Source organism: Triplophysa dalaica, chromosome 12 (genome assembly GCF_015846415.1).
Source record: "Triplophysa dalaica isolate WHDGS20190420 chromosome 12, ASM1584641v1, whole genome shotgun sequence".
Lineage (NCBI taxonomy): Eukaryota > Metazoa > Chordata > Actinopteri > Cypriniformes > Nemacheilidae > Triplophysa > Triplophysa dalaica.
The window spans coordinates 9084887-9225368 of record NC_079553.1 but is presented as its reverse complement, the minus strand read 5'-3'; the positions used below and the strand labels follow the sequence as shown (position 1 = coordinate 9225368).

The 140482-nt window shown below is 37.5% G+C and overlaps 13 protein-coding genes and 1 long non-coding RNA gene across 23 annotated transcripts in view; 8 read left to right on the top strand and 6 right to left on the bottom strand.

Moving 5' to 3' along the window:
* Nucleotides 1-7877, top strand: part of lpcat3 (lysophosphatidylcholine acyltransferase 3) — a 9537-nt gene extending 1660 nt beyond the window's left edge. Inside the window, exons 3-13 of the mRNA XM_056763397.1 lie at nucleotides 1162-1268; nucleotides 1353-1446; nucleotides 2288-2325; nucleotides 3113-3291; nucleotides 3991-4099; nucleotides 4331-4417; nucleotides 5296-5462; nucleotides 5605-5752; nucleotides 6323-6478; nucleotides 6578-6702; nucleotides 6927-7877. Coding sequence (XP_056619375.1) covers nucleotides 1162-1268; nucleotides 1353-1446; nucleotides 2288-2325; nucleotides 3113-3291; nucleotides 3991-4099; nucleotides 4331-4417; nucleotides 5296-5462; nucleotides 5605-5752; nucleotides 6323-6478; nucleotides 6578-6697 — 1205 coding nt within the window. The 3' untranslated portion in view covers nucleotides 6698-6702; nucleotides 6927-7877. The remainder of the gene's footprint in view (nucleotides 1-1161; nucleotides 1269-1352; nucleotides 1447-2287; nucleotides 2326-3112; nucleotides 3292-3990; nucleotides 4100-4330; nucleotides 4418-5295; nucleotides 5463-5604; nucleotides 5753-6322; nucleotides 6479-6577; nucleotides 6703-6926) is intronic.
* Nucleotides 7878-8914: 1037 nt separating this feature from the next.
* clstn3 (calsyntenin 3) lies at nucleotides 8915-24429 on the top strand. Of its 2 annotated transcripts, XM_056763349.1 has the most exons (19): nucleotides 8915-9160; nucleotides 10019-10085; nucleotides 11980-12102; nucleotides 13028-13238; nucleotides 13339-13547; nucleotides 15651-15800; nucleotides 16547-16732; nucleotides 17120-17407; nucleotides 17673-17785; nucleotides 18769-18928; nucleotides 19322-19381; nucleotides 19656-19804; nucleotides 20028-20176; nucleotides 20977-21203; nucleotides 21584-21745; nucleotides 21893-22038; nucleotides 22156-22291; nucleotides 22618-22802; nucleotides 22885-24429. In XM_056763349.1, the coding sequence occupies exons 2-19, from the start codon at nucleotides 10019-10021 to the stop codon at nucleotides 23032-23034; spliced, it is 2871 nt and encodes a 956-aa protein (XP_056619327.1). In that variant the 5' UTR covers nucleotides 8915-9160; the 3' UTR covers nucleotides 23035-24429. The 2 variants fall into 2 exon arrangements, with proteins under 2 accessions (XP_056619327.1, XP_056619328.1); XM_056763350.1 differs by lacking the exon at nucleotides 10019-10085.
* A 599-nt stretch (nucleotides 24430-25028) lies between these two features.
* On the top strand, nucleotides 25029-33820 carry pex5 (peroxisomal biogenesis factor 5). 3 transcript variants are annotated; one of them, XM_056763379.1, is made up of 16 exons: nucleotides 25029-25159; nucleotides 26049-26205; nucleotides 26394-26432; nucleotides 26524-26641; nucleotides 26711-26854; nucleotides 26979-27069; nucleotides 27263-27353; nucleotides 28298-28420; nucleotides 29474-29557; nucleotides 30048-30167; nucleotides 30405-30548; nucleotides 30681-30751; nucleotides 30838-31059; nucleotides 31198-31363; nucleotides 32546-32703; nucleotides 32840-33820. In XM_056763379.1, exons 2-16 carry the CDS (start codon nucleotides 26092-26094, stop codon nucleotides 33078-33080), a joined length of 1926 nt encoding a protein of 641 aa, XP_056619357.1. In that variant the 5' UTR covers nucleotides 25029-25159; nucleotides 26049-26091; the 3' UTR covers nucleotides 33081-33820. The 3 variants fall into 3 exon arrangements, with proteins under 3 accessions (XP_056619357.1, XP_056619356.1, XP_056619358.1); XM_056763378.1 differs by having other exon boundaries at nucleotides 25050-25337; XM_056763380.1 differs by lacking the exon at nucleotides 28298-28420 and having other exon boundaries at nucleotides 25053-25337.
* A 362-nt stretch (nucleotides 33821-34182) lies between these two features.
* cdca3 (cell division cycle associated 3) lies at nucleotides 34183-36733 on the top strand. The gene is made up of 7 exons (XM_056763398.1): nucleotides 34183-34407; nucleotides 34690-34835; nucleotides 34954-35056; nucleotides 35152-35753; nucleotides 35834-36170; nucleotides 36262-36341; nucleotides 36459-36733. Exons 2-7 carry the CDS (start codon nucleotides 34698-34700, stop codon nucleotides 36549-36551), a joined length of 1353 nt encoding a protein of 450 aa, XP_056619376.1. The 5' UTR covers nucleotides 34183-34407; nucleotides 34690-34697; the 3' UTR covers nucleotides 36552-36733.
* Nucleotides 36734-37516: 783 nt separating this feature from the next.
* On the bottom strand, nucleotides 37517-43625 carry gnb3a (guanine nucleotide binding protein (G protein), beta polypeptide 3a). 2 transcript variants are annotated; one of them, XM_056763424.1, is made up of 9 exons: nucleotides 43497-43625; nucleotides 41766-41894; nucleotides 41298-41443; nucleotides 40991-41054; nucleotides 40495-40657; nucleotides 39327-39393; nucleotides 39035-39236; nucleotides 38396-38612; nucleotides 37517-38235 (listed from the first exon to the last, which is right to left on the bottom strand). In XM_056763424.1, the coding sequence occupies exons 2-9, from the start codon at nucleotides 41820-41822 to the stop codon at nucleotides 38129-38131; spliced, it is 1023 nt and encodes a 340-aa protein (XP_056619402.1). In that variant the 5' UTR covers nucleotides 41823-41894; nucleotides 43497-43625; the 3' UTR covers nucleotides 37517-38128. The 2 variants fall into 2 exon arrangements, with proteins under 2 accessions (XP_056619402.1, XP_056619401.1); XM_056763423.1 differs by lacking the exon at nucleotides 43497-43625 and adding an exon at nucleotides 42632-42729.
* A 3395-nt stretch (nucleotides 43626-47020) lies between these two features.
* Nucleotides 47021-53816, bottom strand: p3h3 (prolyl 3-hydroxylase 3). The gene is made up of 16 exons (XM_056763373.1): nucleotides 53461-53816; nucleotides 52763-52947; nucleotides 52382-52540; nucleotides 52130-52316; nucleotides 51886-52017; nucleotides 51371-51513; nucleotides 51121-51210; nucleotides 50974-51026; nucleotides 50506-50585; nucleotides 50144-50271; nucleotides 49925-50020; nucleotides 49693-49843; nucleotides 49495-49612; nucleotides 48172-48247; nucleotides 47639-47779; nucleotides 47021-47456 (listed from the first exon to the last, which is right to left on the bottom strand). Exons 1-16 carry the CDS (start codon nucleotides 53759-53761, stop codon nucleotides 47289-47291), a joined length of 2208 nt encoding a protein of 735 aa, XP_056619351.1. The 5' UTR covers nucleotides 53762-53816; the 3' UTR covers nucleotides 47021-47288.
* A 3269-nt stretch (nucleotides 53817-57085) lies between these two features.
* usp5 (ubiquitin specific peptidase 5 (isopeptidase T)) lies at nucleotides 57086-64411 on the top strand. 2 transcript variants are annotated; one of them, XM_056763351.1, is made up of 20 exons: nucleotides 57086-57387; nucleotides 57802-57930; nucleotides 58081-58147; nucleotides 58227-58354; nucleotides 58451-58596; nucleotides 58691-58875; nucleotides 58983-59077; nucleotides 59396-59589; nucleotides 60044-60115; nucleotides 60935-61025; nucleotides 61132-61257; nucleotides 61345-61498; nucleotides 61629-61803; nucleotides 61887-61975; nucleotides 62076-62261; nucleotides 62547-62690; nucleotides 62793-62935; nucleotides 63352-63502; nucleotides 63607-63691; nucleotides 63770-64411. In XM_056763351.1, the coding sequence occupies exons 1-20, from the start codon at nucleotides 57280-57282 to the stop codon at nucleotides 63861-63863; spliced, it is 2562 nt and encodes an 853-aa protein (XP_056619329.1). In that variant the 5' UTR covers nucleotides 57086-57279; the 3' UTR covers nucleotides 63864-64411. The 2 variants fall into 2 exon arrangements, with proteins under 2 accessions (XP_056619329.1, XP_056619330.1); XM_056763352.1 differs by having other exon boundaries at nucleotides 57087-57387; nucleotides 62076-62204.
* A 406-nt stretch (nucleotides 64412-64817) lies between these two features.
* On the top strand, nucleotides 64818-68385 carry LOC130433498 (neural cell adhesion molecule 2-like). Its single transcript, XM_056763407.1, has 10 exons — nucleotides 64818-64948; nucleotides 65817-65867; nucleotides 66044-66198; nucleotides 66286-66418; nucleotides 66511-66738; nucleotides 66830-67074; nucleotides 67170-67272; nucleotides 67368-67543; nucleotides 67617-67684; nucleotides 68013-68385. The coding sequence occupies exons 2-10, from the start codon at nucleotides 65837-65839 to the stop codon at nucleotides 68104-68106; spliced, it is 1233 nt and encodes a 410-aa protein (XP_056619385.1). The 5' UTR covers nucleotides 64818-64948; nucleotides 65817-65836; the 3' UTR covers nucleotides 68107-68385.
* Nucleotides 68386-70913: 2528 nt separating this feature from the next.
* On the top strand, nucleotides 70914-75199 carry LOC130433494 (tyrosine-protein kinase-like otk). 2 transcript variants are annotated; one of them, XM_056763401.1, is made up of 9 exons: nucleotides 70914-71022; nucleotides 72089-72204; nucleotides 72389-72544; nucleotides 72662-72796; nucleotides 72886-73113; nucleotides 73248-73492; nucleotides 73589-73691; nucleotides 73803-73978; nucleotides 74053-75199. In XM_056763401.1, exons 2-9 carry the CDS (start codon nucleotides 72168-72170, stop codon nucleotides 74176-74178), a joined length of 1206 nt encoding a protein of 401 aa, XP_056619379.1. In that variant the 5' UTR covers nucleotides 70914-71022; nucleotides 72089-72167; the 3' UTR covers nucleotides 74179-75199. The 2 variants fall into 2 exon arrangements, with proteins under 2 accessions (XP_056619379.1, XP_056619378.1); XM_056763400.1 differs by having other exon boundaries at nucleotides 72389-72796.
* Nucleotides 75200-75814: 615 nt separating this feature from the next.
* On the top strand, nucleotides 75815-91659 carry cd4-1 (CD4-1 molecule). Its single transcript, XM_056763396.1, has 11 exons — nucleotides 75815-75893; nucleotides 83428-83543; nucleotides 87652-87734; nucleotides 87840-88001; nucleotides 88096-88233; nucleotides 88998-89255; nucleotides 89465-89833; nucleotides 89962-90213; nucleotides 90295-90401; nucleotides 90544-90590; nucleotides 90673-91659. The coding sequence occupies exons 3-11, from the start codon at nucleotides 87680-87682 to the stop codon at nucleotides 90701-90703; spliced, it is 1419 nt and encodes a 472-aa protein (XP_056619374.1). The 5' UTR covers nucleotides 75815-75893; nucleotides 83428-83543; nucleotides 87652-87679; the 3' UTR covers nucleotides 90704-91659.
* Nucleotides 91660-93881: 2222 nt separating this feature from the next.
* Nucleotides 93882-103005, bottom strand: LOC130433474 (uncharacterized). Of its 2 annotated transcripts, XR_008908580.1 has the most exons (15): nucleotides 102576-103005; nucleotides 101435-101716; nucleotides 101223-101317; nucleotides 101002-101052; nucleotides 100520-100898; nucleotides 100229-100393; nucleotides 99974-100062; nucleotides 99723-99846; nucleotides 99528-99622; nucleotides 99318-99374; nucleotides 98821-99199; nucleotides 98521-98697; nucleotides 98276-98364; nucleotides 94620-98171; nucleotides 93882-94543 (listed from the first exon to the last, which is right to left on the bottom strand). XR_008908580.1 is itself a non-coding variant. In XM_056763366.1 (14 exons), exons 1-14 carry the CDS (start codon nucleotides 102910-102912, stop codon nucleotides 98157-98159), a joined length of 2334 nt encoding a protein of 777 aa, XP_056619344.1. In that variant the 5' UTR covers nucleotides 102913-103005; the 3' UTR covers nucleotides 93882-98156. The 2 variants fall into 2 exon arrangements, 1 of the variants encoding a protein (XP_056619344.1); XM_056763366.1 differs by having other exon boundaries at nucleotides 93882-98171.
* A 5717-nt stretch (nucleotides 103006-108722) lies between these two features.
* Nucleotides 108723-117626, bottom strand: LOC130433472 (uncharacterized). 2 transcript variants are annotated; one of them, XR_008908578.1, is made up of 15 exons: nucleotides 117197-117626; nucleotides 116060-116341; nucleotides 115848-115942; nucleotides 115644-115694; nucleotides 115162-115540; nucleotides 114871-115035; nucleotides 114616-114704; nucleotides 114365-114488; nucleotides 114170-114264; nucleotides 113960-114016; nucleotides 113463-113841; nucleotides 113163-113339; nucleotides 112918-113006; nucleotides 109462-112813; nucleotides 108723-109385 (listed from the first exon to the last, which is right to left on the bottom strand). XR_008908578.1 is itself a non-coding variant. In XM_056763364.1 (14 exons), the coding sequence occupies exons 1-14, from the start codon at nucleotides 117531-117533 to the stop codon at nucleotides 112799-112801; spliced, it is 2334 nt and encodes a 777-aa protein (XP_056619342.1). In that variant the 5' UTR covers nucleotides 117534-117626; the 3' UTR covers nucleotides 108723-112798. The 2 variants fall into 2 exon arrangements, 1 of the variants encoding a protein (XP_056619342.1); XM_056763364.1 differs by having other exon boundaries at nucleotides 108723-112813.
* A 9155-nt stretch (nucleotides 117627-126781) lies between these two features.
* LOC130433535 (uncharacterized) lies at nucleotides 126782-128181 on the bottom strand. The gene is made up of 3 exons (XR_008908599.1): nucleotides 128046-128181; nucleotides 127010-127292; nucleotides 126782-126881 (listed from the first exon to the last, which is right to left on the bottom strand). It is a non-coding gene; the product is annotated as an uncharacterized LOC130433535 (long non-coding RNA).
* Nucleotides 128182-128444: 263 nt separating this feature from the next.
* On the bottom strand, nucleotides 128445-137234 carry LOC130433470 (uncharacterized). 2 transcript variants are annotated; one of them, XR_008908577.1, is made up of 15 exons: nucleotides 136805-137234; nucleotides 135664-135945; nucleotides 135452-135546; nucleotides 135231-135281; nucleotides 134749-135127; nucleotides 134458-134622; nucleotides 134203-134291; nucleotides 133952-134075; nucleotides 133757-133851; nucleotides 133545-133601; nucleotides 133048-133426; nucleotides 132748-132924; nucleotides 132503-132591; nucleotides 129047-132398; nucleotides 128445-128970 (listed from the first exon to the last, which is right to left on the bottom strand). XR_008908577.1 is itself a non-coding variant. In XM_056763362.1 (14 exons), exons 1-14 carry the CDS (start codon nucleotides 137139-137141, stop codon nucleotides 132384-132386), a joined length of 2334 nt encoding a protein of 777 aa, XP_056619340.1. In that variant the 5' UTR covers nucleotides 137142-137234; the 3' UTR covers nucleotides 128445-132383. The 2 variants fall into 2 exon arrangements, 1 of the variants encoding a protein (XP_056619340.1); XM_056763362.1 differs by having other exon boundaries at nucleotides 128445-132398.
* Between the last annotated feature and the right edge of the window lie 3248 nt (nucleotides 137235-140482).

Sequence of the window (140482 nt, the reverse complement as noted above, 5' to 3'; positions counted from 1 at the left end):
ACATGTATAAAATGTCTCAGTGAGACATTTTAAGTCAAAGTAGATGCCATGATAATGTAATTGTCATTCTTATATTATGCAACTGATTTTGTCAGCAAGAGATGCGGGTCCATATTTGTCTACTTCTTTGATTTAGATGATTGTGTTTCCTAATAGTTGATCCTGTTAAAGCTCAGTTTTGAATCTTCAAAAAATTATAATGTTTTTTTTAAACACAGTACTTTTATGAAGAAACAAAAACTGAAGAAATTCAGACAATGGTCTGGATCTTCTCTTAGTCTTCCTAAAAAGTCAAGTCAAGTCAACATGTCTCATTTCATTTCATTTCATGCAAATAATAATACCTTGATGTTTTACTGTAGTGCTGCATATATTTTGATCAGGACTTATTTGCATGCAAGTGTAGAAATAACACAGACTCAACTTGTGCCTTTGCACAGAATATTCTCAAGACCAAAGACACACAAATTACAATTGGAAAATGACAGGTTTATGTTTGATTTTGTTAAAGATAGATGTTTAAATCAACATTTAGGCACTTCCTTACTTTCGTCATTCAAAATCCTTTACCCTAGAATGCCAAGTGATATTAATAAATACACAGTATGACGGTTAAAATACTAAGGGAAGTTTATTTTGTGGGTCTGTGGTAGCGATTTCCTGGTACTTGTGATATATCGAAAAACAGCGACAGAGAAACATGAGGCCTTGTTGCCATGGCGATAACCTCTGTTGGTAAGAGTGTAGTTAATGAGAATATTAGTGGCAGGTTGAACAGTAAGCTAATGAAAACAGATGAGTGTTGTTTTGGGAAATGTGACTTTTAACTGACTTGTGCGTTTGTTCTGTGCACTCGATTTTTTTTTCTCTTAACGCTGCAATTGGATATAACAGCAGGTCTGTCTGTTTTTGTCATTATTTCATTTACTGTGCTAATATTCTTATATGTCATTTCCCAGTTTTCATGTAGTCTGATATCTTTCTCTCTGGCATTCTTTAGTTGTCATTCCTAGATCATTTTATATTTCAATACATTAGTTCTTTGATCCTTACTGTTGACTTTTAAACTGTTATATTATTGATAAAATGTTATGTTATTACCACAAGGACCACTGCTGTCGAATTGCAATATCACAGTCTCTCTCTCTATCCTCCGCTCAGGGACTCGGGTCTTTCACTCGTTCTTATGCATAATCATTCAGTTCCTGTTTCTGAGGCTCATGGGAAGGACAGTGACATGTGTCCTAAGTAGCTTTACATTTCAGATGGTGAGATGACACAACCACTCAATCTTTGTCTTTCTTTTCTGTCTTTTTAGATTTTATTTAGTTGTTTTTATGTTTGTGTGGCAGATATATCTTTTGATGGGTTATTACTACACCGCTACAGATGAGTATGATATCAAATGGACTATGCCACACTGTGTCCTCACACTGAAACTCATCGGTATGATATGTTTTACTTCACAGACTTTATTGGCCCGGTTTCTCAGACAGGGTTTAAATCTATAGTACCAGACTAACTTAAATGTTAGCGGTGTCTTGATCAAAAACAACTTTTATTGACATATCTTTAAATATATCAGTGCAATTGTTTTGTCTCAAGATGCACACCAGTAATGTTATTTGTAGAGTACATTTTTAAAAACATAAATATCCTAATTTAACTAAGGGTAAACTAATCCCTGTCTGGGAAACCGCCCCTTCATATTAAGACAATGAACTCTTAAATGTTTCTAATCACAAGTCATTGAGGGTTAATAAACATGTAGTTGTGCAATTACAAATCATTACTGTGATAATACCATGGTACACAGACGGTGTCATGGTGGCATGTTGCATCACTATAAAGACGGTTTAATCGGACTCAATGACCTGGCCCATATAATCTTCTATTCTGTGTTTGTTTAATTTATGTTCATATTTATTTATATTATTGTTTTACTCTATATGAATTGTATTAAATTAAATAAAAAATATGAAACAGTTATTGATTCTACCGGAAGTTAAGTTTGGGCCACATAATGCTCACGTTGTTGCCATTGATACCGTCTATACCGCGGTACTAAAACGTTGACTATACTAGACTATTTTTTTATATATTGATATATTCTGCAACCCTATTAAAACATGGCATTACCATTGTACCATATCCTAAGATGTTAAAAAAAATTGTTAGGGAACTATTATTATTAGAAAATTTCTGTTTTATGTAATTAGTAATAAATCATTTTTGTCGACTGCTGTGCTCATATAATATGATTGATGGTTTTAATTTCTGATATTAGGTTTATCACTTGATTACTATGACGGTGGAAAAGATCCGGTGAGTGTGGCCTACTTCAGCAACTTTTCTTGCCGTCTTCTTTTGCTCTGTTCCCCCTTTCCTTATCATACTGTTATCTCATGACTTGACCTATTCCTCTGCACTATTTCCACTGTATTTTATGCATTATCTGATTGTGTGGATATGTTCGGGGAATCCCAATCTTTTTCAGTTCTGTAGCGCCACATTTTCTCTGTGGCTCAGATTAATATCCTTTAAGATGTGTCTCAACATTCAGATATTCTGATTTTTGAGCTATAAGAGATAACAGATTTTCTATGTTGCTGTATAACTTATAATGGATTTTTTATACAGTTCCCTGCATATTAAGATAGTATAGCAGATAATATTTTAGTAGTTACAATTCACATGTCACCCAAATGGGTTGTCCGATTTCCGTTTTAGTCTTGTTCAGACAAAGTCGGACCAAGTACCAAAGCTACCTTTAGCCAAATTAGCAGTTAGGTGCACAGTGCACAGAATGGACATTAGTTGAGCCGAGCACTGACGAAAGTGAAAGATGGGGGTAGGGGTGTGTCTGTTTTGGTGATTTGAACATCAACAATGGCTATGTGAAATCGGACATCCTGGCTTTAATGGTGATTTTAAAACAAAGATTTGTTTGCTATTAGATCTGGAGGACAAACATTTTGAAAAAAATATTTATACATATTGTCTTTATGTCCTAGATTTAGGTATACACCCCTTCATATATTGTTATATCTAAATGTATTGTTATATCCGGTCTCTCTTTTTATTACATGTCCATTTTTGCTCTTATCTACAGTCCCATTTGTCTAAAGATCAGAAGTCAGCTGCCCTCAGTTCTCCACCATCTTTGCTGGAGGTGTTCGGTTTCTCATACTTCTATGGAGGCTTCCTTGTGGGGCCTCAGTTCACACTACGAAACTACCAGAAACTGGTGTCCAGAGAGATGACTGATAACCCTGGTCAACCATCCAACAGGTAAACACACAATCTCTCAAGTCTGATTATGTCAGCCTTCATGTCAAAACTTCTGTAAGAAACAGGGTTTGGCAATAGTCTGAATTTGAAGAAGTGTGGCTGTTTCAGTTTGAGTTGAAATGGGCCACGCCCTACAGGGTGCTTTGCAAAAACGTGAATAGTTTAATAATTTATTTGGATTAAATATGCAGATGTAGCTAGAAATATAATACTTGAAACTTGAAAACTCAATATTGTCAAAAGATCAAACTCTTTTTAAATATAGTGTTCTTCCTCCATGGTTTACATAAGTTGTATTAAATATTATGTAATGTTCATATATATTTATTAAAACATTATAAAGGTATCATTAAAAAATATCATCTAATACTGGATGTTTTTATGTTTGTTACTGGTATGCTAACATTTATAGGTTAATTATGCCAAAAAATGAAAGGATTAAAAACTACACTTAAATAGTATGAATTTCATTTAAGTTGAGCTATAATTTTGTGTCCTCCTGTGTACTGCAATTTGCTTTCAATTTTTCAATTGAAATGGAAATTATTAAAAGGGAACAGGTGATGAACAGGTTCTGCTTTTCGTTCCTCACACCTATGAGACCATCTGCCTGTGCTGTTTTGTTCCCATATTGATGTAAAAATTATCTTATTCCATCTACATTTTAATCAAATAGACCGTTCCTCTTCTGTTTTGCAGTGTGTTTCCAGCAGTGAAGAGATTTTCCTTGGGTATGATCTTCCTGGCCATCTTTACGATAGGTGGTGCATACTACTCAGATAACTACTTCTTAACAGATGAGTTTGAGGTCAGTGAATAAATACTTAATGTATTTGTAAAAAAAGAGACTTTTGCATGTTCAATATTTTCGACTCTGATTTTAAATCGATATGAATCCATGAACAACTTGACACATCAACTTACTGATGTTTTGTATGTCAAATGCATTTGGAATGTTCTGTGTTCATTACAATAGCACTGCTAGATGTTCTTTGTCATAATTCATCAAAATCGTTTTGTGTTTTATTCTGTGGTTTAGGCTCAACCCTTCTGGTACAGGTGTGTGTATATGCTGGTGTGGGTCAAAATAAACCTGTACAAATACATCAGCTGTTGGCTGATCACGGTAAGTAACAAATCCCTTATAAGTCACTACATTTTATGCTGTGCGGACTGTCAATTAGTATGTTCTTAGAGAGAGTTAGGTGACTAACCAGTTTAGGGACGTGGCTTTTTTCATAGTTGAGAATGTAAAATTTACCCACCGTTTGTTTTCAAGCATTCCTTACAGCAGCATAACAAGTCACACCTGTTCAGGTAGAGAGGATGCATAACAGGTTTTCTTGAATAAAACAATCTGTTGGTTTTGACTCTATTATTGTGCTTCCACGGTGTGTTTATTGTGATCTTTACATGGTCGCAAGTTATGAGTCATACATTTTTGTGCCCAAACTTTTAATTTACCTTGCTAGGGTTGCACTTAAAAATGAATTTGAGTTCACATTAAGTGGGATCTGCAAACAGATGTTGCTGTGCCCTTTTTCAGAATGAACTTCACCTTGCAGAGTAATTTTTGCAATTATGTTTAACCAACTGGTTTTTGTGTAATGTTTAGTGAATGTCTGAGGTCAGTCAAATTCACTCAGGTGCCATAGCATAGTAAATGCTATTTTTTCCTAATCTCTTTGGATTATAACTTCCTTCTTTAAAGTAATAGTTCAGACAAAAATGGAAATTCTGTCATTTACTCACTTTCTTGTCATTTCAAACCTGTATGAACACAAAGGAAGATATTTTTAATAATGTCCTCCATTCATTTGCATTGGTTTTGTGGAAGTTACCAAGTCTATTCAAAATATATAAGTTTTTGTTTTCGGAAGAAAGAAAGTCAACATCTTTGCGATGCTTGAAACGTGTACTATATTGAAAAAAAACCATTTATTTTGAATAAACAGAGTTATTTGCGATCATGTGTTTTATCTCTCTCTCCCTCTCTCCCTTTAGGAAGGTGTGTGTATACTCGCTGGCCTGGGCTATAATGGGATAAACGAAAAAGGGGAGCACCAATGGGATGCCTGCGCCAATGTCAGGGTGCGGTTATTTGAGACCACGCCTCTCTTTACGGGCACCATCAACTCCTTCAACATCAACACAAATTCTTGGGTGGCATGGTATGATAATATTGTTTATACATTTGGCATTTACTGGAACAGATATTTTTGAAAAAAATCTTCCTTTATGTACTGTTATGAAAAAAAGACGATAGATGTGTATACATTTATTTGCTCTCTTTTGTTTTTTCATCCGTCACAGTCATGTGTTTAAGAGGTTGAAGTTCTTGGGTAATAAGCTCTTGTCTCAGATGTTCACATTGTTATTCCTGGCGGTCTGGCACGGCTTGCACTCAGGGTACCTCATCTGCTTCTCCATGGAGTTCCTCATTGTCAATGTGGAGAAGCAGGTAACCATGGCAACATTGCTATAGCAGACTGAGGTGTGAAGTTTTTTAGAATCAAATAGATGACTGAAGTCTGTGAACCACGTACTTTCATAACAACTGGGTACAGATCTGAATGTTGACTGACTCTGAGAAGTGAAATAATTAGAAATCAAATTTGATATTTTTCAAAACTAATTTTTTCATTTTTCAGTGAATACATCTAACAAACTTGTCACGTCTTCAAATGCAAATTTTTTGTAGTTTTGATTCTGGTTTTGCCAGAGGTGTATGAACAAAGTTTCTTGTGTAGAATATAGCATTGGGTTGTTCCAGAAAGATTTCCGTTGTTCGAGAAGGATTTGGGTTTATTTGTCATGTGCAGAGCTTAGACTATTATAAACTGCTATGAAAGTGTGCATTGTATTGCTTTATTCTTGTAATCCTACTCTGAGGAAGTTGTGCATTGAATGAAACTCAAACGAATGTTTACAAAATTGAAATCTCATATTATTCAGTATACCTTTGCGGAAAGTAAATATTTTTCCTTATAGAAAATCCCCATAACTTCTAGTTTATGATGTGTTTTTGCAGACTCAGGCTCTTGTGCGGGACAGTCCGGTGCTGACGTCTATAGCTCAGGGCCCTCTGTATCCATTACTATACGTAGTACAGCAGATGATTCACTGGCTTTTTATGGGATACTCACTAGTTCCATTCTGCCTCTTCACTTACGACAAGTGGCTCAAGGTTTGTGCCTTACCAGTGTGACATCATCATTATCCGTGACTTATTAATAACATGTTATACATGTATGTCTTATGTTATACTCTTTATTTTTGTTTTAAGGTTTACTATTCCGCATACTTTTGTGGTCACATCTTTTTCCTCACTGCCTTATTAATCCTGCCGTACCTCCGCAAGGTGTTTGTGCCCCGAAAAAGAGGCAGTGACAAAAAGGAGGATTAAAAATGGTAAATTTTGCACCTCTGCTTCTTTGTGCCACCTGTATTGTTCTCTCTTTTTTGTTTATTTTATGACACTATCCCGCTTTGTGTGAATGTTGTGTCGGTCTTGTTTCAAATCTAATGCTGCTTTCAGCATTCTTTATGCATACGTTAAGATATTTTAGAATGGTATAAATCTTATTTTAATAAGTTTGTGTTCACATATTACCCATTTTCTCTCTTACACACAGGTATCTCTGTTTGGAGCTGTCTAAGTTGACTGAAGTGAACTGTGACTTTTAAACAGCAACCGATGAGGACAAATTTTAAGGCCTTTAGTAATATTTACTATATACATACAGCAATGATGTGTGTGTACAAATGTTAATCGTTTGGAGGAAAGTGTTGTGGTGGACTGTAATGAAAAGGGTTTAAAGCTGCTGAAACGCAAGCAGTTTTAGGGTTCAATATTGGTTAAATACGATTTACTGATATTCGGTGGATGAACATACTGTATATGCTCATGCCATTGCACTCATTACTCAGTAATGATCTCATTTCCTGTTTCCTGTCTAATCAGAGAATTGGCTTCGGCGACAGCCAGGGTAACATCTGCACTTTTCGAGGGGATGCAGAGCATGCCGTTAAAAGATGGAAACAAATGAGACCTTTTTTATTTTCCATTGCTTGAAGAACATTAACACACCCACACATACCACTAGATTGACAAAAGACACTGAAATGTGAGACACAAAAATCTATTTGTGTAAGTGTGAACAGTGAGCGAATGCTGGGGATTGCCTGGCAATTATAAATGAATGTTTTTCATTTATGTGACAGTTTTTGTTTTCTTGTGATCAGGTAACTTTTGATTGGGTTGCTTCTCTATTTTTTTAATGGGTTTTATGGTAGCTGCAGTTTTGTTGCCTTTTTTTACAAAAGGTTACATCCACAGTCACCCTGCCATGTCATACTCTCACTCCATGTAACGCTGTATGCCCGTCCATCTTGTTTTCCCTCGTGCTCCTTTTTCTCAAGTCGAGTCTTTTTTTGCTGGAGAAAAAAGCAAAAAACAAAGGACCACAGAAAAGACATTAAACACTATTTACCAGAATCCAACAGAAGATATGAGGGTAAATTTGTGTCAGTATTATCAAGGGCAGAGTATTATTTATTGAAAATAAAAAGAATTCCAGTTGGCAGTTAATGATTTCTTTTCAGACACATAATATACAACCGTTTTACCTTTTTTCATAATCCAAGTGTCATTCAGATTGAAGAAGTGTTGTGTAATGTCTAAAACCTCAGTTTCTAACATTGCAATGTGAATTTAGTCATTCGCTCTGCTAACATTGTATTCTCAGTACCTCTCATCACAAATCCAGATCTTTCTCTGCCTTCCGGACTTTGTGGTCTGCTCTCAGTTACTCTAACACACATTTGCCTTCATAAATCTGTTTTCTACAACATAATACAGATCTTCGGCACAAATGTACATTACTCTTCAGTGAGGGCGATTTTTCAGATCTGCACCCAGACACAATCCAAGGGAGCAGGGACTCACTGTAGCATCTGAATTGTTTTGTAATATTTATACCAGTGGTTGCAAATTTTACTGATGTAGAATAATTGTTTGGGGAAGAAACAACTACTTTTGCCTTATTGCTACCAAATGTACAAAGGAGATAAAACATTTTAAATAAATCTGTTTTTGTAATATTCATTAAAATGCTGGATTTTAACAAAACCACACTGATCCCATGTGTTCTGCTGTTTTTGGGTTGTGGCGTCACTGGGTTGTAGGTATGACGTCATCTTGCAGCGTGTGCATGGAGCTAAGACGGAGTTCAAACGCGGCGGTCAGGAATTTATAAAGTGGAAATGGGAATAAATGTGTAGTTTGGCGATCAAATGCGCCAGCCCCTAATCGCGACCCCCCTTATACCCCAACCAGACGCTACAGCGAACGAACTGCATACCGGGAAGCAAATAATACTATTCGTTAATTAATACTAAGTAGGTCATTTAACGTTTCCCCGCCATCCAATAGAAAGCGTTTGATTCTTGAATTATAATTAACCAGTTACAACAACAAATCACATATTCCAATAAGCGCTGTCTGGCTAATTAATATTAATCATATGCGTTCGTACACGCCAATAGCAACGAGCTGGTGATGAATATTAAGCAGCAAACCTTCGCAAATTCGTGAGGACGAAGAGAGCGAGAGAGACGCAGTGTGGGCGGGTTTAGAAATCGCGGGAGGGAGGAGGAGAGAGCGCCGCTTTCCCACCGTCTTTTTCTCACGGTACCCACCGAAAACGGGGGCATTGGTTTCTTGGTATTCGCTCTTCTGGATTTCAGTTTCGCTGCTTTTCACATAAGAAGGCCCGTTGCGTCCAGTGAGCTCGTGTGTCAGAGGCTGTCATAGGTGCATTACGGATGCTTGAAGGAAACTGAGCAGGGTACCATCTCACACCTCAAGGTAACGTTACATCTAATCCCGAAATAGTATTTCTCATTTAATGTTTGTGTATCGGATAGTCGTCATAAATAATATATAGAGTCCCTTCTCTGCTTGGTAACGGTAACGTTAGATGACATGTTAATTTCGGGACGCTACCCATATGCTTAAAAAAAATCGATGCGTGTTTGTCGCATAGATATGTGTGACATATATGTGAGCTATATAACATATTCAATTCCAGTCTGTTTAACACTGAGAAACAGCGGGTTCCGTCAAACAAGTTTACATCTTTAATCTTTATTTAAATCGTGGTGTGTAAATGACAGATAAATGATCTTCGTATTTCAGGGCTGGGAACGCGAGTACAGGCATCATCGCATTATTTATGCTGTTAACAAACCTGTGCTCCTCAGCGAATGTGATTGCAGCGTATGCGCGCACACGAGGAATACACCTGCAAGCGCGTGTCAACGATTATGCGCAGACTTCTTTTTCATTTTTCACGCGCAGTCGTATGACTTTAATACGAAGGCATTTATTTTAAATGTTGATCATTAGAAGTAAATAAACATATAATATAAAATCACGGGTATTCTATCTGAGTATGTCTATGAGCAAGGCCGCGCAAGGCCTCAGCTACAAAAATGATGTTAAGCGTATGACATTATATCAGATTGACGTTTAATTTACGTTACACATAACATACAATATATACCTAAACAGTAAAAGCCAGCGTGATGTTCGGGGTAACATGTACATGTTTGTCTCTCTGTCTCAGCGCACACTGTCTCTCCTCTGTGCTTCAACTGCTTAATATCAGGTTAATGCATGTATTTCCCTCTGTCCTTCCCCTTTGCCTCTACCTTCCTCCCTCAGATGGCCAGAATGAGTTTTCTCTCCTTTCTTCTCTTTTGCTTGACTTCGGTTGCCCATGGCAACAAAGGTCAGTCTCCTCCATCCTTTTGAATGTTGATATTGAGCATTGTGTTGATGATGTTTATTAACATTCCTGTTTTGGCAGCTCCATACAACTGCACTTGACTGAGATTAATACAAGCTACACTATCAATGCTGTACAATTGTGGCTGTTAAAAGTATAGTTCACCCCAAAATGAAAATTCTGTCATCCTTTACTCAATCTCAAGTTGTTCAAAACCTGTATATTTTTGGCTCTATGGGAGTCAATTGGGGATGAGATCTGTTTGGTTACTAACATTCTTCCAGATATCTTTCTTTGGGTTTTTGGGTGAACTATTCCTTTAAATATGAAACAATGTCTGTATATTGACTGAATAGATGAAAGCAAAATAAAGGACAGAAGAATGTTGATTAACAGAAAGAGAGTGAGAAGTACAGCATCATTTAGACCAGGGGGTCGGGACCCCTTCTTGGGTCGCACAGTGGCATGACGTGGGTCGTGGAAAGTCACTTGGCTGTTGAATGACACACAAGAAACAGTTTAGTCCAGTTATTGACTGGCAATGACAAGCTTTGATATTTTACTATTAGATAGTTTGGTATTGCAGCTTAAATTTAATTTATTCTATTTAAAATCTACTCTACTTAAAGAGGAAGAATATGTGTTTTCTCCCCATATTTCCATTTAAAAATATTTTGTATGGGTCTCATGATTATAGCGGTCTAGGTGGGTCCTGCACTAAAAAAGTTTGGGAATCACTGATTTAGACAAATGTAGATATGTTGATGAAGTATGCACATGAGATGTATATTGTAGAGAGAGAGAGAGAGAGAGAGAGAGAGAGAGAGCGAGAGAGGTCGGCTGTCTTGTCCTTGAAGAAAAGGGTGAAAGATTATCTATTCTTGTCCAGCTATTTTTAGGATATAGGACACCAGAGATGCTATTTTTCTTAATTTGCCGTAAATGTTTCTTCGCATGGAAAGAGAGACATGTTTAGTTATTTTTATCAATCCGCTGTCACAGCTGCCGAGAGAGTCATTTGAAAAGCACCGGTTAATGTGTGAAAACAGCACGTGTGAGAAATGAAACCATCGGGCGAGGAATGCAAAGTGATGTTTCTCGCTGTGTAATCCGAAGAGTAATCCAGCTCAGATTAATGTTATATGGCTGAGTGAGGGATGAGGGGGACGTACGCAGGGCGTGGGTGGGAGGGAGAGATAAAGTAAGGTAGAGAGATGAGTGCCAAAAAAGAAAGATGGGAAACATGGGAGGGAGGTGGTCGTGCACATGTTATGCACACACAGTGTCAGCGCACAGCTGTATGAGATCCAGTGCTGTCGTTTGATCGTTGAAAGGTTGTGTGACCCATTTAGCACATGAAATTTGTTTCCAAATTTGAATATAGCTTTATAGAAAAGAAATTAAATTGACGGTGATGGCCTTGGGACATTTCTGCTGACGTAAATGTTGAAATTCTCAGCGGTTGAGTGATTTGTACGGTTAGGTCCCTGTCAGAATGTTCAGAGCTGTGTGTCTCTTCTTGAGTGATAGGCGCAATATACCTCACGGTGTGCGATCGCACCAAAACATCTCTTCACCTAATTACTCTGCAAAGCAGTGAGGCGTGTCCTGCTGTGTGTTTGTTTTTGTGTGTGTGTCCTGTGTCGTTCAGTTGTGGTTAATGTGGATCCCCGTATGGGTATGTTTGTAACTTATCGTGTTATGCATATGTACAGCTGGTCGAACCATTGCACCATCTGCTCCTACCATATTTTGGCAATTTTTTTTGCAAATTCATGCGACTGTTCAGCTTTGAACCTTTGCTCACTCACCTTCACAAAAAATAGCTGTTTATTCTGATTCACGGGTCGTTCATATGGATCTCACCCACTTTGCTTTTGCGATTTTTAATTCACAGCCAATAAACACAAGCCATGGATCGAGACAGAGTACCAAGGAATTGTCATGGAAAACGACAACACTGTCCTGCTCAACCCGCCTCTGTTCGCCCTGGATAAAGACGCACCCCTGCACTATGCCGGTAAAGATGCTGATAATGACAAAAAATGGAGATTAAGCCAAGTATTCTGTAAATATAACCTTTTTCCCTCAAGTGTGAGAAGGGAAGATTATTCCTGCATTTCCACTCATAATAAATGCTTCTGCTCTTTTATACCTGATATCATATTGTTACTTTTGTAATATTAAAGGGAAATTCTGTCATTATTTACTCACCTTCGAGTTCCAAATCTGTATAAATGTCGTTGTTCTAATGAACACATAGAAAGATATTTGGAAGAATGTTTGTAACATAACAGTTCGTGGACCCAATTGACCACCATTGTAGGAACATTTTCTTTATCACAAAATAAGATATTTTGAAGAATGTAAGACAGCAAACATTTCTAGAGCACATTTGACTACCATTCTAATTTTTCCTACTGTGTTAGTTAATGGGTTCCAAGAACTGTTTGGTCACAGGCATTCATCCAAATATCTTTCTCTGTGTTCAACCAAACTAATAAATGTATACAGATTTGGAACAACTAGAGTGATGACAGAATTTTCATTTTTGAGTGAACTATCCCTTTAAATTGACTGTTCACTGGAGTTTTTTTGGGTGAGGGGGTTCACACTGATGCACCACGCAGCTAGTTTAGTGCGACAGTAGGTAATGACATGCTATGTTTACACAAATTACCTGAATTATACAGGGATTAGAGCTGACAGACTTCCCCCTCGCAGGCTGAGCTAACAGTGGGACATAGAGCCATGTCATGTGTGACAGCATTTTCTGAAGGCAGACAAGTGTTTTCTTTCAGGAGAGCACTCGAGAGATGCTTTCATGTGTGCCGCACATAACTCTGGCCATTTTCTTGTGTTGTGAATGTTAAGTAGGATGATATACAAACAGTCTCTATTTTCTATGATTTTCTATCAAATCTCTCTGTCTCTCTATTTAAAAGGGGAGATCTGTGGATTTAGGGTTCATAATGGTCCGAGTGGTTCCGGTTCTGCACAGTTTGAGGCTGTGGTGTTGGACCGGTCCACTGGAGAAGGTCTGGTTCGGTCAAAAGAGCCTCTGGATTGTGAAAGTCAAAAAGAGCATAGCTTCACCATCCAGGCTTATGACTGCGGTGAGGGTGCTGATGGCGCCAACAGCAAGAAATCCCACAAGTAAGACAAACTATATTAATATAAAAATGTATACAATACGTGTTGGGGATTGTTCTATGGTATGCATGCGTTTTGCTTTCTAAATTGCTTGTATTCCCAGGGCCACGGTGCACGTTCGTGTGAATGATGTGAACGAGTTCTCTCCTGTCTTTGTGGAGCGTCGATATGAGGCATCGGTGCCCGAGGGTCGTCTGTATGATCGCATTGTGCGGGTAGAAGCGGTGGATGCTGACTGCTCCCCTCAGTATAGCCAAATCTGCTTCTATGACATCATCACTCCCAACGTTCCATTCACTATTGACAATGATGGTAAGAGCGTTTTTTTGCAATGCCTGCATTGAAATAATCAAGAATTATTTTTACTAAAACAAAATGTTTACTATGAAGACTATTTTTATGTTATTATATTTTGATGCTGTCCTTCAGAAACATTTTCTGTCCAAACTTGTTTTTTTTTCAAGAAATGGAAAAAAACATTGCGCTTCAAAGTTGACAAGCACTTTTTAATAATATTTTTATTGGTTAGATATTTGCAAAGTCTGCTTTATTGTGAAATTCTGCTACATGTACAGTACATACATATAGAGGATTGAAATTGCATTACTGTCAGACCCATGGTGCATACAAATAACACATATATAAAAAATACAGATAAATACAGATTATTATATATATGCAAAATTCAACTATTACAAGCAGGGATATAAAAAAAGGTAGGTAATGGCAGATAGAGTGCAAACCAGTGAAATATACAACAGTGCAGATATAAGGTAGTGCAGAGAGCTTATTAGTCGAGGTCACACTTGACTTTTCGTTTCATTGACTTCCAAATCTTATGCATGCGAATGCGTCAGACCGGAAACGCAAGCCCGTCTGAAGATATTAAGCATTTCGCTGCATAGCAAAGTTCAAGTTTGGTGAACTCTGACCTGCTAAATCGCATAACGTGAGTGTGTAAGACCAATAGAAGATCAAAACGTCACAGCGTGACCTCTGTGTACAGAAATGTAAAAGATAGAGGAATCGCTCCCTCCCATTTTCATAGTACCGCCCAAACGAATTTCTCATCCTCAAAGTCTTGTCTGACCGTGGCATAATAGTTATGATTCATGGCAAAGAAATTAAATCACAAAATATGGAGATACGAGGCTTCAGACAGATAGCAGCGATTTGTTCTTTGCTGTTGTACAATTTAAACGCACAAGCTCTTTATAGTCAAATGTTTTTGGATTGGCTGTCAATGTTTCATCATTCATCAGCTGGAAGTGCTCTGAATGTATTCCCAACTATACTGATGTGATGTGGACCCCACTGTACTCATAAATCTTATACCACTTTTAAATTAACTAAATGTATAGTTACCAATAACTTCCTTTGTGTGATCAGGTCATAGCTTTGACATGCAGTTGATTTCACATGACCAGTTGCTTTTGTTATATTGAGGTATACTCAACCTTCCTGATGCCATTCAATGCAGATTAGAGCGCCCGTTGACAGACTTAGGTTAGGCGATCAATAGTCAACATTTTGTAACATGCTGACGAAGAAGCACCTGACCAACAGCGAGGAACGGCAAACAAGAGAGAAAGATAAAATGAGGAACGAAGTTCTAGGTTTAGTCATGACTCTGCAGATTCTCTGCTGTAGTGTGTGTGTCTGTTTGTGTGTGTGTCGTTTGCTTTTGTAATTTGGGTCAGGCTGAACCAGACACCACTCTGTGAATATCCTTTTATTTATTGTGTCACCCTTCACCATGTTCCTTTTACTCGCGCTCTCTCTCTCTTTCAGTTCTCTGTTGGCCTTCATCTCTCATCATTCTTTGCTTTGTTTGTTCTCTCTCATTTCTCATTTTGAAGGATGCTTTTTCATACTTTTTCATTCTGGTCTATTAGATCAGGGGTTCCCAAACTTTTCAGCCCACGACCCCCAAAATAACAGAGCCAGGGACTCCAGACCCTCACTATCCTCGGAGGTGGCTAAACTATTGCAAGCAACTGCGCACATCCGCTAATAAGGGCTATCCAAACACGCGCATATTGACAACACAAAAGAACACATTCTAACATAATATGACTTTAAAGTTATTTAAAAAATCTTGTTTTTAAACATAAACGTAAAAGTATTGCTACAGATGGTCATATTTCATCAAACTGAAATACCAGAAATTTAAATATCCTAAACTTAAAGCCTGAAAAATGATCTGCGTGCACATATGGGGATGTTTAAAGGGATACTTTACTACAAATCAAAACCCCTACTTTGGGAACCACTGTATTAGATTGCTGTTCGGTCTGTTTTGTGCATCTTTCATCAAAGTACCTGCCTTTCATCTCTTTACAAGTTCCCAGAGCTTACCTTTCCAGTCTAGTCATCTCTGATTATATGAACCCCTCCTCTTTGTCATGACCTCAGGGAACATTAAGAACACGGAGCCTCTGGACTCTAAACGCCAGCGTGTTCACAGTTTTTGGGTAACAGCATTCGACTGTGGCAAGAATCGGGCTCAGGCCGACGCTCAGGTCATCGTCACAGTCAAACCTTCCTGCAAGCCGGGCTGGATCGGTAAATATGATGAATTCAATTTTTTGTATGTTTAGTGTTTATGTGACAACATTTAAAGTGATAGTTCACCCAAAAACGTAAATTCTGTCATTATTTACTCACTTCTTTGTCATTACAAACCTGTATGTACAGAAAACAAAAGAAGTTACTTTGAAGATTGTTGTTAACCGGGCCCCATTGACTTGCATTGGTTTTCTGTCCATACAATAGAAGTGAATAAGGGCCAATGGTGTTCGGTTACCAACAATTTTTCAATATATCTTCTTTTGTGTTTTGCTGATGAAAGAAAGTCATACAGGTTTGAAATGACAAGAGGGTGAGTAAATGATGACATAATTTATATTTTTGGGTGATAACAAAGTGCCAAAATCTTAAGAGCAAATTAAACTTTTTGGATTCAAAATTATTAAAACATTTTTTTACATTTTAAATAAAATATTTAAGATATTGACAGATTTAATAAATTGATGACATTGATCATGTTAAGACCTTAAAGAAGTATAGAAGATTCTCATTGCGACATTTTCACATTGTCACATCATGGAGATTAATACGGATCATCAGGTTTTTGCACAAACGTTCATGCCAACTGGAGTACAAGCCGTCGGCATACAAAACAAGGGCATAGTATATTCTAAGAAATTCATGTCAGCTGAGCTTTTCAGTCAAATTGTTTTCCTGAAATAAAAAAAGAAATATGGATATAGCTAAACGTTTAATAAAGCATGTGTGTGTTTAAACCACAGGATGGACAAAGCGCATTGAGTATACTCCTGGCTCCGGCAGTATTCCTCTCTTCCCTAACCTGCACTTGGAAACGTGTGAGGAGACTGTTTGGAACATCCAGGCCACTGTTGAGCTTCAGACGGGTCACATTGGGAAGGGCTGTGACAGGGACAGCTACTCCGATCGATCTGTGCGCAGGCTCTGCGGTACGTTTGCAAAGCACTCAGAACAATCTGGGAAAATGTTTAAAATTTGTATGTTACACTTCTTTAGCATTGAACTTGACTATACAATTTGCCGACGGTCCACGCTCATTAGGATTAGCAGTGATTAGAGAAAATTTGACTTTTCTATGGACTCCATAGACTTTATCTCTTGTGGTCTCTGTTGACCAACTGTTCATCTCATTTAGAGCAGATGGGAAAATGTCCTAAATCATTCTCTCCCAGATAAACCCCAGAATGCAAATCCTCTCAAACAATGGCATACTCTATAAGTTCTCCCTGGTCAGAGTTGGAATTTTTTAACACCAGCTGTGTTTTCATACTATATTTGGACTGTTATTCTTTGTGTTGGTTTTTTATCGTGTTTAGGTGCTGTGAGAGGTGAAGTCGACCTTCTTCCACCTCCGTCCCCTGCAACCAATTGGACTGCTGCGCTGCCAACGCTACCGTCATCTGATTCATCTCTGGTCTTCTCCTTTAATGGCTCCACCCACGTTGCCGTAATACCAGAATCAGTTGCTTCGATGGTATCTGGTGACCACTTCACCCTGCAGCTGTGGATGCGAAGAGGAGGAGCCAGCACTCAGCCAACCACCAATCAGGCGAGAGGAACCAGGAAAGAGGAGGAGACAATTATCTGCAGCACTGTAAAAAATGGTACATGCTACCCAACAGGACGTCTTTCAATCTGTTTCTCTCAATTTTTTATTTTATTAGTTTTTTGCATTGTGCTGCTTGACAGACATAGATAATTTTGTCCTCTATGTTACAATTGTTTATAAAAACATTAGACTACCTAAAAATAGTTGTTTTAGATTCATTTTATTTTGTTAATTATGGCATTGTTTTGTCAGGTTTTATCCATTCACAGTTTAATTTAAACAAGGTGCTCTTTTTAACCGAATGTTTGTTTCATTTCCAGACGACTCGTACTCTCACTACTCCCTATCCGTGCACGGGTGTCGTCTCTCTCTCTTCTACTGGCCAGATGTGTCAGCTGCAAGACCTGTCAAATTTCTCTGGAAACTGGAACAGGTGAGCTAGCTCTGACCAGTCTTTTTACTCGGTTGCTAAGTTACTGAAGAACATCCAGTTTGAAGCTTGCAAGTGTGTTTGGAAGAGAGTCTTGTGTTGTTTACAGTACTGTAGACCAGGGGTTCCCAAATTTTTCAGACCAAGACCCCCAATATTAGACTGCTGACGACCCGCGACCCCCCCCTCCTCCCCCTCCTTTCTCATCTTTGTGTTTTCCTCCAACAGCTTGTAAGGATTTGCGATTTGGTTACATACTGACAGAGCTAAAACAAAAAGGAACACAATCTCTAAGCCAGGCTATTTTATTAACAAATTACGGACAAAAACAAATACATCCCATAACTGTGAAATAAAGACAGAATACGAACAAGCTGCCTGTAACACGCATACAACAATAACTTTGTATTCAGAAAAAAACGCCTAATGTGATGGATGGGCGCTGTGCGCGGAGCAAAGCAGATCGCCACCCGCAGATCATATTCCACCCGCAGATCATATTCCACGTTAAACCGTGAACTGTGTTTATTCTTAATGTCAGCGCGGAGAATGTCTTTTCGCATAAATACGTTGAGCCAAATTGCATGAGTACATCCAACGCGGCTTTCGACGACTGTGGATATTCCAGCGCAACAGAAACCCAGAACTCGAACAGTTCTATCAGCGCATCTTCCATATCTGACGCCAGATTATTTTCCGTGGTTACATTAAATGGTGACTTTATCCAGTCATATTGGTCGGGAAGTTTTATTTCCAGTTTATTTTAATTATCCTAAATTTATACTCGCATCATTACTACCTTTTTTAACATATACAATTTTTTTTTTTTTTTATTAAGTTTCTGTAAATCATCTCGCGACCCCCCGTCCCCACTACGCGACCCCCCGGGGGGTCGCGATCCCCACTTTGGGAACCACTGCTGTAGACCATGTTATTTTTACATCTGGATGTAAGTTTATGAACTAATGAACTTTGACCCCTGGCAGGTGTGTGACAGCGAGTGGCATCACCTGTCCCTTAGTGTTCAGTTCCCCTCTGTCACACTCTATGTGGATGGGGTGACCTTCGACCCCGCTCTCATCCATGATAACGGCGCTATCCCCAACCCTGCACCACACCAGAGACTGGTCATCGGAGCATGCTGGGGTAATTTTTCAATCTGTTGTATTGGTATAATGGCAGTAGGTGGAGAAATCTTACGTCATGTTCTTTCAGAGACTGTGTGATTCAGCTAGCTATTAATACTCTTAGTCCCATCTATTATTCAGATGAACAGAACCGTTCTAACACGCTGTGGCGCTCACTCTCTCTGTGTGTGTGTTTGTGTGTGTGTGTAAGATAGTTTGTGTGTGACACAGACAGTTGCCCAAGCTTTTAGTCTCCTGCTGTTCTGCTAACTGGGTCACCTAGTCTGTGTTAATCACCTTTTAAAACAGCTTTATCACAACTGATGGTTTGACACTGGGCTGCGGCTTCTAATGAAAGAATTACTCTCACTCTTCTTCATCCTATTGCTCTTAATCTATTTCGTTCCTGCAGAGCCAGAGGAGAAAACTAAAGATATACTGAACAACACCATGCCGGAGAGCAAAGACACAGGTGAGGATAGTAACAGAGAATGTGTATGTTTGTGTTTGATTGGGGATGTATTATTCACAAGCCACTCGAGATCAATAGAAACTGAATTGAGTGTCTAAATGAGTTTTGTGTTTTATATGTCATTTATTTTTCTGTGTTAATGTGACTATACAGGAAGTAAATTATGACACTGCGTTAATGCAAAAGCTAACACAAAGCTCTAGTTATGTTTCCTTGTGGGTCAATTGGTTGAATTGATACATACTGTAAATATGTATTCTCATTTTTCCCATAGGGAAGTTTGTAAATGGTTACAAGGGGCTGTTGTCAGGTGTGACCGTCCGTCCAGGAAATGTGGAGCCACACAGTGTTGTGGAGTGTCTGTACGCTTGTCGTGAGGGGCTTGATTTCGGAGATCTTGAGACTTTGGGCTCAGGCATGAAGGTACAATATAACTACATCAAGCTTGACACATTTATAGACAATCGCCCACATTTATTCACTTTGATATATATTACCCCGATGGGATTCCCTTACGGGACACACTTTTTTGCTATTAAAAGCTAGATCATTTTGTGTGATAATCAACAGCAAGCATGTCAGTAGCTCAAGTTGCTTTTAACTATTTACTAGTTCAACTTCACTTACTCCAGCTTCTCTTTATCAGGTGCATGTGAACCCAAGCCAGTCTGTACTAGTGTTAGAGGGAGACGACATTGAAAGTTTCAACCGCGCTGTTCAGCAGGTGACATACAGAAACTCTTTACGATTTGCCACCCCAGGCGTCCGTCCTCTGAAACTGTCCACCACTCTTAGGTAAGCAATCTTATTAGTTTATGTATCCTTTTTAGCTACATGCTTAAATGATCATATTACACCAATTTTAGCCTCTCTTCATTGGCTCCCTGTTCATTTTAGAACACAATTTTAAATGAATGGTCAAACCCCATCTTGTCTCGTAGATTTTCTAAAGCTGGATTTATACTCGAGCATCGGACCTATGCCATAGCCTCTATGCCATACGTGTCGTTTTTTTTAATTAATATTTCTTATTTAATATTTCTATGTCCGCGTCTACAGGCAATGACCACTAGGCGTTAGTGTCCACCCGCGTGTTGCTTGTGAAAACAAGACAAGAGTCGAAGAAGAGCTTGCTTGAGACGCATAAGCATTGATAGCGGCAAGTTAACAGTCACTTTTGTTGCAGATTTGAGTTTATTACAGAAGCACAAATATTTTACTTGGATAATTCATCCAGAAATGCGTTTGAGTAAACATGACTCTATCGCAGAGTTTTTTACCTGAGCGAGGGGTTTGAACAGACCAATTGACGCGTTGTTACATTTTTGGAGAGGTGCGCGTCAGGCTGCGGTTGCGGCATAGGTCCGTCCCTCGAGTATAAATCCCGCTTTACTCCTCTTTCATCCTCAAGGTCTTTAAGATCTTCTGACAGGGCTCTTTTAGCTGTACATCGTACAGTGAACAGATTTATTGGCACACATACTCCGAAACACATGCACACGTGTTTGTACAAACAGGGTTTATACACACAAATCGTATCATAATAGCCCTGCAAATGATGGTATGATCCATCTGACATTATTGGCCCTCTGCAGGTGTTTCAGTGAAGAGAGCTGTCTGTCTCTCAGACAGCTGGAGGGTTACTTGGTCGTGCTCCAGCCTGATGCCCCACAGATCTCTCTCTCCGGGGTTGGTCCACACCTGGCTCGTCCAGCCGCTGAATTTGAGGGACCTCAAGGGGTCCCCTTGTTTCCCGAGCTTCGCATTGTCTGCTCCTTGTCTCATGCTGTTAACATAGCTGCCCAGGGCATGGAAGGAGGAGGTAAAGTTTTTAAAGACATCTGTATTATAAAATTATTAAACCAAGTTTTCTTGAATGGTGCTTTGAATGGAGTTTAAACCAAGATGGATTGTGTTCATTAATGAAAACAATAGATCTATATTTACTTTGAAGAAAACGTGCAATGTCGTTGCAAATATGTACTGCTATCGATATGAAGGGAAAGCAAAGCAAGTGATGGAATTTCTTATCTACCCTCAGGTTAATCTATATACTCCTCTGTTGTACTCTCTCACTTCAGCCTCAGCTCTCTGTTATCTGTAGCTTTGAGCTTGTGTAATACAGGAAACAGAACTTTGCTCTAATCTCGCTATGGCCAAAGGGTGAGAATGTTATTCATTCTTTTTGGGGGGGGTTTTCAGCGCTGATGTCAGATGCAGTGGCTCACACTCTGGATGGGTGTGAAGTCCAGCCCTTGGGGGAGGAGCTTAACCCAGAAAGGGAGGAGCTTCTGGTCGACATGGAGGCACTTAAAGAGAGGGGGTTGGACATCATTAACACAATGGCCTACATTGCCATCACCGGTAATTTGTGTTTTTTAATTTTAAAGGTTTAAGAGATGTATAAGCAATCCAAATTTGTATTTACATGGCCATATTTAGTGATGTTTAAGTCTGGAGTATAATCTTATATTTCAAAAGAAAAAAAATCTTTCTATTTCGCTCTTTCAGGGGCTGAGTCCATCTCTGTGTATGAGGATGTATTGCGCTCCATTCGGTATCGGTTAGCGAAGGGCTCAGCCCGTTTTGAGAGGAGGTTTCGCCTCTCTTGCTCAGAAATGAACGGACGCTACACCAGCAATGAGCTCACGCTAGAAGTAAGAAACCAACAGAAAACAACACCCAATACATACACTTCATGACCAACATCACTTGTGGTTCACACTTCTATACATTTCTTACACTCTTGTGTTGCTCTCTCGTGCACTACACAGGTGAACTTCCTGCATTCTCTGGACAGTCTGTACCATCCGTCACATCTTCTGGCTTCTCAGCAGCAGTTCCTCCACCCATCCCACCACACTGGAGAACTTAGTGGACACACACTCCCAAACCCACACCGCAACTCTGGTACAAGCGGACCTTGTTAGGAACCTTGTTTAAAATAAATGACATTGAATGCTTATAGACATGTCAGGGCTTTTGGCTCACAGAGGCAAAAATGACCGAACCTGGTCTCTGTGAGCCTACTTTTCTCTTTACTGTGTCGTCACTCAACTATATAAATGAAGGCAAAAGATCTATAATTATATTGTCAGCCACTTGTGGTGTTTAGGAAACATTATCTGACATGTCCCAAATGTCAAGGAAAATTGTTATCATGTGTCACGATAAGACTCCTTCAAAGATTTAAAAATATTAATCTCTCTTTCTTTCCTTCTCACACCCACATGCAGTTGTTCCCGGAGCTGCAACTGTCATCATCATGGTGTGTGTGGGCTTTTTGGTTGTCATGGTGATTCTTGGCGTCTTCCGCATCCGTTCCATCCACCGACGTGGTGAAGGAGCAAGAGGTGGAGGCAAAGAGGGCAGTAACCAATGGGATGACTCTGCCCTCACCATTATTGTAAACCCTATGGAGGTAAGAATCCACCAGGAGGCATATCAGCATTATTGATAACGTGGCATTTGTTATTTACACATCTCCGTTTTTATCTCATTAGTCATATGAGAACCGCATGGGCATTGCAGCTGATATTGAAGGAGATTGCGATGATGAGGAAGAAGTAGTGGACTCGCCTGACGATATCAGTGATGACCAACGAATCATCATCAAGAAAGAGGGAAGAGACTCCGCCCCCCGGCGCTATTGAGCAGATACTCCAAGATACTCAAAAACACCCACTTACACAAAATACAGGATTCACTACTAACATGTCACACACACTCAACACCTGTTACACAACCTGTGACACAATTATGGGATCTCAGCCTCTGTGAATGCAATGCTTCTTTCTGGAATGTACGCTCCCACAAACGCAATGCACAATGAATACTCTCCTGCTCAGATGTGTGACTAACATTTTGCCACTCTTAGCCCAAATCCCAATATTTATAAATGGCACAATTATATAGTCACTCATCCTACATCCCTTGATGTGCTCACTAGACAGTATCAAACACAACTCTGTAAATGATCAACTCATATCAGAATCGTTTCAGAATCAGGTCACAAGTTGCATCATTTTTAAAAGAATATAACATCTGGAGCCCAGCATACTGAGTACAAAACTCAACAACTTCAGACGCTGTTAATCCTCTGCACAATCTATCTCTTGATACATTCCTCTAAGAAATTCACATGTACAGATTTAGAGGACTAGTCGGTAAAGGTGTTTAGTATTATCGATAGACTACAGATAGGTAGGCGATTGCTTTCTTTAAATCCCAATAGCAGGATCACTTTTACGCAAACTTGCAGATCTTTTGTGCTCCTCTTCTCACCTCACAGTACAGTGCAATGCCCTCTGCTGTATCAGAATGTTAGCTCTACCTGAGCAATTTTGATTGTACTTAAATGTATGTATATACAAAGGACTATTACTATCACTTTTTGTTTGTCGGTTCCATTATTTTTGTTCATTCTTTGCACTTTCAAATAGGCTAGTTATTTTTTTCTAATATCTCTATTGGTAAAATATACAGTGATAATGACAATAATAGTATTAGTATTAAGAGCGGTAATGATTGGCTTGATGAATGTCTATTTATTTGTGTGTTCAAATGTGTAATTTAAGAACTCGTCAATATATGAATCACAGTGAAACAGAAAGGCACATTGTTGTTATGCCTATCACTCTTTTTCACCTCTCCCATCATCCCTTTCATCATACACCTGTCTCTCTTTTCCCACCTGTCCTCTTTTCCTTCTCTGTCTTCTCACTCTTTGTATACTGCCACTGCTTTTTTTGGTTTCTGAATGTACAACTGTGCCACCCTTTCCTCCCTTCTGCTCGCACTCTCTCTCTTTCTTTCTTCCCGTGACTATCTCTCTGTCTGTGTAAGTGTACAGTGGAAACCTGTCAGTAAATAAAGGCCTGTTGTTTTACAGTGTGATATTAAGAATGGATAAACTTACATTAACAACACAACGGTTGTTATTGACGGTTAATTCTACTTACAAATGGATTATATTGATTGTTGTTGATAACCGTCTGAAGAAATAATCTGTTCAAAAAATTCATAATAAAAACACATGGATTACGTCAGTATGTGGTCGGTGATTTATTTGTTGGTGTCAATGTCGAAAAAAAGTGACAGATATTAATAAATAAAGTACAGAATTAATAAATACACAAATTAATCAATTTTGTAATTATTGCGATGTGATTGGACGCACTCGCCTGGCATGAACTTCCGGTCTGTGTTTGCTTATATAACAATTTAATTCATATTTAATTTATTTTCATATTAATTCATTTTAATATTTTATTGTATACTACTCAACAGTAAAATTGTTTGCGGAGGTCTACCAGACCTCAGTTTTGGCCACGTAACACTTATTTATGTTTTTGACTTTGAAACCGTCTAAAAAGCAACACGTGTAGCTGTTGGATGTGAAATATTTTTAAAACATTTATTTGCTTTTTTAATGATGCCCGTTCTACCTTTAATGATATTTAACGATCTTTCCATGTTGTTTTTACATTGTCTTTAATATTAATTAATATAACAAACCCCCTTAGCCCATATTCCATACATAATTATAACAAACATGCTGGATCTTAAAACAATAGGTAATCAACCTGCATTCTATCCACGCGCTGTCACTTTAGAAATTTTACGCAAGCTCTACGTAAATCTCGCGCTGTTTGCCTCCGATCTTAGCACAGTTTAACGGTTTGGTTTTACGCAAATCCCGTTGGTGAATAGACGGAGCGAACTGTGTGGATTCGTATGGCTGGTTCGCTGTTGTTTCAGAGGGCCATAGGGGCAAAGGTAAATAAAGACAGGACGATCACCAGCGGAACGTTTAACTTTACACTCCGTGCAACGACAATACGGGTTCGGTTTACGTTCAAACGTATGGTTAGCAGAGTCTGCTAGCGGCTGTCGTTTTTACGGCCATATTATCAGTTAACGGAGGGGAGGAGAGGTAACAACGTCGCTTGTACAGGTGAGATGAGTTTATGTAGCATGTAAGCTAACAGCATAAACCATTAATCTGCTATCTAGGATAACCGTTCATATCTAACGTTACTCCAGACTCCGCTTTGAAGAGCTAAACGGATATCCGGATTTGTTACGATATACTGAAACATATATTTACATTTTAGGAAACTCGTGATGTTGTTCAGCAATGTTTACACTGTGTAATATCAGGTAGCTACGCTGATAGTAAGTGTGAGCAAGACCCTCGTTATTATCTATCTGCTATGATCAGAGCAGAGAGCACACATAGTATGTCACGTTGCATTTCTCTATGCACATGAAAAGATTTGCATGTGATTAGCCGATTTCCCATTCATTTTCAATCAAATGTCACACACTTTGAATGTTTATTAATAAGAATTAAGCTAATTCTGCTACAGGTTTTTGTAGAAGGATAGCAATAAAGAAGCTCAGTAATAATGTTCCAGTTTTTTTAGGATCAATGAAATCTATGTTATCCTTTCATAATGTTGGAAAATATGTTTATGCAAGTGGAAAGGTGGCTCAGTCTGCTGGATTTATGCTGAAGGGATGAAGCTTATGATTCAGTGTCTTAGTTAAAGCTCAGCACGGAGGTTGAGAACAAGACTCAAACTTCTCAGAATGTTGTTATGTTATGTTGTGTTATGTTGTGTTGTGTTGTGATGTTAATGTTTTTATTTCTTTCGTTTTTTAGATATCTGAAGTGTCATTCTGGGCTTGTCTGACTCTGTATTGCCATGGCGATGCGGGAGTTAGTGGAAGCCGAATGTGGGGCGGCCAATCCCCTCATGAAACTAACTGGTCACATGACCCAAGAAGGAGGGGCTTGGAGACACAGATCAACACCCACTGTAAGCTATTGAAATTTTATTAAAAATATGTAACTGTTACAAACAGCGCTTGATTATTTGTACACTTCTCTACACTGTACTGTGGTCCATTGATACTAATATCACAGAGCGGGTTTAAACATGTTAATTATTTTGGATTAAATGTTTAAGACTCTCTTTCTGATTTGCTCTCTCCATATTTCCATTAGATTCCCCCTACTCCAATTGAAATAGCCACTGAAGATGAGGTGCGTATTTGGTCTTATTGTGTTCCAATGTTTATTCTATATCCTTTTTAATAATGGCTTAATGGACTGCTGTCTTGTTTTTGAAATGCAGCTGGTGAGTGAATTTCTACAGGCCCCGCAACGGCCTCCTCACAGTTTTGATATGGGCCAACTGCTGGAAGAAATGCAACAGATAGATCAACAGAGTTACAGACAGGCTCCTCAGAGAGGTAGGTATACACACGTCCACAAAGATATTTTACACCTTCCTGTTTGTTATAACTTTTTCTGTTTTCCAGCTCCTGATGTGGCTGCCCTGGCGCTGTCTGGTGATTGGGCGGCCGAGTTTCTTTCTAACGCTGACTCTGCCGCTTCTCCCGGACAGGCTGGTCTGGATCCAGCTGATGCTGATTGGACCAGAGAATTTATCAGTGATGTGGAAGGTCAATATATGTTTAAGACATTTATATGTAGTTCAACTTAATTCTTAGCAAATCAATTCTCTATTAAAGCATTCTCTATTATACTGTATCTCTACCACTCCGTTCTCTTCTTTTTGTCTCGTAGACCCCGGCCGCTGGGCAGAGGAGTACCTTGAGCAATCAGAAGAGAAGTTGTGGCTGGGAGATTTGGGAGATAGAGAGCAAGACAAAGAATGGTATTTTATGTAGTGTGAAATAGTACACAAGGTTAAACTACATTGGATAACTAACTAGTTGATAGAGCCTTAGACATCCTTTGGGCACTGAAGTGCAGAGAAAATATTATATTATGAAGTTTTGACTTCTGAAAATGAGTTACAATCACCCATTATATCCTGTGCGAACTCTAATATATGTTGATCCGACCAGGACACGAGAATATCAGGCAGGGGATGAACTAAGGCAGACAGCAAACGAGCTCCTTGCCAAAGTGGAAGATCCTAAACTAAAGAACACAGAGGTGAGAGGAACATGATGCATGTCACTGCACTAGCAGTGGGCTGTTTTCAAGAACACTTTAGTCAACGTCCATACAGAAATAGATGACCAAACATGCATACTATATTATGCACCTGAAATGCATAAACAAATGAGTTGGGTAACTTATTTATGATCTGATTAGTTTGTTGAACACTTTGACTAAAGTGTAACCATTGCAGTGTTGAACTTTCTGGAATATCACATCACAAAAATTATCTGTGACGAGACATCACTTGAGTTAAAATAAATGGTTAATGTGTTCTCAGTGGATCCCTTTACATCTTAGAGCTTTTGTGAACCTACAGTATACTCCTTGTAATGTGGATGATATGAGATTAAGGTTAAAGGTATGGTTCACCCAAAAATAAAAACAGTGCTACCATTTATTCATCCAAATGTTGTTCAGAACCGAAAGACTCTTTTGTGGAACATAAAATAACATATTATGAGAAATGTTTTGGGGGTTTTGTGTCCATACAATGGAAGTCAATGGGGGACAGTGTATTTGGTTCCATAAAATATCTTCTTTTGTGTTCTGGAGAAGAAACCAAGTCATACAAGTTTGGAATGATGAAAAACCTTAATTTGGGGGGTAGACTGTCTCTTAAAAAAATCCTATTTTATTTTGTCTTCTGGCAAATGATAAAGTGATGTCACGTTTTTCACCTTTTCATGGTCATTGCTTCACCTTTTTGGTTTCCTCTGTCGTTTAACTGTGCTCTTGCTTTATCGTGTGCTGTAATTTGGGAAATTTATATGTCGTTGGCTGTTTCCTTCCTCCCTGTGGTTTACTTGTGAATGAATCCAACTGTCAAGAAACCCGTGGTGGACTTGTATGTTTGTGTGTGTGTGTGTGTGTGTGTGTTTGTTGTTAGCTGTAGATGTGTAATAGCTGTTGTTGTTGTTGTTGTTGTTATTGTGTAGTTCCTGCGGTTCATTAGGCAGATTGGCGAGGGCAGTGTGACTGTGGAGGACAGAGCAGGAAAAGAGCTCACTGATAGAACACAGGCCAAGGAGGCACAACACTGGGCCTCCAGCCTCAACCAGGTACGAGCCCTTCCCATCTCCTCCAGTAGAGGAAACGCTCTGAAGGGTGTCACTTTAGCCTCCTGGCAGACTTCTTGGCTCTTTTTGAGCTGCTAGGCAGATTTAGCCAGAAGAACTACATAGAATATTGGATGTCTTTGCCAGTAAGTGCTCTTGGGTATTAAATGATTACATCACAAATGTCCAGGACAAAGTTTATGCTCTGCTTGAAACTAGCTTTAAAAAATTTGATCTCATTTAGTTTCTTAACAATATTTTTGATTTTATCCTATGGTTCAAAAAAGCAATAGTTAAATGTTAATAACCCCTTTTTCCTTTGGTCATGGAAGCTTATCTTGACTCCCAACATTTTAACCTTTAAACTTCCATCCATATCTAAAATCTAAATATCCCACTTTGCTCAACAATCTTACACCGAATATCCATAAATTCCCCTCCTTACCCTCCGTTCTATACTGGCTGCTCAGTACCTGAAATCAGGGCAAGGGACTGTGCACGTGGAAACTCAAGAGGCCAAAAAGATGAATGACAAAATCAAAGCTAAACAGGCAGAGCAATGGGCTACTTTCACCAGACAGGTAGGAACACAGTAATGGAGTAGCCCTGCAGTTGTCTTTCCGTTTAGTTTTGTCATTTTTGTTAACTAGCCCCTGCCGAGCAAACCACAATTATCCCAAAGTACGCATTCGAGACGTTGTTTTAATTAAATAGTGCTCTTATAATCAGCATCACAGCACGGCACAAGACTTTTACAGCTGATACCCCGCTCGCAACTCTTGAGAGCATACCGACTTCCTATCGAAGGTACCTTTAGAGAATATTGCTTGCTATTTTTAGTTAGAGGAAAGATGGATGAATGAGGGTGAGACGTTTTTCATGCTTTGTTGGGCAATCTTTTCTTTCTTCCAATACATCTTTTCTTTATTCCCCCACTCTCATTCATCACAATCTGTGTTGTTCTTTTTCCTTTGGCTGAGTAGTGTTTAAGCATTGCAGGCTCATTATTGTATTTTGGAGACTGCTAACAGGCCGGCATGTCGATGTGCTCTGTAGGTTTCAGCAGATTCAGCAGAATCTTGGGTGGATGAGTTCGCAACTTATGGGCCAGATTTTCAACAGGCCAAGGCAGCAGTGGAAGTGAGACAGATTTTACACTCACAATTGAACTTAAAGGGATACTTCACCAAAAAAAAAATTATTCTGTCGTTTACTCACCTTCGAGTTGTTCCAAATCTGTAAAAACTTTGTCCTGATGAACACTGAGAATGATATTTGGAAGAATGCTTACAACCAAACAGATCTTGCCCCCCATTGACTCCCATAGTAAGAAAAATGACTTTTCATTTCTTTTGTTCTGTTGAACACAAAAGAAGACATTTTGAAGAGTGTAGGACAACAAACAGATCTGGGGCACTTTTGACTACCATTGTATTTCTTCCTATGATGGTAGTCAATGGGGGGCAAAATCTGTTCGGTCATAAGCATTCCTCCAAGTATCTTTCTCTGTGTTCATCGGAGTTGAGTAAATGATGGCAGGATTTTATTTTTTTGGTGAAGTATCCCTTTAATATTGTGATATATATAAAAATTGATTTGCGTTTGTGTGTTTTGTTTTGTGTGAATTTAGAGTGATGTTGATTTCTGGGAGAAGCTTCAGCAGGAGTGGGAGGAAATGGCAAAGAGGGATGCAGAAGCTCACCCTTGGCTCTCTGACTTTGACCAGATGCTCAGTAGCTCATATGACAAGGTACCGTAATATCTGGACACTTCAGGGAGTGTTCATATTCATATTTCCCCTTAGACAATAATCACATGACAAGAAGTTTATACTGTGTCCAATGTATTGTATTATGACAATCCATTCATTTAGTTTTTTTCGAAGTGCACATGGCGAAAACTTGTATTCAACTATTGCTAGCCAAACTATCAGCATCAAACAATGCTATAAACTTCATTCTTTCATGCTGATTGTCCCGTCACATAGGGATATCAGTTTGAAGAAGATAACCCCTACATGTCCCACGAGGATCCATTTGCTGAGGGTGTGAAGAGAATGCAAGCAGGGGACATTCCAGGAGCCGTGCGACTCTTTGAGAGCGCCGTGCAGAGACAACCAGACAACCAACTGGTCAGAGCCACATACTAATAATTATTTCTCTTCAACCAAAAACTGATGAAACATTATGCCTCAAGAGATTCTAGCTGTGTTCTGCGTTTCTTGGCTTTAAAACTGCTGACTGTGTATGTGATAATTCTGCAGGCTTGGCAATATCTAGGCACCTGCCAGGCAGAAAACGAGCAAGAGTTTGCCGCTATCAGCGCCCTCCGGAGGTAAAAATGATAACTGCAGTTTGCAAAGCAGTTCAGTTTGTCTGGTATAAATCTGATGGAGTATATTTCTTATTTATTGTGTTCAGATGTATTGAGCTAAAGAAGGACAATCTAACAGCCCTAATGGCACTAGCTGTGAGCTTCACAAATGAGTCACTGCACAGGCAGGCCTGCGAGAGTCTTCGGGATTGGTTGAGGCACAACCCCAAATACCGGAATATCTTGGAGCAGCATGAGCGAGAGAAGGCGAGGGAAGGCGAGAGGGAGAGAGACAAAGAGAGGGAGAGATTTGGATCCCTTCTGCCAGAGTAACATTCTTCAATTAACTATTGAATTTATCCTATAGGCTGTATTTTTGTGGTATAATGTCCTGGGTTGTGTGTGGGGGGGTAATGTTGTCTTTTATTAAAACTTACATCATCTGTGTTGTTCTTTCTCTTCTACAGAGCACTGTTTAATGAGGTTCAGTCATTGTTTCTGAGTGCAGCGGGTGCTGATCCCACACAGGTGGACCCTGAGCTTCAGTGTGGTCTGGGAGTTCTCTTCAACCTGAGTGGAGAGTATGACAAGGCTGTGGACTGTTTCACAGCAGCTCTGTCTGTCACACCACAGGTCTGTTTAATCACATCACAACCCTGTTTACACCTGGTGTTAAGATATGTCTCTGCTAATCAGATCATACGGTCTGGTGGGATGGACACGTTTACACCTTTTAACAGGGTGCTTGTGATCGCAGTCAGCTCAATGGTTGATTGACGGGTGAGGAGGTGGTCATCCGGTGTTGATCTGTTTTAGAAAGGCTTAGCATTTGCACCTCATACCTGTGGATATGGTTTGAAGAAATTATCACAAAACATTTCGACCCCATTTACACCTGCTTTTGGCAATGACCATTAAAGGTGGAGTGTTTTTTTTTTAAAAGGTGCTAATTTAAGCCTGGTAGCTCTGAAATTATAATACCACCCTCTATTCGATTTGCTATCCAAAGCTACGCCTCCTCAAAACACATGAATGTATTTTGTAAATCTTCGTAATGAATTACAAACTGAATCCATTAGGTTCTTCACAAAGCATGTACATACCCGTCCAAAAGAAAAAGAGCAACCATAGTATGTGACAATGTGTTCATTGTCTTTTAGACCCTTTGCCTGCCGGAGCGGTCTCCATGTATACAATCTGACCCAATGTTATTTCACGTTTTTCCTCTTTCGTGATTCAGACATTTTTTCGTCCCTGCTTTTTAAAAAACTGACTTTCGTTTTGTAGATTTACTTGTTGTCGGTTCTACAGGACAGTTTTTTTGTTGCTGTTTGACTGTCATTCTCCCTACATGGACACAGTTAGCATTCTACGGCGCTGATAACGTATAATGTCTGCGTGAACAGGGTGCGCAGTGGTATGCAAAATGCGTTGGCTAAAAATGTACACATGACCAGTCACAGTGTTCGGCCAGAACGTTTTGATTGGACCCGATTTTTTGGTCCCAGGCCTTCACAGACGATATATGATTATACAAATATTATTTGACCACTAAACTTCTTGATTACTATCAGGATGTTAAGAGATTTATAAAAAAAATGACAAAAGATATTTCTGGACAGGATCACCTACCGACAGTCTTTATTTAAGATTGGGGTGTATACTGGTATTGACAATAACTGTTATATTAATAACCGTGATTATTGATATTGTGTTATTTTTAATAGTAACCCGTAACCGTATTTGATTGGCTCTGCAACATAGCAGGTGGTGTTTATATATGCGTCTTATTCTTACCTATTTTCTCATGTTTAGGATTATCTGTTATGGAACAAGCTGGGGGCGACTCTTGCTAATGGGAACCACTCAGAGGAAGCAGTTGCTGCTTACAGACAAGCACTGGAGTTACAGCCTGGTTTTGTACGTAGCCGATATAACCTGGGCATCAGCTGCGTCAATCTGGGTGCCCACAGGTTAGTCATGGTTGACCCAGTACTAAGATCTCCTGAAGGAAATAAATTTATCCCAATTTATTTATTTTAATCAACCATTAAATTACATGCCACAAAATCTGCTATAACACAACAATAATGCCTTTTTCTCGATCAGGGAGGCAGTAGAGCACTTCCTAGAGGCCCTTTCTCTGCAGAAACAGGCTGCAGGAGATGGGGAGGGAGGTGCTGGTCTAGGACCAGGTGCAGCGGTAACAGTGATGTCAGACAACATCTGGTCCACTCTGCGTATGGCGCTGAGCATGATGGGAGAAAGCTCACTGTACGCCGCCGCTGACCGGCGAGATCTGGACACGCTGATGAGGCACTTCTGTCACAGAGAGGGAGAGACTGAATGAAGTGTGGAGGGGTTGAAGGAATGGAGGGAGATAGAATGTGAGTGTGGAGAGACATGTTTTTACTTCAAGACTGGAGATTTCAACAGAGTAAGGGGCCACGATTTTGTCTGTGATGAGAAGTAAGGAAGAAATGAAAGTGGACGAAAGAGCGTGAAAAGCCCGTGAAAAGACCGTTCAGCCCCAGCCCTGAATTAATGGACAGACAAATGAACTAAAGCGCTTGAGGAAAAAGTCCATGGTACATCAATAAACACAACAAGCCAGAGGATGAAGTTCAACTACACTACAGTCTAACTACAGCTTTTTCACAGGTTTACACTGACATAGAGCTTGTTATTGTTTTTATCATTTTATCATCTTGAAGGTCACAATTTTTGCAATTATCCTTATTATTTGCTATTATTACAGTAATATATCTCATATGGGACGAATAAAGTACCTGCACTGTGAGCTCAAAAATACTTGCCCCTGTTTGACACAGAGTGGAAAAATGTTGAGCTATGAATATGTCCTAGTACGAAATTACATGGAGGACTTGCAAGCCTAATTGTCATACCGGTGATAGTTTGTGAACTAAGGACAGGTTCTGAGTCTCAGTCAAGAGGTCTGAATGCACTCTTTGCTATAGGAAGTCTGCTAACGCTGTAAAATAATTTGCTAATTGTAAATTCTACCTGCCATATTGTGTATTGTAGTATGTAATTCAAGCAATAAAGCTTTGACAAAAATACCATGGTTAACTTGAGCTTAAAAAATCATATCATTATTCAAACGAGGAGATTTTATTTACTTAAGTTTATGTATCTACGCTTCATATTTTTTATAATATATACAAGATATTCATCATTTGACATTTTTAAACAAATCCTTCAGAAAAATACACAAAATAGCAAAGTCTAAATATGAATTATAAGTTAACTTTATTACTTGTTTTTAACTGTAAATAATTGCGAAATACGAATCTAGTGACGTCAACACGCAGTTGTTTTTCAAATCGCCACCACACGCCTATGTTAAGCAGCACACGCCTACATTTCACATGCTCAGCCAATCAGAAGCGAAGGGGCAGGAACCCCAGCGCTCATCTATTGGTCTGTTTAAAAATTGCCACAAACACAGAACAGCCCATTTAAATGGTCGAGTCACACGGAGTTTGAATAGCGAGTTTGTGGAGGACTCACATCATTGTTAGTTTACAGTTGTGTGTAGTGTATGTCTGTTGTAGACGTTTGGGACGAAACGGTTATATTCGGTCAGATCTTGAGGCGAAAGAAGCAGAAGAAAAGGGAACTTTTTAATATCTGGTCGAAACACGCTGATCTTTAAGGTGAGTTTGATTTTGTTTACTGGACAATGACCTTATTTTTTATTTGGCCGTTGTTGCAGACATTAAAGTAATATATATTCGACAACTGTATCTCAAAACGTTACAAACATGATTAGCTGATAAAACTGCACGTGGGTTTGTGGTTTATTCAGGCTCGATCCGAATTTTTGCTTTATTGTACTTAATTTATAAGTGTTTTTACACATAAACTCTGCACACCCACGTTTTTATATGAAATGTCAATTGCGTGTTTTCATCATTTGATATTCATTTCCAAAACAGCGATTAAAATGGGTTCCAGTGAAAGCAAGATGTCTGTAGCTTCAACGCCAAAGCCAGATCCCATCCAGAGACTAAAAGCAGCGCATGTGGCCAGACTTGCCGACCCCCGTTCACCCTCCTGTGATATAGACCGCACACCTATTCAGGTAAACACGTTTTCTTTCCCTCAAACCAGATTCTGAAGCAAAACAGGGCACGCCTCGGCCCCTACGTAAGCAGTACATCTCACAAGTATTTTTAACCGTTGAATGTATTTGACTGTAGGTGGGCGGGGCTTACTCTCCTCTTCCTGTGGTGGAGTCAGTTGGGCCTGTGTTTGTTGACCCTCGCTCCCCCACTCCCGGAGTCACCCGTACTCCAGTAAAGGGTAATCAAATAGTTATTTTCTTTTGTGACCATTAAGATCTCACAAGCAAACATCTTATTTCAAAATGACGTGTCCTTTTCTGACTTCCTTGACAGTCAGCATCACCTCTCTCGCCCGCCGGCTGAGCACCTTCTTTCTCAATGATGTCAAGACAGGCGACTCCTCCCCTGCCCCTCTTCCTCCCGTCTCCTTCACCAAGCACCCCAGCCTATCCATTGAGGAGCAAAATGACACAAGCACCAACGAACATCTTCTCCCCCTGGAGAAACACCACAATTTGGGCATTATCAATGCTGTTACGGATGCTGTGTCCACCCCTTTGGTCATCTCTCCCTCAGAGGGTTACGGCTCCATTTGCAGCAGCCCATTTGTGCTGCTTGGGGAAACTCTGGCTGAAGTGGAGGTGGACATCGAGCCCACGCTGGAAGAGGCGGAGGATGCTCTGCAACTTGGTAATTCTCCATTGAGGAAGGAGCTGAGCGTGAGTCTTCTCGCCTGTCGTGAAGGCGTTTACTCGTCGTCTCTGGAGGAGCGTCCTCTCACTCCTCTTCCTCCTTCTGAGGGTGAGCTGAATGAAGATCACTCCTATGCTTGTTTCTCAATCCCAACACGATCCACAGACAACAGCACGCCGGCTGCTGAAGCTGTTGCGACCTCCGAAGCGGATGATGTCTTAACACTGACTTCTGAAGAGCAGGTATGTTTTTGAGTTTGTTGAAATGCGTTGTGACTTTAAATATTGAAGTGATTGACTGATTCAAATCCCGTCTCTATCAGGTCACAGCTGCACCAGAGGAGAGCCACGAGCAGCCTGAGGTAACCAAACCTTCTGCACCTCAACCTTCCATCACCTCCATCAAATCCAGCCCATTGACTAAAATCCAGGGTGAAACCGTCCAGTCTGGCATACGGTGCCCGAAGTTTGATACACGCAGCCCGAGTCAGGCTGTTTTCAAACCGCAATGGTTGGGAGTGGGCTTTGGAACCAATGGTGTCCGAGCGAGACGGGTGCAAGCACGTGGAAAAACAACCGTGCCTTCACCACTTTCTGCTAAGAAACCAGCCACCAATGAGAACAACAATATGGTTGTGCGCACTAAACAGAGGCCCAGAGGTGAGCGTCTGTCTATGTGACGGTGGACTTTATATTGAAATGGTGAGTTTTGTTTTTTCCGTGGTTATAGCCTGGATTTTTAATTTTTCAGATAAAGTTCTGATTGGTGAGGGAAGATCACCTCTGCACATCCTGAAGGAGGCCAATTCACCCCGGGACCGTAACTCACAGGTAAACTACACATGGAAAATCTGTCAATTACCTTAGTGCACCTTTTAGATGCACATAGTATGTAATCGCTTTGATTTAATCTATTGTCAAACAAATCTCTAAATGTTTCTCATTCAGATGAAGTTGAAAGTGGCCACACCAGAAAAACAGAGGCTCAGTCAGATGGACAGGAGGGCTCTGATTCTATCTCTCAACAAGGAGAATGAATAAACTGAAGTGTACAGTACAGAAATATTTCGCCCAACACTCTGTATATTACAATTTGCAGATTTAAATTCAACTACATGGTGATTCTTTTCTTTCTTACATAGTTCTTATTCTCGTGTGTGTGTGTTTTTCTCTGTACATAAACACTTTGTTTTAATGTAAATAAAGCTGAAATTTTAAATTTGGCATTTTCGCATTTATTATATTTGAGCTGATGTGAGAGACGTATGGATGGGATCTTTAAGTCTTTGCTTTGAATGACAAACTGTGAAAAAGCCCAAGTTACAGTAATACCCCGTATAGACCTCCTGGATGATGTAAACAACAATGATGCAACACTGGTCCAGAAGTACTTCAATTTCAGTTTTTTAACACTACACAAAAGTTTAAACAAAATACACAATTGCATAACCAATTTAAATTGTTATGCATTTTTAATTTTTCATAATAATTTACTCATCCCGATTTCATCCAAGATGTTTATGTATTTGTTTCTTTAGTCGAAAAGAAATTAAGGTTTTTGATGAAAACATTCCAGGATTTTTCTCCATATAGTGGACTTCAAACAGAGTCCATTGAAGTCCACTATATGGAGAAAATCCTGGAATGTTTTAATCAAAAACCTTAATTTCTTTTCATTTATCTTCATGATTTAAATATATATATTTAAGATTAAATAAATTGAGCGGAAACAGAAAGTGCTTTTGGACCAGTGTTTACATCAAAGTGGTCTATCTAAGTATGCATATACAAGTTAAATTCACACTTTTTCACATCTGCATAGTAATTTTAAGATGTCCTGAATCGTATCATTACATTAACTTAAAAAAATCTGTTTTGCTTATTAAAATGTTGAAATTTGTCCATTCAAATTATTCATTATTCATGGAGTCCAAGATTCAAAGCAGATTTGCAGACAAATGGAGTCAGTAATGTCTCAGTATTTTATTGACTTGAATAAAGAAAAAGAACAGAAAAGAAAAATGGTGATACTATTTATGCGCTATCAAAAAACTAACACTAAATTCATCAAAAGCTTCAATCTCACTAAACTCTTTTTTGATCTATTTATAGTGTGTAAACCACACTGTATAAAAGTGAAAATGTTTTCCTGTGTAGATTTAAATAATTGTATAATCAGAGATCTTGCGCAACTATTTTGGCAACCTCTGTCATACAGGTTTGATAGCATAGGATTTGTTATGTAGATATCAGTAAGCTTGACTCCGCTAATGTTGAAAGTCTTAATTCATATGCTATATTGATAATGTGTTCTAACACACTCGTGTTAATAATGACCCTGTCCATAGATTACATCAGAAATCCCCAGATGGGTAACTGTCTTATAAATACCCACTTTTGCAATAGCTGTCCCTGAAAATAAATGTGTATTATTATTTGATTTTTCTATGAGTCAGCCCATCTCTTCATTCTCTCAACCCTTCTTGTTGTGTTTTGGCACAACAAACACACTCCCTTACTTATAACTATCTGCAATAGTCCTGTTTAAATTGTCACCTTTACATTTTACCCTGTCATTGATATATTCTTCTAATATTGAATGTCTCAGAGATGACGCCTTAGTTCCAGATCTTCAAAAAGCTATCCCATGATCCTGTGCAGCAAGCCATCCCATCACCTGTTACTCCCATACAGCTCACTCTGTTGTCATGACCAGCCAATGATCCTGTGGACAACATTTTTTTATTATAAAAACAATGTGTGCTGTAGAAAGTTGAGGTGCGTTTCCTTCACTAGCATCAAACAGAATTACAAAAGCAATGATGACTAGTCCGCAAGCCAAAAATACTCATAGTAATATAACTTATCTCTTCCTTTCAACTCACCCACTCTCTCGGCCTTAAGCGTGTCCCAGACGTTGCAGTTGAAGTCGTCGTACCCAGCAAGAAGGAGTCTTCCAGAAAAGGATGGAGCAAGAGAGGTTACTCCACACATGATGCTTGAGTCCTGGAAGGTCATGAGCTCCTGGTCTGCACGCAGGTCGAACAGCTTGAGGGAAGCATCATCTGAGCCAGTGATAACTGCATTACCATTGGGGAAAAACTGAGGAGTGATTGAGAGAGAGGAATGATTTAGCATAGATTATAACAACGTAAATACAATTTTGTTTATTCTGCTTTGAGACGGTTTGATTCAGATTTGGTTGCATTATGGTTGCTTGCTTGTTGATTCAAAAGCTTAAGGTGTCAAATCCAGATTTGTAGTTCTGGTGGGGTGGGGGGTTGGCACGAAGTATCCTCCAAATAATTAAAACTAGCTAATGCAACTCCCCAATATGAATACAATGAGAAATGCAAACAAACACACAGTTGACACTTCAATCCCGAGCTTCCCAATGTTCAAACCAAGTCGACACCCTTAGTCAAATTCTATGGTTTGAGCAATACTTAAATTCATGCAAATTTTAATACTCAAGATTATGACATGATTTAGGGATTTCACGCTTACTTGGTGATCATTCTTACCCCAATGGCATTGATGTCACTCTCATGACCTGCGAAAGTCTGTCTGCATTGGCCGTCACGGATGTCCCACAGTTTAGCCGTGAAGTCACAGGCTCCTGAGATGAAGGTATTAAAGTCAGGGGCCATACCCAGAGACATACAGTCTCCCAGGTGACCGGCAAAGATGGTCTTCTGTGTTCCTGTCTCAATGTCCCACATACAGCTGAAAAAGATCATAGGTATTGTCACTGTAAACAGCACTTATCTGAATTCATTATTAATATCAGAATTAAATAACTCGATTACTGTGTACCAGGTGCAGTCTCCAGAACTGGTGATGATTTCACTGTCACTTATGAAACGGCAGCTGGACAGATAACCTGATTAACAGAACACCCAAAATAGCAGGTTTAATTGCTTATACTTCCCAATACTTTTCTCAGACACTGAAGTCATAATGTATCAACAGTATGTTGCATCATCTGATAGGGTTTATATTGAAATGTTTACCTGTACATTACTCCACTAATGAACAGTTACTTACCAAATAAGGTAATTAACAATTTTTCATAAATATTCTTTATGTTTTTATTAATAACATATACATTAAGGCCATATAGATTTATTAAATACATAAATATTTGCTTTCTTTATGTAACACGTCCAAAATCAAATGTTCCAGAGAGGCGTCTTATAAATGCGGGTTAGCTCAGATTAAAGGTTCAATCGTAACTTTTGTTTCTCTATCGCCATATTTGTTAGAAACGTAAAATTACACATTACTATACATATTGATCTTTAAATAGGTTGACGTCAAATGGTGTTCAACTGTCATTTCCTGTGAACTTCCACTTGGTGGGTTTAACTTAAAAATGCTTATTTTAAGCTTAGTGATGTAAATTGGGGTAGAATAAGGAGACAGTTTTGAGCAATGATTTTTTAAATATAAATACTCATAAACTAGGGATGCACGATAAATCATGGTTAACGCTAAATATCACGTAAATCGACCTGTCTAAAGCAATTATGATAATGGAGTGTCTGCGATTATGTTCAATGCACAGTTTGTCTGCGAGCACGGCTCTGTAGGAAAGCATTGCAAGTTTGAGTCGTGCATTTGAAACAGCAATACCCTTTAAACATAATGATTATAAATATGCTTTATTGTCATTAAAACACCTGAGGCAGTTTGAAGAACAGTGTAAGAAAGATGTCTATATCCTGGAAAGATGTGTGTTATGATACTACATCTGCAGCGTTTATTTGGAGTTTCTGCACAATTAGTACACCCTGGCTTTCAGATGCAGCAGCATTTAACTGTACTTTACAGACAAGCTTTACAAAAAAATCATAGATGCTAAATCGTGTGCAGTTTATTTTCGATTTTCCTGCAGCCCTATCAAAAACTTATTTTGTTTATTTTGTTTTAAAAAATGTACAGCCTGCAACTTTAGGCTACTCCGTTTATGAATTGACATTACCATTGTGTCCCGCAAGCTCACGCATGACCTTAACGCTGCCATCTTTGCCCTTCAGATTATAGATGGAGCACATGTTGTCAAGTCCTCCACAAGCAACCATGTTTCCTGAAGGTGCGTATGCACAGGTCATCACCCATGAGGACTTCAGTGGGATGGCATGCACCTACATCACAGTCGGGGCACAATCACTGTATAATGCATGTTTGACTTATATGGCAATGAGTCAGTGCCCTGTTTTAAAATAAACAAACCATTTCAGCCCTACTTTCAGCCTTCATTTCATTTCAATACGGCTCCTCCCTCTCGCACACAAATTTGACCACTGGTGGGTCCTGATTTTCTTAATAGCCGTGACCAGAAATAATTTGCATTTAAATGCACACAACAGCTGGCTAAAGCAAAAGCTTGCCTTGTGTTTGGATTGATTTTGCTGACTGTACTTTTACCAATAACAATTATCAATGTTTAAGATCTTTTCTGAGACTCAGGCTGTTACCTTATTGGTAGTGCAAGTGTCCCATACGATCAATTTGCCATCTTGAGACGCACTGACACAAAGTCTGAGAGAGAATGGGAAGAAAGCAAACAGAAATTAATTCTGGGAAATACTTCAAAAGCACATTCTGTACTTCCAGCTACAACAAAGAAAAAAAACTCTTTACAGCCTTCCAACCTCCGCATTACTTCAGATTTGCATCCCAAATTAAGATAAAAGAACACACGACAAGATATTCAATGTGTCGCCTTGAGCACATCTACCCAACACTCATCACATGAGTATGTTTGAATTTGGATTTGTTTACTTTGTGTCGCCCCCCCAGTGCATGGCATAGATTTTGGCCAGGTGTCCCCTCAATGTCTTTCTGATCTTCAGCTGGACACGTCCCACGACAGATGTCCCAGATGTATGATCCTGTAGTGTGAGGTCCTGCACTGTTTTACGAGCTGCCTAGATAGCAAAGACATCAGATGTCAGACCACATCATATGATAGCTCGAAAGAGCATTCTGAGCTTTCGTTGAGCAAACAATTTCCATTTGCTGAGAAGTAAAAGAAGAATGAAGTCTCTGACAATGAATCTGTAAAATGTTTCTATATTTTGTGATGTAATATCAAATGTTCTATAATAATAACACGTTTTATTTATAAAGCATCTTTCCCAAGCTCAAGGTTGCTATACAAAGGATGTTCCAAGGTACTAAATTGTTTATTAAAATGTTTTAAACAGTTTTACTGTAACTTTGGTTTTGACACATATTTTTCATACTAACAGTGATCTGATCTTTCAGACTCTCGGCCTCCTTTCGCAGTTTCTCCATTTCACCCATGGCAACAGTCGTCAGATGTTGTCACACACAGCACAGATACAGGAAGTGAGATCAGTTGAGCAAAAAACAAATCTGGGGGGGAGAATTACTAGAATAATTATTCATGTTTTAGTCATTTCATTGTAATCACAGTACAGTAATCACAGCTGTTGTTTTGATTATGGCAATGCGATTTATTTTACTGGCTGTGGGTAGAGGTCATTGTTTTCTCTTTCATAGAAATATATCTTCGTTTGCCCCTTCAACAGATATTTGCAATTCAAAGTTTCCCTAACCTGGTTTGCAAATCCTCACAAATAAGGGCGCATGCAAACATTTCACTTGCACCACCTTACAGCCACAAACATACAAAGATAAAGTGTCCTGGACAATGTTGTACAATACACAGCTTTTTCTAGAGTTATAATTCAGACTTTCTCATACGCAGTCATATTACACTACATACTTCATAAATACAGTGGGTGGTAGGATTGAAAATTCAGTTTAAATCTGTTTTAGGATTTTGTAAAACTACAACAGAAATTCTGACAATTCCTCGCCATTTCTCATTTATTAAATTTAAATGAAATCCCGTTTTACATATAGATGGATATTATAGAGTCACATGAAAATTTTAAGTTCAACTTCTTTGTAGACAAAATAATATTGACAGACATCATCGATATCAGCAATTACTTTTTATTTTCACACATGTATAATGTATAATTGTGTCCTAGTATGATTTCTCAACAGCATTGCCTAAATACCAAATAACATACTATCCTGAATTATTGAACACACATCTTAAGTCTTTGAAAGTTATGTCTTACCTTATCAATTCCAACCAGATTAATTAAAACTATTTCCTTTTCCTAGTAAATGTTTTTCGAATCTTTGTGTCTCTCCTGAGCTCTCATGACCAAATGACTTTTGCCTAAAATTTGTTTGATAGGAGAGCGCCTGAGAACAGAAGGGTGTGGATGGGAGTGAGGTGGACCGGTGGGAGGGAACTGCTCTAATACGCATGAACTTATTGACAACTCGGTACATAAATGATGGTTTTTACCTGTCCTCTGCTGTCATAAGTGTTAGCTAAACAATGGGAACGCTATGATCGATACCACTATGAGCACCATAATAACATAAATAAATGAGAGAGGGAGAGAGAGTTTAAATCCAGAGCTGAGATTTTAAGGGAGGCCTTTTGAATCAAATCTGCTCTCATCCGATTATTGACTGCTCTTTGCATCTGGATAAGAGCATGGGATGGTGGGGGAGATGTGGGGGGTAGAGAGATAGATAGACGGAGAGCTTGCTATGGTTCATTTGAATGTTGACTGGACCTTTTTTGCAAATTACTTTGTTAAAGAGAAAAACATTGTTTAGACTAATATGAAGTTATATAATTTTGAATAAATAACATTTTAAACCTTCCTTGCTATATATAATATATATAATTAACAAACTGTGTCTCAACATTGAATTTTGAATTTTTATGATAATACATTTAGCCTGAAGCATCGCTGTATACTATATAATGAAAAAATACATACAAATGTCGTCTTGTCAGGCCTAATGTAAGAATTTTCTCAAATTAATTTGTTACAGTTCTAACGTGGTTATATTTGTGAATTAAAAAAAATGTTTGTTAACAAACACAAATTATACAACAGAATGAGTGGAAAAGTTCCCTACCTGTTCCACTCAACTTCACTTGTGTTTCTTGTTTCTTTTCAGCTCTCCGTCCATCCACTGGTCTTTTTCGAAGCCAAATGTGTTTCATTCACGTTTTCTCTCTGTGTCTGTAAACTCTCTGCTGCTTTTGTGATGGGCAGGCAAGGATTGGAGGGGATGAAGTGAGATCAGGGCTGAAGGGATAAAGCCTGGGATGGAGACAGCAAACGACAAGAGAACTAAATAGTGGAGAGAATCAGATCATGAGGTCACATGACACTCAATCAGGTGTTAAAAAAGAAGAGCCAGGTGAGGAAGAAGACATTTTAATTTCACTCTTTTCTGCCATTGTTGCGTAAACTTCTCATTCATCCCCTCAAAAAGTGTAAATAAACATTGTCACTAAATATGGATATTTGCCTTGCATGGGATTTTTTGGAAACCAAGTGAATAGGGTTCTTATGTTTATGAGGTGACAACCAAGAGTATGGTCCAAAAACCTTTGACTGAGGTTACATCACCGCCCTCCAAAGAAGGGGCCCACCTACCAAAAAAACTGTCCTAAGTAATCACCATTCACTAGGTCTGTCCTATTAGGAGCACCAATAAAACACTAAATATGGACTAAAAACAGTTACGATAAAGAAAAAATCTTTTAAAGGATTTAAGTGTAAATTGTGATATACATATACATACATTACTGTATAATGCAGGCACAGATCATTATTTTGATACAACAGCACACTCTTAGAAATAAAGATGCTAAAAGGTTCTTCACAGCGATGCCATAGAATAACTATATTTAGTTCCATAAAGAACCATTCAGTCAAAGGGTCTTCAGAGAACCATCTCTTTCCTTTTTATAATCTGAAGAACCTTTTTTCACCATTTCAGATATTGAAGTTTTTTTTTCTCTATGGGATCAAAGAACCTTTTGAAGCACCTTTTTTTAAGAGTGCCCAATTGTGTTTCATCACATTATATCCGTGTCTTGTTACTACTGTCAAAACTACAGTGAATGAAAGATAATTTATGATGGGAATATAATTGTAAATTTACACTCTCATTTGTAGAAATGTTAGTGAAGTGATATGAGTGAAGGTCATAACAGAATATCGTACAGTAAAAGAGCTTAAAAGCCTGTCTACATTTAAGGCTTAAATCAGTTTGGTGTCCTGATTTAGATCTGACCAGCTATCATTATTATAAATATAACTTGTGCTCCCTACTTCTCTAAACCAGACAAAACATCACAGCATGGTGGATAAAATTATCACCCGATTTAGGAGGGGTTGGGGGATTATATTCTATTAGGACAAAAAGGAGGGGGTTTCTTTTGCATGGATGATCATTGCGATGAAGTTACGTGCTGTGCTGCATTAGATTAGGTTCAATGTCACATTAAATGTATTGTATATGATTGTGTGAGTGTGTGTGTGTGTGTGTGTGTTTTAGGCAGGGTTTATCTACAATAGATAATAGTCTTATCTGAAAGCATTCAATTTAACACATACTATGTCTATAAATGTTAAAGACACAGTCAACCCAAAAATGAAAATTCTGTCATGAATTACTCATCCTCAAGTTGTCGCAAATCTGCATAAATTTCTTTATTCTGTTGAACACAAAGATTTTTTGGATGAATGTTAGCAAGTGAGATTTCTGGGACACCATTGACTACCATTTTCGTCTCACCCAGAAATCTCACTTGCAAACATTCTTCTAGATATATTTATTAGTGTTCAACAGAACAAAGAAATGTATACAGGTTTGGAACAACTTGAGAATGAGTAAATGATGACAGAATTTTCATTTTTGGGTGGAGTATCCCATTAAAGAAAAACAGTAGTTGTGTGAGGGTTAGTTTAAAATTAGTATTGGGGGTTATAACCTTATTCAAACAATTGTTTTTAATAAGGGTTGAACCTTATTTTTTTTAACTTTTATTAATTCATTAGAATCATCACACTCGCAAGAAAATATAGAAAATGCAGTGTAAGGATCAGAAAATTGGAATTAACATATCATTAACTCAGTATAGGCTACAATAGAAGTTAGAGAAAAAAGAACACTCTACTGGTCAAAAGTTTGGGATCGCTTGACAAAAATTTTTCTCAATCTGAAGTTGTGTTTCCATTCCATTCCATTTTCTACCGCTTATCCGAACTACCTCGGGTCACGGGGAGCCTGTGCCTATCTCAGGAGTCATCGGGCATCAAGGCAGGATACACCCTGGATGGAGTGCCAACCCATCGCAGGGAAGGTGTGTTTCAATGTTTGAAATTATTGGATTACTTAATTAAAACTTTATTTAATAAAGAAAAGGAAATGGATTACTTGGACAAAATAATGAATAAAAAGCAGCCAATAAGAGTCCAGCATTGATGGAAATTCCTTTAAAACTGTTATAAAGCCTCTCATTTTGAGACTTATAAAATGCCAATAAAACGATTTAGCAAATTCTAGTCAAAGGGTGACTACTTTGAAGGTGCTAAATTAGAACAGAATTCATTTATTTTGAATGCTTTGAGTCACAAAATAATTTCCAACTGTATTATTCCATCCATGGTTTTGATAATTTTACTGTTATTCTTAAATGTGGAAAAATATAAATAAAGAATGAGTTATCCTAAACTTTTGACCGGTAGTGTATTTTCTATAATGTTTATATTAAGACAAAGTTTAAAAAATATATCATTTGGAAACATATCTCTGTGATATTCAAACATCCTTTGAAAGGCTCTTGTTCATTCATCTAAGAGCTCTGTCCATATTTTGCTTTTAATGGTTTTCTAGGCTTAGTGTCAGATGTATAACATAAAATAAACCCCTCATTAACCACCAGCCATTTTATCCACACCATTTAACATCAGGATCCAGATTAGCATGCAAGTATTGAGAGGTTCAATGTCTAGTCAAATAAGGCAGGAGTCTTGGTGCATTAGGGGAAGGCTTTGGATTTAATGGAAGGGGCATCATGTTGATATGGGGAGCAGGGTGCGATTACACCATTTCTTGCCTGATTTGTTATTCCATATTCTAAATGGGAGATTTGTAACCTTCATAAACAAATGCACTCATTTATGAGGGATTATCTGTAATCTCGCTCTCCTTCTCTTTCCCCCTCCACATACCTCTCTCCCCCTCCCTCTCTTACTGTCTCTCGCTCATTCCATCAGAGCTAATGTGCTGCAGTCCTTTCATGACTTACTCACTCAATCTCACTAACTGCTCATGTATTGCTCTCCACTCTTTTTACCAGAAATAATAAAGAAAGAAATAATAATTTACCCTCTAATGTCAATGTCAACATTTTTACATCCAAACACAACATCATCACTTTTAACAAAACAAACAAAAATAAAGCAACAAAAGTTGTGAATAGAGAATATTTGCAATTATGTATTGTAGTAGACAGATGTGTTATTCTTACACAATCATTCATCACTTTGGGGAAAGAAATAAGAAAATGAAAATATTATATTTAAACATCATAGAGTAAATAACAATTAAAGTGAATAATAAATGACTTCAGTTCATTATTCTATTTACAATTTCTTTATTATTTCATAACCATATTTATTCATAACAACCATAAAAACACACACAGTGCCATCCTGAAACCTAGGCACACACACACATACACACGTACAATCAACATATAGAGACATATCCACGTGGTGTAGTCTGAAATAAAAATAAACTAGTGTTCATGACAAGATGACAGGAAGCACAGGCAGCATGAAAATCAATGTCCATGGGCATATGAGCGATATACTGTCTCTCGTCTGATTGGCTCATTCAGCTGTCACTCTACAGCTCATCCCGCCTCCCTGTCACTCTTTCTCTATCTTTGCTCTTCTCTCTGACCTGGCTTCTCCCACGCCGAGCAGAATTTGAGGGAGTTTCTCCATCATCCTTCTCTTCTTTTACTACACTGTGTCCATCTGCTGCCCATATAGCCTCAGCCTCCTCACGCTCCTAGGACAGATATATAGAGAAATGGTGTTATATGCATGCGGGAACTTGATCACGCTGTGATCATTATAGACATACCAACACTATCATTCAAGCCTCTTTGGATAGACATCTGCCATGTAGGGAAATGTTAATTTAAATGCACAAATGTTTCTTGTAAGCAAGACTTTTTTTGATGAGCTCACCATATCTCTGTGGTGCTTTTTAGTGGTGAACCAGAGTGCCAATGCACATCGTCGACCGCTGGTTATGGCAGTAACACCATGAGGATTGACAGGTCCTGATGTGAATCCCACCAGTCGCCCACAGGTTGGCTTAACGTTTGCCTAAAAGAGAGAAGAATGTAGAGACAACAGTTGGTTTTCTACTATTAACAAACTATTTCATTAGACAAAGTTAATGGGATAGTTCAGCAAAAAAAGATTTCTTCATTTTCTCACTCTTATGTCATTCCATTACCTTCTTTCTTCTGAACAACACTGAAGAAGATATTTTGAAGAATGTTGGTAACCAAACAACATTGGCCCTCACTTACTTCCATTGTATAGATACAAAATCACTGAGACATTTCTGAAAATATCTTCTGTTGTGTTCCAAATAAGAAAGAGTCATATAAAGGCATCAGTAAATAAATGATGAAAGAAAATATATTTTTGAGGAACTATGCCTTTAAGTGTTAATAGTGCTCTTATGATGTATATTAAAAAACAAAACTCACGGTGACTGTTTTAGCATCTCGATCAGTAAAGAAGAATTCACCGCCTTCAAAACCATCATTCAGGTAGAGAACTGCACTGCAAAAGACAACAGTACATCCACATTATTTTGTGTGCGAATGAAACTCGTTTTGTTTTTTTGTGCTTTTTAAAGCAGAGGTAACATGCTATTTCAAGCATTCCGACTTCTTTACGCTGTTAATCGTGCTGGCTTCTCAAGCTTAACACAGTCAACTTGTCAAAAAATGTGTTGAATGTATGACATAGTATTTCTGTGCTCGATTCACTTCGACAGTTTTCGGGAAGTTTTTTCCAGCATGGATTCCCATTTTGTAACAAGGGTTCTTAGTCCTTTATTGTACAATTTTTCCAGAAAAGCACGGCAACGCGTCATCCACCTAGCAAAAGAGCATGCTCATGAGCGAGCGTGAGAGAATGAGCATGCCCACGCGTCAACCAGCCAGAATGAGAAAGAGCACGCCCATCAGTGCCGCTTCACTCGTTAGATGGAAGTTTAACTATGTTTGTTTGCTCACTTCTTTTCGGCGATGAATGTTATATAAACAGTTTATATAACGCTTGATTTGGAGATCGTTTGAAACTGATAGAAAAGATGCCAGAACTGCACGCGGTAATTCAAACTAAGTCATATGTTTTGTTGGAAATTGGTGTTTACGTGCATAATGTAAACAACACAAACTTATAGTGAATCAACTGTTATGCAGGGAAAATGCCTGTGATGATCTATTTTGTGCTTGTGCTGTAGTTCCGCCCCCTCTGCAAACCTCCAGGAGCTCGACCTTTTCCGGAAAAAATCATACAGCTGTCTCTGTATTTTATAAATTTTGATCAAACTAAATACTCTTCGAAGATACGAAGTATGCAATACTATTGTATACAGCATGGCCTGTCAAATGACCATGTAACAATGCGACACACACCCAGTGGACGGTTGCATAAACTGCTTAGACTAGTCTTAGAAGTTAGTCATCAATTACTTTCTTCAAGACTGGTAATCATTTTATTAAGTCAGTTACATGAAAAGGTGGATTGGTCTAATGGGAATATGAACAGTAAGACTGATAAGTCCTTACTAATTGCTAGTCATTGACTTATGCTAGCAAGTGGACCCAGGTCTGATCAAAATGATCTAAGCAAATGAGATTTATTAAAATACACTGAGTGGATTAACAAACACCCACAATATTTCTCTGACACTGTTAAAAGCAATGAAAATCTGCTGTTTGTTTGAAGGGAATGTTTTTATACATTGTCTAGTGATCATGACAGAAGTAACTGACAGAAGCCTGCCATTCTCTATGCACCTGAGGTCTCGATGAATGAAGGCAGGAGGTTCTCTCCAGCACTGTCTTGTTTCCGGCTCCAGGATGCAGTTATCCACATGAACCGGATGAGAAAGATCCGACCGCCCCTCTTGGTGTCCTATACACACAGTGAGCATCAAGGTGAGATATAAACCCATGAGTGAATGACAACTCTTGTTTTAGCACAATTGTATGTACCTGGGATGGCGGAGCGACACACCAAATGTGTGTAGGAAAAGTAAAGAGCGGAATGACTTCTGAAGTACGAGTGCATCAGAACTCTGGCGGTTTCGCCAATCTCATGTAGCAGTCTGGCATCTGATTGGTTAACCAGGCCACCCTGAGCCAACTGGCAAACAAACACGTTTTTGGAGTAAGAATTTGTATACCATAAATGATTCTAGCATGTTTCACGGATTAAGTTATATACCTTGAGTGCACTAAGAACAGTCAAACCCTCAAATTTCTCATGCGGTGTGTGAGGAGAGCGTCGCCCCCGGTAACCATCACCCACTGATGCAGCAACCTGAATCATCAACACATGATGAGATGTAAGATTCTTCAAATGCTATTGGTTGAGAGTCTGATGTGCATTTCACTTAAAACAAGCAATTGAAAGGGATTTTAGGATGATTATTAAAAAGCTCACAGTTGCCAGCTGCATCACACGATCACATTCAGACTGAGATAAAACTCCATCCAGCACGACGCGGTTGGTCCCGTTCAGCCTCTGATCATCCATAGTGATTGTTACACCAACCACAGGAACAGGACCACCTGTGCCAGAGACACAGAGAGCGATAAAGACAGAGGTGAAAAATAAATGAAGGATAAAATAATGTTACTGCAGATTATTTTGAAAATATTGGGATTTGAAATATGATGTTTTTAACATCATAAAGGATTTTTCTTATGATGATCAACAGAATGTGCAAATATCTTGCAGTTTATGCATCACAAATTATAAAAAAAAGAATGAAAGGGTTACATGTGTATGGAAAGTGATCGTACCTGCGTAAAATCCACTGTCATCCACTTCTTCAACTTTCTCTCCCTGCTTTAGTTTCTCATGAAGCAGCTGTTTCTCTGCTCTGAGAAGAATAAAAAGGTTTGAAGGGATAGTTCACCCCAAATTTTTATTCTGTCATCATTTATTTACCCTCTTGTCATTTCAAACCTGCGTGACTTACTTTCTTCTGTAGAACACAAAAGAAGAGATTCTGAAGAACAACCAAACAACTGCGGTACCCATTGACTTGCATTGGTTTTGTGTCCATACAATAGAAGTGAATGGGTAGTCCTGTTGTTCAGTTATTAACATTCTTCAAAATATCTTCTTTTGTGTTCTGCGAAAGTAAAAAAGTCATGCAGGTTTGAAATGACAAGAGGGGGAATAAATGTTGACAGTTTTCATTTTTTGGGTGAACTATCCCATATTTCACATAATCCCTGACTACCACTCGTCTTTCCCAGACTCACCTCCAACTTTCACGCAGTGACTCAGGCACAACATCCTCGGGCGTCCACAGATCCTGCCAAGACCATACAGTTAGTCTGAGGTCTTTCGGTTATAGAAGCGAGCACAAAACACACTTAGAGAAAATCCAAAAACATAAAGGCAAATACCGGGTCACTGAATTTAAAGTCCAAGTTAGCCATCCCAAAATATAGCAGCCTCTTCTCCTCCAGGGCTCTACTGACATACATGGCAATTTCCTTCAAAGAAACAGATAACAATTCTGTTTTGATCTGCGCCATTGACTCCAACAGACATATACAGAGTATACTTATATAAATGCATCTTATTATTTCTCCATCTCCCATGTGTCATATTGACGGATATGTGTCATATCCAGCCATCATGCTTGTAACCTACTTGTAGGGGTCCTGTTTCCTGAGCATCAGTGTCGCCCTCTAGATTTTGAGTGTATAGCTGCAGGTTACTGAGCGAGTCTGAGTCTGTTGGGTAAAACAGCAACAAGGACCGCAGGGTCTTCACTGCCCCCTTCAGGTCCCCAGCTGTGGGACACAGAGAAAAGTACATAATAACAGAGTTTGTTGAAGGAATCGCTCACCCAGAAATACGATTTCCATCATTATTTTTTCACCCTCATGTGATTAAAAATCTGTATATGATTATTTAACAGGGGCCAATACTGTTTAGTTACCGATGTTCTTCGAAATATCATGTTTTCAAGAAGAAGAAAGAAAGGCCTACAGGTTTAAAATGACATGAAGGTGAATAAATGATTCATTTTCATTTTAGGGTGAAATATCCCTTTCAAAGAATAATTTACCATCAAAAACTCTGCCATTCTCTCAATATGTTCTTAAAAATGCACAAACACCAGAAATACAAATCCCACACTTTTGGTCTTAATAACATCTGACCTTTGTACTGTGCAATGTGAAGATGTTCTAACTGCATGGGCAGAAAGTCCTCCACAGCAGAAACCCTTCCAGGTCGGGTTGACAATAAGGAAACACACGTCTGTTTGCATGACAGCAATGAGAGAGAGAGGGCTGAAGACACAAGGCACACATTCACACTTGTCAGAACGGGCATCTCACAAATGTCTTACAGTCGCCTATGCATTTTAAACTGAGACATGAGGGATTATTTAGTTTTTCTCACCTGCAGCTCTCTCATAAGCGCCCTGTACTGTGTCTGGCTCCTCTGGAATGACCTGTGACGCTGTAACACACTGAGCTCTGCACTCCTCTGTCTGCTTCAGCGTCTCATTCACACAATCGCCCCACTTCATCACTGCCTTCAACCAATCAGACGAGCTCTCAGCCTGGATGGCTGCATCATACATCTCCTGAAGGTGATAAGAGAGTTAGAATGCTTCCTAATTTTTCTTTCAACTCCTGTCACTTTTCTCACCCAGTGTTTCTCATGCTCTCTCTCTCTGTCTTGAAAGGCTTCGTCTTTCATTCCTGTCATCCTCCTGTACTTCTCAAGGTTGTTCCTCATCTCCAAGTGACTTGGATTGGCCACAAAGAAGGTGTGAGCAGCCGATGCTGCTTTCTGCAGTTTATCCAACTGTGTAAAGGGGTTTCAAATATTTCAAAGCATTGACCTCCTGACCTTGATATTTCACAAAGATCTGACAAATAGCTGCATGATCTGCATGCAAGAAAGTCTGTCTTGTAGGTAAATGTTCTTCAGACAAATTCAGGCGTGTGTTGGGATGAGAATAGTTTATTTTTGCTGAATGACTGAAGCATGATTTCACATATCAACATTCATCATGAGTCGTGGTACCTTGTAATACGTGACTTGCAGGAAGTTGTAAGGGTTTCGTGTTCCAAACTCATACTCAATGTCTGAGGATACTGGCAGAAGACCAGTAGGAGAGACGCTTCGACCCATACAGAACCTCACACACTCTGCCCGGACCTGGATCCAGTCCAGTGCCCACAGATCCCAGAGACTTCCTTCTAATGCATCTACACACACATGTCTGGTTCAATATCTCTGACGGGACAGTCTATAGACGTAATGATTTTTATACTGTACAAACTGTATATTTAATCCCCTAACCTAACCCTAAAATTTAAAGATCAAAGAAAACCTTTAGCACTTTTAGATTTAAAAAAAAATATTGTTCCGTAAGCTTTATCAGCTTTTTTGTCCATTAGGACCTCAATTTTGCTCCCCACGGTGACATGAGTCCTCATGAGTTGATGTGTATTCAGGTTAAAACACATACACATATACAAACACACACACACACACACACACACACACACACACACGCACACACACACACAAAACAGTATTACCATCCAAACACAACTAGTTAAAGATCCAATCATTGAAAACTCCAGACCCCCGGCCGTTTTGACCATGCTTCATATATTAGTTTATGCTTTAGTGTTTAGGTGTGTATGCCTTACACACATAAGATGTGACAGTCATGCATTAACACTCTTTATGTGGATATGTACAAAAAAAATTACCCAGTTTGGAGAGTCTGTCATCTCCTGCCGACAAACATTCGTCGTGACATTTGCGTCTCGTTTTAAGAAGCGTTTCTCGAGTGGATATGGATTTCTCTATGAACTCCGCAGCTCGCTCCCATTCTTCCATAAAATACGCCCGAACCCCGCGGTAATAGAGCTCATCGTATGGAGGTAAAAGTCCGGATAAACTCTCGGAAGACTGCCCACTGCTTCCAGTTACAGATGCATTATTTATAATGAAGAAAAGTGCTATTAGTAACGCCACGTATACATGGCAAGAGTTTGAGCGAAGCGCCATAACGCAGAGACTGTAGTTTGGATGAACGGAGGGAGGAGATCTGAGAGGAATGACGTGCCTGGCAGCAAGATACGACAAACGATGTGTGTGTGTTTGTGTGTTTGTGTTTGTGTGCACAGGAAGACTGCGAGTCAATGTAAACATTGATAGTTCGTAGTGAATATCTTCAAATGAGAAAAGTTGTTTTTTCTCGGTGTTGATTTAATGTATCACCCCTTTCCCCTGAAGCGTGCACTAAACATATTTTCGTTGTCTTCTTTCTTTCTTTCTTTCTTTCTTTTCATCCTTTGCTTGGTTTAGTGTTTGACTAGTAAACATTTAGAAACAGAAAGTAACAGGGACATTTCAGTTAGGTCTGGGAATCGATTCCAAAAAGAATTCCAAGGCGTTGGGAATCGATTCCATAAAAGGAATCGACTCCTCTTAAAGAGCTACCTTTCCGCTAAATCACGTTATAGTTTCTTGTCTACGTAATGGATGAAGTTTAGAACTGTGGAACGGCATAAAATATTCTGCATGCATATAAGCAAACGCTTTGTTTGCACACAATGAATATAATTACATTTATCGACACATTTAACAAATCCTATAAGTACGTGTGTCTTTTCAAACGGAACGTTAAACGACCGGACCGTCTTCTCTCTCTACCTATGATCTCAATAGTGCTCGAAGAGAATTACGTCACGAATAATTGACTCCGGTCCGTTCAATCATTCGAAAGTTAATTTGCAAACCCCAAGTTGGTCGTTAGACCTCGGGCCTGCATTAACTTTCGATTTATTCAACGGACCGGAGTCAATTATTCCGCTTTTACCATGGTTACCACACCACAGGACGTTGTTAAAATAATTAATTGCAAAGTTTGTCATGCTATCGTCTTTAAAATGGTCTTGATAGGACTACATTCTTGCGGATTTCAAGCGTACTGTGTGTTTGCATTAATGTGACAAAAGCCAGTGATTGTAATATTATATAAAGCACAGTCTCACAACATATTTATCTGGATGTTATTATGTATTTTAAAGGACATTAGGATGGATTTTCACTTTAGTATGAAATAAAACCACGCCGTAATCAATTCTTCACTCACAACAATTATGTTTTGCACTGTTTTTATGTATAAGTAAGGAGTATTGATAGGAAATGTAGCTAACATAGATATATCACACTATTGTTAACAAATTGTTGCACTTTTATGATATTACATTTTTTTAACTAAGACATCTAATAAATGATTACTTACACAAATGCACTTTATGGTTTGGTGCACATTTGAGTACCTTGAACAACCAGTAATGTCTGAGGCCTAAGATTTTGAAGCATATATATAAGTAAAGGCTTAGGGGCCTACTTTGATCTAGAAGTGAACCAACCATTGTTTAAAAGCTTCACAAGTTCTGGGCACTTTCTAATGTATCCATAGTAATGGTGTTGGTTCAGTAATATTGGTAAGAACTTGTTTTTCTGTAACATTCAGAGACAAGTAAGTGTAGCTATTGTCTGTAAATTTATTTAAAAAGCTAAATTACGATTGGTCTCTCTCAGTAAGAACCATACCTTGTTGCTTAGCAAATAAGGGTGACAAAAAGGGATTGGCTAAAGGAAATAAAATATAACAGGGCCTTAACTGATTGGTAAAGGGAGGAGAACACCCTTTGAAGTTTGTGTATAATTTTAAATTTTTACATGCAATTAAAAAACTTACTTGCAAAAAATTATGTGCAATTAATATCTCTGTGAAATAATAATAACGTGCAATATTAATTATATCCTGCAGATAATACACTATCTATTTTTATACAACTTTTTCTGTAAATTATATTTCATTCTGCTGTATATAGCAGATACCTTGTATTACAATAGTCTATTCTTATTTTTTACTTGTACATATTTACACACACACATAGCTTTACTCTCAATATCTTTATCTTACGTTTATTGTATATTTTGCAATATGTTCACCAAAACAAATTCCTTGTATGTGCAAACATACTTGGCAATAAAGCTCTTTCTGATTCTGATAACTGTTGATTTAAAATCTGTATCTGTATCTTCAGACGCTTTAAGGACGTCTCACCTTTCTGGCTGGAGCAAATAAAGTTTAATTCTCTTCACACCTGGACCTTCTTCGTTTGTGAATTTTTCCCAAAGTTTTTAGACTGATTTTCCTCAAGACATTTTATGTCTGTTAAAAGCTGTTAAAGCTGGACAGAACTTTTTCAACACCTGTCGGCACTACTTGCATTAAACATTAAATGAGAAGATGACTGTAGAAAGAGCAATAGCAAAAAATATGTGTAAGTGAGTGTTTAAGTCAGTAAGAGAAATGCCTCTCTGCAATATACCTGACCTCCAGAGATCTGTCTGTCATTTTAACTATCCACAGTATTCTTGCATATTTTGAATACGATATACTGATCCTTGATCTGTCTATATTGTATTCCTCAAGTATTTATGTGTTTCTCTGCTGAATAACTTTAAAAATAGTTTACAGTTATTTGACCTGTGCTTTATTTTGAAAAAAACTCAATTAGATTATTGATGTTATTATTAATGATACATTGGAATTGTAGGACAAGATCGACATATTTGGTTAAGTTTTTTGTTATAGAAACAATAAGCAAATTAATTAATAAATGTAAAACGTGACAGCTTATTGCATTAAAAATCTGTACATTTTTAATAACAAATAAAAATCTGTAGGAGAACAGGGAATTGAACAGGAATCGAAAACAGCAGCTAGGAATCGATTCTTAAGATTCCCAAACCAGGAATCTGATTCCCAAACCAGGAATCTGATTCCCAAACCAGGAATCTGATTCCCAAACCAGGAATCTGATTCGACCGCCCTAATTTCAGTAAATAAAAAGCGAAGAGGGCGTTGTGTTATAAATGAAAACAGAATATAACTATGAAAAAAGCAATTGTCTACACTTGGAACATCGTACACATCTTTGATTAAGCAATTATTTATTTTGTGACGTTTGAGCTCTGCATCCCTGCTGTTACCACTTTTACTCCCATCCGCATGAGGCCAGTATTAATATTAACAAGAGGTCAAAATTTCCGCCTTCTCATTTTGACAACTGTCATGGCTTCCACGTTACCGTAATATACCAAAAGTACAATTCTTCATGAAGTGTTATTTCCACATGGCTAAAGAAAAAAATGTTTGCTCAAGTATTATATACGCCATGAAAAAAATTACATTATAATACGAAATAATTACACCTTAAAATGACTTGCGTTTATATGTCAAACACTGAAATGAGTAAGGCGAGTAAATATCCGCGCGCATTTTTGGCGCATGACGGTAAAACACTTGCAGCTGTGGCCTCGAATGAAACACACTGGCCCATCAGCAGCTTTTCATTGAGGGGAGACAGAGAGAAAGAAGGTGGTAGTCACAGACTTTAAGCGAACTGTATTTCAGGAGCGAGTGATCGCAGACCGGGGGCCAGAAGAACCCAAACGGGCAAGCGTGAGCAGGCAAGCGGGTAAATCGCGTTGAACTGAAGATGACGGAGGTTAGCGAGATATTGATGTCGGTTCTGTCTACGATTCGAGTACCGAGGCCCGGAGATCGTGTTCACAAAGACGAGTGTGCCTTCTCGTACGCCAGTCCGGTAAGACGCGGCATGTATAGTCTGCACAGTCATCGTCCACTTTTTACTTGCGCGATATCTGATTTTGTGCGTGGGATGTTTTGCTATAGTCTTGTTGTGTACACTGGTATAGGCGCTAACTAGCGCTCATCCATTGCAATAGTTTACCTGATTTTCCATCACGACGTTATGCTAATCAAATATTATAATCATAACCTTAACCTTTAGTCACCCTCTCGATTAAACACATTTCCTGGATATAATCTATTATATAGGCTGACCAGTACCTGTTAGCATGCCTTAAGCTAGTTATAAAGCTATGTTGAGCTAGTAAAGTTTACGTTTCAGTTGTTTTGCAGGTGGCGCGCGTGAGACAAGCACGCTTAGCGCGTGGTGCTGTGTTTTGTTAATACATTTTTTTTCTGCCCGTTTCAGGAGAGTGAGGGAGGGTTGTACGTCTGCATGAACAGCTTTCTAGGTTTTGGAAGCAAGTATGTTGACCGACATAACGCCAAAACCGGTCAGAGGGCTTATTTGCACATCACCCGGACTCGCAAGACGCAGGTACAGAAACACGTGATCACTTATGGTTATGACTGGATGCGGTATACATTAACGTATCTTTACAGTCTAGCCATTTCAAGTCATTATTTTTAGTTTACTTACTTCCTTTAAATAACATGAAATACATTTAAATTCTTGTCTGTCTTGCAGAAGGAGGATGACAGCAACTCTGGATCAGGCGATCCTCCAAAAAAGAAGCCCACGAGATTGGCCATAGGTAAGTCTTCGTTTATTGTACATCAATTAATGCACATCTTTTATTATGAATAGTATTCATTTCCAATACTATCTTCCAGGGATTGAGGGAGGGTTTGATGTTGAGCAGGAGCAGTGTGAGGAGGAGGTCAATGTGGTTCTCCTCCCAGAACGACTGGAAGTGACATCAGAGGATCTTGCCTCTATGCCAGATGTTGTTAAGGAGAGGGTGAGTGTAGCCTTAAATCGATTCGTGAATCATAGCTCAATGTAGGTTGAAATTTAAGTAGGAGATGCTGTGTGTTGGTGCTATTTGCATGCGCAGGTGTCTCTGTCGATAGCAGGGCTGCAGGCAGCAGATTCGGTGTCACACGCTCTGCAGGTGCAGCAGTGGGATGGAGAGGTACGGCAGGAGTCAAAACACGCAGCTGAACTCAAACAACTCGACAACGGGCTCAAAATCCCTCCCAGGTAAACAAATGGGAGGTACATAGACATTTTGAATAAAGTTATTTGGTTATATTTAGTGAACTTTTGCATTCACATGTTTTCTGTTTTACTTCAGTGGTTGGAGATGTGAAGTCTGTGATCTACAAGAGAATCTGTGGATGAATCTGACGGATGGGAAGGTTCTGTGTGGACGGAGATATTTTGATGGGACAGGGGGGAATAACCATGCCCTCCAGCATTACCAGCAGTCCGGTTATCCAATGGCTGTCAAACTTGGAACAATAACACCTGATGGGGCAGGTAAGCATCTGCAGAACCTACTGGAATGTAGACATCTGGTCAAATAATTTGGAACACATTAAAATGTTATATATTTATGATAACACTTTATGTGTGTGTCTTTGCAGATGTCTATTCCTATGACGAAGATGATATGGTGTTAGATTCAAAGCTTCCAGAACATCTTTCTCACTTTGGCATCGATATGATGACTATGGAAAAGGTAGAATCATTGGAAAAATGTGCTATAAACATGATGTGTGAATAAGTGGACATCTTTATTGAAATGTGGGTGTAGTATGTAGGTTATTATTTGGTTAGTGTTGTCTTTCTTCGGTCACTTTTATTTCGGTTTAGGCATTTCTCTATTAGAAAATCTGCATATATTCAGAGTGGTCTTTAATTGCTGTTATCGGTCAATGCCAATCTAGTGATTGTAGTCACTTATTTTTCAAAAGCATTTTTCCACACTTACACAAGCAAAATTATTGGATTTATTAAAAAATTTAACACAAAAAAGCCATTCTTCCATTTTTTTTAGACGGAACGCACCATGACTGAGCTGGAGATTGCAGTGAACCAGCGCGTGGGGGAGTGGGAGGTTATTCAGGAGTCAGGCACAACTCTGAGGCCTCTATGGGGCCCGGGGCTCACCGGTATGAAGAACCTGGGAAACAGCTGCTACCTCAACTCTGTCATGCAAGTGCTCTTCACCATCCCAGACTTCCAGACCAAGTGAGTGTGTCGCGTCTCAGACTGTCTGTGTGACTGCGTATTCAATTCAAGGTAATTGATGTAGCGAATTTTTAAAATGTGACTGTTTCAAAACAGCTTTACAAAAGAGAAGAAAATGATAAAATGTATGCAATACATACAAGGTAGAATAAAATACGTGGCATTGGTGCCAAAAAAATATTGTCTATGTCTATCTGTTTCCGGTGGTTTTAATATTGTGGTGTGTTAATATTAAAAGCTTACCACTGTAATAATGCAGTTGTACTTTTTAAGTTTGCTATTGCACCATATCTTGTAGTGTACTGCATCAAATGTTTTTAAGAGTGCTATTAGAGTATTTTAGACAATATTTAAAGCGTTCCACAATGGTATGTGTATTGGCTGTACCCACTCTGTTTTTTCAAGTACTAGTAATCTTTCTTAATGCGTATGTTTGTGCTCTTATTCTGCACAGATATGTTTCTAACATTGACAAGATTTTTGGTGAGGCACCAAGCGACCCCACACAGGATTTTAAGACCCAAGTGTGAGTATCTGTCTCAAAAATTTGTATGCACTTTGTTGTGTGTTAAGCTATTAAAGATGAAAGTTATAAAGAATGTACATAATAACACTTGTACATACAAATTGTTTGCTCTATTCAATGTTATAACTTTTGTTTTTTGTGAGGGAACTATTGTTTCAGTCCTTAACTGTTAAAGGGGTCGTATGGCGCGAATACGTGACTGTGTCTTTGGTGTTTTAAGTTGCCCATGCATGTATTAGACACGTAAAATTGCAAAATGAAAGCATCGGGAGAAAAAAACTGCATTCTATCTTAAAGCAAATGCTCTCCCAGACCTCCCTGAAACGCCTTGTTTAACCAAACCCCCACAAATCTACATAAGTATGTGGTATGATTTGACTAAGACTTTGACTTGACTAATTTATATGCTGTTAAGATGGGAACCTAATGTTCCAAATATGGTAATAGGCATTACATTTCCCTCACAAGCTTGCAGTATTCGACCTATCACTACGCACTGGATAACTGGCCAATCATAGCACACCTTGCTTTTCAGAGTGATGAGCTTTGAGATACAAACATGCACCGCATATGGAACATACAGCGTTTTTTAACCTTAAATCGTGTATACACAAACTAAAACAAACTATAATATTCGTTTCAGCCATGTCATATCAACCCTTTAAAGATTAAATTGAAGGTTCTCAAACTTGCCAGCAGAGGTCGCTAAACATCACAGAGTCACAGAGGAAACCAGATTTTCTGATTTGATTGGATTAAGCCATTTTAGAAAGTAACCAAAGCGTTCTTGTGTTCTTTTATTTCCATTTTTAATATCAGAGCAAAGCTGGGCTATGGTCTTCTGTCAGGAGAGTACTCAAAACCTGCACCTGAACCTGGAGATGACCCCAATGCCTCCTCTGAATCCAGGGTAAACTTAACTTTATCATAAGAATTTTGAGTTTTTTAAAGCCATTTATAAAAATATGTCGTTAACTAATTAATTTACTTTCTAAATTAATAATATGTTTATACAGGGTGACCAGGTCGGCATAGCACCTCGTATGTTTAAAGCCCTGGTTGGACGAGGCCATCCCGAGTTCTCCACCAATCGGCAACAGGATGCGCAAGAGTTTCTTCTCCATTTCATAAATATGGTTGAGGTAGTAATGGGGAATTTTTTTAGCTGTCTTTATTTTTCTCACTTCCCTATGAATTAACTCATGTAAGGATTTATTTTTGTTTTCCAGAGGAACTGTCGGTCTGGCATGAATCCCTCCGAAGCATTCCGCTTCCTAGTAGAGGAAAAGATTGTATGTCAGCAGTCTCAAAAGGCAAAATATACCCAACGAGTGGACTACATTGTCCAGCTGCCTGTTCCTATGGATCAGGCAACAAATATGGGTTAGACACTCATTAGAATGTGGTTTACATTGAAAATTGATTGACATATGATGCAGGAATATTGATACAAAATGCCCATTTTGTCATTTTATTCTTTCTCTTGTTTGACACGTGTCTTTCTGTTTATCAGAGGAGCTACAAGAAGCAGAGCGTCGTCGTGATGAGGCAGAAGCATCTGGAGCCCCATACCCCTCTGTAGTACGTGCTCAGATCCCATTTGCTGCCTGCATGGCTGCTCTTAGCGAACCAGAAACACTCACTGATTTCTGGAGCTCTGCGGTGCAGGCTAAAACCACTGCCACAAAGTAAGCATCATAGTACTTGTTTACTCTATACGCCTTTTGTTATTCAAAATAATAAGTAGAAGCATTCGGTGTCATTTTTTCAGGACCACTCGCTTTGCTTCATTCCCTGACCATCTTGTTATCCAAATTAAGAAATTCACCTTCGGCTTGGACTGGGTCCCTAAAAAACTGGGTACAGTAAAATGGTTATTTATTTACAATGGTTATTTATGTAATACTGATGCTAATGTAATGTGATTATTGAACATTAAATGTACCAATTTATTTATTAGATGTAAGCATCGACGTTCCCGACACTTTGGATCTGAGCGCGCTCCGTGCCATGGGACAGCAGCCTGGAGAGGAGCTTTTACCAGAAGTGGCGCCACCTCCTCTCATGACCCCTGATGTGGAGGTTAAAGGTATCCTGGGTTCCCACGGCAACGAGGAGGACGACTCTCTCTACTCCCCACTGCTGTGTCAGTCTGTCTTTTCTCCTCTTTGCTGTCATCGTTTCTTTTCATCTGTCTGTCATTCAGACATCTGTCTTTATTTCTTTTTGATTTTCTGTCTTTCTGCTTTGTTTACGTACTTTCTGTTTTATTTATATTTTGTAGTGTGTAAACTTACATGACATGATGAGCTCAACATACACTTGTGTGTAGTGTTTGGTTTCCATTAGTTTTGGCATATAGTGGAAAGGTAACATAAAGTAATGCGTATAGACCTCTCTCTTTCTTTGTCTCTTTCTGTATGTCTCTCAGCTCCAGTGTTGGATGACTCCACTGTGTCTCAGCTGTGTGAGATGGGTTTTCCTTTGGAAGCTTGCCGGAAAGCAGTGTATTACACGGGCAACACTGGCATTGATGCCGCTATGAATTGGGTGATGGGACACATGGATGACCCTGGTAAATAAAAAAACATTAAATATGAGCTGTGAAAAGAGAGGACGTCCAAAACTCTCCAGTGCAGATTTGCCATTACTTTTCTCCACTTGTGATTTTTTACAGATTTTTCGGCACCTTTAATGATGCCTGGCTCTAGTTCTGGTCCTGGCACAACACCCACAGAGAGTATACCTGAGGAACACCTAGCAACTATTGTGTCTATGGGATTCAGTAGAGACCAGGCCACCCGCGCTCTCAGAGCTACCGTAAGGGACAACTGCCTCTGTTAGGAAAACGTTATGTGTAGAGCTTTGAAATCGACACTGTCAATTCTTATTTTTTTCTGGAATAATGCACTGTTTATTAGAAATAATGTATTGTGCGGGTCATTATTTTATTTAAATTCATAATCTTTAATCAAATTTTGAATATGCCCTTTAGTGGAAAGACTCTGTGATCAGACATCTTGGTCAAAACATTTGTTTAGTTCCTCCCCTTAAACAGTCACAGCCCTGCCAGATCAATTTCAAAATTTAACTCCTGTTTATATCCATCCTGTCAAGTTGCAGTGGAAACTAATCCACCTCCGTTAAATCAGAATGTTGAAGACAATCTTCACTTACGTTCACAATGACTTAATTTCTTTTCTAAAATAATATAATGTGTCTTTGTGATTGTGTAGAATAATGTATTGGAGCGTGCTGTCGATTGGATCTTCTCTCATCTGGACGATTTGGAGTCCATGGATGTGTCTGAAGGTGGACGTTCAGAGGGAGGAAGCGAAGCCAGTCGTGAGCCACCTCCAGGACCGCGCGTTCGTGACGGATCAGGAAGTAAGTGTGTTTGTATGCCATTGTTGAAGAAGGCAGTACAATTTATCAATACTTTCTGTTACCAGTCCTCAGCAATTCTAATCTTCAATTTATTTGTCTTGAAGAGTATGAGCTCTTTGCTTTCATCAGTCACATGGGGACGAGCACAATGTGTGGTCATTATGTCTGTCATATCAAGAAGGACCAACAGTGAGTTTACTCTCTTCTTTCTGTGTGCTTGTTTTTCTCTGTTTCTCTTTTAATGTCTTTTGTTCTGTTTATTTTCAGGTGGGTTATCATTAATGATCAAAAAGTTTGTGCCTCTGAGAAACCTCCTAAGGACCTGGGCTACCTGTACTTTTACAGGAGAGTGGTGGAATAAAGTAAATTAGTACAGCATCTCTTTCTTTCTCTGTCTCACACATACACAAACACACACATCTTTATCTGAGGTACTGGAAACTTTAGGCCAGGACTCCTGCTTCTGATGCCCCATTTTAATAAGATGTCAAAGCACTTATCCCACACATACTCACTACTGAATAGATGTCAGTCTTAAAAATGAAACGGAAAAAATTGTAGGGTGTGCGGATTAGTGTGTTCTTACTCGAAAACGCTAATGCCTTACCACAAACACACACACACTGATCTCATTCGTGCCTCCCTCTGATTGGATAGTGGCTATTGTGACATGGCTTTTAGAGCTAAGCTCCACCTTCCCTCCCTTTGTCATTTGCAGAAATATTCTGAAACACAAGTCATTACTTCACTAAATCACAAAAACTGTTAAATATTATATATTGGAGATTAAACACATGAATGCAAAACTTACCGTGGTGTTTCTTTTTCCCTCTCATATTTTGTTTTTGGGGAAAAAGTAATTCCTTTTGTTCTTTATTTGCTTTAATAAAAATGTCTTTTTGCTTGTTCCGACTGTGAGTGTGTTGAGTTTTTTCTGTTTTCATTAAGCAATATAAAAGCAGTATAAAACTTTTACAGGAAGTAAATGTAAGCTCGTGGTTACCGGTGATACTAAAAGGCAAAACATTTACTGTGTTGTAAGTTAAGGGCAGTTTAGCACCAAGAGTAAACCAATCTTTTCTTAAGGCAATTTATGTACTTAATAATTTAAAGACAGGGATTATGTTAAAACAAAAAGTATTAATGGGCGCATGCTCTTTTGTGTTGTTGGTTTAGAAACGATGCTGTAATAAATAGATTTGAACTGTATTGCTACTAGTAAATTGTCGTTTCATGGAACACCTATTTGAGAAATGGAGGCGTTTTCTGCTTTAGATTGGCATGTGGTTGCTCGCCAAAAAAACATTTTTCTGTCTTCCGTTCTCTCGTTGCAATTCAACATCAGATGCGGTTTTGGCAGCTTTCTCACGCAGGTTTGTGTAAAGTTTTATCATTTGGATTAAGTGCACTTCGTCAACAACGACAATATTTTTTCAGACTCTGAACGTGAGTATCATCATCCATCAGCTCAGAATAAGACCTTCGATAATAAAAAATAAAACTGTTTGTAAACATAGACTTGATGCATGTGTTTGAAAATAAATTGAATTATGTTTTTAGTCCAGGCAAGAAACTCATGATTTTGTTGCTGCACTCGATCGGCAGCATTTTATCTTTTGGATACGTGGAAAGTCTTTTAATGCTTTTATACGATTCCTATAAACCTTAATGCATTTTTGTGTTAAGTGAATATTCAGATGAACTCTGGACTGTAAAATTAATGTTTAAATAATTACTGGAATCTATGCAATTAACATTTTGTGCCGTCCGATTTACAATAAAATAAAGTTTTCTAATAAACGTAGAAATATGCCTCCGCGTGCATAAACTGCTCAGACTAGTCTAAGTTAGTCATCTTATTTTTTTTCAAGTGAGTTGCATAAAAAGGTCGATTAAAATTCAAATTGAAATATGAAAAGTAAGACTGATTAGTTCTAACTAATTGCCAGTCTCTGAGAATAGTTGACTAACGTTAAGCGTCTATGGTGAACTCGCCCCTAACTTTGAAACACTAAAACGGTTCAACTAATAAAAAAGTTTGAAGTTGCTTCATTTATTTATTGGCTTGCATGAATAAAAAAGAAAACAATTTTTACAATTAAAATTAACCTTTTTATTTTTCAAAAAAATGTTAACAGTAGTTTAACTTCAGTCAATTATGATTTAAGGAGATATAATCATATTTACAGAAAGTAGCTATACGTGAGAGGACGAAATAGATGTATGTCTCTAATGAATTTATAATCCAATATTTCACCTCAGCAGACTTCTCTCACTTATTGTCTTTAAAAATAATATTTTATTTTCCCTTTAGATTTTTGAAACAGCAACAGAATGTGTACCTTCAAGAACATCCTTTTTCTTGGTGAGCTTAAAAACCCCCTTCAGTTCAATAATACAGCGTTCGTTTTCCTGCCATTACACTGTTTTTGTCACATTTACAAGTGCACAAACATTTGTTTATAGTGCTGATCAGACTCCTGACTCACTCGATATCATTCTCTGTGTTTAACCATGTTGCTCCCTGCGTGTCTTTGTCAGTTCTTCATATACTTGGGGAATCCGCTGACTTGTATCGGAAAGCTGGGACGGACCTTACCATACAGTGTAAAGGTACATCACCGAAAGATGATGTTGAATGGAAATTCAAAGATAATCGCATCGCTAGAATTTATAATGGACGTAAATTAAGAGGTATCGTTTTTTCTGCTTTTCACCATCATTTACAAACCTCGTTTTTTTACTTAGGCGATGTTAATACTGTAGGGTAATTTTTTTACAGGTCTATATATCCATCCGGATCAAATAAATATCATCCAGATACAGACTCTTTGAGGATAACACGACTTGAGTCTAGTGACTCGGGGCGTTACTTCTGCTCACATGGAAGTGAATACAATGTGCATGTTGTGTCAGGTGAGTCTGGGCGACATTGGGGAGAACTTAAACGTGTTGTTGATTTATTTGCGTCAAATTCACTGTACTTGTAATTGATGGTTCTTTTTCAGCCTTTGTTCAACCAGGCACAGTGCTTCCCCAATCTAGTGATGCAGAGTTGCACTGTAATGTTGAAGGAGATCCCAAAGCAGACGTTACGTGGCTGAGACCTTCTGATGGTCAAGAATATCATGAAAGAAAGCAAAAAGTTCACCTGAAATCTTTGACTTTGAAAGAGAACGGCCAGTGGACATGTCAGGTTCAGGGCTTGCAAATAAATATCACATTAACTGTTGTAGGTGGGTGTCCCTCATAACTGTGTTATAAATCTTATTTGATTGGTACTAAATAGATATTTTTTTAATGCACATTTTACATGACACCCCTCAGGTCTCCAGACCACAGAAGCTGTTGAAGTGACTGTAGGGCGCAACGTAGTTCTGCCCTGTTCTCTCCCTCAAATAACATCTCGGCGTGTAGTGGGTGGGAAATGGGAGGCTGACCATCTTCCTGAAGTGTCATCTGCAACTCTAGATAACACACAAAAGACCTTACAATGGAATGGTCAGAACACTTCAAAAGTTATATTTACAAATGGACCACTCAGCATCAACTATGATATCAAGCTGACAAAAGTGATTATGTCTTCAGATATATTCTGTAAAACTACACATACTGTATGTATTGTTCCTTTCATTTATTTTCTCTCCTGTTTTTTCATCTAACCCAGGTACAGTCTAGAGATGCAGGTAGATTTGTGTGTACTGTGGAGTTTGATGGTGGAACGAAGCTGACAGCCAACACAACGTTGACAGTTGTGACCGGCACTTCAGGTAAACTCAACCGCACTTCACAATTCCCATTACAATTCAAATGATGCTCTCCCAAATCAACAACGCTGTCCATTTGTAATGATTTTATACGTCAGGTAATAAAGGGTCCAGCAGTATGAATGGGCCAACACTAAAATGGAAGGGACCTTTGACCAAAGATGTGCTTGGTCTACAGTTGTGGATTTGGATTGCAGTTGGAGCAAGCAGTATGCTTCTGGTTGTAGTTATTATAGCGATTGTACTTGTCCAAGGACGGAACAAACGTATGAAGGTGAGACAGGAAGTTATTTAAGAAAATAAGAGGGAAAGAAAGAATGGTTTATATGTTTCAATTTCTTCTGTAGAAGCGAGTGAGACAACTGAGATCAATGAGGCAACCTCTTACAGCCGTAGACTACTGCCATTGTGACAGGTTCTTGCTTATTTACTCTTCAGTCATTCTAAAAAGATCTGAGTTTTTTGCACATTAAGGATTCTCCTTCCAAATTTTATTTTATTTTAATTTTTCAGCTTGAATATCTCTCTTTGTATTAGTGTTGTTACATTTCTCAATTCATATAACCTTGTTTGAAACAAACTGATAATAGAAAGGGGATATTATGTTTATATTTTTATGACATTATGTTTTTGTGTCCTTTATTATAGTTTTTACTTATCAGAATTTGATATCTGTTTTTATCTATGAATGCACTGTTTTACAAGACTCTGAAGTCTTATAACGTTTCTTTTTTTTTTTTTAGATCTGAGAGAGAGGAGGAATTGGTAAAGCAGGTGAGGCCAGGTCCCGTCCCCAGACATCAGCGTAACATAAACAAAACAAAACCATATAACTGAGAGACATATTCATTTGTGTGTGGAAGACTAAGGTCATTCTGGGCCAGTGCTTTTATATGTGCTTACTGACTGAGATTGTGAAATAAAACGAATCATTGACATAATAAGACGTTTGATTGTGACTGTACCTTTCAAATTAGATTTTTTAAAATGTTTTGTTATCATGTTTAGTTTGTAATTTTGCTGAATATTAAATGTAAATGTTTCTGTATGTGGCATGACATAATGTTGAATGTTGCAGTTTTTGTTCACACAATAAATCGTTTAATACATTCCTAACATGTGCACGTGGGCATGTCCTTATTTCTTAACATTTGCACAATAGCTTTAATGAGCAGACTTTGCCGTCTAAACTGGTGCAGCTGGAGCTGCTTTGGGTTACAGGTGTCCACACATGTACAGCAGTTTACAAACAGGCATCAAAACAAACAGACGGCAATAAGTTACTACAATCAACATGAACATCTGACACGGGTGAATTGTAGCAATTTTTATTTTCATATGAAATCACTGTTAAAAACGGTAATATTCCAGCAGTTGGGGTAGCTTTAAGTAAATCCATGTTTTAAGGATTACATTATTTCTAACTTGACATGTAAATTTGCTGTCTAAATGTAAATGTAAATGTAAACCACATTAAACAAATATGTGAAATCTCTGTGAAATAAAACAATTTTGTTGAAAAAAATAGTATTATTTATATATATTTTTTATAGTGTACATTATACGGAAGAACATGATATAGTATAAAAGTGTGTTTAATTAGGATTTTTTTGTGTGTTTGTCGAACTAAAAACACAAGCAAGAACCAGACAGATGACTTGTAGAGCTACGCAAATCATGTCACAGCTTCCTGTGTGTTTGAATGATTGGGCGTGTGTTTGCTTGGAAGAAAATGTCAGTGTAGCTGTCTGAACCTGAACACAACACAGAGACACTCATCTCTTCAGCACTGGACTGTACGTATCTCTGTTGATATTATTAACAATAACAAAGTTACTGATTGCTATTGGTTTGCTACCGGTCATGCTTTCTTGTATTTATAGTTAAGGGTCTTTCGTCCTTCTTGACGAAAACAATGAGTCGAAATAGATAATCAACTAAATCAAATTAATAGAGGCGGGCAATTCCAACGTTATGGATGTCATATTTTGTGTTATGGACATGACATAAAAATGCTCAAAGAATGAATTTGTTACGGATATATTGAACCATATTTAACTCAACCCTTGTTGATAGACTCTAAACATGAACAAATGTCAGTGTATGAACACATTTTATATTTAAAAAAGGGAAATAAACATGCAGGATATGACAAAGGAAGCGTTTTTTGGGAAACAGCAAACTTTGCAGGATTTCTGTGAAATAAAATGCACAATCCTGAAGCAATAATACCTAATGAATGGAGAAAGGATGCCTCTTTATAGAACATAAAATAGTTTCTTTATTTTAATTTATGAGGAAAATTTAGCGTTATGGATGTGACAATCCTGAAAATGGCATTTACCTGACTATGGAAAATCATGCACTAAAAATAAAACAAATACTTTACAAATTTGAAGAGAGGTCTCACATGGGTATTTGAACCACCAAATGTTTTCATGGATAGGTTGACATTTTCACGGAATTGCTGTGGTGACATATTTGTTTACTAGCATGCATACATGCAACTGTAAAATTATATGGGTCTTGTGTACTTTATTCAAGCATGATTTTTTGTGGATTTTTCAGATGCTTATCTGATGCTTGTGATGTGCTCATTTAGTCACGGTTCATAATGATCTTTCTCTGTATATCTATTTTTGAGTGTTGGATGACTCCACAGAGTCCCATCTGTTTGAGCAGTTTTCTCACCTGGAGGATTTGGAGTCCATGTATATGTCTGAAGGTAAAGGCTCAGAGCGAGGAAGTGAAGCCAGTCGGGAACCATCCTAGGACCAGGTGTTTGTGATGGACCAGGAAATAAGTGTGTTGTGTGGCATTAATACAGATCACAAAACAACAGCTTAACATTATTTTCCGTTACCATTCTTCTGTTTATGTGTCCTGAAAAGTATGAGCTCTTTGCTTTCATCACATCATGTAGGGATGAGCACAATGCATGGTCATTATGTCTGTCATAATTCTGAAAAGTAAAAATACCAATGATATTAAATTTAGCGGCATCTAGTGGTGAGGTTGCAAATTGCAACCAAAGGCTCACTCCACCCCTCCCTTTCGAAGCACTACGGTGGCTGGCACAGGACTAAGATGTTGTCACGTTTCACTTCTTTGCAGAAGAAGTAAACTTATTTATGAAACGAGTTCTGTAGAGCAGTTTGTCCGTTTAAGGGTACTGTTGAAACAGCCTGGTGAATTTAATGTAATGAGACCTGCGGTATAGTTAGACAGAAATAGTCCATTCTAAGATAACACAACATAATGCTTCAATATGTAAGGTCTTCATACACCCATCAAGACATAATGTATATTGTATTACATTTCTGTCAATAGATCCTCCAAAAAATTACACATTGGACCTCTATTCCATTATCATAGTTTAACTAAATCTTCATGATTGGAATTCTTTTTTTAAGGCACCTTAAATTTCTGTTGAAACAAAATGTTATTAGTATTAATGTTCCTTTGCTCTGTTGGGTTATTGGTACGTATAAGGTGAAGATGAGTGTTGTTAAATACATTTGATGTATCCCTCATTTCAAGGCACACCAATTGAAAACTGCATTTGAGAAACGGAGGCGTTTCCTGCTTTAGATCGGCTGCTGCTCTTCACAAAACATTTTTGATTTCTTTCGATCTGTCTTCTGGTGCGGTTTAATCTTTTGATAGCTTTCTCACAGGTCTATGTGTAAAGTTAGACTAGGTCCAGAACGTCTCAAAAACTTTATCAACAAAAAGTTTGGGGGGATTCTGAATGTAAGTATCATCATACATCAGCTTTAGCTTTGGATTATTTATTTGAAAAAGGAACAATAAAAATACAGTAGAAATATGATTAATATTATTTAATCATACCTAAATGCTGTGCTTTTTATGTGAATGAATTAAAGATAAAACATTTTTAAATAATGTTTGTGAGTTTCAGAAACCCACAACACCTGTTTTATACCAACACTCGATCTGCTACATTTGATTTTTTTAATGAAGTGCTTTTAAAAATAAAATTTCACAAACCTTTACTGTACACTGATGATAGTCAAACATTTTAATGTTAATAATTTAATGAACTGTTGACTATAAAAAAAAAACTTAATTATGTTTTTAAAAACTTCTCCAGAAGCACTTCCGGTTTCATTTTATATTTAAATGTTTTCAACCCTAAAGTTGTAAATAATTTTTAAGCAGATTTGTTTTACATTTTGATTCGGTTAAAAATTTCTGATATACATTTATTTAAAGTTCTGTTGGTCGTATTTTGTTCAAACGTTTGTTCAGTGTTAAACTGAAACAGGAAGTTCTCATGGATGATCATTACTGGACCAGCATTGTTTATGTCAACTGAAGTCGTCTATCTTATAAAAAACACAGTCAATTATTTATGAGATAAGACGATTTATAAAATGTTTAGTTCTGGTCCTTTATTTTAATTGGTCGTGCTGTGTTCGAAGCAGTTGTACAATTTCCAAAAACATACAGCTGACCGCATTACATCTATCACTGCGTCACAGTGTGTTGCCTGGCAACAACTTTGTTGTTTTCATTTCATAGAAATATTACATTGAACTACTTTATGTGGCGGAGCAATAATATTTTTTAATTATTAATATCAAGTTTTTAAAAGCAATTAACCCTGTAAAGCTCTGCTTTGTGACGTGCCGTCTCTTAGCCGATATAAAACCTTTTGTCTTGACATGGTAGACATGAAATTGAATGTCTTTAATTTTAATAATTTCTATCCCAGTATTTTGCCTTCTAAATGATATCTCATCATACTTCTGTTTCATTGCTTTAAAAATCATTTTGCTTTGTATTTTTGATGCAGATTTAGGCCCTTATATCATTTGTAAGTCGCTTTGGATAAAAGCATCTTCTACTAAATGTAAATGTGAAATAGCAACAGAATGTCTACATTCAAAAATACCTATTTTCTCCTATTAGGTAAGCATAAAACTTCATAAATTTAACTATTCTATAGTTTTATTCTGCCATAAATTGTCTGCAAGTTTTATATAGCTTGCACATCGACATTCAGGATTTATTTTGTGTGGTGAAAGATTCTGATGACTCATATTTATGCTCATTCTCTATCTTTAAACCCTGTCTTTATGTGTGTCTTTATCAGTCCTTCATGTATACCCCAGAGAATGTTTTGTGTTATACAAGACAGCTGGGGAAGACCTTTTGATAGAGTGTGGTGTATCAGAGGGTGATGTCGAATGGAAATTTAACAGTATTCTCATCATGCATATTAATGGGAAAACAGGATCTAAACGGAGGGGTATACATTTTCTCTGTTTTCTCTCTGAATACAATTTGGGAAAAATAAACATTCGCTCATCGTCATCGCTTACAAGTCTATTTGCTCTCTGTGATTACTGTACTTGCCATTTCATAGGTCCTTTATATTCACAAAATCCGTCTAAATATCTTGCAACTACAAACACTTTGAAGATAACCCGACTGGATAAACATGACTCTGGATCTTACTCCTGCTCACATAATAGAGAATATACTGTGCGTGTGGTGTCAGGTGAGACAGAACAGCAATTGGGAAAACTGAAGCATGTTTTTTATTTATTTACAAGAAATTCACAGTAATTGTAACTGGTTCTTTTTCAGTCTTCGTTAAACCAGTCACGGTACTTCTCCAGTCTAGTGATGCAGAGTTGCACTGTAATGTTGAAGGAGATCCCAAAGCAAAAGTACAGTGGCTGAGACCTCCTGATGGTCAAATACATCCTGAAAGCAAGCAAATAATTCACCTGACATCTTTGACTTTAAATGATGACGGCCGGTGGACATGTAAGGTGGAAAACTTGAAGATAGATATCACATTGACTGTTGTTGGTGAGAGTACCTCATAGCCTTGTTTTATTCCAATTGTATTGATTATAAAAGTGATATTGTGGTACATATTATGTGAAGTGTGTGTATGAACGTATGCATTTTTTTGTAATGCACATTGCAAATGACATCTACAGGTCTCCAGACCAAAGGAACTATTGAAGTGCATGAAGGAGGGGACGTAGTTCTACCCTGTTTTCTTACTCGACGTATATCTCTACATATAAAGGATGGGAAATGGGAAGCTGACCACCTTCCTGAAATCCCCTCCGCAACCCTAAAAAACACACATAACACCTTACAGTGCATGGGCCACAACACAACAAGATTTTTATTTACAAGTGGACAACTCGGCACCAACTTTACAATCAAGATGATGAAAGTGAATACATTTTTTGTATCCGCAAGAACTATACATATTTATTTGTTTTTTTTTTCCCCATTCATTTATTTTCTCACCTGTTTCTGTCTTACTCAGGTACAGCCCAGTGATGAAGGGATATTTGTGTGTACTGTTGAGTTTGATGGTGGAACGAAGCTGACTGCCAGCACAACGTTGACAGTTGTGTCCAACAATTCAAGTAAACACAACCATACTACACAATCTTACATATTCAACTTTTTATCCCATACACAATCCAAATGATGCACTTCCACATTATTATCCATTTGTAATTATTTTTAAACAACAGGTAAAAAAGTGGACACCAGTGTGAATGGGCAAACACCTGCAAGTGAGGGATGGATGACCATAAATCTGTTTGATGTGCAGTTGTGGATCGGGATTGCTGTGGGAGCAATCTCCATGGTTTTCATTGGACTTATTGTCTTGATTGTTATTGTCCAACGAAGAAACAAACGTATAAAGGTGAGAGAGATTGAGAGAAAAAGTGGAAGAAAAAGTATAAGAAAGTCCCTTTATATGTTTATATTTTTTTGTAGAAGCGAGCGGGACAATTGAGGTCATTGCATCAACTTACTGCAGACAACTGTCAATGTTACGACCTACTGCCAATGTTACAGAGAAATGCCAATGTTACAGCCAACTGCCAGTGTTACAGGTTCTGAAATCACCCATTAATCCTGCCATGTAGAGAAGCAAATCATCTTGTTTCTTTACTCTTCCGTAAAGATGCTACATGAGTGATTCCTGTTACACATTTTTATTACTTTTTCTCATCGATGTAGCATAAAAATATAATTTCATTCCATGTTTTTTTTCATTTGACTGTGTTTACACCATAGAAATCATCACATTTACTCTATTTCAGAAAAAAGGACATTGACAAAATGGCCCATTTGTCGTTGAATTGTTCTTATCATTCTGCTTTTTATCTTTGTAAGATTTTGGAATTTGCTTGAATGCAAAGTAATGTATTAAAAAATTCTGGTGTTTCATAATTATTTTCCTTTTAAGATGACAGAGAGGAAGAATTTATGCAGGTAAGACCAGTTCCCCTCCCCAGACAGCAGAACTAAATCATTTAACTGAGAGAAGCATTTTTTTTTTGGAGCGTGGACAGCTGGAGTCACGCTGGGCTTATTGACAGATGATGACAAATCATGAGATTGTTAAATGTTGTACTGTATTAAACGACTGGGGATGTAATGATTCCCCATGAGCAGGTTGAAAATCGATTATAATATGTGATGAGTCGGTTGAGATGGTCAAGGAATCGCAAAACATGTATTTAACAGCAAACTTGGTAAATGTGGATACGCTGATATTTCTGTTTAAAAAAAGCATCAACAGAGACTATCCGAAGAGACTCTTGTATTATTATTTTCTGTTTAATTTGGAATTTGTTTTAAAATTGCAATTTAGTTTTATTATTTGACAAACTATAGATTTATTTTACAAAAAAAAGGGTATTAAAAGGTCAGTTGTTCATTTCTAATTTGTCTTAGCTAATTTTGTAAAAACAAATCGTGAAAAATTGTTTCCTGAGATAAGTATTGAGAATCGAGTAAATCATTAAAGGCCTATGCATCCTTTTCATAATCAAGTTTAAGTGCATTTACATTGTAAGTATGTGCTGCTTTTAAAATGTAAATGTTTATTTAGGTCTCATGACATAATGTTTTGAAAGTTGCCGTTTTTGTTTGCACAATAAATTATTCAATGCTCTTAACATGTGCACGTGAGTGTCTTTATTTCTTCACATTTGCACTATAGCTTTAAAGAGGAGACTTTGCTAAACTGGTGCAGCTGGAATTGGTTTGGGTTACAGGTGTCCACACACACATTTACATATACAGCTGTTTTCAAACTGACATCTAAACAAACAGACGGCAATAAATGACTCAAATCAGTATACATACATGTCACACAAGCATGAATATAAAGTATGCATTTATATTAACTACATTGCACTTGTTATTAAAGTAATGATTTAACAATTTTGAAGTATTTAAAATTAAAAACAAATCAGTTTTTCTTCATATTTAAGAGTTCTGCATCCAGTCCAATACACAGCAACAGACAGATTATAAACATCACAATACATGATCAATACCTAATAGACACAAAAATATACAAACAGACATGTAGAGTGAAATAAAAACACGTATGAAAACTGTGTAACAGTTAGGACAGAAATAAACAGAACTCAAACTACAAACAAGATCAACAGACAGATGAGTTGTAGAGCTACGCAAATCATGTCACAGTTTCCTGTGTGTTTGAATGATTGACAGTGAGTGTGTTTGGAAGAAAATGTCAGTGTAGCTGTATGATCACTTAACACAACACACAGACACTCTCATCTCTTCAGCGCTGGATTGTAAGTATCGCTGTGTTGATATTACAAACACTAACAATGTTACTGTTATTGGTCTGCTACAGCTCATGCATCTACATGTTTTCTTGTATTTAAAGTTAAAGGTCTTTTGTCTTTACCCGATGAAGTAGAAGTAGATAATTGAAGTTGATAATCAACAAAATAATGGGGATTCCACGTTTGTTTGGTAGAATGTTGTTTACGATCAACTTAAAATTGATATGGGCTTAAAATGTATTATGTTTTCTAAATTCTAGCATGACGTTTTATTGATGTTTTCAGATGTTTATCTGATGTTACCACGATGGTGGTCATGGTTCAAAAGTATTAAAATTAAGAAAGCTTTATGAAATGAATTAGATAGGCTGAGTTTAGTACGAGTATGCATATTTTAGACAAATATTTTGTTTTTGCAGGATGTCATATTACGTTGTAATGTCCTGAAATGGTTCGTTGTATTGAAGCTTGTGATCGGTGATTGTCGATGTGCATTCCTCAATTGTCATTTCATTTTCAAAATCAGAACACAGCAACTTATTTGGAACATTAACAGATATTACATATATTTGTATTATTACGTATTATTACAGAAGGTCACTTGCGTGTTGTTAAAATTCCTCTGTAGGCCAAAGCCTCACTACAGGCAGCTGAAACAAACTTTTAAAGTGTTGACGAGAGTCATGCTTTTTAAAACTGGATTAAGGCAAACACAAGATTTTGACCATTTTCACAGTAGTGTTTGCTAGTTGTGTGCTTAATTGTTTATTTGTATACGTAAATTTTTGTTCTTTGATATGTTAAACGCTTGCACGAATTTTCTCATTTGTAAAATTCGGACTTTTTCTAAAGTTTTCTTTCCCAAACATCAAGTTTTTTTCATACCAGAACGTTTAGAGGAAAAGATATTACTGTAAAATTAATCAATATGTATAATTAGGTACAGTGTACAGAAAAGCTAATGTTTTTGCATGAAGCCGTCATTAAACTTAATCACAAAAACGCATGACTTTACGCCAATATACTGCGATGAAAAATCTAGTGTTAAAGTATCCTGATACTGGTTTAAAATTGCCGATATTGCTTTGTTGACTGGTCTTCGTTGGATGCTTGCTGTGCCGTAAAGATGTTATTTTCAGCACAAAACAATGATGAACTATTATTTATTTTAAGAAACACTTGCCTCCTTCCCCATTAAGTTTCACTGGTGAGAATCAATCCATATTATATGCAATCTATACCAGGATTTATTTTTATACAGTGGCCGTATTCCATTGCATAGCAACAAATGTCATATACAGCGGTACATTCAAACTCAATAAAAGATTGTTCCCTATATAACTAACTTAACTTTTCTGAGCCTGTTTTGTTAAATTACATTTAACCAAGTGATTCCTGGTCTTTATTGTGTATATGCAAGATCAGTCCCCCGTCAGGTTTCTAAGCAGAGTAACCACAGGTGTAGTTTTCGTCATTCGTATGTTTATTCCCTTATGTTTGACAAACTAAGAGTAAAAAAAATATTTATTTCTAACAGTTTACATATTCACTCTTATTATTTTACATCTGACAAAGTTCTTAAGATTAAATGTTTTGTAATATGCTTTTTCAAATATAAGTGGCACAGTTTGTAATATTGCATTGTCCAATATAATGACATCCATAAAATATTTAAGTGTGGGTTAGGGGTCAAAATACTTTTTAAAGTCACTGTATTTTGAACTGGAGAAACTGGTTATTATAGATGCACATGAACAAATAATAAACCAATGCGCGGCACAATAAGATAGGGTCATCTTTATTCTTTTATCTAGTTTTGATTGCACATGTTTATATTTAGATAAAATGCGATCATTTATATTCATCTGCAATTGTGCATATTTAAACAGATTTTTTTCTTTAGAAGCCTAACTTGGTGACACAATGCGTCAATTCAATGTCCAAATGAGACATTTGGGACAAAATTTAAAAATAAATCCAGAATCAATTTGATTGCAAAACAAGCAATCGTGATGAATAATCATGCAATTATTTGTGTTTTTCAGTGTATGATACCGCCTAGCAAATAAATATTATATGACCGCAGTGAATATATGACCTGCTTTAGAATATGAAACGGACACAAATTTAGGGGCTTCGTCTTGTTTTGTTGACTTTAATCTGTCATGGTGTGATGGATCATAGGAAAAAGTTAAATAATTCTACAAAAAATTTAGCAGCTGTAACTGATGTACGCAAACGGTAAATGTTATTTTGTCTGTTTTGCATGCAACAGTAACCCCATAAAACAATACTTCAGAATCCTGAAAGTTTATTTTTTGGTCAAGCTTTTTTTTTCCAAGTTTAGTTCTTCAGCTGACCTTGTTTATAGAGACAAAAGTTGTAGGACAACCACAAATGCTGCTTACTGTAATGACTTCTGTACGCATAGGCCTACCAAAATAATGAAAATATCATGGATGACAATAAACCAAGACTCTAATGTAACAATCATTAAAACTGTGGATCAGCTTTCCTGTAGCTCAGTGGTAAGAGCATTGCGTTAACAATGCAAGGTTGTGGGTTCGATCCCAGGGAATTGCAAATACCTATGTAAAATGTATAGGGTAAAGCAATGTAAGTCGCTTTGGATAACAGCGTCTGCCAAATGCGTAAATGTAAATGTAATACGTACACTACATAAATTATGACAGTAGGAAGCAGAAGACAGAAGAGAGAGTTTGATCACTGTCAAAGAGTTCGATTAGATAGAAAGTTTGTTGTTATCGTACATTTATGCCTATGGACAGCATTGTGTGTTGTTTGTCGCCTGCCAGTTTTTAGCATCCGTTGGCACGTACGTTCATTTATGATAGTAAACGAAAGATGACAATAATCCTTTTTAAGATCACTGTCGAATACCCATTCACTTGCATTGGTTTTGTGTCCGTATAATAGAAGTGAATGGATACCGCCGTTGTTAGATTACCAACATTCTACAGAATATCTTCCGCTGTGTTTTGCCAAAGAGTGGTTTAAAATGACAAGAGATGAGGGCAGATTTCTATTTTATGGTGAACTATCACTTAAAATTAGTTCGGTAGCTTGGATAATCTGTCGAATTCAGTCTATGTTTTGTGTTTGAATGCTGCAGAAGGAGCGAGTGGTTTTCATAATGAGAGCAGGATTCCCTCTTTCACAGTGTGTCATACAGATATTATTCTCTGTTTCTAATCCTCTCACTTCAGCATTGTCCCACACACACCACACAATCTGTCAAAGGGTTTTCCTACCTGACCCTTAAAGTTTCACTCTGGAACATGTAATATAAATAACAAGAAACAAGCATTTGTGCGTTTTCTAAACACGTCTTTATGGATGGTATGCTGATATGGAGGATGCATTCTGTTTACCTTTCTAGGCAACATAATATCAAATGCCTTTTAGACACGGAGGGTTTCAGATGATTTATTCACCCCAGGGATCATCATGATCAGCTGGAGGACTTTTGGGGTCCCCTAACTGGACTCTGCTCCCCTAATAAATATCAAATTTGGATATTGTTGCCGTTTAGCTCCAACCATGTGGGCACCTAGAATTGTTTCCTCTTTTAAGTGAAGAGGATAATAGCAGTTATGTTTTCAGCCACAAAACAAGTATAATATTTTTTTATTTAGAGGAACAGATCCCACTCGAAAATTAAAGCATTTATCGGAAAGGACAAAAATATTGCTGACGACAGATTACTGAAAATGATTTTGTTTTCATGTATTTCTGTGAATTATTTGTCAGGTCTATTCTCAGATGACTGGAAAAAAAATAGAAGAGCAAAATGACGTGAACATATAATTACGTAATGGAACAGACTCTTCTTCTTGAGTACAGTTACATTTCGAAAGTTGCTGTCTCGAGTGTGATCTAATCTTCTGTACATAAAAATACATTTTCACAAGCATCAGACCAAATGCCAGTAACCTGTCTCTCTCTCCGTCTCATTATCTTTTTCCACTGACATTTAGTCTTACTTGCATTTCAAACCTACAGGACTTCATTAAACAGAGGATTGGAAAAGGTTTGTAACTGAAAACCCAAGATCTACATTTGGTCTTTCTATGTATTTTCCACCCCCTTTCAAAAACTTCACTTCTGCAGCGTAAGCCTAAATAAGAAAATAAAAAGCTGCATCGCTCCTCATGGCATCCATCTTAAGCTTTACCACGCTCACCTTAACTGTTTCAATTCCTCAACAAGGCTTAGTGTTGTCAACACATTGTAAGCAGGTGTGTGTGAGTTACTGTAATGTTTTGGGGATTTAGATCTATAAAGGGATTCCCTGTTAGTCCGATACTAAGAGAAACTTTCACTAAACACATGCTTGTGTTCATTTTAGCAAACTAGACAGATTTCAGATGCAAAGAGAAAAAAAGTCCAAATAATTTCCTAAAACCACGTTAGTACAAGTTAAATATGGTTTATGAAGAGAATATCACTCAGCCTCAGTTTTTAGTCAAGTATAGAATGAGAAGAAATGACTTTGTGAAGGGGAAGCACGTAACGAAAACATGAGTGGGACATATTGAAATAAATCGCCCACAACCGCCTCTGTTCCTGCTTGTTAGCTTTCTTTCGCTCTTTCTGTAATGATTATGTTTGGTGTCTTGAAACCCTCATAGACTTTGTGACTAATGAGGGATCCCTCTAAAATGGGTCTTTCCTAACAACCCAAAAGCGAGCGAAAAAGAGAATCGAAAATGTAGATAGACACGTTTTGATAACAGACACCTGCAGTTCAATCATAGCTATGTGTGTTCCTTGGGATTCAAACCCATAACCTTGGCTTTGTTAGCATTCAGTTAGAACTTTGTAGGAACATAGATTTTATATAGCAAGATCAGAGTTCACACCTCAAAGTTTTAAGATTAAGGCGCATGCTGATCTGAAGGACAATGAACTGTAAAGCTGAAGTTTTCTTTTCTGACAAAGATGAGCAGAGCATGACAGGAAGAGAGAGAATGACAGAGAGGTGAAACCTCAGACACAGATGTAAGGCAGGCAACATGTTTGTTTCAACCTTCATGTGGTTCTACTTTACAAACCACCCTTGTCCTATAGAGCACTTAAAGATACTCTAGCGTACCTGAGAGTAAACGCTCTCTCTCTCTCTCTCTGGCGCTTTTCCCTCATGTACCTGTACACAAACAGAGATGCTTCGATCCACACAATATAAAGTATTCAATCGAAGCAAAAAGTGTTTTGCTTTAAAGAACTCTCCATAGGAGAACATTTCAAGTTTTACAAAAAACAATTGATCTGCACAGTAAATTATGTTTTGTTGCCTGAACAACGTAGTGAATTTGTCCATTTATATTATTATAATATTAATATGAGGGAATCAGCCCATCTACATTAGCTTACATCTACTTAGTATTTTTAATAGCTGAATCGTGTGGTGGAATATTATCCTTAGTTGACAATTGCAAGTTCCCTGTTTTTGCAGTGTGACTGTTTGTTCTGTTTTTTAGAACTGAAATTAAAACGCTAATTAAAACATCCTGTAATATATAAGTTTGTCTCAGGAACGAATACCAGCATAGATGGTTATTAATTAGAATGGAGTTCTGAGATTTTGCCGATTGTTAACACACCGTAGTTTTAAATGGCGTATAGCTTTGGACTCGCTGCAACCCATCTGTGTGAATGCTAAAGATAATATCATGTAATATTTCAGTTTTTTTTGCAAGTGAATTGTGCTTTTCTGGTGGTTTCTGTAAAAATCAACCTACAGTACAACCAACATATACAAAATACGGTGCATAAAGTATGAATGTTTGTGCAGCAGACTGTAAAAGCCTGCAAAGTATCGCACAAATCTTGAAAGCTGTCCAGTGTGAGAAAGATGACTTGCAGAAAGAAAGATTATTTCTAAAAAAAAGAAATATTAACTTTAGGTGGATTAAGACAGTGATACTTATAATCCCTACAATATGCCACCGCAGTCTATTATTAGCTTTAATATTGATTTGTATGCATTTAATGAGAATCATTAGATTAACAAGATTTACACATACTATAGTTGTTTTTACATGCTACGGTTTCTTTTTTGTTGTTTCCAAGCATTATATAAAACGATAATGTTTCTTATAATTGATAATACAATAGAGCAAAGTGACTTTTTTAAATCTACATGCATGTTTTTTCACTAGTAATTTGGATTAAATATTTCAATGCTTTTTCAAAAACATTTATTTAAATGCCTAATTCTTTGCAACCAGTTACATGTTTTTGTATACCAGCATTTGCGAGATCCTTAGACATGCAGGTGTCAGATGAATAAAAATATTCTTAAACAAGATCTCATGATATTCTGTACAAAAATGCTTGGATAGAGTTGTACCTACCATGAACAATTCAAAGAATAAATATAGCATAGAAAATGTATTTTAGTTTCCAGTGTTTAAATCAGAGGTTTTGAAATCAGTGCCATCTAAAAGTGTTTTTTTTTCTTGTAAAGTGTAATATGTGCTCTATCACATTCAGGTGAACATATGTTATTGAAGTAAAAAATATTTAACTTGACTAGGTATGACTGCGTCAGTTGCACCAACAAAAGTATTTTAAGGGGTTTGATCAGGTAGAAATAGCTCTATAGGGTAACAACGGCATATTTTACGTAGTTTAGTATGCAGTGGATTATATTATTAATAGATCTAACAATATAGAATGATAGTTACTAACGGAGAGCATGGCAACATTTAAAAATGTACGTGAGTGCGAAAGGACATCTATTGATGCAAACAAACAAAAATCTAAATAAAACAAAAGGGCATTTCCGTGAAAATGTCAACCTTACTACGAAAAATTCTATAAAGACAAGGCATCCTATCTCCATTTATTGGGTATTATTGCTTCAGGATTGTACATTTCACTTCACAGAAATACTACAAATTTGGTCATCCCCCAAAAACGGCTTCCTTTTTTTGTCACATCGATAACGCATGTTTATTTCCCTTTTTTTAAAATAGAAAATCTGTTCATAGACTGACTTTTGTTTATGTTTAGACTCTATCAACAAGGGTTAATATAAACAGATGGTTCAATAAATTCGTAACAAATTCTTTCTTGGAGCATTTTTATGTCACGTTCATAACGCAAAGGTCACATCCATAACGTTGGAATTGCCAAAACGCAACTAAAAACATTGATAACATTAAACAATGCTCAAAACAGTAGAATTATTGAATATTGAACATTGAATTAATTGAAGCTTTTTGTAAATAACAAGATGCCAACGTGAAAGTTTCATGAATGGATGCAACAGTTACATCATTTTATTTTCCCACATAAGAATCTGATTGCACATTTTAATATGAAGGGTTTCCTAATGGTCAGTTTTAAGGGTGAATTTAGGTTGTTTAGACACTTTATGATATCGAGATGAATGTCAAAATGTGTCCTGAAATCACCCTTATCATGCGGAGTGGTGGGTATTTATTGTTTGTTAAAAAAATCTGTATAAGTCATCAATCATATGCCAATAACTGGATTTTTTCAATCCCTTTAGGCCAATCAGACAGAGGGGAGGCGTCAGCAGTGGTTAAATAAAAATATTTTGGCCTGTAAGTGAACACATCCGCTGTACGACTTTGAAGAGAAGCGATACCGTGTTTTACTCTTAAGGTAAGTATATTTATGCAAAGGTGTAAATGTAATGAAATGGTTTTCAGTATGTATTATGAATTATTTACATGCGTTATAAATTGTTTTGTGCTACTTTCTGTTGCTTTAATACGAGTTCAAAATAGAGAATAATAAAGTGTCATTTTTTAATCAATGCATATAAAAAAAGAGATACATTTGTAGCTATCGTTTCCTTGCTGATAAAGTATGACATGCAGTGAAAATAAATAAAGGAATTGCATAAAATAAATTTCATGACATCCCGTATTTTCGGTTGTGTTACCAGCGGAATCTACTGTATTTCATGTTGTTAAAATCTTGGTTCATGATAATGCTTAAAAAACACCAAAAAGGTTTACAGACCAGATTAATTATATATAGGACTATTGACAGAATAATAATGTCCTGGAACATGCCGAGCTAAAGCAAACCGAAAATGATATATAGAATTTTTAGGCTCTAAGATTGATCAGTTAATGAGATTTAAATAAATAATCTGGAGTTTCTCTTAGTATGTATTCTATTTAGTATGACGAAGATTCAAAATCAGTGAAAAAATCCTTTTTGGACTTTTTTTTCAAATAAATTTTATTGCAAATAAATTAAAACGCTCTCAATTAAAATGTATTGAAAAAAAACCTATATAGTGACTACAACTCTATTCTTTAATGCATGTTTAACCCAAGCCCATGTTGGCAAGTAATTTAAGTTCAGACAGATATCTCACTACCACTCCCTCCTTTCTTTCATCTCTCTCTGTCTCTCTGTTTGCTGTTTAACCTCCATCCTGACCACAGCCCTGATCATCTGTCTTTCTAGGTTACATGTTCAGGTGCAGTCTTCTGCTGCCTTTATCTCTACATCTATCGTTTACGCGTCTTTGTGTGCATCTCTTTCCTCTCTTTCTGTTTCTCATTTATCATTTCAATATGTATTTCATGTTTTTATCATATTATCCTTTCATCAATTCCAGCCTACACTTCAAACACTTGAGTAATGAGCTAGCTATATCCTAATGTTGTTAGCTAATGTTTATTCCAGTACTAGAAGTGTTACGATCTTGTGTATGGCTGATAAATACCTACAGTAAAACTGTATGTTTTAATCTAATGTTTATTTTCATGATTTAACCATAGACTTGAAGTGGACTGATTACTTATTTCATGTATAGACAATAGTACATTGAGTCTAAAATGCTTATCAAGTTTTTCCCAAAAAAGCTTGTTCCAAACAAGGTCAGGTTTGGGGGAGGTTGTGGGGGCAGAAAGGCATTGCATTTCAAGATTGCTCTTGGGCACCTCCAAAAAAAATTCCGGCTGACAATTAAAATAATGAAAATTTATTTACTTTTGAAATACTTACTAAATCCTAATTTGTATAGAAAATCTATTAAAAATGTCCATTTAATCACAGAATAAATGCTAAAGTTATGCATGGAATAAACTGCCTCACCAGAATATGTACTTCCCCCCCAGCCGTGCCAGACTTGTATCGGGCCTGGTTCCCAAAAATATTCTCACTAAATATCACAATTTAGATCGCAGCCAATCATATGTTCATAAATAGCCTATACCAGTAACTCTGGTTTTGCTTTAGGACTCAATAGTTTACCTTGGACATTAGTTTGCTATCCAAAAAAGAATCAAAGCTCAATGATATTCAAAATAATCAACATATATGCGGCTTGTATCGCAATGTTAGTTTTGTTTATGGTTTGTGAGGATGTAGGGAAAGTAAATTTGCACCAAAATACATAAAAATTGGGAATTTATTCAATCTAGTGTGTTTATCCATAGTGACTTACATTGCATTCACTGTAATATGCATTATATAATTCCATGACCTTTCGTGCTGTTCACTCAATGCTCTACCAATTGAAATACATTTAAGTTGACACCCTTTGGCATCCATAAAAAAAGATATAGAAAATAATTAGCAACTTTTCAATAGAACTTTTTAAGTTTATTTACGTTGCTTTTTAAGTTGTTTAAGTTTATGTTGCATTGCTTTCCCCCCTGCTTTCCTTGACAGAATGGACCGACGACCCAAAACTTGACTATTGATAAACAATGCAATATTAAATAATACCAATGAAACTAAAATAAATGTAGGCTAGGTTTATTCATTTTTAACGAAAATGTACTGAGAAGAGAACACGGGTTAAAATCTTGTTACAGAGGAAGTGTAAAACAGAGAGATTTGTGCAAATCACACAAGACATGCAAAGTGTGAGATAAAAAGCCGAAGTAAGATATACTACATACCACACTCCCAGCTTTCGTACACCACCAACATCGACATGTGGTGTTCTTTTTTCTGCTTGTAAGCGTGGAGAGAATCCGCCTTTCGTGGAAACAGGGAGGAAGAGAGGGGGTGTTATAAAGGAGGAGGTGAAGAGGTGAAAACTAGAGGGATACAAATCTTCTCCCCGTACAATCTCAGCCCACCACAGGCATACCTCGTGACTTCAATCTCTCGCTGTGTTTCTAACTGTTTCTCTTTTATGTCTCTTCACTAGCACTTGTCTTCTTTTGTGTCTGTAACCCAAAGCCCACCACAAAGCTCTTATCTCCCCCTCACTTACATCTCACAGTTTCTTAATCACCCAAAAAATCTGAGCCCACCACAAGATCCTTCCTTCCTCTAAAGCAGTGGTTCTCAAACTTTCTTAGCTCCCCATTGTCAATATTTGAAGGCCCTCCTAGCTCCTCTTATAAATTAAATAATAATTACAATTTATTACAAAGTAATTTTTTGTGATACTCCGAAACTTCACCCAAAAATGTAAACTCTGTCATGAGTTACTCAATCTATTTGTTCCAAATCTGTTTACATTTCTTTGTTTTGTTGAACACAGAGAAAGATATTTGGACGAATGCTTGTAACCAAACAGTTCTTGGACCTCACTGGCTACCACAGTAGGAAAGATTACAATGGTAGAAAAAGTGCCCCAGAACTGCTTGCTGTCCTACATTCTTCAAAATATCTTCTTTTGATTTCAACAGAACAAAGAAATGTATCAAGCAATTCTTAGTATTATAGTCAATGGTGGCCAAGAACTGTTTGGTTACAAGCATTCTTCCAAATATCATTCTCTGTGTTCATCAGAACGAAGACAATTATAAACAGTTAACCCATATGTTCAAAATACTCAAACAGATTAAGTAATGTAAACTTAATATTATATAATGTTCTACTTACTAAAATATGTGAAGTTCCTGAAACAGTTTTTTACTTTTGAGTAAACTATAAAGATTTTTTTTGATTAACCTGAAGCTTTGACAAAAACAAAAATCAATTTACTTAATTTAAACACGTTAATTCAACACAATTGGTCGAGAAGGATTTTCAATTTCCAGCATGCTTTGCGTCAGACTGAATTAGGAGAGTCTTTGTTTTGTGTTCAGTAAATTATCATTATTTAACCCCTTCACTGCTGCCTTGCAATTGGGTTCTTCCTTGTCGGTCACAACCTGGTCGTGAAAGACCCTGACATTAACTTAACAGTAATCAAAATATGAAAGTCCTGCTTACTTAAACCAAAAACCTCTACAACTCAAATGAGTATTGCCAACTTATCCAGGTTAACAATGTACAGATTTGGTGTCTAAGGTGACTAAATAATGACAGAATTGCTTTGGTGTGAACTATCCCTTTAACCCATTGCTGGCTCAAATATTAATATTTTCAGGGTTAATTTAACACACCTGCTGGGTTCGTCGCCTTTTGACCCTATGCTGGGTTAGATCAAATGTTTTTAGAGTGTGGACTCACCAAACATAACCAACATACCATAAATATATAAAAATAATATATAACATTTGCTCATATGTCTTTTAAGGCAGTTTTTTAAATGATGATGTATAGTTTGACATGGTGGGCGCTGCATTAAAAATTTAATAGCGAGAGCTCAGCATGCATGTAAACATTGATATGTTGTCTTGAATTACAATTATAATTGAAATGCTAAATTCTACTTAATCTAAATAGTTTTTTTTCATTTATTATAAATAATTTACAGAGCCACCTAAACTTTCACACTGCTTCTATGTGTGATGCATTTACTGTGCGAGTATATGAAATAAGGATTGTTAAACTTTTCTTTCAGATCGACCTCTTACTCTTTTCAAAACACAATGACACTGTGTTGGATATTAATATTTCTGACCTTCCGGTTTCTCAAGGCCGAAGGTAGGTCCTAAGTTTATAAAAGAAATATGCTTAGCATATAAAAAAATGTGAATGAGTAAGAAATCAATAGCAGTCCGTGTAAGCAGTATGTTCCTTTACTATCAGAAGCAAACGTGGAGATTTACGCACAGGCAGGAGGGAAAGTTATTCTACAACGAGATACACACGGAGGAACTCTTAAGAACTCGCCCAACGTTTACGTCAACTGGTTCCGGGGGTCAGAAAAGACACCCATCATCAGCAAAAACCCTCAAGGTGGAATACAAGGTGCCAAGACTGACGTTTTTGATACCTTTTTTGCACACGCTACAATATCCAGAGTATTGTGATATAACGAAACATATATGTTTATTCTTTGCAGGAAAGGAACCAAGGGTCTCTTTTCTAGAAGATTTCTCTCTTCAAATATCACCAGTCGAGGAATCTGATTTTGGAGATTTCCGCTGTGAACAACATTTATTTACAAATACGTTTAACAACAACTACAAATTGCGTCGTGGTAAGACAAAAGGAATATATATATATATATATATATAGAATAACAGATTGTTGAAAACATTAATTCTTTTCCTATCAGGTTTTTTCTCAAATAGGTGATGGAAATAAATCATACTCCGTTAGGTTTTATTTATGTGGGCTTTTTTATCCATGTAGGGGTACGGGAGGGAAGGTGGTGGTCTTCAGCCATATAACAAGACTCTGTATAGACCACTTCGCAATCTGTAAACATTGGCCCAAAAGCACTTCCAGTTTTGCTTTTATTTATTTTTATTTCCAAATCTTACCTTAAGCATATTCAATGAAACAGGGAGTTATTTTGTTCCAATGTTGAACCAGCATCATCCAAAGTGGTCAATATGTCTGCATAACCGAAAGATAAAAATTAAAATTTTCATGTGAAGTCCCCTTTAAGAATGCAAAAGATGTAGTGTGCCATCTAGAGACAAACCACCGAATTGCATGATAGCAGAAATGCATTTTTAAATTAATATATAAATTCATTCCACCTAGACTGTTGACTCTCAATAGACATTATGACTTTTTATACAGTATGCATGGAAACTGTATATTCCATCCACTCATACAAACATTTCTGCATTTCTAAGTCCACAAAAAAGCATGATTCACTTTGTTAATTAACAGACATATTTGGTCCTCACAATGCAAGAAAAAACAGCAACATGACTTTTTCTACTCGTTGTTTATACATTACAATACTTTCTCTATATTTCTCTAACTTTAGCCTTTTTCTCTCTGTTTTAGTAACTGTATCCAAAGTGCAGGCAGTGATTGTTGGAGAAACCCTGATTCTGAAATCTGATCTAGAAACGAGTTCATTACGCTATTCATTCACTGTCACATGGGTGCAACCTAAAAACCCAGATTGTGAACTGGACACACGTAGCACAAACGGAGATATTTCAGTGTCAAATGTGCCCATGTGTGCTAGTGGTGTTTGGACATGCAAAGTACAGTATAATGGGAGAGAAGCAACTGCACAAACTACTGTGTATGTAATAGGTAAGACTGCTTGGAAGCGTTTATTTGTGCATCTGTATTTTTAAACTTCTCATGGAGTCGTTTCTAAATGAACAATGAACATACGATATATGCAAATCATATTGTATAAGATGTAGAGTGAGGAGCTATAAGAGCATGCATTTTATGATCCGGGGGTATTAGAAATATCATTATTTATTCTTTGTCTCTTTACTTAAATTTTCCTCTAGATCTTGCCCCTTCTCCATCAAAACCCATTTATACTGCTGTCAAAAATAAAGTCAATATTCCTTGTTCATTATCCTCTGAAATACCCTGGACCCTTTTAAATGAAAGTGGTCTACAAGGGGGTAGCTGGACCTTTACTCCTCAAGGAAATGAAAACCAGCAGCCTCTTCTCAGTCTCATAGTCGGTTCACAAGCTAAATGGAATGTCACAAAGGATGCGCAGATCGCCGTCCGAGAGAGAACACTGACAGACAAGAATCTGTCGATACTTCAACTGCCTGTGTCTGAAAAGATCAGGGGAGAGTATACCTGTACTCTGGTCTTTAAAAAAAAGACCTTCAGCAGGAAAGTCAGGGTGGAGGTTTTGCAAGGTAGATGCATTCACAATTACTGCTATAAAAATGTCTTTAAGGGGATATGAATGAAATATGAATAAATAAATGATACAAACTTGTCTTGGATAATTAACCTAACCTGTCTGAACTTCTTCCTCTGGTAGTTTCATCATCTGCTAATTCATCTCTGAAAGAAGGCCAAATGGTGAATCTGTCATGTTCATTAGGACCTCATACCATCTCCCCTGAGGTCAATTGGATGTGTCGGTCTTGCTCTACTCATCCCTTTCTCAGATCGACTCCACAGCCGGCAAATCTGTTCTTCCCTGTAAGGATGGAGGACAATGGCGAATGGAGATGTGAACTCTGGAATAAAAAGGAGAAGCTAACATTTGTAAAATTTTCACTGAAAGTTGGTAAGAAAAATGAAAAAAGGAGAAATTGATTCATGTGAAGCACGATGTGTAATGTGATGTTGTCAATATATTGTTCCACAGAGAAGGTTCCAGTGGACATCTGGGTTTGTGTTGCCATCAGCAGTGGAGTTGTGGTCTTCATTTTGCTCCTTGTTGTCATCATCATATGCATTCGCAGACACAAGCAGGTTAATGCGTTTATGGTACTCACTCAGTTAAGATTTCTATAGAAGAGCAGTCAAGAAAACAAGCAAACTTTCATCTACGCAGGTGAATGTACGAAATGTAGATAATAAAAGGTAATAAAAGTTTTTTGATTCTTCTTAACAGATGGTGATGTACAGGCGACGAAAGACCAAATTCTGCTGCTGCAAGAGGTAAGTCTGGTGATCCGTGGAAAACTAAACACACAAATGGAAATAAACTAAAATACTAATAATCATAATGCTTCTGTCACAGTCCCCAGCCAAAAGGATTCTACAAGACCTGAAAGTTCTTGGCATTTCATGACTGAAAAGGATTAAAATCATGATTACACTGTAAATACTTGATATATTACACGATTAAAGGTGTAAATAACACAATATGATGTCATTTGCAAGCTAATTATCTGAAATATATTTATGGTTATTTGTTTGAATATTGCTTGAAGAGAACAAAAGATAAAACAAATGGTAAAATGCAACCGCAGGTCCATACTTTGAGTTCTAAGCACAAATCATATATCTAACCTATTCATTTAAGATGATAATTTCACCCAAAATGTACATTTTCTGTAAAATCATGCTGATGCTGTGTTGTTATATTATTTCATATAGTTTTTTTACTACCTTATTTACCTCTTTATATTTTGGTGATTCTATTAAATTTTAAAGTTTTGTCTCACTTGCTTTTAACTTAGTTTTCTAAATAAATACCAATAATCTGAAAAAATATACGGTTGATAACGCTGACAAAGCAAAATGACCAGCTCCACTGCTCAATTTGGGTGTAAATTAACATGACCACCACTAGATGGTAGCAGAGCATCGTTACGGAAACGTTCTGAATTCATAATAGCGTGTCAAACTGTTGTAAAAGAAATACATACAGAGGGTGGACAAATAACAATTCGACCAGGGTACTTTTGAATAGGCTTTATTTTTGTACAATGTCTCTATCAGAACAGTTGTTTCAGAGAGGTTGGACAAGGGAATCTCCTTCTCACTCTTCTCATTATCATAAAGATTTCTTCTTTTGAAACACTTGTTACAATTTGTTCCAAATTTTTTTATTTTGTCATGCAAACTAGACAATGTAGTAACAAAAGCTAACCACAATGTCATGGGGGTATGTGTATTAATGTATATTTCACAAATATTATTCTTTTATATAACAATGGGTGTTCATGTTATCTTCTTGAAACTCTGTAAAGACTTATTGTTAACCAATAAACAGTAGCTACATTTTATGTCTAGCAGAGGTTTTCCTTAATACAGTATGATGTTACGTTCACAATCAATGACAGTTTTTATGTTTAGTCACAGTTGTTTGTGGATTACTTGTTTGTCATGAGTCATTAGACTGTCCACTGATCTTCAAAACAGTCACCCAGGTCCTCCACAATCTTTGCTTTTTCAAAATTTCTGGATATTTTACTCATGTCCAGCAATAACTGTATGATGTTGAGATTCATCTGTTTACATTGAGAACAATCAAGAGACTCATACACAACTATTACAATAGATAGAAACATTCAGTGTTGCCCACAAAGTCAACACCATTCATTTAAAGTCAGGTTGGTGTAAAACCTCTGAAAATGGTTTTGGAGTAAAAAAATATATAATTTCCTAATATTTATAAAAAAATAAATCTTTTGTAGGACATTAGTGAATGAAAAAATAAGATGTATAAATGAAACACAAGAAATTTACACCAAAACCATTTTCATTGATTGTTGAGGTAACAACATATAGTATTAACAATCAGAGGTACGTAAACTTTTGCCTATTTTTAGAAATTCTGTTATTATTCTTTAGTGAAATAACTTGCTCAGGGGAGGACTAAATTAACAATAAACCTTAATTTTCAACTTTTTCCAGATTCTGCCAGGGGTAGATCTCTTTCACAGGTTTTATAAAGGACTAAACATACAAACCTTTTGAAACCTCTGAGCCTGATGAAGACTTCACGGCAACTGAGCACACATATTATGAATAGACCGCTTACAACAGCCGAAGATCCCACAATGACCCCTAAGGCAAAAATGCATAACGCCCTACTTTTAAATTGCTTTAACTGAATTCAGTGTAGTCATCATTTAAACATTTACAATTCTTGACCAGACATCCAGTAATGTGTTATGATCCCTGCTGATTCTCACCTTTTAATTTGGTTTTACACCGGATTGACATCGGCTCACTTCTCCTGCATCCGTAATGTGATGTAATGCTGATGTCAAAATACCCAACTGACGGCACATCAGCAATCTGATACCATGTTTCATAGATGATTTTTGGACTTCTTCCATTTACTTGGACCTCAAATTGATACATAGACTGCACAACATTTGGATGATCCCATACTAGAATCTCAGCCTTGTTCGTCCACGAATACTCACAGTTTAGACCACTGACGGCCGATGGAACTGAAGAGACAAGATTACAATCTCTATAAAAAGAAAGAGGTTGAAATAAGAAAACAATTGCTTCCTCAAGTGCAAAGCTAGAATTGAGTGAAGCTGAAATGGAGGAAAACAACAGTGCACACACACTAGCCTATTGTAGAAGACCCACTAGGGAAGTACAGATCAGATATAAGGAAGAGGTCAAATGCCTAAATATGTTTTTTTACACTTACAAATAGAAGAAAGGATCGTCTGGGCATCTGTACTGACCTGCAGTGAATAGTTTCATTAATCAAATAAGAGTTACATACAAGAAATTTTGTATTGCACTTGATATAATTTAAAACATTTTTAGTAGAATGGAAATAAATGTTATGCAACCAGAACCAGTTTACATCCAAACTTTTAACCGGGGCTAGATGTCACAGTCACACAAAGAAATTGTCGAGGTGGCCATGTCACAGTATTGTGAGGTTAAATTAAATAAAGGCTAATTCTCTTTATCAAACACAAATTGTTAAGAGTTTATGGTGATGTGCTTCAAAAATTATAAAAATCCTTATTACACAAAACTAAAACTTTGCAGTAGTCACAATGAAAGGTCAATTCAAGTCTTTTTCATGAGTAATAACATTTTTATCGAATGGCCAGTCAACACTAATGTACCTCCTTCTGCATTATAATTACATTTTGTTTAATAAACTTGGCAGGCTTACATTAATGTAAAACATGTTGTTCACCTGTAATCTACAGTCTAATAACCTACACGCAGAGTCATTTCATATGTCATTACTCACCGTAACTACACCGAAGATTAACATCATCATCACAACTCCAGCCATGATCATAGCAGCACAAACAGATCTAATAAACTAACACATCCACCTGACGTTGTATCTATCACAACAATTCAAATATCACCCTCAGTTTACGAGGCAACATCACATGACAAACAGTATAAAATGGTGAACTCACTGTAACAAACACTCTTTGTGTTGTGACGTTGATATGCCATAGGGAAGTAGCATCTCACTCTTAAAAAACAACCAAAAACAAGTACCTTTAAAAAAAGTATATTTATTGTTTTATCATACGATACAGTTCCAAGCTTGAGGCAGAACATGTATTTGAAGAGTTTGGTTCAAAAAGAGATAATTAATAAATGTGTTGTGCATTCCAATTAATATCAATCAAACTGCAGTTGGTTTGTTTTGGTTTAAGCCATAACTTAAAAAATACAAAACAAAACGTGAATTATTTTTATAAAGTTGGGTATCTCTTAAAAAAATTCTTCATTTGTGAGCAATATCAATAAATACAAAAATCTAACAATAGAGTAAATATTAGCGAGCAAAAGTGTGAATTTTAAATTTTGATCATAAAAATAAGTCAATTTAAAAATCGTAAACAACTTAAAGGTCCAGTGTATGTATGAAATTTTGCATCTAGTGGTGATGTTGACCCTTCCCCCATCCTTTCGAAACACTACGTTGGCTGACACAGAACAATGTTGTCATGTTTTTGCTTTGATGGCGATAATAATTTTATGGAATCCGTTCTGCATAGCAGTTTGTCCATTAATGGCTACTGTAGAAACAACATGGTGACTTGTGGACCCGCGGTGTATGTAGATAGAAGTAGCTCATTCTAAGATAATAAACATAACTTTTTACTATGTATACTCATCACTTTGTCACGTAGACACTCATCTGAGATTCAACGGGGCTGAAATACAAGAATACAATACATTACAAAGAGAAGAACAAAATAGCAATGACAAGAAGAGATAGAGTCACGTTACTGTAGTGAAGTTGAATCCACTCCTCTAGGTTCTTTCAAACACAGTGAATGTGTATCCGGTGCCAGGAGAGAGAGATGACGCTGTGTCACCGTCACACCACCTTGAATCCATTTGAATCGATCCGCTGTCATACTAGATGACTGCATCTCAATATATAGGCGTAGTTGCTATTGTCATTATACTATTGCAAAGTAAACTCTGTCTCTGATCGCGCCACGAAAACATTCTGCACGTTATGGACTATGAGATAATGAAGTCCACGAGAAACCAGAAAATATCTAGATTACATATTTAACAGAAGCCCTGAAAGTTTATGCCAGTTGGTGGTAAACATCATCAGAGCTGCAAAGCAAAAATGCCATCAAAACCTGTTCAGAAATTCAAACATTTGTTATCAAGGCTTCAACTTTACCTGAAATATAGAGAAAAAGGACATCATTAAGTACATCTTAATTCGTTTATGAACAATTATGATAAATAAACATTTGATTTTATTTTTTATTCATAACTCATAGTCAATGCTCCAACTCACGTGTTTGGGTCTCACAATTAGACAATTTCAGAAGACACAAGATCATACCTCTGTCCATTATCAGTCAAATGCACGAAGGGGCGATTCACATTTTGCGTCTAAATCCGCGCGGAAAAAGCATCCGTACAGCTTTCTCATGCAGTGCGGCATTCTGAAAAGTTGAACTATTTTCATCTTCACTGCTTAGACTTCCTGTGTGGCTCACCACCCTGTTTACTCTTTCACCGCCATTGACGAGTTATCTCGTCATTTAAAAGAAAACGGTTCCCCGCCAAAGACGAGTTATTACAGCAATCAGTGTTTGTACTGTTTTACAGCAGGTGGCGCTTTTACACACCTTTGGAAAAAAGTACAGAATCCCAGAACGTATATGTTTTAGCGATTTTTAATGATTGTTCTGAGTGTAATCTGGGCGGAATCTTTGAAAAAAAAACTTTAATTATCTCAGCTGTTTGATCAAAATGAGGCATTTTTGAAGAAACCTACCCACATCTACGGAGTGATAAAAGAACGGACCAATGAAGATGAAGATATTCGGTTTCTTTTGTTTAAAAGCTGAGACGCTGTTCTTTCAGTGGACATTTTGTTTGTCCATATAATCTTTACAGAAAATGTACTGTGAGCCATTAAAGTTTGCTGAAAATGTTAAAAAACGCTGGCATAGGCTGGCAACATTTAATACTGTATGATGTTACATAAACAATCAATGACAGTTTTTATGTTTAGTCATAGTTGTTTAAGGGTTTCTTGTTTGTCATGAGTCATTAGACTGTCCACTGATCTGCAAAACAATCACCCAAGTCCTCCACAATCTTTGCTTTTTCAGCATTTCTGGATATTTGACTCATGTCCAGCAGTAATGTTGATTCCTCTTTTCACATTGAGGACAATCAAGAGACTCATAGATTGATATTTGTAATAAACTATAGCTTCTGTCAAGAGAACGAGCCCTTACAGATAAATATCACATCAAGCTAACGTGGTTTAAAGAACGACCATGGAAAACCAAATGAAATACATTTGTTTATCACTGAAATCAAATCAACACGATAACAGAAACGTTTTATGTTCTCAGCTGCCTTGAGCCACGGTATGCGGTGTCCTTATAGTTCTAATGGGGAAATCAGGCTAAAATGATTCATGCTTAACGTAAGATTTATCCTTGAGGAATCGTTGTTTTGACAGAACAAAGAGTTTATTACAAGTAAGGTTTGACAGAATGTTGTGTTTTCCTTGTCGTTGAAACTGCATTCATTCATTTATTTATTTATTTAGAAATTAGATGTTATTTATTAGAATGAACTTACTCGTTGTATAAACACCATGCACTGTGCTGTGTTTTAACTTTTCTGTTTTTCCTGTTTGCCCCTGTAAAGCTGCTTTGAAACAATACACATTGTGAAAAGCGCTATATAAATAAACTTGAATTGAATTGAAGTTGTTTAGGCATTTAATGCGTGTTAGAAAGACCCTATTGTCAGACTCTGTTCATCTCGTCGCAGACAAGTTTACAAGCCACTTTTCCTGTGTTTTTCAATCTTGTATTTTGCCCCTTATGAACAGCAACGTTTGCCACAAAATAAGAACCGATTTAGGCAACCATAAACAACGCAAAATAAGGCATTTTGAGATTGTGCAATTCCTTTGTAGAGCAGAAAATACTTCATAGCCACCATCCGTACTTCTTGATACTTAAACGCGGTATCGTGACATGTGCAAATACCCTATCCTGCATTGAGAAGGACAGCCTATCTCATTAACTTACAGACACAGAAATACATACAAATAAAAGGTACAAAGTAAATATTGTTGACAGATCTATTTATTTATTTATCTATTTATTTATTTTTGCCTGAATTGATATTTAATTATAAATGTCTGTGTTTATTTACTTATGTATGCATGCATTTATTCCTTTTTTTTCTTCTTGGTAATTTTTTTGTCTTTCATTTCTCACTCCAAGTCTTTGTTAACCATTAATAAACCACTCATTTTTATAAATGATTATAAACACAATTAATAGTAGATTGATGTGGTTAGGATTATTTTTAAATGTGCCTGGAAAAAAATATGATCAGAAGTATGAGTACCTCATAATAATAATAATAATAAGTAAAGGCCGCACTATTTTTATTTTTCCAAGTGAACAAGCTGTGTTCTGATCATGTGCGTTTCATCTGCCTTAAATTAAATCATATTAGCGATGTCGACACAATTACTGTATTAAGTCTAAATGAATGCTTGACAAGCTTGAGTTTGAACAATTTCGTATGACAATAAACAATTGATCAAGTCTAACCCATAAATTATATTTTTGCCTTTATTGGACAGACAGTAATTTTTGGAGAGGACATGAAGCGAAGTGGCTGAGAGAGGGGGTGGGGTCGGGAAAGGACCACGAGCCGGGATTCTAACTCGGGTCGCCCAGGGACGCACCGGCGCCATATGTCAGAACACGAACCGCTCCACCATCGGCTCTGACCCAAGTCTAACCCTCTTTAACTGGAGCCAAAACGCTTCTGTACTGCACGTATACAGTAGTAAAGTATTGAAATTACTTGAGAAATGAAAACGTTGTTTTCACGTGGGTAAACTGAGTGTTTGCTGGCTTCATTTCACCACGGATTCCTTCGTGAACAATGCAAAGCCTGACGCTGGATTTGCACAGACTAGATAAAAAAGCAGTTCTATCTTATGTGAATAAAAATATTTTTATGTTGCACCACTATTACTTTTTTTTAGAGATCGCTTGATATGTCAAGCGTTACGTGTCTAGCTTCAATGCAAAACCTACTTATTCAAACTAGTCCTAGGTTTTTTGCGTGATAGATTCATTTTCTTGAGCCCTGCTCTGGAGCAGAAGTTGCTATGGTTATTTACATTGGAACCACAATTTGAGGTTATCAGGCAACTTACCAACTTAACGGTGTGCCGCATGACATACTTTGTAGGTCATGAATACACCCCTATTGGTCCTAACACCTGACGTTCCATTCATTACATTCCTAAGGCTCGCTGATCTGAAATAAACAAAACACATGTTTTATGACAATGACAAGTTTGCTTGGTACAAAGAGCATAAACCACATCTGAAACAGATGCAAAGAAAGCTAAAACACAGTACCTTAAACCACTTGTGCTCAAAGATCTCTTCCAGCTGGATCCGCTCTTCTGGATTCCTTTGCAGACAATCCTCAACCAACCGGCAGCATTCTGTTCAGAAAGACAAAAGACGATTATCATCCCGAACCGTGAGTTCATCTGAATATCACAGCTCCAATCATTCATCATCTTATTCAATTATTTTATGAAAGCAGTCGTTCTGTTTTCTATCATTCAGAACAAAAGTTGGTCTGATGAGGATCTCACCTATAGTCAAGCCTTCTTTGCACCACCTCCTCTCATTGATCTGGTCCAGGTCATCAATGCGAGGGAATTTCCCGCAGAGCATGACAAATAACAGCACCCCGAGCGAGTACACCGTCGCTGGCTTTGCATAGTACTCGCCCGTTAGGAAGAACTCAGGGCATAAGTAGACGTCTGTGCCTGAGGAGAACAGATTAGCGTGCAATAAATGTGATGTGTCAAAAGTGAGCAGAGCCACTATCTGCAAATTTCATCTAGTATTTATGTAAATGCCTGTTTGTAATGGAAAGTGATAAAACATACCCATAAAATCTGTGTAAGCCGGGTTTTTAAACAGAGCGCCACATCCGAAGTCGATCAGCTTGACCTCCATCGTGTTCGGGTTAATGAGGATGTTTTCCACTTTTATGTCTCGATGGAAGACCCCCCGCATGGAGCAGATTTCAGCAGCTTCTGTCACTTGCCCCAAGATAACCTGCGCCGTATTCTCGTCGAGTTTGCCTCCTGAGTGGTTCATGAAACTCAACACATCCTCACAGGGAGAAGGGCGCTCCAGGACCATGACGTAGTGGTCCAGACGGTCCTCCCAGTCCAGTAACTGGATGATCGAAGGAACATATGTTCCCTCACAGGCCAGCATTTGAAGACCAACCTCTCGAGGAAGGAGTACAGGATAACCCGGCTAGAAGAAACACAATTTTTTTATCAAACAAGGATTTAGCACAATTTTAAACAAACTTCCGTTTGTGTACTTAAACTATGAAGTTGTTGTTAATTGAATGACAACACAAGCTACTTACGATGTCGATGTAATCATTGATTACATACTCGTTCTTCCAGACAATTTTCACTGCCACCTGATCAACGGAACAAAAAATGGATTTGCGTAAGCATTCATCCTGAACACAACCCCACTCATACATTAAAAAGGACATATGATACATTAAGGTATGAAAAGAATAGGGCTAGATATAAAAAAAGATGAAGACAAGACAGAAAAAAACTAAAACCTTCAAGCCATCCTGCACACGGGTTCCCTCATAGACTTTTCCAAAGCCGCCTTCCCCCAGCATTTTGCCGATTTCATACTGGTTCCGATTTATTTCTGTTAAAAGATAAAGTCAGCAGACATGAATCACCAAACATTAGCAATACTTACCTTTTAAAAATGTTAAATCGTGCTGGGATTGTGAAAGTAAACTCACCCTGAACGTCAACACCGGGATTGTTTTCCTCCAACTCCACTTTAGACATCAATTCTCGATACAGAATGAGATCCTTGTTTTCAGAGCGGACGGGAGTCTGGAGGCCGTCAACAGGATCTTTGACCTGAAATGAACAATAATAAAAGTGGTGTTGTGTACAAATATATGATATTGACATATGTTGACTTTCAGATTACAGAGTAAACCAACAACTAAAATCAAAACCCATTTGTTTGCTAGGTGCTCCATACCTGGAACCACTTGTGTTTAAATATATTTTTCAGACGAATTCGTCTATCTGGATCCTCCTGGAGACAGTCTTCCAGCAAACTGCAGCATTCTGTTCAGAAAGATGGAAGAGGCGATTATTACCTTAAACCGTGAGTTTATCTGAATGTCAATTTAAACGTCACACCTGCTCTCATTCATCATCTTATTCAATTCTTTTATCAAATCGTTATTTTTTCTAGCATTCAGAACTACAGTTGGTATGATGAAGATCTCACCTTCAGTCAAGCCTTCTTTAGACCAGATCGAGTTCCTGTCATTGCAGTCGGGGAATTTCCCGCGCAACATTGCAAACAACAGCACCCCGAGCGAGTACACCGTCGCCGGCTTTCCATAGTATTCGCCCGTTCGGAAGAACTCAGGGCAGAAATAATCTCTCGTTCCTAAAGAAAACAGATTCATGTCACCGTTTAAATTGCCACAGCATTTCGTAGCCACTAAAAGTGAGCTTAGCACTGAATCTGAATGATGTCATCTTATTTATACAAACGGCCATGTGTCTGACATACCTGTAAAAGTCTTGTAGGCAGACTTTTGAAGCAGCTCTCCGCACCCAAAGTTGTCAAGCTTGAGGTCCAGGGTGTCTGCTTTTATGAAGAAGTTCTTCAGCTTGATATCCCGATGGAAAACACCCCGCTTGCAGCACATGTGGGCAGCCCAGGTTGCCTGCCACATGATCTCCTTGGCTGACAGCTCATCAAGCTCTCCCCCTTTACTGGCGAGAAACTCGTCTAAACCCTCACAAGGAGAAGGGCGCTCCAGCACCATGACCAGGCGGTCGGGAAACTCCTGCCAGTCCACGAGCTGCAGAATCTCATGAACGACGTCTCCCTGACAGGCAAGTAGGTGAAGACCCACCTGACGGGGAAGGGGTGCAGGATAACCCGGCTGGAAGACAGACAAATTTCAATTTTGGAAAAACTCAAGACAATATGTGAATGTTAAAAGTGAGGAAGATGTTTTCAGTTGAAGAGGAACAGGTACTACTTACGATGAAGATATAATCCACCCGCTCCATGGTGTTAATGTATTTCACTAGCACCTGATCAACAAAAGAAAGATATGATTAACAGTCAAGTCGTGCAGTAAATAGTGGACATAAAATACATTGAGAAGGTTTTTAAAGGATAGAGTGAGATATTAAACAGATGAGCACAAAACAGATGAAAAACTATTTTCTGAGTATTTACCGCAAGTAAATAAAAAACAAACCTTCAAGTCATCCTGCACACGGGTTCCTTCATAGACAGATACTGAACTGTCTACCGCCAGCAGTTCACCGACCTCATACATGCTGGAGTTGATCTCTATTAAAAGAGATCCATAAATGTAGTCAACATTAAAACCATTTTAACAATATTTGTTCCAATTACATACGAGCAAAAGTGTTTATGTGTATGTTGGGATTTTGGAAGTAAACTCACCCTGAAAGATCACACCAGAGATCTCCTCATCTTCCAGCTTCTCTTCAGACTGACCGACTGATTGAGATTGCTGGATTTCTGCACCCCCGTCTGCCTCATTTGGGCCTGGATTTTGAACATCACCGCTGTTCAAATCCAACCCAAATTGCATTTGAGAGTCAGAAAAGACTGGATTCTCCATATCTGGGAGTGGATCCTGACTGGTGAGGATCTCCGGGCCACCGTCGAGAGTTTCCGGATTTTCCAGGATCTCTGGAATGAAACCCTGTCCGGACATCTCATCTGTAGAGGGGAACGAGTTCAAACACAATCAAATTATGAGAATATTTATGGAATGAGGAAGACGTACATTAATAATCAATCCTTTTGATTGCAGGATATTGAAAAGTGACAGGAGAGTTTAACGGTACAGATTTCACTCCGATTCTCAACAAAAGTGTCATGGTTCAGAGGACAGAGGACCCAGACGCAGACAGCAGGTTAACGAGACATTTAACAATAAATACACAACAGGAAAACAAAAACCCACGAGGGGGTAAAACAACATAACATAAAGTGTGCTACAGGAATAAAAGACTCACTACACTAAACAAGACTAACTATAACATTTACATAAACATAGACTAACAATTAAAAACTAAGTAACAGGAAATAACGAGAGGAAAGGGCGCGAAACACAGAGGAGACTCAGAGAGACTGACAACATCCAGACTTCAAAACTGAAGTCATTTTATCCAGTGAATTAAAAGATTTACGTTATATATCAGATCATTAGTTATTAAACATTAAAGTTTGATGAAAATATTGTGAAGCAGTTCACACGTCTTTAAGATGATAACCTTCATAAACTATTGATTTGCGGTCATAATCCTTCATAACACTTTTCATGTTCAAAAGTTTAGGGTCACTTGTGTATGCTTAGGTGTTGTAACTTAGACAAAAATATATATTTGTGCAAACATATTATACATTGGGTTTTGCGCATTGTGTGACATGGAGCAAATCATGCTTGAAGTATTCAAACGTAGATTGACAGGAACTCATTGAATGTTTTTAAGCATCTCACAGAAAGATGTTAACAAGTGATCTGGACCCTAAACATTTCAAGTGAAGGTAAACAAAGTAATGACATATTATTGACCTTCGGCTGCCACAGAGACAGAGACCAACGTTACATCAGTAACAGGAGGTCTCTCCTCATCCAGAGTCGTTCTCCACGTCCAGAATAAGTCGACTTCCTTGTCTTCTGCTTCACAACTCTCATCTTGATCTTTGTTTGATCCCAAAGACCAAAATAAATCATTTTCTGCACTTGCACGATTCGCAGGCGAATTATTTCTAACATGACTTGCACTCGGTGGAATAGCTCTCCACGTCCAAAATAATTCACCCTCATCTCTTTCCCAATCGGTCGATGGTGTACATTGTTCGGACACACCGCTCCGATGCACAACTCCTTTACCAAATTTCTGCCCCATATTCACTGTTTGCAAAGAGAAATTCGTCGACCGTTTGAGAGCGCGAGTAGCAGAGAATGCTGAAAGCAAAACTTGTTAAAGCAACAAGACTAAAAAACCGGGGGGGGGGGGGGGGGGGGTGCAGGGGAATTCTACAATGAATAAGAACTCCGATTAGCCAATCAGAGTCAAGGGCCACAAGGGTTTTATTTTTATAAGTATACACTGAGATAAGGTGTATCCATGACAACATTGTTTTAATAAGACGGTAAAACATACGGTGGTCCACTGGTGCACAACAAAACGAGATTTATTATTTTATTTTTTACCAAAAATTAGTTCACAATACAACACTGAGGGTAATTATTACACATTTAAAATTTGAGCTTTGTCAATATTTTGAAAGATGTGCATCATGTGTTTCTTTAGACCTTTTATTTATTTATTTTGTATGTATAAAATGTTGTTTGTTGCTGAATTCCCTTGTGTATAGTTTTCATGATATTTTGATCTTTTATGCTTTGTTGTTTTCATTTTTGTATTTGTTTCATGTATCTGTTGTTGTCAAGTAAGCATCAATAAAACTAAATGAGGAAACCTTTGAAGGACGATGACATGACAACTATAGTCACAGGAATTGATGGTGCATTGTCTGCTTTTGGTGATCTTATGAAAGATTAAAAATCCTTAAAAAATGAAACCGTTTTCAACTGTTAAAGTGTCAAGTTTAGCTGTTTCATATGATACTGTTTTATATATTGACATTAATACTGTTAATCTTTATTAGTGACTGGTGTTTGATACAAGGAGTCAGAAGCTTTGTTACAAGTTAGTTTAAATATACTCTTGAATATACAGTAAAAAATACATAACTTTTAGTTAAAGAAATTTAGTCCAGTTCAGAATTTAACTTGAAAGTAAAATGCACTTCAGGCAGCACTTGTTCTTTAATATGCTTTAATAGATCTTATGATCTTTAATAGATCAAAGTTTATGTTAAAGCAAAATGTCCATCAACCTTCAATCCATAATTATTCAATTTCTGTTTCCAATAAAAGACAGATTTTTGTTATTGGTTTGCCAGGTAGCTGCTTTGATTTTAACTTCACATGACGTACTAATCCACTTTTGACTAAATAAAACCAAAACCAGGAACAGCTTGGCACTATATGGAACTCTGTCATCCATCATGGCATTGAAAATGGCTGTGCTGGAACTATGGGCGCCGTAAAGGACGATTCTAAGGGCCCAGGCTGATTTAGGGCCCAGAAGAGCAGACCCCCTTTTTATTTTCCTATTTGTAGGGGCCCAGAAATTTTGGTTTCCATAGGGCCTAGAATTTCTGGCGGCACCCCTGGCTGGAACCACAGTGTTTCAAATGAGAGCCACCAACCCCTGTGCTGAAGACCTCAAAACCTTCTACCAAAACCTACAATAAACAACACTAACCATCTCTATCTCTCTCACACACACACACATACAAACCTGCACTAAGAAATGCTGAATTAAATAAATATTTTCTTATTTGTACAAATTTATGCTTCACGTTTTTCAGATCAGACCCCCGTCCCCGTCCCTGTTTGAACTCAGTTCAAAACTTGAAAGCGCTGCTGTGACACACAAGCACTCGTGGATGATTTTTCATATGACATATTTTAAACCTGGGTCAGCTGACATGATAAATGAACATGATGTCACTAGAGTAAAAACTTACACTTAGAAAAAATACCTTTAAAAAACGGTTTATTATTTGCTTCTATGATACAGTGCAGAACAGAAAATGTTTGTAAGTGATATCAATAAATTTAACAATACAAATAAAACAATTGAGTAAATATCAGAGAGCAAACGTCAAAATATTATCATTAATAAGTGAATTTAAAACAAAATTTATCTATTTTGTGAGCAATTTTAAATCTAGACTTAAGTTTTTTAAACCCCAATGCAATATTACTTATAGCAGTAGATATCATTTTTACGTACATAAACCACATATTTTTGTCATATTCATATGTGTTTATTGTCTTTTTATCAAACCTTCTAAAGGGAGTGTCTGTCAAATGTGAGTTATATTTTAACATGGAAACCAGAGAGGCAAATGTTTATGGGTTTTTCCTTCATGCTTCTGTATTCGACTTCTTTGATCACACAGTAGCTACTACTATAAAAAAGTGCTTTAAGGGGATATGAATGAAATATGAATAAATAAGTGATACAAACTTGTCTTGGATAATTTATCCTAACCTGTCTGAACTTCTTCCTCTGATAGTTTCATCATCTGCTAATTCATCTCTGAAAGAAGGCCAAATGGTGAATCTGTCATGTTCATAAGGACCTCATACCATCTCCCCTGAGGTCAATTGGATGTGTCGGTCTTGCTCTACTCATCCCTTTCTCAGATCGACTCCACAGCCGGCAAATCTGTTCTTCCCTGTAAGGATGGAGGACAATGGCGAATGGAGATGTGAACTCTGGAATAAAAAGGAGAAGCTAACATTTGTAAAATTTTCACTGAAAGTTGGTAAGAAAAATGAAAAAAGGAGAAATTGATTCATGTGAAGCACGATGTGTAATGTGATGTTGTCAATATATTGTTTCACAGAGAAGGTTCCAGTGGACATCTGGGTTTGTGTTGCCATCAGCAGTGGAGTTGTGGTCTTCATCTTGCTCCTTGTTGTCATCATCATATGCATTCATTATTATTATTCTTAGACACAAGCAGGTTAATGCGTTTACGGTACTCACTCAGTTAAGATTTCTATAGAAAAGGAGTAAAGAAAACTGTCATCTACGCAGGTGAATGTATGAAATGTAGAACTCCGTAATAAAGGTTTTTTGATTCTTCTTAACAGATGGTGATGTACAGGCGACGAAAGACCAAATTCTGCTGCTGCAAGAGGTAAGTCTGGTGATCCATGGAAAACTAAACACACAAATGGAAATAAACTAAAATACTAATAATCATAATGCTTCTGTCACAGTCCCCAGCCAAAAGGATTCTACAAGACCTGAAAGTACTTGGCATTTCATGACTGAAAAGGATTAAAATCATGATTACACTGTAAATACTTGATATATTACACGATTAAAGGTGTAAATAACACAATATGATGTCATTTGCAAGCTAATTATCTGAAATATATTTATGGTTATTTGTTTGAATATTGCTTGAAGAGAACAAAAGATAAAACAAATGGTAAAATGCAACCGCAGGTCCATACTTTGAGTTCTAAGCACAAATCATATATCTAACCTATTCATTTAAGATGATAATTTCACCCAAAATGTACATTTTCTGTAAAATCATGCTGATGCTGTGTTGTTATATTATTTCATATAGTTTTTTTACTACCTTATTTACCTCTTTATATTTTGGTGATTCTATAAAATTTTAAAGTTTTGTCTCACTTGCATTATAATTTAGTTTTCTAAATAAATACCAATAATCTGAAAAAACATACGGTTGATAACGCTGAAAAAGCAAAATGACCAGCTCCACTGCTCAATTTGGGTGTAAATTAACATGACCACCACTAGATGGTAGCAGAGCATCGTTACGGAAACGTTCTGAATTCATAATAGCGTGTCAAACTGTTGTAAAAGAAATACATACAGAGGGTGGACAAATAACAATTCGACCAGGGTACTTTTGAATAGGCTTTATCATCAATGGATTACTTGTTTGTCATGAGTCATTAGACTGTCCACTGATCTTCAAAACAATCACCCAGGTCCTCCACAATCTTTGCTTTTTCAGCATTTCTGGATATTTTACTCATGTCCAGCACTAACTGTATGATGTTGAGATTCATCTGTTTACATTGAGTTCAATCAAGAGACTCATACACAACTATTACAATAGATAGAAACATTCAGTGCTGCCCACAAAGTCAACACCATTCATTTGAAGTCAGGTTGGTGTAAAACCTCTGAAAATGGTTTTGGAGTAAAAAAAATATATAATTTCCTGATATTTATAAAAAAATAAATCTTTTGAAAGACATCAGTGAATGAAAAAATAAGATGTATAAATGAAACACAAGAAATTTACACCAAAACCATTTTCATTGATTGTTGAGGTAACAACATATAGTATTAACAATCAGAGGAATGTAAACTTTTGCCTATTTTTAGAAATTCTGTTATTATTCTTTAGTGAAATAACTTGCTCAGGGCAGGACTAAATTAATAATAAACCTTAATTTTCAAAAATCCTCTTATTTTTCCAAATGTTTAAACTTTTTCCAGATTCTGCCAGGGGTAGATCTCTTTCACAGGTTTTATAAAGGACTAAACATACAAACCTTTTGAAACCTCTGAGCTTGATGAAGACATCACGGCAACTGAGCACACATATTATGAATAGACCGCTTACAACAGCCGAAGATCCCACAATGACCCCTAAGGCAAAAATGCATAACGCCCTATACTTTTAAATTGCTTTAACTGAATTCAGTGTAGTCATCATTTAAACATTTACAATTCTTGACCAGACATCCAGTAATGTGTTATGATCCCTGCTGATTCTCACCTTTTAATTTGGTTTTACACCGGATTGACATCGGCTCACTTCTCCTGCATCCGTAAAGTGATGTAATGCTGATGTCAAAATACCCAACTGACGGCACATCAGCAATCTGATACCATGTTTCATAGATGATTTTTGGACTTCTTCCATTTACTTGGACCTCAAATTGATACATAGACTGCAAAACATTTGGATGATCCCAAACTAGAATCACAGCCTTGTTCGTCCATGAATACTCACAGTTTAGACCACTGACGGCCGATGGAACTGAAGAGACAAGATTACAATCTCTATGTAAAAGAAAGAGGTTGAAATAAGAAAACAATTGCTTCCTCAAGTGCAAAGCTAGAATTTAGTGAAGCTGAAATGGAGGAAAACAACAGTTCACACACACTAGCCTATTGTAGAAGACCCACTAGGGAAGTACAGATCAGATATAAGGAAGAGGTCAAATGCCTAAATATGTTTTTTTACACTTACAAATAGAAGAAAGGATCGTCTGGGCATCTGTACTGACCTGCAGTGAATAGTTTTATTAATCAAATAAGAGTTACATACAAGAAATTTTGTATTTCACTTGATATAATTTCAACATTTTTAGTAGAAAGGAAATAAATGTTATGCAATCAGAACCTGTTTACATCCAAACTTTTAACCGGGGCTAGATGTCACAGTCACACAAAGAAATTGTCGAGGTGGCCATATCACAGTATTGTGAGGTTAAATTAAATAAAGGCTAATTCTCTTTATCAAACACAAATTGTTAAGAGTTTATGGTGATGTGCTTCAAAAATTATAAAAATCCTTATTACACAAAACTAAAACTTTGCAGTAGTCACAATGAAAGGTCAATTCAAGTCTTTTTCGTGAGTAATAAAAATTTTATCGAATGGCCAGTCAACACTAATGTACCTCCTTCTGCATTATAATTACATTTTGTTTAATAAACTTGGCAGGCTTACATTAATGTAAAACATGTTTTTCACCTCTAATCTACAGTCTAATAACCTACACGCAGAGTCATTTCATATGTCATTACTCACCGTAACTACACCGAAGATTAACATCATCATCACAACTCCAGCCATGATCATAGCAGCACAAACAGATCTAATAAACTAACACATCCACCTGACGTTGTATCTATCACAACAATTCAAATATCAACCTCAGTTTACGAGGCAACATCACATGACAAACAGCATAAAATGGTGAACTCACTGTAACAAACACTCTTTGTGTTGTGACGTTGATATGCCATAGGGAAGTAGCATCTCACTCTTAAAAAACAACCAAAAACAAGTACCTTTAAAAAAGTATATTTATTGTTTTATCATACGATACAGTTCCAAGCTTGAGGCAGAACATGTATTTGAAGAGTTTGGTTCAAAAAGAGATAATTAATAAATGTGTTGTGCATTCCAATTAATATCAAACTACAGTTGGTTTGTTTTGATTTAAGCCATAACTAAAAAAATACACAAGAAAACGTGAATTATTTTTATATAGTTAGGTATCTCTTAAATAAATTCTTCATTTGTGAGCAATAACAATAAATACAAAAATCTGACAATAGAGTAAATATTAGCGAGCAAAAGTGTGAATTTTAAATTTTGATCATAAAAATAAGTAAATTTAAAAATCGTAAACAACTTAAAGGTCCAGTGTATGTATGAAATTTTGCATCTAGTGGTGATGTTGACCCTTCCCCCATCCTTTCAAAACACTACGTTGGCTGACACAGAACAATGTTGTCATGTTTTTGCTTTGATGGCGATAATAATTTTATGAAATCCGTTCTGCATAGCAGTTTGTCCATTAATGGCTACTGTAGAAACAACATGGTGACTTGTGGACCCGCGGTGTATGTAGATAGAAGTAGCTCATTCTAAGATAATAAACATAACTTTTTACTATGTATACTCATCACTTTGTCACGTAGACACTCATCTGAGATTCAACGGGGCTGAAATACAAAAATACAATACATTACAAAGAGAAGAACAAAATAGCAATGACAAGAAGAGATAGAGTCACGTTACTGTAGTGAAGTTGAATCCACTCCTCTAGGTTCTTTCAAACACAGTGAATGTGTATCCGGTGCCAGGAGAGAGAGATGACGCTGTGTCACCGTCACACCACCTTGAATCCATTTGAATCGATCCGCTGTCATACTAGATGACTGCATCTCAATATATAGGCGTAGTTGCTATTGTCATTATACCATAGCAAAGTAAACTCTGTCTCTGATCGCGCCACGAAAACATTCTGCACGTTATGGACTATGAGATAATGAAGTCCACGAGAAACCAGAAAATATCTAGATTACATATTTAACAGAAGCCCTGAAAGTTTATGCCAGTTGGTGGTAAACATCATCAGAGCTGCAAAGCAAAAATGCCATCAAAACCTGTTCAGAAATTCAAACATTTGTTATCAAGGCTTCAACTTTACCTGAAATATAGAGAAAAAGGACATCATTAAGTACATCTTAATTCGTTTATGAACAATTATGATAAATAAACATTTGATTTGATTTTTTATTCATAACTCATAGTCAATGCTCCAACTCACGTGTTTGGGTCTCACAATTAGACAAATTCAGAAGACACAAGATCATACCTCTGTCCATTATCAGTCAAATGCACGAAGGGCGATACACATTTTGCGTCTAAAACCGCGCGGAAAAAGCAAGCCGTACAGCTTTCTCATGCAGTGCGGCATTCTGAAAAGTTGAACTATTTTCATCTTCACTGCTAAGACTTCCTGTGTGGCTCACCACCCTGTTTACTCTTTCACCGCCATTGACGGGTTATCTCGTCATTTAAAAGAAAACGGTTCCCCGCCAAAGACGAGTTATTACAGCAATCAGTGTTTGTACTGTTTTACAGCAGGTGGCGCTTTTACACACCTTTGGAAAAAAGTACAGAATCCCAGAACGTATATGTTTTAGAGGTTTTTAATGATTGTTCTGAGTGTAATCTGGGCGGAATCTTTGAAAAAAAAACTTTAATTATCTCAGCTGTTTGATCAAAATGAGGAATTTTTGAAGAAACCTACCCACATCTACGGAGTGATAAAAGAACGGACCAATGAAGATGAAGATATTCGGTTTCTTTTGTTTAAAAGCTGAGACGCTGTTCTTTCATTGGACATTTTGTTTGTCCATATAATCTTTACAGAAAATGTACTGTGAGCCATTAAAGTTTGCTGAAAATGTTAAAAAACGCTGGCATAGGCTGGCAACATTTAATACTGTATGATGTTACATAAACAATCAATGACAGTTTTTATGTTTAGTCATAGTTGTTTAAGGGTTTCTTGTTTGTCATGAGTCATTAGACTGTCCACTGATCTGCAAAACAATCACCCAAGTCCTCCACAATCTTTGCTTTTTCAGCATTTCTGGATATTTGACTCATGTCCAGCAGTAATGTTGATTCCTCTTTTCATATTGAGGACAATCAAGAGACTCATAGATTGATATTTGTAATAAACTATAGCTTCTGTCAAGAGAACGAGCCCTTACAGATAAATATCACATCAAGCTAACGTGGTTTAAAGAACGACCATGGAAAACCAAATGAAATACATTTGTTTATCACTGAAATCAAATCAACACGATAACAGAAACGTTTTATGTTCTCAGCTGCCTTGAGCCACGGTATGCGGTGTCCTTATAGTTCTAATGGGGAAATCAGGCTAAAATGATTAATGCTTAACGTAAGATTTATCCTTGAGGAATCGTTGTTTTGACAGAACCAAGAGTTTATTACAAGTAAGGTTTGATAGAATGTTGTGTTTTCCTTGTCGTTGTTTAGGCATTTAATGCGTGTTAGAAAGACCCTATTGTCAGACTCTGTTCATCTCGTCGCAGACAAGTATACAAGCCACTTTTCCTGTGTTTTTCAATCTTGTATTTTAACCCTTATGAATAGCAACGTTTGCCACACAATAAGAACCGATTTAGGCAACCATAAACAACGCAAAATAAGGCATTTTGAGATTGTGCGATCCCTTGGTAGAGCAGAAAATACTTCATGGCCACCATCCGTACTTCGCGATACTTAAACGCAGTAACGTGACATGTGCAAATACCCTATCCTGCATTGAGAAGGACAGCCTATCTCATTAACTTACAGACACAGAAAAACATCCAAATAAAAGGTACAAAGTAAATATTTTTGACAGATGTATTTATTTATCTATTTATTTATTTTTGCCTGAATTGATATTTAATTATAAATGTCTGTGTTTATTTACTTATGGATGCATGCATTTATTCATATTTTTTTTTCTTCTTGGTAATTTTTTTGGTCTATCATTTCTCACTCCAAGACTTTGTTAACCATTAATAAACCACTTATAAATGATTATAAACACAATTAATAGTAGATTGATGTGGTTAGGATTTTTTTTAAATGTGCCTGGAAAAAAATATGATCAGAAGTATGAGTACCTCATAATAATAATAATAATAATAATAAGTAGAGGCCGCACTGTTTTTATTTTTCCAAGTGAACAAGCTGTGTTCTGATCATGTGCGTTTCATCTGCCTTAAATTAAATCATATTAGCGATGTCGACACAATTACTGTATTGAGTCTAAATGAATGCTTGACAAGCTTGAGTTTGAAGAATTTCGTATGACAATAAACAATTGATCAATTCTAACCAATAAATTATATTTTTGCCTTTATTGGACAGACAGTAATTTTTGGAGAGGACATGAAGCGAAGTGGCTGAGAGAGGGGGTGGGGTCGGGAAAGGACCACGAGCCGGGATTCTAACTCGGGTCGCCCGGGACGCACCGGCGCCATATGTCAGAACACGAACCGCTCCACCATCGGCTCTGACCCAAGTCTAACCCTCTTTAACTGGAGCCAAAACGCTTCTGTACTGCACGTATACAGTAGTAAAGTATTGAAATTACTTGAGAAATGAAAACGTTGTTTTCACGTGGGTAAACTGAGTGTTTGCTGGCTTCATTTCACCACGGATTCCTTCGTGAACAATGCAAAGCCTGACGCTGGATTTGCACAGACTAGATAAAAAAGCAGTTCTATCTTATGTGAATAAAAATATTTTTATGTTGCACCACTATTACTTTTTTTTAGAGATCGCTTGATATGTCAAGCGTTACGTGTCTAGCTTCAATGCAAAACCTACTTATTCAAACTAGTCCTAGGTTTTTTGCGTGATAGATTCATTTTCTTGAGCCCTGCTCTGGAGCAGAAGTTGCTATGGTTATTTACATTGGAACCACAATTTGAGGTTATCAGGCAACTTACCAACTTAACGGTGTGCCGCATGACATACTTTGTAGGTCATGAATACACCCCTATTGGTCCTAACACCTGACGTTCCATTCATTACATTCCTAAGGCTCGCTGATCTGAAATAAACAAAACACATGTTTTATGACAATGACAAGTTTGCTTGGTACAAAGAGCATAAACCACATCTGAAACAGATGCAAAGAAAGCTAAAACACAGTACCTTAAACCACTTGTGCTCAAAGATCTCTTCCAGCTGGATCCGCTCTTCTGGATTCCTTTGCAGACAATCCTCAACCAACCGGCAGCATTCTGTTCAGAAAGACAAAAGACGATTATCATCCCGAACCGTGAGTTCATCTGAATATCACAGCTCCAATCATTCATCATCTTATTCAATTATTTTATGAAAGCACTCGTTCTGTTTTCTATCATTCAGAACAAAAGTTGGTCTGATGAGGATCTCACCTATAGTCAAGCCTTCTTTGCACCACCTCCTCTCATGGATCTGGTCCAGGTCATCAATGCGAGGGAATTTCCCGCAGAGCATGACAAATAACAGCACCCCGAGCGAGTACACCGTCGCTGGCTTTGCATAGTACTCGCCCGTTAGGAAGAACTCAGGGCATAAGTAGACGTCTGTGCCTGAGGAGAACAGATTAGCGTGCAATAAATGTGATGTGTCAAAAGTGAGCAGAGCCACTATCTGCAAATTTCATCTAGTATTTATGTAAATGCCTGTTTGTAAAGGAAAGTGATAAAACATACCCATAAAATCTGTGTAAGCCGAGTTTTTAAACAGAGCGCCACATCCGAAGTCGATCAGCTTGACCTCCATCGTGTTCGGGTTAATGAGGAGGTTTTCCACTTTTATGTCTCGATGGAAGACCCCCCGCATGCAGCAGATTTCAGCAGCTTCTGTCGCTTGCCCCAAGATAACCTGCGCCGTATTCTCGTCGAGTTTGCCTCCTGAGTGGTTCATGAAACTCAACACATCCTCACAGGGAGAAGGGCGCTCCAGGACCATGACGTAGTGGTCCAGACGGTCCTCCCAGTCCAGTAACTGGATGATCGAAGGAACATATGTTCCCTCACAGGCCAGCATTTGAAGACCAACCTCTCGAGGAAGGAGTACAGGATAACCCGGCTAGAAGAAACACAATTTTTTTATCAAACAAGGATTTAGCACAATTTTAAACAAACTTCCGTTTGTGTACTTAAACTATGAAGTTGTTGTTAATTGAATGACAACACAAGCTACTTACGATGTCGATGTAATCATTGATTACATACTCGTTCTTCCAGACAATTTTCACTGCCACCTGATCAACGGAACAAAAAATGGATTTGCGTAAGCATTCATCCTGAACACAACCCCACTCATACATTAAAAAGGACATATGATACATTAAGGTATGAAAAGAATAGGGCTAGATATAAAAAAAGATGAAGACAAGACAGAAAAAAACTAAAACCTTCAAGCCATCCTGCACACGGGTTCCCTCATAGACTTTTCCAAAGCCGCCTTCCCCCAGCATTTTGCCGATTTCATACTGGTTCCGATTTATTTCTGTTAAAAGATAAAGTCAGCAGACATGAATTACCAAACATAAGCAATACTTACCTTTTAAAAATGTTAAATCGTGCTGGGATTGTGAAAGTAAACTCACCCTGAACGTCAACACCGGGATTGTTTTCCTCCAACTCCACTTTAGACATCAATTCTCGATACAGAATGAGATCCTCGTTTTCAGAGCGGACGGGAGTCTGGAGGCCGTCAACAGGATCTTTGACCTGAAATGAACAATAATAAAAGTGGTGTTGTGTATAAATATATGATATTGACATATGTTGACTTTCAGATTACAGAATAAACCAACAACTAAAATCAAAACCCATTTGTTTGCTAGGTGCTCCATACCTGGAACCACTTGTGTTTAAATATATTTTTCAGACGAATTCGTCTATCTGGATCCTCCTGGAGACAGTCTTCCAGCAAACTGCAGCATTCTGTTCAGAAAGATGGAAGAGGCGATTATTACCTTAAACCGTGAGTTTATCTGAATGTCAATTTAAACGTCACACATGCTCTCATTCATCATCTTATTCAATTCTTTTATCAAATCGTTATTTTTTCTATCATTCAGAACTACAGTTGGTATGATGAAGATCTCACCTTCAGTCAAGCCGTCTTCAGACCAGATCGAGTTCCTGTCATTGCAGTCGGGGAATTTCCCGCGCAACATTGCAAACAACAGCACCCCGAGCGAGTACACCGTCGCCGGCTTTCCATAGTATTCGCCCGTTCGGAAGAACTCAGGGCAGAAATAATCTCTCGTTCCTAAAGAAAACAGATTCATGTCACCGTTTAAATTGCCACAGCATTTCGTAGCCACTAAAAGTGAGCCTAGCACTGAATCTGAATGATGTCATCTTATTTATACAAACGGCCATGTGTCTGACATACCTGTAAAAGTCTTGTAGGCAGACTTATGAAGCAGCTCTCCGCACCCAAAGTTGTCAAGCTTGAGGTCCAGGGTGTCTGCTTTTATGAAGAAGTTCTTCAGCTTGATATCCCGATGGAAAACACCCCGCTTGCAGCACATGTGGGCAGCCCAGGTTGCCTGCCACATGATCTCCTTGGCAGACAGCTCATCAAGCTCTCCCCCTTTACTGGCGAGAAACTCGTCTAAACCCTCACAAGGAGAAGGGCGCTCCAGCACCATGACCAGGCGGTCGGGAAACTCCTGCCAGTCCACGAGCTGCAGAATCTCATGAACGACGTCTCCCTGACATGCAAGTAGGTGAAGACCCACCTGACGGGGAAGGGGTGCAGGATAACCCGGCTGGAAGACAGACAAATTTCAATTTTGGAAAAACTCAAGACAATATGTGAATGTTAAAAGTGAGGAAGATGTTTTCAGTTGAAGAGGAACAGGTACTACTTACGATGAAGATATAATCCACCCGCTCCATGGTGTTAATGTATTTCACTAGCACCTGATCAACAAAAGAAAGATATGATTAACAGTCAAGTCGTGCAGTAAATAGTGGACATAAAATACATTGAGAAGGTTTTTAAAGGATAGAGTGAGATATTAAACAGATGAGCACAAAACAGATGAAAAACTATTTTCTGGGTATTTAACAAACCTTCAAGTCATCCTGCACACGGGTTCCTTCATAGACAGATACTGAACTGTCTTCCGCCAGCAGTTCACCGACCTTATACATGCTGGAGTTGATCTCTATTAAAAGAGATCCATAAATGTAGTCAACATTAAAACAATTTTAACAATATTTGTTCCAATTACATACGAGCAAAAGTGTTTATGTGTATGTTGGGATTTTGGAAGTAAACTCACCCTGAAAGATCACACCAGAGATCTCCTCATCTTCCAGCTTCTCTTCAGACTGACCGACTGATTGAGATTGCTGGATTTCTGCACCCCCGTCTGCCTCATTTGGGCCTGGATTTTGAACATCACCGCTGTCCAAATCCAACCCAAATTGCATTTGAGAGTCAGAAAAGACTGGATTCTCCATATCTGGGAGTGGATCCTGACTGGTGAGGATCTCCGGGCCACCGTCGAGAGTTTCCGGATTTTCCAGGATCTCTGGAATGAAACCCTGTCCGGACATCTCATCTGTAGAGGGGAACGAGTTCAAACACAATCAAATTATGAGAATATTTATGGAATGAGGAACACGTACATTAATAATCAATCCTTTTGATTGCAGGATATTGAAAAGTGACAGGAGAGTTTCACAGTACAGATTTCACTCCGATTCTCAACAAAAGTGTCATGGTTCAGAGGACAGAGGACCCAGACGCAGACAGCGGGTTAACAAGACATTTAACAATAAATACAAAACAGGAAAACAAAAACCCACGAGGGGGTAAAACAACATAACATAAAGTGTGCTACAGGAATAAAAGACTCACTACACTAAACAAGACTAACTATAACATTTACATAAACATAGACTAACAATTAAAAACTAAGTAACAGGAAATAACGAGACGAAAGGGCGCGAAACACAGAGGAGACTCAGAGAGACTGACAACATCCAGACTTCAAAACTGAAGTCATTTTATCCAGTGAATTAAAAGATTTACGTTATATATCAAATCATTAGTTATTAAACATTAAAGTTTGATTAAAATATTGTGAAGCAGTTCACACGTCTTTAAGATGATAACCTTCATAAACTATTGATTTGCGGTCATAATCCTTCATAACACTTTTCATGTTCAAAAGTTTAGGGTCACTTGTGTATGCTTAGGTGTTGTAACTTAGACAAAAATATATATTTGTACAAACATATTATACATTGGGTTTTGCGCATTGTGTGACATGGAGCAAATCTTTAAGTATTCAAACGTAGATTGACAGGAACTCATTGAGTGTTTTTAAGCATCTCACAGAAAGATGTTAACAAGTGATCTGGACCCTAAACATTTCAAGCGAAGGTAAACAAAGTAATGACATATTATTGACCTTCGGCTGCCACAGAGACAGAGACCAACGTTACATCAGTAACAGGAGGTCTCTCCTCATCCAGAGTCGTTCTCCACGTCCAGAATAAGTCGACTTCCTTGTCTTCTGCTTCACAACTCTCATCTTGATCTTTGTTTGATCCCAAAGACCAAAATAAATCATTTTCTGCACTTGCACGATTCGCAGGCGAATTATTTCTAACATGACTTGCACTCGGTGGAATAGCTCTCCACGTCCAAAATAATTCACCCTCATCTCTTTCCCAATCGGTCGATGGTGTACATTGTTCGGACACACCGCTCCGATGCACAACTCCTTTACCAAATTTCTGCCCCATATTCACTGTTTGCAAAGAGAAATTCGTCGACCGTTTGAGAGCGCGAGTAGCAGAGAATGCTGAAAGCAAAACTTGTTAAAGCAACAAGACTAAAAAACCGGGGGGGGGGGGGGGGTGCAGGGGAATTCTACAATGAATAAGAACTCCGATTAGCCAATCAGAGTCAAGGGCCACAAGGGTTTTATTTTTATAAGTATACACTGAGATAAGGTGTATCCATGACAACATTGTTTTAATAAGACGGTAAAACATACGGTGGTCCACTGGTGCACAACAAAACGAGATTTATTATTTTATTTTTTACCAAAAATGAGTTCACAATACAACACTGAGGGTAATTATTACACATTTAAAATTTGAGCTTTGTCAATATTTTGAAAGTTGTGCATCATGTGTTTCTTTAGACCTTTTATTTATTTATTTTGTATGTATAAAATGTTGTTTTTGTTGTTTTGTTGTTTTCATTTTTGTATTTGTTTCATGTATCTGTTGTTGTCAAGTAAGCATCAATAAAACTAAATGATGAAACCTTTGAAGGACGATGACATGACAACTATAGTCACAGGAATTGATGGTGCATTGTCTGCTTTTGGTGATCTTATGAAAGATTAAAAATCCTTAAAAAATGAAACCGTTTTCAACTGTTAAAGTGTCAAGTTAAGCTGTTTCATATGATACTGTTTTATATATTGACATTAATACTGTTAATCTTTATTAGTGACTGGTGTTTGATACAAGGAGTCAGAAGCTTTGTTACAAGTTAGATTAAATATACTCTTGAATATACAGTAAAAAAGACATAAGTTTTACTTAAAGAAATTTAGTCCAGTTCAGAATTTAACTTGAAAGTAAAATGCACTTCAGGCAGCACTTGTTCTTTAATATGCTTTAATAGATCTTATGATCTTTAATAGATCAAAGTTTATGTGAAAGAAAAATGTCCATCAACCTTCAATCCATAATTATTCAATTTCTGTTTCCAATATAAAAGACAGATTTTGGTTATTGGTTTGCCAGGTAGCTGCTTTGGTTTTAACTTCACATGACGTACAAATCCACTTTTGACTAAATAAAACCAAAACCAGGAACAGCTTGGCACTATATGGAACTCTGTCATCCATCATGACATTGAAAATGGCTGTGCTGGAACTATGGGCGCTGTAAAGGACGATTCTAAGGGCCCAGGCTGATTTAGGGCCCAGATGAGCAGACCCCCTTTTTATTTTCCTATTTGTAGGGGCCCAGAAATTTTGGTTTCCATAGGGCCTAGAATTTCTGGCGGCAACCCCGGCTGGAACCACAGTGTTTCAAATGAGAGCCACCAACCCCTGTGCTGAAGACCTCAAAACCTTCTACCAATACCTACAATAAACAACACTAACTATCTCTATCTCTCTCACACACACACACATACAAACCTGCACTAAGAAATGCTGAATTAAATAAATATTTTCTTATTTGTACAAATTTATGCTTCCCGTTTTTCAGATCAGACCCCCGTCCCCACCCAAACCCAAACCCTCGCCGTCGCCAAAATCTCACTCGGAAACTTGAAAGCCCTGATGTGACACACAAGCATTCGTGTATGATTTTTCATATGACATATTTTAAACCTGGGTCAGCTGACATGATAAATGGACATGATGTCACGAGAGTAAAAACTTACACTTAGAAAAAATACCTTTAAAAACGGTTTATTGTTTGATTCTATGATACAGTGCAGAACAGAAAATGTTTGTAAGTGATATCAATAAATTCAACAATACAAATAAAACAATTGAGTAAATATCAGAGAGCAAACGTCAAAATATTATAATTAATAAGTGAATATAAAACAAAATGTATCTATTTTATAAGCAATTTTAAATCTAGACTTAAGTTTTTTAAACCCCAATGCAATATTACTTATAGCAGTAGATATCATTTTTACGTGCATGAACCACATATTCTTGTCATATTCATATATGTGCATCGTCTTTTTATCAAACCTTCTAAAGGGAGTGTCTGTCAAATGTGAGTTATATTTTAACATGGAAACCAGAGAGGCAAATGTTTATGGGTTTTTCCTTCATGCTTCTGTATTCTACTTTTTTGATCACACAGAAGCCTCTTTATAAACAACAATGGTAAGTACTGTGAGGACGATTTTATTATATTAACATCAGGACATTTGTTAATCTTTAAACTGAGCTGAAGTAAACGTGAATAGATTTAAGTAATTGAATATATAAGAAGTGTTACAATAGTATTCATACGATCACATCAGGGGCTTCATAATGATTGATCTCCCCGCTGTCTTTACTCTCTGATTCAACACTAGAATTGTGATTCTCTGGAGTGTTGCGAGTGGATGTGTTTACATAGATCCGATCCAGTGGCTGATCAGCAGCGTTCCGTTCATTCACTCGTTGTCCCAAAATACATCTATGACAATATAAATGGACTGTGTTTTTTAAATGCATCATTCACATTAGAAAAAAGTTAACCAAACAGAAAAAACTGACCTTCTGAAATCAAATCTTCTATACTTGCAGAAGACTCCCAGATATACAAGCAACACAATTATTAAAAGAACAATCAACACACATATTGTAATTGCACCTGTGAAGAAAGAAAAGCCAAAAATATAAGAATACGTAACAGGTAGGATATAATAATTTTTTGCATTTAATTTCGTATCACAACTTTCATCAATAATGCAACCAAAGGCTTCTTGTGTTTACGTCTTTTTAGATATCAGGCTGTAATGAACAGTATAATGAAAATGCACCTGATTTGTTGGTTTGACATGTGATTGACACTGGACCACTTCTCCCATCTTTAGAAAGTGATGTCACAGTGAAGTCATACTGTACAGCTGAAGGCACATCATCAATCTGATATCTTGTGACGTTCACCTGTTCTGGAATTCCACTGTTGACCCGAAGCTCAAATTCAGATCTCAATCCAAACTGAGCATCCCAATTCAGAGTTCTAATACTCCCCATCCACGAATACTCGCAGTGAAGGCCGTTGGCTTTTGATGGAGCTGTGAAAGATGTATATTCAAAGATACTCAAACTGGTTACAAGAGCACGGAACTTGACAAATGTGGAGGATATATTTATAATATGACTTGCTGGTCTCGGCAGTGAACTGATATCCACGGCCCCTCACACCATTCAAAACTGAGTAGAGAGTAAAGTTGTATTTGGTTCCAGGAGAGAGAGATGTTACTGTATACGTGTCTTCATAATAATGCTCAAAATAATTATCTAAGAGATATTCAGTATCTGGACCATAATGACCGCGGACACCATAATAATTAAGCCTCGATTTCTCCGTATTTTAGAATATAAACATGGCTGATTCCCATGACACGCTTTGTGTCGCAGAACTTCAGCGTTATACTTGTATCCTTTCGACGTTGTACAGTCACATCGTCCACATTTTGGGGAGCTGGAATAGAGAACAATGGATTTTGCAGAAGACATCAACAAAAAGAGAGGATGACTTGGTGTGCGTTCTAAAAAACACGTTTTTATAAGAACTATAGGAACTGAAAACAGCCTCACCTGTAGCTGCATGGAAAAGATATCCAGCGCTCATTTCTCTGTTTACAGCGTGGAGCATAAAGTAGTGTATCCGTCCAGGATAGAGAGAGGAAACCGTTTGTCTGACTACAGAAACGTTATCAGACCCTCTGATGAAACTCTTTATGTTATCAGTCAATATCACTTAAACATAATTGTTGATGTTGTGCACTTTATTCCATTCCATTGTTATTTCATTTTCAGTGCAGTTCAATACCGAGACACTTTCAACATCAGCCAGACCTGAGAACAAAATAGAGAGGAAGACAGTATACATTCAGCTTCCTGTAAATTCATGCTTGGACACATAATATATACAGTTGAAAGAAAAAGTATGTGGACCCTTTGGGCTTATTTGGATTTCTTCATAAATTGGTCATAAAATGTGTTCTGATCTTCCTCTAAGTCACAACAATAGAGAAACACAGTCTGCTTAAACTAATACCGCACAAACATTATACGTTTTCATGTTTTTATTGAACACAACATGTAAACATTCATAGTGCAGGGTGGAAAAAGTATGTGAAACCCTAGGCTAATGACTTCTCCAAGAGCTAATTGGAGCCAGAAGTCAGCCAACCTGGGGTCCAATCAATGTGATGAGATTGGATGTGTTGATTAAAGCTGGCCTGTCCAATAAAAAACACACACCTGTTTTAAGTTTGCTGTTCTGAAGAAGCGTTGTCTGATGTGAACCATGCCTCACACAAAAGAGCTCTCAGAAGACCTACGATCAAGAATTGTTGACTTACATAAAGCTGGAAAGGGCTACAAAAGTATATCTAAAAGCCTTGATGTCCATGTGTCCACGGTAAGACAGATTGTCTACAAATGGAGAAAGTTCAGCACTGTTGCTACACTCCCTAGGCGTGGTCATCCTGTAAAGATGACTGCAAGAGCACAGCGCAGAATGCTCAATGAGGTGAAGAAGAATCCTAATGTGTCGGCTAAACACTTACAGAAATCTCTGGCACATGCTAACATTTTTGTTGACAAATCTACAATAAGGAAAACATTAAACAAGAATGGACTTCATGGGAGGACCGGACGGAGGAAGCCACTGCTGTCCAAAAAAAACATTGCAGCACTTTTGAAGTTTGCAAAAGAGCACCTGGATGTTCCACAGCACTACTGGCAAAACATTCTGTGGACGGATGAAACCAAAATTGAGTTGTTTGGAAAGAACACATGTGTGGAGAACAAAAGGCACAGCACACCAACATCAAAACCTCATCCCAACTGTGAAATCTGGTGAAGGGGGCATCATGGTTTGGGGCTGCTTTGCTGCCTCAGGCCCTGGACGGACTACTGTCATCGATGGAAAAATGAATTCCAAAGTTTATCAAGACATTTTGCAGGAAAACTTAAGACCATCTGTCCGCCAACTGAAGCTTAACAGAGGATGGACGATGCAACATGACAACGACCCAAAGCATAGAAGTAAATCAACAACAGAATGGCTTCAACAGAAGAAAATACGCCTTCTGGAGTGGCCCAGTCAGAGTCCTGACCTCAACCCGATTGAGATGCTGTGGCATGACCTCAAGAGAGCGATTCACACCAGACATCCCAAGAATATTGCTGAATTGAAACACTTTTGTAAAGAGGAATGGTCCAAAATTTCTCCTGACCTTTGTGCAGGTCTGATCTGCAACTATAGGAAACGTTTGGTTGAGGTTATTGCTGTCAAAGGAGGTTCAACCAGATATTAAACCCAAAGGTTCACATACTTTTTCCACCCTGCACTATGAATGTTTACATGTTGTGTTCAATAAAAACATGAAAACGTATAATGTTTGTGCGGTATTAGTTTAAGCCCAAAGGGTTCACATACTTTTTCTTTCAACTGTACATAATGATATACAGCCTTAGTAAAAATTAAGACACCGTTTAAATTTTTTTTCAGTGTTTTTGAATTTACTATTTATAGGCGTGTTTAGGTAAAATTATTTTTGTTTTGTTCTGTGAACGGTATATTTGGACATGTACATTTGTACATTTTTTAACGTGATAACATAGATTTAAAGGTCATGTGTCAGTCTAAGATGACATAATGTCACTATACTGAGGTTTGATTATGTTGAAATTCATCAGACACTGGATTGGAACGGACACAATACATTTAGAAATGCTGATTAAATTAAACTTTGTCAGAGGCTGTATGTGTTTTCTATTGTGAAATATACAGTAGTAGTAATACCATATATTTGTGAATCTCTTAAAGCAACAACGAGCAGTCAATCTCTCTAAAATTATTTGAGTGGTAGGACAACTATTAACTGGATGAACTTTGCTGCAGCTGCTACCTGAGCAGCCCTCTTTCTGCAAAAATCACACTTGTAACTTTGGTGTGCGGGTAGGTAAACAAGCCCTATCCATCACCTGCTTTACGTCATACGTTATGTTTTACTCGATGCTTGGGTAAAGTTAGCCAACATCTACCAACAAGACGAAACAGTCTAGTTCAAGAAAAGTCTCCAAACCATCACCACGGCAGAGCCAGCAAATAAAAAACATAGGAAAAGAGAGAAATGATCGGACACAAGCCCTCCTTAACGTCTTGCCCACCCAATGAAAATAGAAAATAACACCAAAAATTGCAGTCTTTTTCTATTGGCTTTAGTTTGTAATAGAGACGCATGCACAAGCTATGGTGGAACAAAATATTGTGCAAAGGATTTTTAGGCGCACTGCACGTTTACTTTGAGTTTATTATAAACATCAGATAAAGGTAATTGTGCAGTAGGGTCTGATTCATTTATTATAACGGGAGTTTTTGGGGTCTTATTTGGTGCTGTTAACAAACAAAAGAGTGACAATCGGCAAAAAAGGGTTGTTTCATAAAACATTTTTTTTACTTTATCTAGCATTTACAAACACTAGTTTTGTGTTGCTTAAAACTATATTAACTTGTTTAGTTGTTTTTGCGATATTTCTGTTATAAAAACGCAGAGTCTTTTCAGTTGTTTTGACAAGTTATTTTCTCCAGTTCATTTCCTGCAATTTTATAAGAAATTTGGTTGAAATGTTGTCGGACGTTCACAGAAATAAACAAAAGTGATAATTTTACCACAACACATTCTCATCAGAAAATAAATATCTTTTAGAAATGGTCTCTTAGTTTTTTATAGGGGGCTATTTACTGTGTGTGGTAAATGCCCACCCATGATATCTAGCCCACCCTTTTGCACCTGCAGGAACCGGGCCTGGTTCCATCACACGTTCTTCTTATCTTGTGTAATGCACACTTCACTTGACTTATTGTAAATCTGAAAGAGAAAACACAAAGAACCAATTATATAATGATTAGAATATATCAAATCACTGTTTAGTATATTACAACTTACACATTTAAAAACATTCGCCGACACATTTCAACAGCAAAATAAACAATGAAAGTGCATTAATGACGTGCTTGTATATGGAAACAACAGCACAACTCCGTAAATATTTTAGCCTTTAGATCCCCATTGATTTTAAGACATAACATCAATTTTCAAATGTAAAAGATCCACCATTAACCATGAAATTAATCCAACAGAATAATTGCAGATGTTATTAGAATAAAATTGGTGATTTACGGCCGAATCTATAACAAGTATTCAAACAAACAACAACGCGACTCTGAACGCCGATCGCCACCTCTTTCTATCACCTTAAACTTCCGGTGACGTTCTAGACTACAGTGTTATAAGTTTTTTTGCCACTAGGTGTCACAAATGCACGTCTTAAACAAATCAATATGACCTTAAAATGAGAAATAGACACTGCACCTCCCTATGTGTAACTGGTGTGTAAACATTTTTTCATTTCTTATTAAATTAAGTTAACCAATTAAACACAAGTAAAGGGCCTACTTAATGCATCAAATTGCAAACGAAAATAATTATTAATTAATACAAATCATTAAAAAAATAAATGTCCTTTGATTTTGTGTCATTGGTGTTATTGGAGACACAAACTATAATTTTGAAAGAATAAAGATATGCAGGAAAGTACTTACAGGGTCAAAGGTCAACAAAGAATCCGCTCTGTTCAAGCACACACATGTTGAGTGTCCCTTTTCTTAATATAAATTAGACATTTTATTTGAGAATGTCGGTTTTTAGTGTGGTTCTTTAAAAGATTCATTGGTGTTGCTTTGTTTTATTTCAGAATGAAAGATTTATTTAAAAAAAACACATTTATCAGTGTAATGTACAGATGTTGGTGTGCCTCATCGTGTTAGTTTTGAGGTGACTTAGCCTTCATTACGGAAAAAAAGCCTTTCATAGGCACTTGTCACTGATGTTACACCAACAATGACAGAAAACTCACAAAGTCATTTTTATGGACTTTTTGAAGTCAGAAAGTCCATAAAAATCACCCTATAATAAAAATCACCCTACATACACAAACCAGAGAAACAGATCTCTGAACAAGGACCAAATGTTAAAGCCTATAGACTTACTGGGCATATTACAGAAATGTATGATGATATTCACGTCTTACTCCCACTCTCAGAGTTGCTTACAGCAGCTCACTGTGGAGCTGGATAATCTTACCGGAGTAAATGATAAAGGACCACCTCGGCTCCCGGACTGTTAGTAGTCCTTGAGTGAGAAAAGAGTATGTGACCTACAGGTCTCTTATCTTATCTTATCATTTTATTTGATTATTTTTTTGTTGTATGTTTTATGTCTCTTTGTTCTAAGGATAATAGTAAAAAAACTCGCAATTTCCTATCAGACATTCTTTCCTTAATTCAAATATGTAATTTAACTCCTTATATAAAATGAACACAACATCTTTTTAAATAAACAATACCGGAATAGTTTTGTGTTTTGTTTGGATTTCATTCTATATTTTTTGTTCTTCTAAAAAATCTGTTTATTTCACTTTTGTTCATCATTGTTATTGTATGATATCTGAAATAAGTTTTTTTTCTGTTCATATTTGTATGTTTCAGCGGCGACAACTTAAAAAGCGTTACGTACCCTAAACTTAACTTGAAGTAATCCTCTGCGAATAATCAATTGAGTATCTGTTGAGTAGTTTCAGCCTAATTTACTTTATGCAATTAACATAAAATATTAATAGAAATTAATATTAATTCAATATAAATAAATTGTAATATAGCCACTAGCCTGACCGACAATCACACACAGACCAGAATTTTTCCAGTCCTTGTCCTTGATTTGGTCTTTATTTACACAAGGCTGTGTGTGATTTTTTATTACAAATGATCATTTAAAAACAACTGCTTTATTTCCAAGATTATGAATACTTGCCAGCAAAAAAATTATGGACTTTACCCAATCAGAGAACAACATACATTATCAATTAACAATTCTCATAAACAACCACATCAGAGATATTAATTCCCTGAATTGAGGACCCTTTAAAGCAACGAGGGAGACGAAAAATCTCATAAGGTGCTTGTAAACGTGTGTTTTCATCTAGGTCTTCATAGCCATTTTCTTGTGTGTTAACAGAAGAATCATTAATAAAAACCGTCTGATTAGTAGTCTGTACTACGACCTCTCTTGAAGACCAAACGAGATCAACAGTCAACTTGATCAAATGAAGTACATGAATTGTAGCCCATATTGAGATATTTTACTTGTTTCCTCTCAATCACCAACCATTAGATTCTTATAGATCTCTTTCAGAGGTTTTATAAAGCACTTAACATACAAACCTTTTGAAAGATCTGAGCCTGATGAAGACTTCACGGCAACTCAGCACACATATTATGAATAGACAGCCACAGCAGCCACAGATCCCACAATGACCCCTAAGGCAAAAATGCATAACGCCCTACTTTTAAATTGCTTTAACTGAATTCAGTGTAGTCATCATTTAAACATTTACAATTCTTGACCAGACATCCAGTAATGTGTTATGATCCCTGCTGATTCTCACCTTTTAATTTGGTTTTACACCGGATTGACATCGGCTCACTTCTCCTGCATCCGTAATGTGATGTAATGCTGATGTCAAAATACCCAACTGACAGCACGTCAGCAATCTGATACCATGTTTCATAGATGATTTTTGGACTTCTTTCATTTACTTGGACCTCAAATTGATACATAGACTGCACAACATTTGGATGAACCCAAGAATCTCAGCCTTGTTTGTCCACGAATACTCACAGTTTAGACCCCTGACGGCCGATGGAACTGAAGAGACAAGATTACAATCCCTATGTAAAAGAAAGAGGTTGAAATAAGAAAACAATTGCTTCCTCAAGTGCAAAGATAGAATTTAGTGAAGCTGAAATGGAGGAAAACAACAGTTCACACACACTAGCCTATTGTAGAAGACCCACTAGGGAAGTACAGATCAGATATAAGGAAGAGGTCAAATGCCTAAATATGTTTTTTTACACTAACAAATAGAAGAAAGGATCGTCTGGGCATCTGTACTGACCTGCAGTGAATAGTTTCATTAATCAAATAAGAGTTACATACAAGAAATTTTGTATTTCACTTGATATAATTTCAACATTTTTAGTAGAAAGGAAATAAATGTTATGCAATCAGAACCTGTTTACATCCAAACTTTTAACCGGGGCTAGATGTCACAGTCACACAAAGAAATTGTCGAGGTGGCCATATCACAGTATTGTGAGGTTAAATTAAATAAAGGCTAATTCTCTTTATCAAACACAAATTGTTAAGAGTTTATGGTGATGTGCTTCAAAAATTATAAAAATCCTTATTACACACAACTAAAACTTTGCAGTAGTCACAATGAAAGGTCAATTCAAGTCTTTTTCGTGAGTAATAAAAATTTTATCGAATGGCCAGTCAACACTAATGTACCTCCTTCTGCATTATAATTACATTTTGTTTAATAAACTTGGCAGGCTTACATTAATGTAAAACATGTTTTTCACCTCTAATCTACAGTCTAATAACCTACACGCAGAGTCATTTCATATGTCATTACTCACCGTAACTACACCGAAGATTAACATCATCATCACAACTCCAGCCATGATCATAGCAGCACAAACAGATCTAATAAACTAACACATCCACCTGACGTTGTATCTATCACAACAATTCAAATATCAACCTCAGTTTACGAGGCAACATCACATGACAAACAGCATAAAATGGTGAACTCACTGTAACAAACACTCTTTGTGTTGTGACGTTGATATGCCATAGGGAAGTAGCATCTCACTCTTAAAAAACAACCAAAAACAAGTACCTTTAAAAAAAGTATATTTATTGTTTTATCATACGATACAGTTCCAAGCTTGAGGCAGAACATGTATTTGAAGAGTTTGGTTCAAAAAGAGATAATTAATAAATGTGTTGTGCATTCCAATTAATATCAAACCGCAGTTTGTTTGTTTTGATTTAAGCCATAACTAAAAAAATACACAAGAAAACGTGAATTATTTTTATATAGTTAGGTATCTCTTAAATAAATTCTTCATTTGTGAGCAATAACAATAAATACAAAAATCTGACAATAGAGTAAATATTAGCGAGCAAAAGTGTGAATTTTAAATTTTGATCATAAAAATAAGTCAATTTAAAAATCGTAAACAACTTAAAGGTCCAGTGTATGTATGAAATTTTGCATCTAGTGGTGATGTTGACCCTTCCCCCATCCTTTCGAAACACTACGTTGGCTGACACAGAACAATGTCGTCATGTTTTTGCTTTGATGGCGATAATAATTTTTATGAAATGCGTTCTGCATAGCAGTTTGTCCATTAATGTCTACTGTAGAAACAACATGGTGACTTGTGGACCCGCGGTGTATGTAGATAGAAGTAGCTCATTCTAAGATAATAAACATAACTTTTTACTATGTATACTCATCACTTTGTCACGTAGACACTCATCTGAGATTCAACGGGGCTGAAATACAAAAATACAATACATTACAAAGAGAAGAACAAAATAGCAATGACAAGAAGAGATAGAGTCACGTTACTGTAGTGAAGTTGAATCCACTCCTCTAGGCTCTTTCAAACACAGTGAATGTGTATCCGGTGCCAGGAGAGAGAGATGACGCTGTGTCACCGTCACACCACCTTGAATCCATTTGAATCGATCCGCTGTCATACTAGATGACTGCATCTCAATATATAGGCGTAGTTGCTATTGTCATTATACTATTGCAAAGTAAACTCTGTCTCTGATCGCGCCACGAAAACATTCTGCACGTTATGGACTATGAGATAATGAAGTCCACGAGAAACCAGAAAATATCTAGATTACATATTTAACAGAAGCCCTGAAAGTTTATGCCAGTTGGTGGTAAACATCATCAGAGCTGCAAAGCAAAAATGCCATCAAAACCTGTTCAGAAATTCAAACATTTGTTATCAAGGCTTCAACTTTACCTGAAATATAGAGAAAAAGGACATCATTAAGTACATCTTAATTCGTTTATGAACAATTATGATAAATAAACATTTGATTTGATTTTTTATTCATAACTCATAGTCAATGCTCCAACTCACGTGTTTGGGTCTCACAATTAGACAAATTCAGAAGACACAAGATCATACCTCTGTCCATTATCAGTCAAATGCACGAAGGGCGATACACATTTTGCGTCTAAAACCGCGCGGAAAAAGCAAGCCGTACAGCTTTCTCATGCAGTGCGGCATTCTGAAAAGTTGAACTATTTTCATCTTCACTGCTAAGACTTCCTGTGTGGCTCACCACCCTGTTTACTCTTTCACCGCCATTGACGGGTTATCTCGTCATTTAAAAGAAAACGGTTCCCCGCCAAAGACGAGTTATTACAGCAATCAGTGTTTGTACTGTTTTACAGCAGGTGGCGCTTTTACATACCTTTGGGAAAAAGTACAGAATCCCAGAACGTATATGTTTTAGAGGTTTTTAATGATTGTTCTGAGTGTAATCTGGGCGGAATCTTTGAAAAAAAAACTTTAATTATCTCAGCTGTTTGATCAAAATGAGGAATTTTTGAAGAAACCTACCCACATCTACGGAGTGATAAAAGAACGGACCAATGAAGATGAAGATATTCGGTTTCTTTTGTTTAAAAGCTGAGACGCTGTTCTTTCATTGGACATTTTGTTTGTCCATATAATCTTTACAGAAAATGTACTGTGAGCCATTAAAGTTTGCTGAAAATGTTAAAAAACGCTGGCATAGGCTGGCAACATTTAATACTGTATGATGTTACATAAACAATCAATGACAGTTTTTATGTTTAGTCATAGTTGTTTAAGGGTTTCTTGTTTGTCATGAGTCATTAGACTGTCCACTGATCTGCAAAACAATCACCCAAGTCCTCCACAATCTTTGCTTTTTCAGCATTTCTGGATATTTGACTCATGTCCAGCAGTAATGTTGATTCCTCTTTTCATATTGAGGACAATCAAGAGACTCATAGATTGATATTTGTAATAAACTATAGCTTCTGTCAAGAGAACGAGCCCTTACAGATAAATATCACATCAAGCTAACGTGGTTTAAAGAACGACCATGGAAAACCAAATGAAATACATTTGTTTATCACTGAAATCAAATCAACACGATAACAGAAACGTTTTATGTTCTCAGCTGCCTTGAGGCACGGTATGCGGTGTCCTTATAGTTCTAATGGTGAAATCAGGCTAAAATGATTAATGCTTAACGTAAGATTTATCCTTGAGGAATCGTTGTTTTGACAGAACCAAGAGTTTATTACAAGTAAGGTTTGATAGAATGTTGTGTTTTCCTTGTCGTTGTTTAGGCATTTAATGCGTGTTAGAAAGACCCTATTGTCAGACTCTGTTCATCTCGTCGCAGACAAGTATACAAGCCACTTTTCCTGTGTTTTTCAATCTTGTATTTTAACCCTTATGAATAGCAACGTTTGCCACACAATAAGAACAGATTGAGGCAACCATAAACAACGCAAAATAAGGCATTTTGAGATTGTGCGATCCCTTGGTATAGCAGAAAATACTTCATGGCCACCATCCGTACTTCGCGATACTTAAACGCAGTAACGTGACATGTGCAAATACCCTATCCTGCATTGAGAAGGACAGCCTATCTCATTAACTTACAGACACAGAAAAACATCCAAATAAAAGGTACAAAGTAAATATTTTTGACAGATGTATTTATTTATCTATTTATTTATTTTTGCCTGAATTGATATTTAATTATAAATGTCTGTGTTTATTTACTTATGGATGCATGCATTTATTCATATTTTTTTTTCTTCTTGGTAATTTTTTTGGTCTATCATTTCTCACTCCAAGACTTTGTTAACCATTAATAAACCACTTATAAATGATTATAAACACAATTAATAGTAGATTGATGTGGTTAGGATTTTTTTTAAATGTGCCTGGAAAAAAATATGATCAGAAGTATGAGTACCTCATAATAATAATAATAATAATAATAAGTAAAGGCCGCACTGTTTTTATTTTTCCAAGTGAACAAGCTGTGTCCTGATCATGTGCGTTTCATCTGCCTTAAATTAAATCATATTAGCGATGTCGACACAATTACTGTATTGAGTCTAAATGAATGCTTGACAAGCTTGAGTTTGAAGAATTTCGTATGACAATAAACAATTGATCAATTCTAACCAATAAATTATATTTTTGCCTTTATTGGACAGACAGTAATTTTTGGAGAGGACATGAAGCGAAGTGGTTGAGAGAGGGGGTGGGGTCGGGAAAGGACCACGAGCCGGGATTCTAACTCGGGTCGCCCGGGACGCACCGGCGCCATATGTCAGAACACGAACCGCTCCACCATCGGCTCTGACCCAAGTCTAACCCTCTTTAACTGGAGCCAAAACGCTTCTGTACTGCACGTATACAGTAGTAAAGTATTGAAATTACTTGAGAAATGAAAACGTTGTTTTCACGTGGGTAAACTGAGTGTTTGCTGGCTTCATTTCACCACGGATTCCTTCGTGAACAATGCAAAGCCTGACGCTGGATTTGCACAGACTAGATAAAAAAGCAGTTCTATCTTATGTGAATAAAAATATTTTTATGTTGCACCACTATTACTTTTTTTTAGAGATCGCTTGATATGTCAAGCGTTACGTGTCTAGCTTCAATGCAAAACCTACTTATTCAAACTAGTCCTAGGTTTTTTGCGTGATAGATTCATTTTCTTGAGCCCTGCTCTGGAGCAGAAGTTGCTATGGTTATTTACATTGGAACCACAATTTGAGGTTATCAGGCAACTTACCAACTTAACGGTGTGCCGCATGACATACTTTGTAGGTCATGAATACACCCCTATTGGTCCTAACACCTGACGTTCCATTCATTACATTCCTAAGGCTCGCTGATCTGAAATAAACAAAACACATGTTTTATGACAATGACAAGTTTGCTTGGTACAAAGAGCATAAACCACATCTGAAACAGATGCAAAGAAGGCTAAAACACAGTACCTTAAACCACTTGTGCTCAAAGATCTCTTCCAGCTGGATCCGCTCTTCTGGATTCCTTTGCAGACAATCCTCAACCAACCGGCAGCATTCTGTTCAGAAAGACAAAAGACGATTATCATCCCGAACCGTGAGTTCATCTGAATATCACAGCTCCAATCATTCATCATCTTATTCAATTATTTTATGAAAGCACTCGTTCTGTTTTCTATCATTCAGAACAAAAGTTGGTCTGATGAGGATCTCACCTATAGTCAAGCCTTCTTTGCACCACCTCCTCTCATGGATCTGGTCCAGGTCATCAATGCGAGGGAATTTCCCGCAGAGCATGACAAATAACAGCACCCCGAGCGAGTACACCGTCGCTGGCTTTGCATAGTACTCGCCCGTTAGGAAGAACTCAGGGCATAAGTAGACGTCTGTGCCTGAGGAGAACAGATTAGCGTGCAATAAATGTGATGTGTCAAAAGTGAGCAGAGCCACTATCTGCAAATTTCATCTAGTATTTATGTAAATGCCTGTTTGTAAAGGAAAGTGATAAAACATACCCATAAAATCTGTGTAAGCCGAGTTTTTAAACAGAGCGCCACATCCGAAGTCGATCAGCTTGACCTCCATCGTGTTCGGGTTAATGAGGAGGTTTTCCACTTTTATGTCTCGATGGAAGACCCCCCGCATGCAGCAGATTTCAGCAGCTTCTGTCGCTTGCCCCAAGATAACCTGCGCCGTATTCTCGTCGAGTTTGCCTCCTGAGTGGTTCATGAAACTCAACACATCCTCACAGGGAGAAGGGCGCTCCAGGACCATGACGTAGTGGTCCAGACGGTCCTCCCAGTCCAGTAACTGGATGATCGAAGGAACATATGTTCCCTCACAGGCCAGCATTTGAAGACCAACCTCTCGAGGAAGGAGTACAGGATAACCCGGCTAGAAGAAACACAATTTTTTTATCAAACAAGGATTTAGCACAATTTTAAACAAACTTCCGTTTGTGTACTTAAACTATGAAGTTGTTGTTAATTGAATGACAACACAAGCTACTTACGATGTCGATGTAATCATTGATTACATACTCGTTCTTCCAGACAATTTTCACTGCCACCTGATCAACGGAACAAAAAATGGATTTGCGTAAGCATTCATCCTGAACACAACTCCACTATCATACATTAAAAAGGACATATGAATCATTAAGGTATGAAAAGAATAGGGCTAGATATCAAAAAAGATGAAGACAAGACAGAAAAAAACTAAAACCTTCAAGCCATCCTGCACACGGGTTCCCTCATAGACTTTTCCAAAGCCGCCTTCCCCCAGCATTTTGCCGATTTCATACTGGTTCCGATTTATTTCTGTTAAAAGATAAAGTCAGCAGACATGAATTACCAAACATAAGCAATACTTACCTTTTAAAAATGTTAAATCGTGCTGGGATTGTGAAAGTAAACTCACCCTGAACGTCAACACCGGGATTGTTTTCCTCCAACTCCACTTTAGACATCAATTCTCGATACAGAATGAGATCCTCGTTTTCAGAGCGGACGGGAGTCTGGAGGCCGTCAACAGGATCTTTGACCTGAAATGAACAATAATAAAAGTGGTGTTGTGTATAAATATATGATATTGACATATGTTGACTTTCAGATTACAGAGTAAACCAACAACTAAAATCAAAACCCATTTGTTTGCTAGGTGCTCCATACCTGGAACCACTTGTGTTTAAATATATTTTTCAGACGAATTCGTCTATCTGGATCCTCCTGGAGACAGTCTTCCAGCAAACTGCAGCATTCTGTTCAGAAAGATGGAAGAGGCGATTATTACCTTAAACCGTGAGTTTATCTGAATGTCAATTTAAACGTCACACCTGCTCTCATTCATCATCTTATTCAATTCTTTTATCAAATCGTTATTTTTTCTATCATTCAGAACTACAGTTGGTATGATGAAGATCTCACCTTCAGTCAAGCCGTCTTCAGACCAGATCGAGTTCCTGTCATTGCAGTCGGGGAATTTCCCGCGCAACATTGCAAACAACAGCACCCCGAGCGAGTACACCGTCGCCGGCTTTCCATAGTATTCGCCCGTTCGGAAGAACTCAGGGCAGAAATAATCTCTCGTTCCTAAAGAAAACAGATTCATGTCACCGTTTAAATTGCCACAGCATTTCGTAGCCACTAAAAGTGAGCCTAGCACTGAATCTGAATGATGTCATCTTATTTATACAAACGGCCATGTGTCTGACATACCTGTAAAAGTCTTGTAGGCAGACTTATGAAGCAGCTCTCCGCACCCAAAGTTGTCAAGCTTGAGGTCCAGGGTGTCTGCTTTTATGAAGAAGTTCTTCAGCTTGATATCCCGATGGAAAACACCCCGCTTGCAGCACATGTGGGCAGCCCAGGTTGCCTGCCACATGATCTCCTTGGCTGACAGCTCATCAAGCTCTCCCCCTTTACTGGCGAGAAACTCGTCTAAACCCTCACAAGGAGAAGGGCGCTCCAGCACCATGACCAGGCGGTCGGGAAACTCCTGCCAGTCCACGAGCTGCAGAATCTCATGAACGACGTCTCCCTGACAGGCAAGTAGGTGAAGACCCACCTGACGGGGAAGGGGTGCAGGATAACCCGGCTGGAAGACAGACAAATTTCAATATTGGAAAAACTCAAGACAATATGTGAATGTTAAAAGTGAGGAAGATGTTTTCAGTTGAAGAGGAACAGGTACTACTTACGATGAAGATATAATCCACCCGCTCCATGGTGTTAATGTATTTCACTAGCACCTGATCAACAAAAGAAAGATATGATTAACAGTCAAGTCGTGCAGTAAATAGTGGACATAAAATACATTGAGAAGGTTTTTAAAGGATAGAGTGAGATATTAAACAGATGAGCACAAAACAGATGAAAAACTATTTTCTGGGTATTTACCGCAAGTAAATAAAAAACAAACCTTCAAGTCATCCTGCACACGGGTTCCTTCATAGACAGATACTGAACTGTCTTCCGCCAGCAGTTCACCGACCTCATACATGCTGGAGTTGATCTCTATTAAAAGAGATCCATAAATGTAGTCAACATTAAAACCATTTTAACAATATTTGTTCCAATTACATACGAGCAAAAGTGTTTATGTGTATGTTGGGATTTTGGAAGTAAACTCACCCTGAAAGATCACACCAGAGATCTCCTCATCTTCCAGCTTCTCTTCAGACTGACCGACTGATTGAGATTGCTGGATTTCTGCACCCCCGTCTGCCTCATTTGGGCCTGGATTTTGAACATCACCGCTGTTCAAATCCAACCCAAATTGCATTTGAGAGTCAGAAAAGACTGGATTCTCCATATCTGGGAGTGGATCCTGACTGGTGAGGATCTCCGGGCCACCGTCGAGAGTTTCCGGATTTTCCAGGATCTCTGGAATGAAACCCTGTCCGGACATCTCATCTGTAGAGGGGAACGAGTTCAAACACAATCAAATTATGAGAATATTTATGGAATGAGGAACACGTACATTAATAATCAATCCTTTTGATTGCAGGATATTGAAAAGTGACAGGAGAGTTTAACGGTACAGATTTCACTCCGATTCTCAACAAAAGTGTCATGGTTCAGAGGACAGAGGACCCAGACGCAGACAGCAGGTTAACAAGACATTTAACAATAAATACAGAACAGGAAAACAAAAACCCACGAGGGGGTAATACAACATAACATAAAGTGTGCTACAGGAATAAAAGACTCACTACACTAAACAAGACTAACTATAACATTTACATAAACATAGACTAACAATTAAAAACGAAATAACAGGAAATAACGAGAGGAAAGGGCGCGAAACACAGAGGAGACTCAGAGAGACTGACAACATCCAGACTTCAAAACTGAAGTCATTTTATCCAGTGAATTAAAAGATTTACGTTATATATCAAATCATTAGTTATTAAACATTAAAGTTTGATTAAAATATTGTGAAGCAGTTCACACGTCTTTAAGATGATAACCTTCATAAACTATTGATTTGCGGTCATAATCCTTCATAACACTTTTCATGTTCAAAAGTTTAGGGTCACTTGTGTATGCTTAGGTGTTGTAACTTAGACAAAAATATATATTTGTGCAAACATATTATACATTGGGTTTTGCGCATTGTGTGACATGGAGCAAATCATGCTTGAAGTATTCAAACGTAGATTGACAGGAACTCATTGAATGTTTTTAAGCATCTCACAGAAAGATGTTAACAAGTGATCTGGACCCTAAACATTTCAAGCGAAGGTAAACAAAGTAATGACATATTATTGACCTTCGGCTGCCACAGAGACAGAGACCAACGTTACATCAGTAACAGGAGGTCTCTCCTCATCCAGAGTCGTTCTCCACGTCCAGAATAAGTCGACTTCCTTGTCTTCTGCTTCACAACTCTCATCTTGATCTTTGTTTGATCCCAAAGACCAAAATAAATCATTTTCTGCACTTGCACGATTCGCAGGCGAATTATTTCTAACATGACTTGCACTCGGTGGAATAGCTCTCCACGTCCAAAATAATTCACCCTCATCTCTTTCCCAATCGGTCGATGGTGTACATTGTTCGGACACACCGCTCCGATGCACAACTCCTTTACCAAATTTCTGCCCCATATTCACTGTTTGCAAAGAGAAATTCGTCGACCGTTTGAGAGCGCGAGTAGCAGAGAATGCTGAAAGCAAAACTTGTTAAAGCAACAAGACTAAAAAACCGGGGGGGGGGGGGGTGCAGGGGAATTCTACCATGAATAAGAACTCCGATTAGCCAATCAAAGTCAAGGGCCACAAGGGTTTTATTTTTATAAGTATACACTGAGATAAGGTGTATCCATGACAACATTGTTTTAATAAGACGGTAAAACATACGGTGGTCCACTGGTGCACAACAAAACGAGATTTATTATTTTATTTTTTACCAAAAATTAGTTCACAATACAACACTGAGGGTAATTATTACACATTTAAAATTTGAGCTTTGTCAATATTTTGAAAGTTGTGCATCATGTGTTTCTTTAGACCTTTTATTTATTTATTTTGTATGTATAAAATGTTGTTTGTTGCTGAATTCCCTTGTGTATAGTTTTCATGATATTTTTATCTTTTATGATTTGTTGTTTTCACTTTTGTATTTGTTTCATGTATCTGTTGTTTTCATTTTAAGCATCAATAAAACTAAATGAGGAAACCTTTGAAGGACGATAACATGACAACTATAGTCACAGGAATTGATGGTGCATTGTCTGCTTTTGGTGATCTTATGAAAGATTAAAAATCCTTAAAAAATGAAACCGTTCTCAACTGTTAAAGTGTCAGGTTTAGCTGTTTCATATGATACTGTTTTATATATTGACATTAATACTGTTAATCTTTATTAGTGACTGGTGTTTGATACAAGGAGTCAGAAGCTTTGTTACAAGTTAGTTTAAATATACTCTTGAATATACAGTAAAAAATACATAACTTTTAGTTAAAGAAATTTAGTCCAGTTCAGAATTTAACTTGAAAGTAAAATGCACTTCAGGCAGCACTTGTTCTTTAATATGCTTTAATAGATCTTATGATCTTTAATAGATCAAAGTTTATGTTAAAGCAAAATGTCCATCAACCTTCAATCCATAATTATTCAATTTCTGTTTCCAATATAAAAGACAGATTTTGGTTATTGGTTTGCCAGGTAGCTGCTTTGGTTTTAACTTTCACATGACGTACTAATCCTCTTTTGACTAAATAAAACCAAAACCAGGAACAGCTTGGCACTATATGGAACTCTGTCATCCATCATGACATTGAAAATGGCTGTGCTGAAACTATGGGCGCCGTAAAGGACGATTCTAAGGGCCCAGGCTGATTTAGGGCCCAGAAGAGCAGACCCCCTTTTTATTTTCCTATTTGTAGGGGCCCAGAAATTTTGGTTTCCATAGGGCCTAGAATTTCTGGCGGCACCCCTGGCTGGAACCACAGTGTTTCAAATGAGAGCCACCAACCCCTGTGCTGAAGACCTCAAAACCTTCTACCAAAACCTACAATAAACAACACTAACCATCTCTATCTCTCACACACACACACACACATACAAACCTGCACTAAGAAATGCTGAATTAAATAAATATTTTCTTATTTGTACAAATTTATGCTTCACGTTTTTCAGATCAGACCCCCGTCCCCGTCCCTGTTTGAACTCAGTTCAAAACTTGAAAGCGCTGCTGTGACACACAAGCACTCGTGGATGATTTTTCATATGACATATTTTAAACCTGGGTCAGCTGACATGATAAATGGACATGATGTCACGAGAGTAAAAACTTACACTTAGAAAAAATACCTTTAAAAAACTGTTTATTATTTGCTTCTATGATACAGTGCAGAACAGAAAATGTTTGTAAGTGATATCAATAAATTTAACAATACAAATAAAACAATTGAGTAAATATCAGAAAGCAAACGTCAAAATATTATCATTAATAAGTGAATTTAAAACAAAATTTATCTATTTTATAAGCAATTTTAAATCTAGACTTAAGTTTTTTAAACCCCAATGCAATATTACTTATAGCAGTAGATATCATTTTTACGTACATAAACCACATATTTTTGTCATATTCATATGTGTTTATTGTCTTTTTATCAAACCTTCTAAAGGGAGTGTCTGTCAAATGTGAGTTATATTTTAACATGGAAACCAGAGAGGCAAATGTTTATGGGTTTTTCCTTCATGCTTCTGTATTCGACTTCTTTGATCACACAGTAGCTACTACTATAAAAAAGTGCTTTAAGGGGATATGAATGAAATATGAATAAATAAGTGATACAAACTTGTCTTGGATAATTTATCCTAACCTGTCTGAACTTCTTCCTCTGATAGTTTCATCATCTGCTAATTCATCCCTGAAAGAAGGCCAAATGGTGAATCTGTCATGTTCATAAGGACCTCATACCATCTCCCCTGAGGTCAATTGGATGTGTCGGTCTTGCTCTACTCATCCCTTTCTCAGATCGACTCCACAGCCGGCAAATCTGTTCTTCCCTGTAAGGATGGAGGACAATGGCGAATGGAGATGTGAACTCTGGAATAAAAAGGAGAAATTAAACATTTGTAAAATTTTCACTGAAAGTTGGTAAGAAAAATGAAAAAAGGAGAAATTGTTTCATGTGAAGCACGATGTGTAATGTGATGTTGTCAATATATTGTTTCACACAGAAGGTTCCAGTGGACATCTGGGTTTGTGTTGCCATCAGCAGTGGAGTTGTGGTCTTCATCTTGCTCCTTGTTGTCATCATCATATGCATTCATTATTATTATTCTTAGACACAAGCAGGTTAATGCGTTTACGGTACTCACTCAGTTAAGATTTCTATAGAAAAGGAGTAAAGAAAACTGTCATCTACGCAGGTGAATGTATGAAATGTAGAACTCCGTAATAAAGGTTTTTTGATTCTTCTTAACAGATGGTGATGTACAGGCGACGAAAGACCAAATTCTGCTGCTGTTATGACTCGACATGGTTAGAACCCAATTGCAGGCAGAGGCAAGACGGATGAAGACTTGACAGGATATATTTATTACAAATAACAAGACACTACAAAACAGGCAAAACAAAACCCACGTGGGGGAAAAACAGGACAGGGATATATATAACTTTATACAACGAACAAGGACACTAACTAACTAAACTGATAAAACAAACACTTGATACAAAACACTAACACTGACTAAACTACACTTACTTTGACACGGAACAGGAACAGGAAACAGGAACAGCATATAGCATACGAAAGACATTCAAACAACGTGAAGTAAAGACAATCACATTCACATTCAGCATTAACACATTCAATGCACGAGCAACGAGACAAAGAAACATGAGGAGTCTTTATAGGGAGACAATGACAGGATAATTAATAGGGGACAGGTGAAACAGATGAAACACTAAGGGGAAGCTAATGACACGAAATGG

Coding starts and splice junctions, on each gene's coding strand:
- clstn3 (XM_056763349.1), top strand. CDS start 10,019: ATGGCCAGAATGAGTTTTCTCTCCTTTCTTCTCTTTTGCTTGACTTCG. Junction 13,548..15,650: donor ATTCACTATTGACAATGATG/GTAAGAGCGTTT, acceptor TCATGACCTCAG/GGAACATTAAGAACACGGAG. Junction 15,801..16,546: donor CTGCAAGCCGGGCTGGATCG/GTAAATATGATG, acceptor TTTAAACCACAG/GATGGACAAAGCGCATTGAG.
- pex5 (XM_056763379.1), top strand. CDS start 26,092: ATGGCGATGCGGGAGTTAGTGGAAGCCGAATGTGGGGCGGCCAATCCC. Junction 26,206..26,393: donor GACACAGATCAACACCCACT/GTAAGCTATTGA, acceptor TATTTCCATTAG/ATTCCCCCTACTCCAATTGA. Junction 31,060..31,197: donor TTTGGATCCCTTCTGCCAGA/GTAACATTCTTC, acceptor TCTCTTCTACAG/AGCACTGTTTAATGAGGTTC.
- cdca3 (XM_056763398.1), top strand. CDS start 34,698: ATGGGTTCCAGTGAAAGCAAGATGTCTGTAGCTTCAACGCCAAAGCCA. Junction 35,754..35,833: donor CACTGACTTCTGAAGAGCAG/GTATGTTTTTGA, acceptor CGTCTCTATCAG/GTCACAGCTGCACCAGAGGA. Junction 36,342..36,458: donor CCCGGGACCGTAACTCACAG/GTAAACTACACA, acceptor TTTCTCATTCAG/ATGAAGTTGAAAGTGGCCAC.
- gnb3a (XM_056763424.1), bottom strand. CDS start 41,822: ATGGGTGAAATGGAGAAACTGCGAAAGGAGGCCGAGAGTCTGAAAGAT. Junction 41,444..41,765: donor GTCTGAAAGATCAGATCACT/GTTAGTATGAAA, acceptor TTTGCTATCTAG/GCAGCTCGTAAAACAGTGCA. Junction 40,658..40,990: donor ACACTTGCACTACCAATAAG/GTAACAGCCTGA, acceptor ACTGTGATGTAG/GTGCATGCCATCCCACTGAA.
- p3h3 (XM_056763373.1), bottom strand. CDS start 53,761: ATGGCGCTTCGCTCAAACTCTTGCCATGTATACGTGGCGTTACTAATA. Junction 50,586..50,973: donor TCACTGCGTGAAAGTTGGAG/GTGAGTCTGGGA, acceptor TATTCTTCTCAG/AGCAGAGAAACAGCTGCTTC. Junction 48,248..49,494: donor TTCATTCATCGAGACCTCAG/GTGCATAGAGAA, acceptor TGTCTTTTGCAG/TGCAGTTCTCTACCTGAATG.
- usp5 (XM_056763351.1), top strand. CDS start 57,280: ATGACGGAGGTTAGCGAGATATTGATGTCGGTTCTGTCTACGATTCGA. Junction 59,590..60,043: donor ATCCCAGACTTCCAGACCAA/GTGAGTGTGTCG, acceptor TATTCTGCACAG/ATATGTTTCTAACATTGACA. Junction 61,258..61,344: donor ATTTCATAAATATGGTTGAG/GTAGTAATGGGG, acceptor TTTGTTTTCCAG/AGGAACTGTCGGTCTGGCAT.
- LOC130433498 (XM_056763407.1), top strand. CDS start 65,837: ATGTGTACCTTCAAGAACATCCTTTTTCTTG. Junction 67,544..67,616: donor GACGGAACAAACGTATGAAG/GTGAGACAGGAA, acceptor TTTCTTCTGTAG/AAGCGAGTGAGACAACTGAG. Junction 67,685..68,012: donor GACTACTGCCATTGTGACAG/GTTCTTGCTTAT, acceptor TTTTTTTTTTAG/ATCTGAGAGAGAGGAGGAAT.
- LOC130433494 (XM_056763400.1), top strand. CDS start 72,168: ATGTCTACATTCAAAAATACCTATTTTCTCCTATTAG. Junction 73,114..73,247: donor TATCACATTGACTGTTGTTG/GTGAGAGTACCT, acceptor TGACATCTACAG/GTCTCCAGACCAAAGGAACT. Junction 73,979..74,052: donor GAAGAAACAAACGTATAAAG/GTGAGAGAGATT, acceptor ATTTTTTTGTAG/AAGCGAGCGGGACAATTGAG.
- cd4-1 (XM_056763396.1), top strand. CDS start 87,680: ATGACACTGTGTTGGATATTAATATTTCTGACCTTCCGGTTTCTCAAG. Junction 87,735..87,839: donor CCGGTTTCTCAAGGCCGAAG/GTAGGTCCTAAG, acceptor CTTTACTATCAG/AAGCAAACGTGGAGATTTAC. Junction 89,256..89,464: donor AACTACTGTGTATGTAATAG/GTAAGACTGCTT, acceptor ATTTTCCTCTAG/ATCTTGCCCCTTCTCCATCA.
- LOC130433474 (XM_056763366.1), bottom strand. CDS start 102,912: ATGGGGCAGAAATTTGGTAAAGGAGTTGTGCATCGGAGCGGTGTGTCC. Junction 100,899..101,001: donor GGGTGGATTATATCTTCATC/GTAAGTAGTACC, acceptor TCTGTCTTCCAG/CCGGGTTATCCTGCACCCCT. Junction 98,698..98,820: donor GGCTTACACAGATTTTATGG/GTATGTTTTATC, acceptor TGTTCTCCTCAG/GCACAGACGTCTACTTATGC.
- LOC130433472 (XM_056763364.1), bottom strand. CDS start 117,533: ATGGGGCAGAAATTTGGTAAAGGAGTTGTGCATCGGAGCGGTGTGTCC. Junction 115,036..115,161: donor TGCCTACAAGACTTTTACAG/GTATGTCAGACA, acceptor TGTTTTCTTTAG/GAACGAGAGATTATTTCTGC. Junction 114,017..114,169: donor GTGTGCAGGATGGCTTGAAG/GTTTTAGTTTTT, acceptor TCCGTTGATCAG/GTGGCAGTGAAAATTGTCTG.
- LOC130433470 (XM_056763362.1), bottom strand. CDS start 137,141: ATGGGGCAGAAATTTGGTAAAGGAGTTGTGCATCGGAGCGGTGTGTCC. Junction 133,852..133,951: donor TCCCGGTGTTGACGTTCAGG/GTGAGTTTACTT, acceptor ATCTTTTAACAG/AAATAAATCGGAACCAGTAT. Junction 133,427..133,544: donor TCAATGATTACATCGACATC/GTAAGTAGCTTG, acceptor TGTTTCTTCTAG/CCGGGTTATCCTGTACTCCT.